Source organism: Theobroma cacao, chromosome 5 (genome assembly GCF_000208745.1).
Source record: "Theobroma cacao cultivar B97-61/B2 chromosome 5, Criollo_cocoa_genome_V2, whole genome shotgun sequence".
Taxonomy (NCBI): Eukaryota; Viridiplantae; Streptophyta; class Magnoliopsida; order Malvales; family Malvaceae; genus Theobroma; species Theobroma cacao.
In genome coordinates, this window is record NC_030854.1 from 2,491,236 (window position 1) to 2,616,019 (window position 124,784).

General features: G+C 35.0%; 20 protein-coding genes across 28 annotated transcripts in view; 10 read left to right on the forward strand and 10 right to left on the reverse strand.

Annotated features, from left to right (window-relative positions):
- Positions 1 to 3,416, forward strand: part of LOC18597892 (L-ascorbate peroxidase 2, cytosolic) — a 5,230-nt gene extending 1,814 nt beyond the window's left edge. The window contains exons 2-9 of one of the 2 annotated variants that reach the window (XM_007027169.2): positions 1,010 to 1,184; positions 1,304 to 1,369; positions 2,154 to 2,202; positions 2,313 to 2,395; positions 2,509 to 2,588; positions 2,732 to 2,834; positions 2,967 to 3,029; positions 3,144 to 3,416. In XM_007027169.2, the coding sequence (XP_007027231.1) occupies positions 1,010 to 1,184; positions 1,304 to 1,369; positions 2,154 to 2,202; positions 2,313 to 2,395; positions 2,509 to 2,588; positions 2,732 to 2,834; positions 2,967 to 3,029 (619 nt within the window). In that variant the 3' untranslated portion in view covers positions 3,144 to 3,416. The remainder of the gene's footprint in view (positions 1 to 1,009; positions 1,185 to 1,303; positions 1,370 to 2,153; positions 2,203 to 2,312; positions 2,396 to 2,508; positions 2,589 to 2,731; positions 2,835 to 2,966; positions 3,030 to 3,143) is intronic. The other variant, XM_007027168.2, reaches the window with a different exon arrangement.
- Positions 8,907 to 17,360, forward strand: LOC18597893 (probable LRR receptor-like serine/threonine-protein kinase At1g67720). Its single transcript, XM_007027172.2, has 15 exons — positions 8,907 to 9,355; positions 10,613 to 11,144; positions 11,456 to 11,961; positions 12,163 to 12,295; positions 12,412 to 12,483; positions 12,608 to 12,676; positions 12,753 to 12,824; positions 13,043 to 13,111; positions 13,876 to 14,027; positions 14,113 to 14,354; positions 15,236 to 15,362; positions 15,431 to 15,499; positions 15,580 to 15,766; positions 16,127 to 16,262; positions 16,627 to 17,360. The coding sequence occupies exons 1-15, from the start codon at positions 9,277 to 9,279 to the stop codon at positions 16,960 to 16,962; spliced, it is 2,781 nt and encodes a 926-aa protein (XP_007027234.2). The 5' UTR covers positions 8,907 to 9,276; the 3' UTR covers positions 16,963 to 17,360.
- Positions 18,444 to 22,442, forward strand: LOC18597894 (nuclear transcription factor Y subunit B-8). Of its 2 annotated transcripts, none has more exons than XM_007027174.2 (7): positions 18,444 to 18,700; positions 18,835 to 19,074; positions 19,225 to 19,354; positions 19,879 to 19,884; positions 20,027 to 20,101; positions 20,255 to 20,305; positions 22,019 to 22,442. In XM_007027174.2, exons 2-7 carry the CDS (start codon positions 18,845 to 18,847, stop codon positions 22,058 to 22,060), a joined length of 534 nt encoding a protein of 177 aa, XP_007027236.2. In that variant the 5' UTR covers positions 18,444 to 18,700; positions 18,835 to 18,844; the 3' UTR covers positions 22,061 to 22,442. The 2 variants fall into 2 exon arrangements, with proteins under 2 accessions (XP_007027236.2, XP_007027239.2); XM_007027177.2 differs by having other exon boundaries at positions 22,117 to 22,442.
- On the forward strand, positions 23,681 to 32,435 carry LOC18597895 (E3 ubiquitin-protein ligase UPL4). 3 transcript variants are annotated; one of them, XM_018121468.1, is made up of 19 exons: positions 23,695 to 23,957; positions 24,422 to 25,129; positions 25,226 to 25,336; positions 25,422 to 25,538; positions 25,646 to 25,804; positions 25,900 to 26,061; positions 26,367 to 26,519; positions 26,603 to 26,724; positions 26,821 to 27,347; positions 27,777 to 27,961; positions 28,098 to 28,193; positions 28,364 to 29,611; positions 29,723 to 29,953; positions 30,047 to 30,151; positions 31,188 to 31,268; positions 31,355 to 31,423; positions 31,543 to 31,671; positions 31,791 to 31,874; positions 31,966 to 32,435. In XM_018121468.1, exons 2-19 carry the CDS (start codon positions 24,488 to 24,490, stop codon positions 32,029 to 32,031), a joined length of 4,287 nt encoding a protein of 1,428 aa, XP_017976957.1. In that variant the 5' UTR covers positions 23,695 to 23,957; positions 24,422 to 24,487; the 3' UTR covers positions 32,032 to 32,435. The 3 variants fall into 3 exon arrangements, with proteins under 3 accessions (XP_007027243.2, XP_017976957.1, XP_007027241.2); XM_007027181.2 differs by having other exon boundaries at positions 23,681 to 23,894; positions 26,821 to 27,961; XM_007027179.2 differs by having other exon boundaries at positions 26,821 to 27,961.
- LOC18597896 (pentatricopeptide repeat-containing protein At3g09650, chloroplastic) lies at positions 32,717 to 35,388 on the forward strand. The gene has a single exon (XM_007027183.2). It carries the CDS (start codon positions 32,929 to 32,931, stop codon positions 35,209 to 35,211), a length of 2,283 nt encoding a protein of 760 aa, XP_007027245.2. The 5' UTR covers positions 32,717 to 32,928; the 3' UTR covers positions 35,212 to 35,388.
- On the reverse strand, positions 35,410 to 41,564 carry LOC18597897 (probable DNA helicase MCM8). 2 transcript variants are annotated; one of them, XM_007027184.2, is made up of 17 exons: positions 41,271 to 41,564; positions 40,816 to 40,956; positions 40,599 to 40,713; positions 40,283 to 40,505; positions 39,987 to 40,150; positions 39,386 to 39,649; positions 38,851 to 38,946; positions 38,515 to 38,667; positions 38,240 to 38,310; positions 38,046 to 38,164; positions 37,656 to 37,785; positions 37,405 to 37,456; positions 37,141 to 37,297; positions 36,872 to 37,046; positions 36,349 to 36,519; positions 36,149 to 36,262; positions 35,410 to 35,708 (listed from the first exon to the last, which is right to left on the reverse strand). In XM_007027184.2, the coding sequence occupies exons 1-17, from the start codon at positions 41,448 to 41,450 to the stop codon at positions 35,658 to 35,660; spliced, it is 2,376 nt and encodes a 791-aa protein (XP_007027246.2). In that variant the 5' UTR covers positions 41,451 to 41,564; the 3' UTR covers positions 35,410 to 35,657. The 2 variants fall into 2 exon arrangements, with proteins under 2 accessions (XP_007027246.2, XP_017977545.1); XM_018122056.1 differs by having other exon boundaries at positions 37,399 to 37,456.
- On the forward strand, positions 44,230 to 48,231 carry LOC18597898. Of its 3 annotated transcripts, none has more exons than XR_001928127.1 (3): positions 44,230 to 44,371; positions 44,528 to 47,456; positions 47,804 to 48,231. XR_001928127.1 is itself a non-coding variant. In XM_007027188.2 (3 exons), the coding sequence occupies exons 2-3, from the start codon at positions 44,537 to 44,539 to the stop codon at positions 46,753 to 46,755; spliced, it is 2,121 nt and encodes a 706-aa protein (XP_007027250.2). In that variant the 5' UTR covers positions 44,230 to 44,371; positions 44,528 to 44,536; the 3' UTR covers positions 46,756 to 47,217. The 3 variants fall into 3 exon arrangements, 2 of the variants coding, with proteins under 2 accessions (XP_007027250.2, XP_017977131.1); XM_007027188.2 differs by lacking the exon at positions 47,804 to 48,231 and having other exon boundaries at positions 44,528 to 46,644; positions 46,743 to 47,217; XM_018121642.1 differs by lacking the exon at positions 47,804 to 48,231 and having other exon boundaries at positions 44,528 to 47,666.
- On the forward strand, positions 48,657 to 54,568 carry LOC18597899. Its single transcript, XM_018121643.1, has 8 exons — positions 48,657 to 48,926; positions 49,468 to 49,662; positions 49,746 to 50,012; positions 51,775 to 51,809; positions 51,888 to 51,983; positions 52,261 to 52,411; positions 52,515 to 53,188; positions 53,428 to 54,568. Exons 1-8 carry the CDS (start codon positions 48,803 to 48,805, stop codon positions 54,361 to 54,363), a joined length of 2,478 nt encoding a protein of 825 aa, XP_017977132.1. The 5' UTR covers positions 48,657 to 48,802; the 3' UTR covers positions 54,364 to 54,568.
- On the reverse strand, positions 55,102 to 56,585 carry LOC18597900 (40S ribosomal protein S23). The gene is made up of 4 exons (XM_007027190.2): positions 56,463 to 56,585; positions 55,776 to 55,931; positions 55,564 to 55,690; positions 55,102 to 55,464 (listed from the first exon to the last, which is right to left on the reverse strand). The coding sequence occupies exons 1-4, from the start codon at positions 56,465 to 56,467 to the stop codon at positions 55,324 to 55,326; spliced, it is 429 nt and encodes a 142-aa protein (XP_007027252.1). The 5' UTR covers positions 56,468 to 56,585; the 3' UTR covers positions 55,102 to 55,323.
- Positions 57,162 to 62,203, reverse strand: LOC18597901 (interactor of constitutive active ROPs 2, chloroplastic). The gene is made up of 4 exons (XM_007027191.2): positions 61,897 to 62,203; positions 60,353 to 60,454; positions 59,290 to 59,470; positions 57,162 to 59,082 (listed from the first exon to the last, which is right to left on the reverse strand). Exons 2-4 carry the CDS (start codon positions 60,370 to 60,372, stop codon positions 57,424 to 57,426), a joined length of 1,860 nt encoding a protein of 619 aa, XP_007027253.2. The 5' UTR covers positions 60,373 to 60,454; positions 61,897 to 62,203; the 3' UTR covers positions 57,162 to 57,423.
- On the forward strand, positions 64,788 to 65,426 carry LOC108661903. Its single transcript, XM_018120885.1, has one exon. It carries the CDS (start codon positions 64,788 to 64,790, stop codon positions 65,424 to 65,426), a length of 639 nt encoding a protein of 212 aa, XP_017976374.1.
- Positions 69,821 to 71,125, forward strand: LOC18597902. Its single transcript, XM_007027194.2, has one exon. It carries the CDS (start codon positions 70,101 to 70,103, stop codon positions 71,043 to 71,045), a length of 945 nt encoding a protein of 314 aa, XP_007027256.2. The 5' UTR covers positions 69,821 to 70,100; the 3' UTR covers positions 71,046 to 71,125.
- LOC18597903 (ribonuclease P protein subunit p29) lies at positions 71,670 to 75,836 on the reverse strand. Its single transcript, XM_007027195.2, has 9 exons — positions 75,536 to 75,836; positions 75,032 to 75,243; positions 74,909 to 74,944; positions 74,740 to 74,816; positions 74,398 to 74,663; positions 73,774 to 73,842; positions 73,619 to 73,677; positions 72,880 to 72,981; positions 71,670 to 72,209 (listed from the first exon to the last, which is right to left on the reverse strand). The coding sequence occupies exons 2-9, from the start codon at positions 75,237 to 75,239 to the stop codon at positions 72,112 to 72,114; spliced, it is 915 nt and encodes a 304-aa protein (XP_007027257.2). The 5' UTR covers positions 75,240 to 75,243; positions 75,536 to 75,836; the 3' UTR covers positions 71,670 to 72,111.
- Positions 78,161 to 81,686, forward strand: LOC18597904. Its single transcript, XM_018122252.1, has 6 exons — positions 78,161 to 78,944; positions 79,144 to 79,335; positions 79,431 to 79,670; positions 79,887 to 80,104; positions 80,487 to 80,741; positions 81,184 to 81,686. Exons 1-6 carry the CDS (start codon positions 78,515 to 78,517, stop codon positions 81,451 to 81,453), a joined length of 1,605 nt encoding a protein of 534 aa, XP_017977741.1. The 5' UTR covers positions 78,161 to 78,514; the 3' UTR covers positions 81,454 to 81,686.
- On the reverse strand, positions 83,396 to 84,951 carry LOC18597905 (mitochondrial import inner membrane translocase subunit TIM14-1). Its single transcript, XM_007027200.2, has 3 exons — positions 84,771 to 84,951; positions 84,471 to 84,649; positions 83,396 to 83,885 (listed from the first exon to the last, which is right to left on the reverse strand). Exons 1-3 carry the CDS (start codon positions 84,807 to 84,809, stop codon positions 83,729 to 83,731), a joined length of 375 nt encoding a protein of 124 aa, XP_007027262.2. The 5' UTR covers positions 84,810 to 84,951; the 3' UTR covers positions 83,396 to 83,728.
- Positions 85,885 to 89,781, reverse strand: LOC18597906 (protein IQ-DOMAIN 1). Its single transcript, XM_007027201.2, has 6 exons — positions 89,617 to 89,781; positions 88,922 to 89,021; positions 88,513 to 88,833; positions 88,077 to 88,298; positions 87,636 to 87,755; positions 85,885 to 87,012 (listed from the first exon to the last, which is right to left on the reverse strand). The coding sequence occupies exons 2-6, from the start codon at positions 88,994 to 88,996 to the stop codon at positions 86,314 to 86,316; spliced, it is 1,437 nt and encodes a 478-aa protein (XP_007027263.2). The 5' UTR covers positions 88,997 to 89,021; positions 89,617 to 89,781; the 3' UTR covers positions 85,885 to 86,313.
- On the reverse strand, positions 92,968 to 95,603 carry LOC18597907 (probable beta-1,4-xylosyltransferase IRX9). The gene is made up of 3 exons (XM_007027202.2): positions 94,703 to 95,603; positions 94,127 to 94,373; positions 92,968 to 93,325 (listed from the first exon to the last, which is right to left on the reverse strand). The coding sequence occupies exons 1-3, from the start codon at positions 95,377 to 95,379 to the stop codon at positions 93,149 to 93,151; spliced, it is 1,101 nt and encodes a 366-aa protein (XP_007027264.2). The 5' UTR covers positions 95,380 to 95,603; the 3' UTR covers positions 92,968 to 93,148.
- On the reverse strand, positions 97,272 to 100,060 carry LOC18597908 (elongation factor 1-alpha). The gene is made up of 3 exons (XM_018121659.1): positions 99,882 to 100,060; positions 98,583 to 99,064; positions 97,272 to 98,460 (listed from the first exon to the last, which is right to left on the reverse strand). The coding sequence occupies exons 2-3, from the start codon at positions 99,042 to 99,044 to the stop codon at positions 97,573 to 97,575; spliced, it is 1,350 nt and encodes a 449-aa protein (XP_017977148.1). The 5' UTR covers positions 99,045 to 99,064; positions 99,882 to 100,060; the 3' UTR covers positions 97,272 to 97,572.
- Positions 114,530 to 119,054, reverse strand: LOC18597911 (DEAD-box ATP-dependent RNA helicase 57). Of its 2 annotated transcripts, none has more exons than XM_018122352.1 (12): positions 118,814 to 119,054; positions 118,607 to 118,724; positions 118,374 to 118,501; positions 118,200 to 118,291; positions 117,907 to 118,003; positions 117,649 to 117,729; positions 117,346 to 117,578; positions 116,175 to 116,369; positions 116,004 to 116,094; positions 115,537 to 115,659; positions 115,161 to 115,233; positions 114,530 to 114,965 (listed from the first exon to the last, which is right to left on the reverse strand). In XM_018122352.1, the coding sequence occupies exons 1-12, from the start codon at positions 118,892 to 118,894 to the stop codon at positions 114,757 to 114,759; spliced, it is 1,521 nt and encodes a 506-aa protein (XP_017977841.1). In that variant the 5' UTR covers positions 118,895 to 119,054; the 3' UTR covers positions 114,530 to 114,756. The 2 variants fall into 2 exon arrangements, with proteins under 2 accessions (XP_017977841.1, XP_007027268.2); XM_007027206.2 differs by having other exon boundaries at positions 115,083 to 115,233; positions 118,814 to 119,052.
- LOC18597912 (importin subunit alpha-9) lies at positions 119,379 to 123,104 on the reverse strand. The gene is made up of 11 exons (XM_018122406.1): positions 122,924 to 123,104; positions 122,620 to 122,842; positions 122,360 to 122,513; positions 122,023 to 122,125; positions 121,593 to 121,777; positions 121,385 to 121,464; positions 121,147 to 121,297; positions 120,699 to 120,780; positions 120,543 to 120,601; positions 120,161 to 120,466; positions 119,379 to 119,831 (listed from the first exon to the last, which is right to left on the reverse strand). The coding sequence occupies exons 1-11, from the start codon at positions 122,973 to 122,975 to the stop codon at positions 119,667 to 119,669; spliced, it is 1,560 nt and encodes a 519-aa protein (XP_017977895.1). The 5' UTR covers positions 122,976 to 123,104; the 3' UTR covers positions 119,379 to 119,666.

Here is a 124,784-nt window from a genome sequence, read left to right on the forward strand (position 1 = left end):
TCTAGAATGTGAGGCCTCGAAAGGATGGGAACAGTGCACAGGGGATGGTAGCTACCAAAGTGAGATTTCATTTGCCGATGAGGTGATGAAAGGTTCCCATGGTGTAGACGATGGTGAAAGGACGAAAAATCTTGCCAGTAGTGAATTGGAAGGGTCGTCGAGGTCCCTTTCCGAAGTCAATTAGTGCCATTGACTTGACGGCTACACAGGTGCATTGGCCGTTTTGTGGAATCAAAGTGTTGGACCATGCTTGATTCGGTATGTGTAGTCGTGGTAATTATAAAGGCCAATGATTTAGAATGTCTTGTGCTTGGAGAGTTGTTCAAGGTGTTATAAAGTAGGTGGAGTTAGGAAGTTGCAATTAGGTGCGACTAGTGGAAGAGGTTTAAGGAGTTTGAATTCAAGTCAAAGGTGGAGATTTGTTGAGTTTTAGGTTGACTAGAATTCTAAGATCTTATTTAATTAGGATTTTTGTTTGTATACAATATTAAGTAGTTGTATAGTTTTAAACTTCTTATTCCACATCGAATCCTAATCACATTTTACTTTGGACTTTTATACTATAAAAGTGGATTTCTAGACTTTAGAATTGCAAGTAGTGCTTTGAGAGCTCTAGAAAGGGAACATCTTGTAACTCTATCTTTTGCTCTAGGTGGAGCTAGAGTGGTTTGAGTGAATATTCTTGGGCGATTATTGAGGAAGAGTGTGCAAGGGATCTTGGGTTGTTTTGGAAAACCATAAAAGTCAATTTATTGTACTTTAAATTCTCAATAATAGAAGAACAGTTTCACTCCGTGGACGTGGGCAAGAGGCCGAACCACATAAATTCTTGTGTTTTTCTGTTTGCTTATTTTCTCTGAATTTTATCTTTGTTGATTCTTAGGCAATTTCCACAACATCATCTTTATTTTTCTTATATTTATGCTTGTACTCTATTACATATATATACGTACGTTTTTTATATACTTTTGTTTTTTTGTTTTGATGAGTTGTAGTGTTTGTGAAACAGATGGCACTCAGCTGGAACATTCGATGTGAACACTAAGACAGGAGGGCCATTCGGGACGATCAGGCATCCGGATGAGCTTGCCCATGATGCCAACAACGGTCTTGACATAGCTGTTAGGCTTTTGGAGCCCATTAAGGAGCAGTTTCCCATTTTGTCTTTTGCAGATTTCTACCAGGTGATCGGTTGAATCTTTGTTAAAAGATCAAACTCCAATAAGTGTTTTCTTTTGCTTTAGTTCTTACTTATTAATTTTACTGACGTTTTGATTGACTTCAATGTGGTTACTGGTTGAAGCTGGCTGGAGTTGTTGCTGTTGAAGTGACAGGAGGGCCTGAGATTCCTTTCCACCCTGGGAGACCGGTATCTAAATCTTCCATTTGTTAGTTTTCTTTATTGATCACCCCATAGATCTTTAAGTAATAGTCTTAATGTTAATATACTCGAGATATTCTCAATCTCAAAGCACCTTCAGTTTTAGTAGGATCAAGGGAACTAGTGTAAGAACAGAGGCTAGCTGGAAATTAGAGGGGGAGATTTCAGAATGCCATGACGATACTTCACTATATATTTTAGCTGCTGATATGGGCTTCGGATTTTCAATTAGTAAGTCCCGTAGACATTTTGGCTGCTCAAACTGAATAGAACTAAATGACTGTTGTTATCAGAAGTAGGAACAGATAAGATGCTGTGACAAGTGCACGGGCTGTACTCATGGCATTTGATTGGGAGAAAGGAAAAAATGAATTCAAGGGTAGCTGGGAAACAAAGCGAAGAAGTGACTCAACTCTGTCTGCCTAGACATACCAAGACCATAAACGGATGCGTGGAAGAGGAAAGTGGATTTCATAGTAAGCTATCCTGATGCAACTGTCATGTTGCTTAGAATTGATCTTAAGGGCTAAGGCAGAGCAGGGAGTGGTTCAAATTCTGAAGTTTAGAGCTAGCCATGGTCTCTGATGGTCCTGCATTCACATATGTGGTTGCCAGCTTGCCATGGTCTCACTGATCTATATGACTGACCTGTTTGCTCATAACTAATTCATCCTGTGCATAGATTTGAGAGGTTTTATTTATTTATTTTTCGTCTGGAACATCAATTATTTCTAGTTATAACCTAGTTATGTAACTTGATACCTATTTTCAGGACAAAACTGAACCACCTCCGGAGGGTCGTTTGCCAGAGGCCACCAAAGGTCAGTTTGTTCGAGTTCAAATCATAAAAAATTAAAATAACGACCAATTACAAGTATCTGATTGTAAAGTGATGAGGTATCCAATCTTTAATTTGTTTGGATATAAATAGGCTCGGATCATCTGAGAGATGTCTTTGGACACATGGGTCTTAGTGACAAAGACATAGTTGCCTTATCTGGTGGTCATACACTGGTGAGCTGATGATCATTTGAATTACAGAGTGAAAATTATGATTCAGCAGTTCAAAGTTTAGTATCTCATATGTCATAAAGTTTAATTTTCCCAGGTTGTGGATTTTTTTACAGGGCAGGTGCCATAAGGAGCGCTCCGGCTTTGAGGGACCCTGGACCAATAATCCTCTCATTTTTGATAACTCCTATTTCAAGTAAGACCTACTAATTAATTGTCCCAGGTTGGGTGGATTTTTTTACAGGGCAGGTGCCATGTTTAAACGTTGTTGGATGATGGAAGGAGACTGCTGGTGATTAACCAAATTGTTGATGTGAATACTTATTGTTTGAACAACAGGGAACTTCTGAGTGGAGAGAAGGAAGGTCTTATCCAGTTGCCAACCGACAAAGCACTCTTGGAGGATCCTGTCTTCCGCCCTCTTGTTGAGAAATATGCTGCAGTGAGTATCAATTTATGTCTTTCCAGTTTGTTGTTATGAATCCAGTAGTTCTCTAGTCAATCAATTTACTTCCATTATATGATTCAACGGTTTAAAATAATTGAGCTGTTGATCATGGTGTTCTGCCTTTAGGATGAGGATGCCTTCTTTGCTGACTATGCCGACTCTCATTTAAAGCTTTCTGAGCTTGGGTGAGTACGTGTCAGGGAGATAAACCATAACCCCCTTTCATCCCTACAATTTTTCTTGTGTTTCATATCTTCTCCTGCCTCCTGCGTGAGTTAACAATGGGCTTTGACCTTGTTTTAGATTCGCAGATGCTGAGTAGGAGACTGCCAAAAGGAACATCAAGCTGTCGTCTGGGGTCTGATTTTGTCATGTTTAGTTTTCAGGCAAAATAGTGCTACGACTATCGTTTATGAGTCTTAGTCGTTTGGATAAACATGTTGATGCAAAATTTGTGTTGTGGTTTTGCGGTTATGGCCCTGTCTCTGTAAGCATTTGGGACCAAGGATCGCCTCCGTTTGGTGTATGTTTAGTTTGAATGAATGTAGTAAGGTCCAGTAGCCTGTTAAGATTTCATGTTTGGGGAAAAATTATAAAATTTAAAATATAATAAAGATAGAATTATAAAATTTTTAAAAAATAAAATTATATAAAATTTTAAAACTTTTGAAAGACGATGGTATTTGGATTAAATATGTTAACTTGATGCATGAAAACATGCAGTGCTTAAAAAATACGTAAGAACGGATATCATAAAGATAATATAAATTAAAAAATTTTATGAAATTCGAATTTGAATTGATTTCAATTTGATTTATTTCAAATTCGAAATGATTCAATTGTGAAATAATCCAAAAAATCAAATCAATTCAAATATAAATAATCCAAAAATTTAATTTAAAATTATTTTATTTAAATCTAGGACTATAGTTTGATTTTTTATCTTTTAAATTTTAATTTAATTAAATTTATCAAATATAACACGAACTGTTATTTTATTGTTTGGTGTATGTTGTAAGGTCCGCATATCAATTGCACTATTGCAGGTTGTGATTGGATTGGCTAAGTCCCTCTTTATACCACCATAATACTTATTTGACGCATGAAATCATGTGGTACTTAACAAAGTACGTAATGGCAGAAGTCGTAAGGGTAAGTTGAATTAAAAATAAAAAATTTATGGAATCCACATTTAAATCGATTTGTATCTAAATAAATCAAATTTAAATTAATTTGAGCTTGAACCAATTTTGAATATAAAACGATATTGTAAATGATCGAAAAAATTAATTTATAATTATTTAAATTTAAATTTAGTAATATAATTTGAAATTTTAACTTTTTAAATCTTAATTTAATTAAAATTAATAAATATAACACAAACTATCATTTTATTAGTAACTTTTAAAAATAATGAAAATATAAAATTATTTTCATATTTATCTTTTAAATATTAACTTAATTAAAAATCATTAATACAACCTAGACTAATAGTCTACAGGTAACTTAAAAATATAATAAAATATATATAAAATCTTTTTGTGATCTAATATTTGTAACTTTTATTTAACTTTTGATTGTTTTGATATCTTTATTTTGACTGAGAAATGAGAGAAAGAAAACAAATTCCTTTTATTATTAATTATAAATAAATCTATTTAATTAACTACTATATCAATTATGTATTCGAACAATTATCTCATTAATTAATGTGTAATCTTCATTTAAAACAAATAGAATTCGAATCATTTTCACCCAAATATATATAAAATAGAAATTATTATATCAATTATTCCATCATAATTTATTAATTATAGATAAAATATATTATATTAACTATTAATTACTTATATAGAGCTGAAAATTATATTTATACAAAAAATGTTAGCCGGTTCCTTTAATTAAGAAAAGCCCACGACACATTTTCAAGTAGCGAAGGACAAAGCCCATGACCTTGGTTCGCTAGAGCATTTTTGTTCTTTTTAGTTTGAGTAAAATACTTCATATCTTTAAATTTTAATAAAAAATTTAGATGAATTTAATAGTTTTTAAAATAGATACTTTATTTTAAAGGTGTAAACAGATATTATGAAAAGATAAAAATATTTTTTTTATTAATTATAAAAATTATTATTATATTTTTTTGATAAAAATAAAAAAATAGAAAGCACCGATAAGCTCCCCAACAAAAGAGCATCAATCTCTTCTGAGTTTTTTTTTAATTAATAAAAAATATATAATAATAATTTTAAAATTAATAAAAAATAAAATTATAATTTTAATATTATCATGTCATCAAATTAATAAAAATATTAACGATTAACTAACGTTTGCACTTATTTATTTATCTTTTTATTTTAATAATAAACTTCGTGATTAAGAATGGATTTATCAAAAGACCCAGGCTGTAGCATTTGATTCCGGTCCGAAATCCAACGAGTGAAGAGAAAAAAGTGGAGGGCATGAAAAGACGAGGGCAGGTGAGGTATCTTTTTGTAAAGCTCGGACAAAGCTATCTTTGGTGAAAGGCAGGCGCCTTCAAAACAATTTCATAAAGAAATGACACACCTTGCTCAAAGTCTTTCAAAGTGGAGGAGCCAAAAGCCATCAAGCAGAATGCCCAGCTGGTGGAATTATGTATTATTGAATTCAATTTTCTTAAAGTCTAGTAAAAATTGTACACTTACCCATTTTTCAATGAAGTTTTATAGTCAAATATCAAGGTCGCTATCAGTGCCACTTGGCATCAACACTTCCTCGGGGTCAATGGCAAATCCTTTCCTTTTACGTTTCATTTTCTAACTGCTTCAGACAGGTCAATACAATTGCCGTAAAGAATTGGCTTGAATCTTCACTGGAGGACTAATCCGGTCTTAAGATATTTGTCTAGCTATAATACTTAAATGAATCTAGATTGTTTGACTTTTTAATCTCCATGGTCATGCACGTGTCATGTGTCGAAACGTGTATGACTTGAACTTATGTATCATGACATGTGCAGTTTTTAAAGTAAGATATTTTCAATATGTATTGATGATCTTTTCGGATTATTTCTTCACTTTTTTCTTTTTTCTTTTACTTAAAAATAAATAAAGGCAGCTTGATGGTTTTAGTTGGAATCAAATTCTTGATCCCCTTTATTTGCTTTTCTCCGATTTATGTTCTGGCAGATACCTTTGCTTCGTTTAATACTTTGTAAAGCCCATGCCATTTATGTGAGAGAGATATTAGGTACTACCAATTTTGTGTTGTTTCAACTTTTAATCATATTGGCAATGAATAAATCACATGGAATTTCGACGAATCATCTCGTGGCGATGATTTTCCTTATGAAAGAGCCTTTGGATAAGTATGGTCACCATTCATGACTACAATGATTGAAGGCTCTGAAGTTAATGAAAATTTTCAATGTAATATTTGCTTATATCGGACCCAGTAAATTCCACTTATCTCACCCGTGGTTTTGATTTGTTTCAAATGGTTTTATGTGATTTTTTTTATTTAACAATATATGAATAATTTATGTTTTGATTGAAAATTAGATTGTCAATTTTATTTAGTAAAATTATCAAAATACATTTAATTCAAAATTAAGTTATTTATTCATATTTTAAAATATTATTATAATTTTATTAAACAAAATTAAGTTATTAGTATTTTCACTTTAACTCTATATGAAATTAGGATATGACATTTAATTATTTAGTTGCGCACCTAATGGTCTAAAAGTTTTTTAAAAAAAATCAATAAGCTAGGGAGAATGAATGACGTTCAATTTCAACCGTAGGTCAAATGTTCAAACAAATGCACGTGCTCTCCACTCTCGTAATCATTGGTGGACGGTTGACGAGTTGACCTCTGATCAACGGTTGATAAGACTAACACCCCCCGTTCGATTTAGAACAGCGGTCAGAAATTCAATGGCGTCTGATCAATCCGGTTCAGACCATGGAAGTTCATGACCCTTATTCCAGCGTGGATTTCTGCAGCTGGAATAATAAGTTATAATTTAGGCCATGACTTTTTTTTTTGTCAGTCCAAGAATGTCTGCATTATTAAATAGCAACAACTTGTTTTTTATTTGCCGAAACCCCCCAAAGCTTTACATTATTACTTTACAGCCCCTTGGTTCTGAAATTTCAGGATTTACCCCTCATACTTGTTTTTTGACAAATTTACCCTCATACGATTAGCATCAGTCATTGTTCTTAACATTTTGTCTGAATTAAATGAGTTCATAAATGATTATAATTTATAATATTACTTTTAGTTTATGAGCTTGTTTTCTTTCATCTCTCGTTTTCTTTATCACTAATTATCCTTTCTTAATTGTATTGATCTGGACTAGACTCCACAACTTTTATACAAGAGGAGATTAATGGTAATGCCAAAGTATAATAAAGCTATAATGAACAAATTTATATCAGAATACTAGTATAGGAGATATCAAAGCAAAATGTTATAGAGTTTATAAATACTTGTGAACATGATATTTATAAAATAATTACAATTAATATATTAATTTATTATTGAATTTGATAAAAATAATATATTAAATGAAAACAAATTTTTAAAATAAAATTTTAACTAATCTTAAAGTATCTAGATAAATATTCTTTAATTAGATTTTAGGATATTTATTTTTTGAATTGATTAGACCAACTCTCAATAAATACGGAGGCTACATTTAAAACGAAAGTTCCCTGGCGCGGGCTGGCAACAAGTAACGCCAAATGCCATCTCTCAAGTGAGCGTGACAATACGCTCTCCTTGGAACTAGTGTTTTTCTTTTCCTTTGGTAGCGCTGGCCTTGGTTGTTGAATGCCAATATTATATGTAAACAGTGTGTGATAGAAAATTGTGTTTGGTTTAGAAAACAAGGCAAGTAGAAGAAGAAAAAGACAAGTGAAGATTCGTTGATGACAAGTTGACTTATCATTCTTCTCAATTCAGAGTTTGATTTCATATGATTTACTTATTTTATAATTAGGATATTAATTAATTAGTATGGTAAAATGACAAATATATAAATATATATCTTATATTTGTCTCTCAAAATATTGAATTTTACATTATTTATTATTATTTTTATTTTTCTCTCTCATCTTTTCTTTTCAATAATACTGAATATTTGAAGATTTTATGAAAAAAATAAAACAACATCGATTTCTGAAAATAACTTTAGTTAATTAAAGTATTGGATTGAATAAAACTTTGGTATAAAAAGAAAATATAACCTAGTTCTAATTTGTAGTGATATTTTGATAATAATCATGTTTATTAGATATATTCGAATATAAAAAAATTAGTCATTATCCAAAATGAATAATAATTCATTTTACTCACGTTTTATCAATATTAATTTGTGATAAAATTTTGAAAAAAAATATTTTTTATTATTTAAATAAATTAATTAGTTTTTATTGCAGTTGTAGTTTAGTTGGTTTGTATATTTTTCTATTCCCATGAAACACAAACAATAAAGCTTTTGATTCGAGGTTTCATCGAACTTGATCTATGAAACATAATAATAATAATAATAATAATAATAATAATTCTTCAAAATTTTACTGGTCAATGTGGAGTCAACACCTATAAAGTGTAGCGCACGTACTAAATGGCGGATGGGAGCAAACAGGATCTGGAAGAACCAGAAGGAAATGTCTGTATGAGATTATGTGCGTATGGTTACATGTTAAAAGAAAGGAACAAAACAAACGAGATTCAAGTGTAACAGTGTTTGATTATTGATGGTGATGTGACGTGGAGCAAACTGATGGTGGGACCCTTGAAGATGAACAAATCTCCTTCCTTCCTTCTCCATACTTTTTTTAACTTTGACCTTTGATATGATCAAAGTCTCTCGGACTCCCACTTTCATTAGGACCCACATTTCCTCACCAGTCACTCTCTGCCTTTCAAAAAGATGTCAAAAACAAGAAAATAAAATAAAATAAAATAAAGTTTCATGCTTGATTTAGTTCTTGATAAACATGCTTAACTAGTCGATTAGCATGGAAGCTGCAGCAGCCAGCAAACAAAACATACAAAAACACTTAAAAAAACCCCCCAAAAAAAAAAAGGAAAAGGACTCCTCTTTCCTCTTAAACTCCACTCAATCTCTCTCCAAATCATTTACACAATCACAGTTACTTGCTCTTCTCTCTTTAGCCGACTTTGAAGTCTAATGGGTACTTGTGAAAATTGAAATTTGCAATTTCTAAAGAGAATCACAGTCAGATTTTTATTTTTTCTTATCTGGGTAATTTTGGTATGTTTTTTTAAAAACTAGTAGTGACTTCTGCTTTATACCTGGTACACTGTCACAAAGAGCTGCCCTTTTTTTTTTTCGTCTAGCTGTAGTTTCTTTCTTTTGCCACCATTTCCTTTTTGTTCATGGTCTCTCATTTTATCACTTGTTGCCTTCACCCTTGAGATGGAGAAAAGGCTTCTCCTTTTACTTCTTTTATTCCCTCTGCTTCTTCTTTTGGATTCCTGCTCTGCCCAGGTGCAAGGTATTTCCATCTTCTCTATTTATTTTTGTGTAGCTATAAACAAATGACTTCTTTTTGTTTTTGTTTGTAACTTTCTTCATGATTTTGAAATTTATGCTTTGCTTGTGACACTGGGTTCAAGAGCATCAGTTTCAGGGGCATATCTCATAGACTCTTAAATTTTGAGTCATTTTTACCTTGGAAATATGTTCTATGAATCTGGAGATCACTCTGTTTCAGCTTTGGATTACATGTATGAGTGATATCTTTGTTTTCTGTTCTCATTTTTTGTTTCTAAGGTTACTGTAAAGATCTATAGTTTGGGGTTTTGGTTGTTTCCTGAACTTCTTTTACTGTAGCTAACAACATGTTATCGTTATTTAAGAAAGAGGAAAGTATTTATTTTGTTATCTTTTTGGATGTTATATGTCAAGAAAACATTGCCCACTTCTACAATTAACGATGGTAAATGACCAAAAGAGGCAACGGCTGTGACCAAACTAACACAGAAGATCGTTATTATTAATCGAACAGAAGATCCTTTTGGTCTTGGGTTTGTGATGAATCTTTTAATATGTGAAAAATTGATGAAGAGAAAAGGGGAATAGAACCAAGGTCTTGTCTGCTAAAGTTTTACTACTGGAGATGAGAATCCTATCCTATTAACTTGCTTCCCTTACTGATGAAAGGTCTTGCAATCATAACTCCTAGGTGAAACTCCAGGTAAAAGAAACTGAAAATCTCAAAACTTAGCAACTGGTAGATCGATTTAAATAGGTCCACCGATATGTATTTTGTTTCACAACCTTCATACTTTATTTTGAAATTATGGTTTAAATGTTCTCATGGAGCCCTGTTTGCTGTCTGAGTTGTATAAAGCATTACAATGTTGAAGTAATGGTATTAATTGGGGAGGCATGCATGCTACCAAGGATAGAGAAATAGTATGATGCAACTAGGAAAGATTAATAAAGTTTGAAAATTTCTCCTCTCGAGCTTATGATATATTATTGTCTTAAATCACATTAAGCAAGTGCATTAGGAGTGAAGTTTTTGTAATCCAGAAAAGCATCCTGCGACTATGTATGTATCGATGTGTCATATAGCAAAATTTTATTGCTCTTGTTTAGAAAAAACATGGGTTTCACTTGTAAAGTACATTTTTTCATCTTCATATACCCTTAGGTTTTCACCATGATGCATGATTTCAAGCAGCTGGCAGGCAAAGTCTGATGGAGTATTTATGTGATTGCTAACAAATCTGAACATGTGAAACAGGTTTTGTCAGTTTGAACTGTGGGGGTAATGGAAAAGTCATGGATGAACTTGGCCTCCAGTGGATTGCTGATGATTTTCTTACTTATGGAGAAATAGCTAGCATATCTGTTTTAAATGAGTCAAGGAAGCAGTATATGACACTTAGGCATTTTCCTGCCGATTCAAGGAAGTACTGTTACAAGCTCAATGTTATAAGTAGAACTAGGTATCTTGTGAGGGCAACTTTCTTGTATGGTAATTTTGACAACAATAATGTTTATCCAAAATTTGACATTTCCCTTGGGGCTACTCATTGGTCTACAATTGTCATATCGGATGCTAATACTATAGAGAAGGTGGAACTAATATTTCTCGCCACTAGCCCTACCATCAGCGTCTGTTTATCCAATGCTACAACTGGAAAGCCATTCATATCGACACTAGAGCTCCGACAATTCAATGGTTCAATTTATTACACACCATTTGAAGAAAGTTTTTATCTCAGTGTCTCCGCAAGAATCAACTTTGGTGCTGATAGTGAAGCTCCAGTTAGGTATGCTTGAGCACATTGTTAAGACTGCTGTAAGATAATGAGCCATCAACAATCAATACTTAAAGTAACAGAGAGAACGTTGATAACAGCAACAATAACAAAACCAAAAACAAGTATATTTAATGATCAAATTGATAACAAATTTGCTTATCTATATTATTTTGATAACTTGAAGTTGCTTTCCCATTCTGATTCAAATTGGGGCTTGGAAAACTATAGGAAGCGTGCATCTATGGGGATTATGTGAACTGTTGTCCTTCCACACAAATTTCTGCTACAGAAGGTGATATAAAAGTACATTTATGTTTCAGGTACCCTGATGATCCGTTTGATAGAATATGGGAGTCAGACTCTGTGAAGAAAGCAAATTACCTTGTTGATGTTGCTGCTGGCACTGAGAAAGTATCAACAGATAAGCCAATTGAAATTGGCGGTGATGAAAGAGCACCTCAAAAAGTGATGCAGACTGCTGTAGTTGGTACAAATGGATCTTTAACTTATCGCTTGAACTTGGATGGTTTTCCTGGTAATGGCTGGGCATTCACATACTTTGCGGAAATTGAAGATTTGGCTCCAGACGAATCCAGAAAATTCAGGCTAGTGCTACCAGGCCAGCCTGATTTGAGCAAAGCTATTGTTAATATCCAGGAAAATGCTCAAGGAAAATATCGTGTTTATGAACCAGGATATCCTAACATAACCCTCCCCTTTGTATTATCATTTAGATTTGGGAAGACATCTGATTCTTCCAGGGGGCCACTTTTGAATGCTATGGAGATTAGCAGGTATCTGGAGAAAAATGACGGTTCCCTGGATGGTAAGTAAGATCAAGTTTGCTTCAGTGAGTACAGACCATTAGAATACACTCCATAGTCTGATTCTGGGGATTCTGACTTTAGTTTTCATGTAATTATTGCTGCTGGACATATCACCAAGACTAGTATTTGCTTTCTCATTTTGATGAATTCTGAAAGATGTAATCACAGTGTATCTAAAATTAGGTTTTCATGAGTTGCAGGAGCAGTTATGGCTAACATGGTTGAACTCTACTCATCAGTAGGCTGGGCACAAGAAGGTGGTGACCCATGCTTGCCTGTTCCATGGTCATGGGTGGAGTGTAACTCAGATTTACAGCCACGAATAGTTTCTGTGTAAAGTTTTATGCCACCTGAGATTCTTGCCTGCATCTGTTAAATTGTAGTTTATAGTAATATCTGAAAAAACACTACTACATTATGACTTCTTTTATATGTGTGGTGCTTGGCAGCCATTTATCCAGCAAGAATTTGACAGGGAATATTCCTTCAGACTTGACAAAGTTGAGCAGTTTGGTTGAGTTGTAAGCTTCAAACTGCATTCTGCTCTTCTTCTTCTTTATTTTTTATATCTTTTTTTTACTTCTGGTAGTTGACGCACTGCTTTTACCCTCTTAAACAAATTATTTTCTCATCTTTTGGTTACAGATGGCTTGATGGCAATTCCCTAGCTGGTCCAATACCAGATTTTACTGGATGTGTGGACCTAAAGATCATGTAAACACTGATTGCTCTTATCTTAATTGTGATACTTTTTAAAGAAATGCTGACTAAGATTTTCTTTTTGACACAGTCATCTTGAAAATAATCGCTTAACGGGTGAGCTACCTTCGTCTTTAGTGAACCTACCAAACTTGAAGGAACTGTAAGTCATTTGACTTGGCTATCAGTTGTTTTTATTTGTTAGACAGTTTAGAGAACTTTGCATAGTTTAAAAGTGAAATTCCAAGATGTATTGTCTGAACTAGTTGCTGCTGTAGTTATATTGGATGTATCCATTTTCTATTGTTCTAGTTGTGTTGCTGTTTGCCATCTTACTTCCCTGGAAAAGATCTTATATACTTGATATTTTGATAAATGCAGGTCTGTGCAGAATAATATGCTATCGGGAAGAGTACCATCAGGCCTTCTGAATAAGGACTTGGTTTTGAAGTGAGTATCATTAAAATGTAGAATTCAAATACATTAGCACATGGCTTAATAATTGGTGTACAGTGTCTTCTTCACATCATAGATTTATACAATTTGCACGTATTAAGTCAATGCTATGGAGCATCTTTGTTAAATTTTGTGACAAGTACCTCTATTCTTTTAAACAAATAGAGACATCAACACAAACATACACAGACACACAGGAAGCAGCATTACTAATTTTGTTGAAAGAGATACTCTTTAGGAAATGGTATATCACTGGAAACAGGGTTTGAGAAATTGTGTGAGGCATGGGCACCTGCTGGTGCTTCATCATGTGAAAAGGCAAAGACACCATTGTTTAAACGGATTATCATGATAGTGTGTTAATCAATATGATTTTAAATTTCTCTCCAGATAGGTGCTATTATTCAAACTTTCTTTGCAAGCTGCTGTGGAAGTCATTATAGAGTCTCTTTTGAGTAAATATTAGTATTTTGAATTTGCTCTTTTCATATCTTTTTTTTGCTTTTCTTCCCATATAATGATTATAGAAAGCCTATCTAATCTTTAAATAAATAAGAAAAGTTACCTGATAATAGCCAGTGAAGGACACTTACACAAACTGCAAATATGTTCTATCTGCTAGTTGGTAGACTTTAAATAAATTTATATTTTTGCTTCCCTTTATAACATTTTCTATCTTTTCTATCCTTTCATACTAATATATGCTCCTTTGTTAGTTTAGTGCAATATAGTTAAAACTACCTCTTTTTTCCCCACAGTTATGCTGGAAACATTAATCTTCATGAGGGGGGTGGAAGAGGGAGACACCTTAGTATTATTATTGGTTCATCAGTTGGAGCTGCTGTTCTGCTCATAGCTACAATTTTGTCTTGTCTTATTTTGCGCAAGGGGAAGAAACAACGTGAACAAGGTATAGGATGATGTTTTTAAAGGTTGGCTAATCTATTGCATATGTTCAATGGCTTCACATGCTTAACTGCTTGAATTTATGTCAGAACAATTTCATCATTCCTTGCCTATTCAAAGTCAAAGAATGGCCTTGAGTAATGCTCCTGCAGAAGCTGCACATTGCTTTACATTAGCTGAGATTGAAGATGCTACAAACAATTTTGAGAAGAAAATTGGTTCTGGAGGCTTTGGAGTTGTATACTATGGAAAAATGAAAGATGGGAAGGAAATTGCGGTAAAAGTTCTCATTAGTAATTCCTTCCAAGGAAAGAGGGAATTTACAAATGAGGTAACTCTAACTAACCTGTTTCTGTAATCTGACAGCATTTTTTGTTTTCAAATTCTTGTTCATAGTTACGGAGTTTTGCATCTGTCTGATGGTCATGGGTCCTTTTATCAAGGCAACTTTCTCACAGTTGTTTTACCTTTGCCTTGTGATAAAGATCAAATTTAAAATGGTGGCATTGGAGTTGTTTGACCATTAAACTTGAAAGAATAAAAGCTAAGTTTATTCATTTTGAAAGGTTTCTCATATATAATACTCTAATTGGGGTGTATTAAGTGTTTGTTTCTCAGAAGTTTTAGAGGGAATTTCATTCAATTTAGGGGATACTGGGTAAAGACCATAGCATTCAGAATTTAGACTTCATCTCTGCTGCATTGGACTGTCAAAAATTAATTGTTTCAGTTCATCAGAAATTACTACAAACTGAAGAAAATCTCTGTACTTCCATGAAAATATGGCAGCCTGGAATTAAGTTAATAACTAGAAAGTTCTCAACTTAATGCAGCACCTGTAAAACAGCTAGCAGCCAAAACTTGTAAAATTTTCTGTTTATATGTTATATATGAAAAGTGCTGAACATTTTCCCATCTAATGTACTGGTTCTGAAATAAGCTGACAGTCTAAATTTGAAAGCAAAATTATGAATTTGTTCGAATTGTTTGCTCTAATCTTGCTGATAAACAAAGATTGAATTGGAAGCATGCATGTCTGACTTTTTAAGGCTGTGCAGTTTTCTTAAAACGAAAGGCTTTACATCACCATGACCTTTTCTTTCTAGAAAGAGGGTTGTCGGGCTTTTAAATAATTTAGGCTGCACTGATTTGGCATATTTCTAATCTGCCATTGGATACTGCAATCGTGTGAACTTTTGACTTGTGGTGCAGGTGACTCTTCTTTCAAGGATACATCATAGGAACCTGGTTCAGTTTCTTGGATATTGTCAAGAAGATGGGAGAAGTATGCTCGTTTATGAGTTCATGCACAATGGAACACTCAAGGAACGTCTGTATGGTAAGTTCAAGTGTTCTTAGGTTAAAAGCAGTATAATTTGAGTGCTCACTGTGTGTAAATTATGGTAGGGCCTTTAACACAGGAACATGGCATCAATTGGATAAAACGCCTTGAGATTGCTGAAGATGCTGCAAAAGGTACTTAAGCTAATTTCTCTGTGCAGAAGTTTCTTGTATTGTTGAAGTGACTGAAGGTTTAATTCTTGTATTGTATTCAGGTATCGAATACCTTCACACAGGCTGTGTCCCGGCCATTATCCATAGGGATTTAAAAACTAGCAATATTCTTCTTGACAAGCACATGAGGGCAAAGGTTTCAGATTTTGGGCTTTCAAAACTTGCAGTAGATGGAGTATCGCATGTGTCAAGCATAGTTCGGGGAACTGTTGGATATCTTGATCCTGAGTAAGGCCTTGCTTCTACTGAAACCTACCTTCTTTGCTTTAAATCATGTTAAATAAGTATTTGCTCTGATTTGCTGTTGCTGCTGCTGCTGCTGCTGTACTCAAATCATTAAATTGTTTTTAGAAGACAAAATTATGTGTTTACGGACAGACAAACAAGGAAGAAGAGTGATTTTTGTATTTGTGATGATTAACATGTTCAAAGATTGATCAAGTCAATCCTTGTAAATTCCTTTTGCCATAGTAATTTCTGTTTGAGGCCGCTATCACAACCAAATCTCTGCAGTGTGAAATTCTTCATGTGTTTGATGATGATTCCACTTGTCGCACTGGGTTTATAATGTTTTCTTTTGATGTACAGGTATTATATCTCCCAGCAGTTAACAGACAAAAGTGATGTCTATAGCTTTGGTGTCATTCTTCTAGAACTGATGTCTGGTCACGAAGCCATATCTAATGAAAGTTTTGGTGTCAATTGCCGTAATATTGTCCAATGGGTAAGTTCAGATATTTACATGAAAGGCAGAAGGAAACTATTTGTTTGAAGTTCTTATCAATATAAAATTTTACTTAACTTCTTCTGAGCAAATAATTCACATCTAAACAGTAATTAATATTAAACACAACGATGAAATTGCCCATATGTTACTTTTATTTCTTTCAGCTCATCACCTTCTAGACTTTTCAATGTACTTTCCTGCACTCATTGTTTGGAAAATAAATTGAGGTTATTGAGAAAGACCTTGGTTTCAAACTCTGAAATGGTTGCAAATGATTATGCTCTTGCCTGAAAGCTTTCATCATAATTACACGAGCATGCTTTCATTTGTTGATTTCTTCAAATCAATAACTGTGTTGCAGGCAAAGTTGCATATCGAGAGTGGAAACATTCAAGGAATTATTGATCCTTCCCTATACAATGAATATGACATACAATCAATGTGGAAAATAGCAGAGAAGGCTTTAAACTGTGTGCAACCTCATGGACATATGCGGCCATCAATATCGGAAGTTCTCAAGGAGATCCAAGATGCTATCTTAATTGAGAAGGAAGGCATCATTGTGAGAGAAGGTAACTCAGATGACATGTCTAGAAACTCCGCCAATTCTTCCCTGAACCCTGGTTCCTTGGATTTGGTTGCTACGGATAATTATCTGTCCTTGGATGCGTCCATTGCACGGCCAGTAGCACGATAGTCTTTTGTTTGTCCATGTACAAAGAGACAATCCCTTCCGTCCTGTTTTGTTTTCCGTTCCTCATATTGTTTGTTAAAGGTGCTGGAATTTTCAATCATGCTCTAGGTTTGAGAAACTACTTCTGCAACCCACCCCGAAAAAAAAAGGAGGAAAGGTAAAAACAGAAATGAAAATGGAAAGATGATCCCATAGACAGCATAGCTCCAATTCTTGAGCTTGTAAATTTTGAGGTTGTTGCATGTAACTTTATTTCCTTTTGAGTTTCTGTCCTTTCTTGCACAAAATCCTTGTTCTATACAGGCAAAAAAAATGAAACAAAACTATTATAAATGCTTCAATACTGGTGATGGAATACATTTTCCATTGGAATGAACATGGTTTTCTGTACTGTTGTGTTACTGTCATGCTTAGCTTGCTTTGGGAAATATGTTATTGTTTCCATCTTGCATGGTTAAACAAATGTAGATATTACCGATTTGGTAAACAAGTTGCATCTGATTTGATTGGAACATTGGGGATGATGGGGCCACATCAAGCGGTGGCAAATTTGTGGTCATAAGTTAAAGTGTGGACTAGCTGAGATGTAGCAATCTCTTATTGGAAAGATGGAAGACGTTTGGAACCTGGGTATGAAACTCCTGTTGAGAAGTTTAACATGTGTTGGACGGCCCACCACAATTGGTGGACCATCACATCACCCGCACGCCATGATTTGAAGAAACACGCCCATCATTTTGTAGAAAGTTTCCATGGCTTGTTCGTCTTTGTCCGCCCCTTGTTTCATTTTTACCGCGCAGTGGTACCCAGTGTTCTCTTTTATAAGTAATTGATAATAAAAAAGGATAATAATGTTTTAAAAAGTTGTTAAATTATTTTAAAAAATATAAATTAATTTTTTATTTTTATTTATACTCAGTTAAGTATTTATATTTTTATTTTAAATTAAATAAGTTTATAATCAATGATTGATTAATTTTAAGTTATTTATTATTCGTATGTTTACATGGCACATTGACATTATCATATATTAATATAACATTAATTTAAAATTTTTTGAATATTTCAAAAAAAATTTTAAATATTATGTCATAATAAAAAGATAATTAAAAAAAACTACTTGATAATGTTGATTCAATCAAATTATTTAGTTGTTATAAATCTTATCATATATTATTGATAATCATTATCTAAAACATAATATGAAAAATTTAAATAATAACAAAATATGAAATAGTTTCAAGATAATTGGGTTTTTTTTTGTTACGCGTAAATAATAAAATTCTGGAGGATTTTTAGTAGATTTCTCAAGTTATATGGTAATTACTATTACCTATTAAATGTTAAAAATGTGCCTAGTAAAATGGTCAAAAGCGACGTCGTAGAAATTGAGGGGATGAACACCGCCGACACGTGGTGAGATGGGAGAGGGCAACCTAATCCAGAAACAGAAACCGGAGAAAAACCGGAAATATAAAAATCAAAACCCGAAAAAACAAAAGAAAGAAAAAAGAAAAAAAAAGTTAAGAGAGTGCGTCCCAGAAAAGAACCTACTATTAAAATATTAAATAAATAATGAAAAGAGAGACGAACGAACGGTGTTGATAAACCTCATTCTCTCATCTCAGTCGTCTCCTCTTTCCTCTCTTCTCCAGCGTCCGATCCCCTCTCTTTCTTCCCCTCGTAATCCAATCTCCCTCTCTCCCGCCCTTTTCTTTGTTTTTTCATTTTTCCCACCAAGGTAAACTCCTCTTTTCCCACCCTCTCTCTCTCTGTCCTCCTCTTTCTCGCCTCTTTTCCTCTTCTTAGGGTTTCGATTTATGAAATAAAAGATTTAATTATTTATTATGATTTTCGGTGATTTGTGGGGCCTAGGGTTTTCGCTATGGCGGATGCACCGGCGGCACCTGCTCCGGTGAGTCCCGGTGGAGGAAGTCACGAGAGCGGCGAGCAGAGCCCGAGGTCGAACGTGCGAGAACAGGACAGGTATCTTCCTATCGCTAACATTAGCCGTATCATGAAGAAGGCTCTTCCTGCGAACGGGAAGATCGCTAAAGATGCAAAAGAGACCGTACAAGAGTGTGTCTCTGAGTTTATCAGCTTCATCACCAGCGAGTACGATTCTCTTTGTTTTTTTTTTCCCCAAAATTTTGGCTTAATTTAGTATTTTATTGAGGTTTTATTAAGCGTTGTAATTCAATTTAATAGGTCGATCGTAAGAAATTTATGTGTAATTGGAAAGTTGGTGTTGAATTTTATGTGCAGAGCTAGTGACAAGTGTCAGAAAGAGAAGAGGAAGACTATTAACGGGGATGATCTGCTTTGGGCTATGGCAACTTTAGGGTTTGAAGATTACATCGATCCTCTTAAGAATTACCTTACTAGATATAGAGAGGTAATTTATATTGTTAATTCGGTTTTTTTTCCTTATTGTTCCCTCTCACCCCTCCCCCTTTGGTTGCTAAGAAGGAACAAAAAGAATATCAGTTATTGTGGATCTTACATTTTGTAGACTTTCATCTGAGGTAAATGAAGAGGATCAGTATCTTAGCAGTTATCTGTGGAAATTAATAACTTTACAAAAATGGGTTTATGATTTTCCTTATTAATTAAATGGGCATGTGACAACCATATAAGATTATAAATCTACTTGTGGAGCTTTTGGACTCCAATCTGCTGTTTCAGATTATAGTTGAAAATTAATATTAGAATTTCAGCTTATGGATGGTGAAATATGTGAGAATTGAAAGTTTTGTTCTTTTTATCTGTTATTTCTATGCAACCAAAGGGGTTCTGATTTTAAATAATTTGGTATTCCAATCTGTATTGCCTGATTTAATTGCTAAGTTTTTGCAACAAGCTGTGCTGAATTGATTGATTTTTTTTCCGGTGGTTTTGTGGTCAATTGGGTCATTACAGATGGAGGTTAGTTAATACTTTCTTCTTCAAATAATGTTGCTACTTTATTAAATACTTTACCACCCCAAACTTGTCTTCTACAAGTTACTTATCTGATGTTGTCTAGTTTTTTAATTGTATTTGGCTTGCAAACTATGATGTTTGATAGGGTGATACCAAGGGGTCAGCTAAGGGTGGAGATGCATCTGCTAAGAAAGCTGTCCAACCAAGCCCAAACCCCCAGGTGAATATAAGTTTTTCATTACTCTTACATTCATTTTAGTTTTGGTCCTCATGCTTTGCACTTTTTGTTTGCTTTATTGTTCTTAAATTAAGTTCACGCCTAGCAAACTATGCCATCTTATTCTCTGATCTTTCTGGTATATAATTCTGGCAGCTCATTCATCAAGGTTCATTCTCACAAGGTGTTAATTATGGCAATTCTCAAGTAATCTCTCTCTCTCTCTCTCATGGAATATGTCAACAAATAAACACAATCATGAATCCTTGCTTATTTTTATGTCTTCATGAAGTGCTTTAATGATGGTTATCCTACCTCTTTTGGTTTAGGTTTAGTATCTCATATGGCATTTTATAATTGTGCGCAATCGTAATGTAGCCTTTAAAGGTACAACTGAAAAGTATTATCCTGATAATAAATAACACTATATTATGAGTTTATTCATTGATGCATCCAAACATTAATGTGAAGGATCTGTCTTGATGCAGTTAAGTTTATTTAAATGAGCTTCTGATTGTTAGTGATATCATGTATAAACCTATTGGTGTAAGTCCTGGCTTAAATTATGCTAAATCTTGTAAACAACAGCATAATCTGACAGTGGTTGCTTCCATGATTATCTCGTATGAGTACGTAATTACACATTTCACATGTTTGAAATTCTGACCTTTAGAGTTTGTGACTGAAAGCCACAAAAAGGATCTTCAGAGTTTAGCAGCTATTTGACTATCTGTACTACATCACTTAGAATCTTTTAATGGTTATATTTGCCTAACTCATGTTATAGAAGCAAGGGAACCATTGTAAAGGTCCTTTCCAACTGCTTGAGAATTTGTTCATTGATTTATTTTTTTGTCCTATGACTGATTATTTCTGAAGTCCTAGTGATCAAATTGTGTATGTGATGTGATGTACATGGGTTTTAGTCTAAAGGTCTTGATCGGTATACTGAATGACATCTTGGATGGAACATACATATTAACATCAAGCTTTGTAGCACCATATTAGCCTTCGAACAAGAGAAATATGGGTACCATCACAGTAATATTTCTAATTTATCAATGGAACATGACATGACTACATCATTGCTTTGTATTCCCCTCGATTCTGCATGATGTGCCATTGATATTATTTCAATTCTCTGTAATTTTTTGCCACTATCACCATTGCTTTTGATTCTACTGTTGCCATTGCCTATACCAAGTCATCTCCACCATTGCAATGTTTCAATGCCACTGCTGCTGCCAGCATCTTTGCTACAGTGCTGGTGTCATATCTGGCTAAGTTCACTTGCCAGCAGGAAGACCATACTATCTATTTTATTGTCAATCCTATTCTCAAGTTTCATGATCTATCCAAACAGGATAAAGAAGATAATATGTCCTGTGTCATTGTTTATAGCACATAAAAGTCGTAGTTATGATTAAATATTACTTTAAAAGTAACTCTGGTTTTGTAGTGATAGTCACCATGAAAGAAGGTTAGTAGCAAGTCTGGCTTACTACTTCGGCAAGCAAGTGTGAGCTGGGCATGATAACTTATGTGATGCATGCAACTTTTTTAATACTAATCAGTTACAACATGCCTCAAATTTTTTGAAATCCATTTGTCTTTTTTTACTTGAAAAAATATACAATTTGTTTCATCCTCTTACAAATAATTTGGTATGTGTATGCGTCATTCAAATGTATGCAGATTATGCATATAGTTGTAAGGCTTTCATTAATGGCTATTTTTTGTTTTTGTTTTTCTCCATTTTTTCCTTTCAAGTTTTTCTTTCCTTAACACTGGCTATGATTTTTTGTTGCTATGATGTCTTTTCCTCAATCTTTACATTTCTTAATGATTTTGCTCGGGCATCTTTAAAATTAGAAAAAAAATTTTGTTTTAGTTGGTTCTAATATCATGCAACTTTTGTAGTCACAGGCCCATCTGATGGTTCCTATGCAAGGCACTGAGTAAACATTCACCTTTCAGCCAATTCCATTATCTAAATCCCATTCAATATCTTATTTCAGTGCCGCAACAAATGCTATGGCTATGCCCATCCGATGTGAAAGCTGACAATTTGGATGGTTTTCGTCCTCTTAGGTTGTAAGCTGTTAATTTCTAGTAATATTTGTATATCAGGTGCTCTTTGCAATAGATTTCCCTTTCCCCTGGATTGTGTAAATCTTGGGAGGTTGTTATAGATTTGATCTCTTGGGGAGGACATAGTATTCTGGTATGACATTGTTTAGGAAACTTCTCATGCTTCTGTTCATTCTATCTTGATATGACTTTGAACAATGTAAAGGTTGAATGGACAACATTATTTATTTGATGATTTCGACTGTCTGTTAAATTCTACTTGTTTGTATTGATTTGGTTTATTTGATCATTGACCTGTTCTTTGATACATACCGTGTCATGGGTAATATTAGTTTTCCAATTTTTCATCATGCTCACCTTGACTTGAGATAGAAAAGGCTACACCCGAGGAGGATATAATAAATAATCCCCCCCCCAAAAAAAAGAAAAAGTAGAAAAGGAAAAGGGCACATTGTAATCATGTGGAATGCACATTTCATGCATGATAATTTTCATGGGTGGGTTCTATGCTTTCCATTTTAGGAACTTTTTTTCAATCTAATTATTACTATGAACAATTGGTGGTGTAGCCTGATACGGGCTATTCAGTAAGCGGGGTTCCACGACAGAGTAGATGTTTAGAACACGAGCCGATGTCGTCCACTTCTAATTGTTGCGTTCGCAGGAAGCTTTGCTTACGCACCAAAGTTGTCTGTCAACATAGGCTTGGCATTTGCTTGCGCCCCTAGCCAATGTGCTTTTGCTTTCTTCGCCTCCACGTACGCTACGGTGCTCTGATTAGGCAGAGCATAATTTTTATATCATTTTCATTTTTATTCTTCCGTAAGGGAACCGTAGTTTACATAAACGAAAAAGAAATGCATATTCCTTCTACTTTATATACCCACCTCTCCTCTTCTTTCTTTCCCCTTTATGCTATGTCAAGGTGTTACAAAATTTGCATTCTTTTCCTCCGTAGCTTTCCTTAGTATTATAAAAAAAATTGAAAGATAATGATAATATCAGAGCATTTCATACCGTGGAAAGCATAAACCTACTCCCTAGAGAAAGTACTTTGAAGAATTCGTTTCCTTGCTAATCCAATTCAAATCACTTTGTGATTAAAAGCCAGTAATTCAATAATCTTACTGATCACCACGATACCGAGGCGAGCCAAGTACTCGTAATAAATTTATTATCTAAATTCTTCTCAAATCCAAATATGAGATGCACGTATTTTATATAATCAAGTGGAATATTTATATGTACCCGTTTAAAGGGTACCATTATCATCCTTAACCCAAAACAATGAATCAAGACGCACCGCTCCACCGAAAGGAAATATAGTCTATTAATCGTACGGCCCAGACTTCCGCATCTTATAAAAATCTGATAAGAATAATAGTACTTTTGAGGGTGTACGATCTTCAATACGGCTCGCTCGCACAGGATACTGACCAGCCAGCAGTATGTTACAAGCTTATTTATAATCTCAATAAGAATTTCAATCCCGGTCTGTCTCTCTCTCTACAATGTTTCCAAAAAATTACAGAAAATGCCCTCCTTTACTGCCTCCATCATCATCATCATCATCATCATCATCATCATCATCACAATCGCATAAAATCTCTTCTTAAATTTAATCAAAGATTGAGAAGAGAAGAAAAGAAAAGAAGCAAGAAAAGACCGTCTCCCTTCTATAATTGAACCCCGTTGATTGAAAATTGTAGGTCTTCGATTCTCTCGAAAGGCCGATTAACACAAATTCTTCTCTTCTCTTACAAATTAGGTACATGAAAGGAAGGAAAAAAGAATCGAAAAATCTCGAATGTGATTGTTTTATTTTCATTCGAAATTCTTTTTAGCTCATTGTCTTTTTGTTTCTTTTTTTTTTTTGTCTTTAATTTTTCGGCTTTGTTTTCTTTTTCCTTGTTTTTTTTTTGTTTTCGATTTTTTGTTCCTTGTTCTAAGGAGTGATCATTTGTTGTTCTGTTTGTTTTGTAGTTTTGATGTTCAAACTAACCCTAATGTTTTTGGTTTTTTGTTTTGATCTTCTCTCGTGTTTTAAACGCCGTGTTTTGATTTAAAAGGATAAAAGAAAAACGATTTTCTTTTAAGCTGTCGACTGAAGTTTTTGATCATTTAATTTTCATGATTATTTAGGGTTTTTACTATACCACAATAAATTTTCTTATTAATTTTCATTTTACACTTTGTTTAATGCGATTAAAATTTTTTTTATTATTATTACAGGTTTGAGTGAAATATTTATTGAGAAATTCTTCAGTTAAAGGCCGAACAAAGAAAGAAAAAATTCAAATGGGAAATCGAGGACAGAAACGAACGGAAACAGCCGATGAATTACCAGCAGATAAGCGAGCTTGTAGTTCGTTAGAGTTTCGACCGAGTTCCTCCAACTCTTCCTCAATCCAAACTCACCTCAATTCGCCAAATTCCACTCCCGATGCTGACATGGACACTTCCTCCTCCGCCTCGGCCTCCAGCCGATCAGACGGTGAACACGAGAAGGAAGAGGATTCCGCTTACGGATCATGCGATTCCGAGGACGCGGAGCAACAACCGCGGCACCACATTTTAAGAGATTATCAGAGAAGAAGATCGTCGAGTGATCACGGAAAATTGAATAACATCTTGTCAAATTTAAATGAAGAAGGAAATGGAGATTCTGGTCAATTGGCTGCGTTGACAGAACTTTGTGAAGTATTGTCGTTTTGTACAGAGGATTCGATTTCAAGTTTGATGGCGGATACTTTATCACCAATACTTGTAAAGCTTGCAAAGAATGAGAGTAATGCTAATATAATGTTGTTGGCAATAAGGAGTATAACTTATTTGTCTGATGTCTTTCCTAGATCATCTGGTTTCCTTGTTAGGCATGATGCAGTTCCTGCTCTTTGTCAAAGATTATTGGCTATTGAATATGTGGATGTAGCCGAGCAGGTAAAGGTTATTAAGTTAAGTCAGTTCGTTAGATTATAGTATGATTGAAGTAACTGAACTACTTATGCTAAGAAATGTTGGTTTTCTGTAATGCAGTGTTTGCAAGCATTGGAGAAAATATCTCGTGATCAACCGCTTGCATGCTTACAGGCTGGTGCAATTATGGCTGTTCTAAATTTTATTGATTTTTTCTCCATAAGTGTGCAGGTAATTTGATGTGCATTCTGTTCTTACTTTTAGACTTAGAATATACGTTGTTTAATTGAATTTTGATTCTAAATTTGCCAATCAGAGAGTTGCACTTTCCACGGTGGTGAACATTTGTAAGAAACTTCCTTTGGAGGGTCCTGCACCTTTCGTGGAGGCTGTTCCAAAACTATGTGATTTACTTCAGCATGAGGATCAACAGGTTTTCAAACTGTTTGTAGTTTTATTTCTTTTGGATTACTACTTCAATAGATTTATTTCTCAAATATTTTATTGACCTTTGAACTCCTGCATTGTCAAAATTTCCAGCTTGTTGAAAGTGTGGCAACTTGTTTGATCAAAATAGCTGAGCGAATGTGCCAGTCTTCTGAGATGCTGGAGGAACTTTGTAAGCACGAGCTGATTAATCAAGTTACACACCTTATGAACTTGAATAGCCGAACTACTGTATCCCAGCCAATTTACAATGTATGCAACTTTCCTTGATCGTGGTTCAGAGATTAGCTATATTCATATTACACTGCTTATGAATGGTGATTCGACTGTTCCATGTTGGTTGGCAGGGCTTGATAGGATTACTTGTCAAACTTTCTTCTGGTTCATTTGTAGCTTTTAGGAGCCTGTATGAGCTAAACATAAGCAGCATATTGAAGGATTTGTTATCTACTTATGACCTCACACATGGAATGTCTTCTCCACACTCAGTTGATGGCAATTGCAATCAGGTTTGCATCTTAGACTGCACAACTTCTCTCAAGGCTGTTCCATGTTGGTTGGCAATAGCTTGAATGTTTGTTCTTAGGCCATCCTTCTAGTTTTTTTTTTTTTTTTTAAATCATCCTTGTAGTTGATAATGGTAATTATTGTGGTGATGGGCAGCAAGTTCATCTCCAACTATGATACTGTTATTTATTGGTTGTCTAGCTTTCAAGCACCATGGTGAAGTTTTAATGACAGCATTTAAGTCAACAGTAGGTGTTCTAATATCAGAAGAAATGGCACTGGTCACTATTGCTACTTTCTGTCACAGGTACATGAAGTTCTGAAGTTGCTCAATGAGCTGCTTCCCACCTCAACTGGAGATCTAGGTAATCAGCTACTGTTGGATAAAAAATCATTTTTAGCTGATCACCCTGATCTTCTGCAAAAATTTGGAATGGATATGCTTCCCATGTTGGTCCAGGTTAGCTTCCTGATATGTATAGTTGAATTGCTGTATTTTGTCCTTCCAATAGCTTTATAGTACATGCTTCACTGCTTGCACAGGTAGTTAATTCTGGTGCAAACATATATGTTTGCTATGGCTGTCTATCTGTTATCAGCAAGTTAGTTTTTCTGAGCAAATCTGACATGCTTGTTGAATTGCTTAAGACTGCCAACATTCCGAGGTGAATAGGGATCTTTTCCTTAATTCTTTTCTTTTAAACCCATAAAAGATAAGTTGACAGATCTTGAATATATTTCATGAAACCTATCTTTGGCAGTTTCCTGGCCGGAGTGTTTACTCGAAAAGATCACCATTTGCTGATGTTAGCCCTACAGATTGTTGAGATGATCCTTCAAAAGCTCTCTGATGTTTTTTTGAACTCATTCATAAAGGAGGGTGTCTTTTTTGCCATCGATACACTGCTAATGCCGGAAAAATGCTCCCAAGTGATGCTTCCAGTGTTTAGTGGCTTCCAATCATTATTTGATTCTAGCCAAAAATCTTCCGCAAGGGATATCCGGCGATGCTTGTGTTATGCATTTGATACAGTGCCATCTTCCTCAGCTCCACCTTGCAAGCTTGACAAGGATTCTGTTTGCAATCTTGCAAAACACATTAAAACCAATTACTTTGCTCCTGAATTATTGGACTCTGAGAAAGGAATGACTGATATTCTTCAAAACCTCAGAACCTTCTCAGCTGCCTTGAGTGATTTGATAAACATGCCTGTTGATGATGATACTCCTGCTCAACATGAAGAGAAGTTCCATAGTATATTGCATCAAATTATGCTGAAGCTTAATGGTAGAGAGCATGTTTCCACTTTTGAATTTATTGAAAGTGGAATCGTGAAAGCGCTTATGCATTACCTATCTAATGGTCTTTACCTAAGAAATAATGTGGAATTTAATGGTATATATAATCATTTGCTTGTTCTTGGAAAGAGATTTGAGGTGTTTGCAAAGTTGTTTTTGTCTTATTCAGATATCCCTGTTGAGGACTTGCCTCTGTCAGTATTAATACAAAAATTACAAAGTGCATTGTCATCTTTGGAAAATTTCCCTGTTATTCCAAGCCACGGATTCAAGCAGAAAACTTCATTTGCTACTGTCCCAAATGGACGTTGCATTATGTATCCATGTTTTAGGGTTCGTTTTGTGAGGGGAGAGGGGGAGACCTGCCTATCTGATTGCCCTGAAGATATTTTGACTGTAGATCCTTTTTCTTCATCAGATGCCATTGAAGGATATCTTTGGCCCAAAGTTTTCATTAAAAGAACAGAAAATGGGGAATCAGATGCCGAAGCATTGGAACAGATGGAAAGTCAACCTATTCATTTGCCATCAAATGCAAACTCTAGTCAAGGCGAGAGTTCTGGTTTTATAGACAGCATGTCCGCTGATTTGCCTGAGATGCAGGTGACTCTTGCAGTTTGACTTTAAATGAGTATAATTATTTAGTAGCATGACCTTTTTCTTGCATATCTTTATCTATTATGGTGTTTGTGATGATTTTTTAGCTTTACTCAATTCTTGCAGTTATGCTTTCCTGCAGGAAGATGAGGCTAACTTATCACAGTTTGCCTCTGAAGAAGTGCATTTCAGAGAATCAAATTCTGGTGAAACAATGTCTTTGGATGAAACTAATATGGTGTGTATTGGTAGTTTATTATTGGTTTACATCTTGTATGTATCATATGAGCCTGCTTAAATTACTAGTTTAATTGTCTATATTGTGGTTTTTTCTTATTGAAAGGAGTGCTTTGATTTAGAAAGAAACTCTACCCACTCTCACTGACTGCAAATTGCATTATGTTTCAGGGCTCTACTGCACAAGTACAACAGTTTCCTACAGAGTCAACTACAAAAATGAAACCTCAGTGTTCTGCATCTGGTAACAATGACAATGAAGATTCTTCACCTAGACTATTGCTTTATCTAGAAGGGCATCAACTAGATCGAACTTTGACACTATATCAAGCAATTCTTCAACAGCTACTAAATTCAGAGAATGAATTTATTACATGGGCTAAATTGTGGACTCGAGTGTATACACTAACATACAAGAAGGCTTTGGAATCTAAGCAAGATGATGCTCAAGAACATACATTGCTAGAACAGAAGTCCTCAATATCAGATAAAAATGTTGCCTCTATGCAGAATATGGAATTTTTTTCCAGCCTGTTTGCTTGCAAACTTGCTTCTAATTTGGATAAGTCAAGTCCTGCTTATGATATACTGTTTCTGCTGAAAAGCTTGGAAGGAATCAACAAATGTTCATTTCATCTAATGTCTTATGAGAGAATACGAGCTTTTGCTGAAGGTAGAATTGATAACTTGGATAATTTGAAGGTAATGGTTCATTCGGTGCCTCAAAATGAGTTTGTCAGCAGTAGGTTGACAGAAAAACTAGAACAGCAGATGCGTGATTCTTTTACTTTGTCCACTGGCGGTATGCCTTCATGGTGTAATCAGTTAATTGCTTCATGTCCCTTTTTGTTTAGCTTTGAGGCAAAATGTAAGTACTTCCGATTGGCTGCTTTTGGTCCACGAAGAGTTCAACTTCATACTACGTTACGCAGTAATTCAGGTGCTTCAAATGACAGGCAATCTACCGCAGCTGGTTTGCCTCGTAAGAAGTTTTTAGTTTGGCGGGATCGAATTCTGGATTCTGCAACGAGGATGATGGACTTACATGCTCGTCATAAGGGACTTCTTGAAGTGGAATATAATGAAGAAGTCGGCACTGGTCTTGGTCCAACTTTGGAATTCTATACTCTTGTTTGTCATGAATTTCAGAAATCTGGCCTTGGCATTTGGAGAGAGGACTATAGGTCGATTATCACTTCAGAAACCTTGCCTGTTGTGGATTCTGGAATTCTGATAAACCCTTACGGGCTTTTCCCTCATCCATGGTCACCTACAACAGATTCATGCAATGGGATACAGTTCTCTGAAGTATTAAAAAAGTTTGTTCTTTTGGGTCAAATTGTTGCAAAGGCTATTCAAGATGGAAGGGTCCTGGATGTTCCCTTCTCCAAAGCCTTCTACAAAATAATTCTGGGGCAGGTATTCTTCTGATCTTTAAATTCTAATCACGATTGAACTTTCCTATATGCTTGTAGTAAAAATTTAACTTTGCACTCTAGCTATTAAGATGTGGAAGCTTTTGGATTGTAGGACCTTTGTTTGTATGACATCCAATCGTTCAACCCTGAGCTTGGTAGGACACTACTGGAGTTTCAGGCTATTGTTGATCGGAAAATGCATTTGGAATCCATTTGTGTTGAAAACTCAACATTGAAACTAGATTTATGCTTTCGGAATACCAGGATTGAGGACCTTTGTCTTGACTTTACCCTTCCTGGTTATCCAGATTATGTTCTTTCTTCCGAGTGTAATCACAAAATGGTAAGTATTTCTTAAATATGACTACATTCACTTCCCCTGAGATCCACTGGTTGAATTCGAACTTGATTCACATTATTTACACATTGTTTCCAGGTAAATTTGGCTAACTTGGACAATTATATCAAGCTTGTTGTGGATGCTACCATACATACTGGAATTGCCAGACAAGTTGAAGCTTTCAAATCTGGATTTAATCAGGTATGCATCATCATACACTACATGTTTTTGTAAAAGAAGTAAGCAAAATGGTGATGTCTTCAATCCTAAAGTGTTCTAATTGACTAAAACTGACCATAGAGATGTTCAATTTATGCTACTTGATGTGGTGTAAACTTGAAGGAAATAATGGTCAAATGATTCATGTGGCCATTCCTTTCATTTTTTGTTCATGAAAGAATTGTATTACTTTTTGTGTGATTTTACTATGAGAGATTCTTTAACAAGTTGATCGAGTTAACATTGATGATTCAGTTTATCAGGAGGTAATTTGTTTTTGTGATATATGATCTATTGCTGTTCATCTATGTGTTCACAAGTCTGAAGTCTCTCTGCTTTATGAATAAATTGCACTTTAAATGTTACTCCTCTCTTCAACACAGTTATATAAGAGCCAGAGAAGGCAACTCCATTAAGACATACTGTTTTTAATTTATTAATAATAAATTAGTGTAATTGTCCAACTTTTAAGACCAAAGTTAGGTATAAATATCGTTTTAGTGGCTTTTATAGAAATGACTATTAATCTGATGCCCCTGGTTAAATAACTGATTTTTGTTTCCTTTGCACTGAAGGGTTTAATGAAGCAATTTGCTTTTCCAGTGACCCAGATGAGTCTCAGCCTAAGAAAATTTTAGAAACATGATTATAATTCACCATCCTGCTGCATTGTGGTTGCTTCTCTATGCTGTGTTCCAAATGATATCATAAAGTTTAAGTTCTTCGCTTTTGTGGATATAGTTGATAGTTGATGAAATAGGGGAAAAGATAGAAGAGGTTCTATAAGATTGAGGGCTTCCATATTGAGGATTTGGTTATCACTAAAAGAATTGTACTTCATCTATTTAATGTTTATTGTTCTAACTGTAGGTTTTAACAATCTTGTCACTTCAATTTTTCCCTCCAGGATCATATTAGGATTTTTTTTTCTTTTTTCCAATGAAAATAGAACAGAAAAAAGAATCCTTAAGATAGTGGTTTCCTCCTTTAATCTGTCTGTTTGTGGCTTTCATTCCAGGTTTTTGCAATTAAGCATCTCCATATTTTTACTGGGGAGGAACTAGAGCGTTTACTTTGTGGAGAACGTGATTTCTGGGCTGTACGTGTCTCTGTCACTTGATTAATCGACCTATTGTGGGGGATATTGATAACCTTTACTAAGTTTTAATGTTGTTTTCTTAGCAGTTCAACGAACTTCTGGAACATATAAAGTTCGATCATGGATATACAGCTAGCAGTCCACCCATCATTAATGTTTGTGTTACTTGCATTTTCATTTCCTTTGCTCTCCACCCCCGTTTTCTCTTCCGCCCTCTGCTTTTCTTATCTGGTAAACTTCAAATGGTCATTTTCTCACTCCTTTTGGATCTCAGCTACTGGAAATTATACAAGAGTTTGAATATGCACAACGGCGAGCATTTCTGCAGTTTGTGACCGGCGCACCTCGGCTACCTCCAGGAGGTTTGGCTTCTCTAAATCCAAAATTGACGATTGTTCGCAAGGTCTGTCTGATTGATACCGTACACCTTAGTTTTGCAGTCGAATCTCACTTCTTTTTCTTCTTTTTGTTTTTGTCTTATCATGTATTTATCTCTTGAAAAAATTTTAACGTTTCCTTCAGCATAGTAGCAATAGTGCTGATACAGAGCTGCCCAGTGTTATGACTTGTGCCAATTACCTGAAGTTGCCGCCTTATTCTTCAAAAGTAATCCTACGAAGCTCCTTATAATCATGCAATACTATAGTCGTATTAAATTCCTTAAAAAGATTAACTGAAAAGAAATATCGGATTGCAGGAGAGGATGAAAGAGAAGCTGTTGTACGCGATAACAGAAGGGCAAGGCTCGTTCCACCTTTCATAGCTTTTGCAGGTAATGATATGTGAATTGTAATTATTAGGTCGGTGGGTGTTGTACATGAAGTGTTAGCGGGAGAGGGAGTGGGAGTGGGGAGTTTGATGGGTGAAAGAGGAGCTGATTGTTGCGGGAACAAGAGGAAGCCCTATATGAGATTGCTGACAAATATTTGGTGGCAAATTTGTAAATAGAAGAACTGGAAATGATGCAGAATAGTTGTTTTAGTTCAAAGCCTGGGAGCTGTACAGGGAGAGATGGGAGGTTTTCAGATGGTTGGCTGTTCTTCCTTCACTTAATGCACAAAATTATGTACAGAGATTTCGTTTTTACTTTTCTTTTTTTTTTTTATTTAGAACTAGCTTTATTCAATCAATGAAACTGAAATTACTGAAATTAAAATATTTTTTTAATTGTGTTTGGGTTCAATTTAGAAAGCTTATGGAGTTATATGATTAAATTCTCATTTTTAGGCTTAATTATAAAACCTGAAAATAATTAGGAGTCACAGTTGGGTGGTAATTTTGAGAAGGAAATTTAATTCAAGCGTTGGCTCGATGCAAAAGAGTTGAAAAATAAAAGAGATTTTGGGTTTTAAAAGTCTAAAATTAATCTTAAAGAAGAAAGAGAAATATGAAATCAGAAGGGCGTGCTCCCTATGTATTAGAAAGTTATATTTAGGGGATTAAAGAAAAAACAGAAAGTGAGCGCCAAGGAAACCTGCTTTAAACTTTTCCATTCAAGAGGAGGAACTAACTGTGAACGAGAGTTTGAGTGTTACGGGTGTGGATAAACAAGAAGAGAACATAATCCAGTCGACGTAGTGCGTCCTTTCTCCATTCAATCAAGAGAGGCAAATCTAAATCTTAATTCAAAAACTTCTGTTCTCCCCCAAATGGACAAGCCATGAATATTCCTCGACCCTCCCCATGCTCTTCCGCTTCCACTCCAACCCCTTCTTCTTCTTCGTCTTCTTCATTTCCCTCCACTCTCCACTGGCTCTCTCCTCCTCCTCCTTCAGCCACCACTGCGACAACTACCTCTAAGCCCGCGAGTCTACGTCGCTTGGAAGCCACAGCCCACCAGCAAACTCAACCCACCGCTGATTTCTCTCTTTCCACTGATAGAAAGACTAACAACGATCAAACCCTTCTTTCACTCCTACGCCAAAGAAAAACCGAACAAGCCTGGGACCATTACTCCCAATCCCCTCACCTCCCAACCCCGACTTGCCTAAGCCGCTTAGTCGCTCAACTCTCCTACCAAACCACTCCACTGTCCCTCACACGCGCACGTTCCATCATCACGCGTCTCCGCAATGAACGCCAGCTGCACCGTCTCGACGCCAACTCCCTCGGCCTCCTGGCCTCAGCTTCTGCAAAATCGGGGCATACCCTTTACGCCTCTTCCCTCATCAAGTCCATGCTTCGCTCTGGTTACCTCCCCCACGTCAAAGCATGGAGCGCCGTCGTTTCACGGCTCTCTACCGAGTCACCTTCAGAGTCGATAAACCTTTTCGACTCAGTAACTCGCCGAGTCAGACGCTTTGCGGATCCCACGATCGTTGCTGATTCCAAACCCGACACGGCTGCCTATAACGCTGTGCTCAACGCTTGTGCTAATTTGGGGGACAAGAGTAAGTTTTTGAAACTGTTTGAGGAAATGTCTGAATGGGGTTGCGAACCTGATGTTTTGACTTATAATGTTATGATAAAGTTGTTGGCTAGAGCTGATAGGAAAGATTTACTTGTCTTTGTGTTGGAGAGGATTGTTGAGAAACGAATACGTTTGTGTATGACTACTCTGCATTCCCTTGTTGCGGCTTATGTCGGATTTGATGATCTTGAAACGGCTGAGAGAATTGTTCAAGCTATGAGGGAACAAAGGAATGATCTTTGTAAGATTCTCCGGGACGCGAATTTGGAAGATTTAAATCAAGCTGAGGAAGATGAGGAGGAAGAGGAGGAGGAGGAGGAGAATAGGAAAGATTTGAGTCAAAATGAGAAAGATGATATAGTATTTGAAAAGTTGCTTCCTAATTCGATCAAGCCAAGTAGTGAAGCACCATTATTGCCAAAAGTGTATGCACCTAATTCTAGGATTTATACAACTTTAATGAAAGGTTATATGAAGGCAGGTAGGGTTAGTGACACGGTGAGGATGCTAGAGGCAATGAGGCATCAGGGCGATAAGGCTAGTCATCCTGACCATGTTACATACACAACAGTCGTTTCTGCTTTTGTGAAGGCGGGGTTGATGGATAGAGCACGAGAAGTGCTAGCTGAAATGACTAGAATTGGTGTGCCTGCTAATTGGATTACTTATAATATTCTCCTGAAGGGTTATTGCCAGCAGTTGCAAATAGATAAGGCGAAGGAGTTACTAAGGGAGATGGCTGATGATGCAGAGATTAAGCCAGATGTAGTTTCATATAATATATTGATTGATGGGTGCATATTGATTGATGACAGTGCAGGGGCTCTTGCATTCTTTAATGAGATGCGGGAGAGAGGAATTGCTCCAACAAAGATCAGTTATACTACTTTGATGAAAGCTTTTGCTTTGTCTGGTCAACCAAAGTTAGCCAACAAGGTTTTTGATGAGATGCTTCGAGATCCACGGGTGAAAGTCGACTTGGTTGCTTGGAATATGTTGGTGGAAGGATATTCTAGACTGGGACTTGTTGAAGAAGCAAAGAAAATAATCCAAAGAATGAAAGAAAAAGGATTTTACCCTAATGTTGCTACTTATGGTAGTCTGGCCAATGGGATTTCATTGGCTAGAAAACCAGGGGAAGCACTTCTGCTTTGGAAAGAGATAAAGGAAAGGTGCAAGATGAAAAAGGAAGGCGACAATCCATGTTCTGATTCTTCTTCTCCTCCACCATTGAAACCAGATGAAGGGCTGTTAGATACTTTGGCTGATATATGCGTGAGGGCTGCTTTCTTCAAGAAGGCCTTGGAAATTGTGGCTTGCATGGAAGAGAACGGCATACCACCAAATAAGACCAAGTACAAGAAAATCTATGTGGAGATGCATTCCAGGATGTTCACTAGCAAGCATGCTTCACAGGCAAGGCAGGATAGGAGGATAGAAAGGAAGAGAGCAGCTGAGGCATTCAAGTTTTGGTTGGGTTTGCCTAATTCTTATTATGGGAGTGAGTGGCATTTTGAACCTATAGATAGATGACTATGCCTCTGGGTTAGTAAGGCCAAATGAACATTACTGTATACTTACTAATTGTAATTTAGTGAATGTAATGCATTACAAATTTCAGATGAAAATTAATCAGTTAAATAGTGTTTCATGTAATGAAGTGAATGGTTTCTTTGCCATATATAATCTATAAATACTTTTGAGAATAAATGCAGAAGAGATACTCACTTCTGATTCCTACTAATGCTGAAGCTAAACTTCTGTTAGCACACAATTCCAGTTACTTACAGACTTACAGTAAGTAGTTCTAGTATACATAACAGCAATGAAACTGTCCATAGGTCATATTGTTACACCCAGTGCATTTTAGTAAAATGGTCAGAAGCCTTCCCCCACTTTCTCATGTTCAAGCATCTTGAAGCATAATAGAATTTCACAGAAAGTGTAACTGGAGCCTACCTGTTCCATTATGATGGCATTTAGCATCTTGATCTTGATGGTTGACTCCGTGAATAGGAAGATGATAATACCTGCATGAGAAAAGCATGGTCAGTCAAGGGTCATACATGAATCTATCCTTAATCATTTCAATTATCTTTGATGAACTTAATTATTTTAATTAAATGTTTTTATTTAGAAACCTACCTAAATGGTGTTACATCAACACAAGACATGAACAATAAGTTACCTGTTATATTGCCTAAATACTTGTATCTGGTGTCTGAAAATGTTACAGATCATAATAATAGATTCTATCTTGATCTTGAGTTGGCTATAATTTATGTACTTTCATAAAATTGAGATCAGAAAAATGAAAGCCTAAGAGATGAGATTCGGTTCTTTTAATGTAATGAATTACATAGATTTTTTATAATCAAAAATTCATTCTCTCATATGTATATCAATTCCCTAATTAAGTAACAATTATGGGATGTCTTGTTTCTGGTGTTCAGAGCTTCAGAGTTTATACCTGGTATGTCTTCGGCCCCTTCTTCAGAAGATAACCTACACTGTTTAAGTTATCCACTAATGTGTCAATATCAGCAACCCTTAAGCCAATTCTATCTGCCAAACTGTATATTTCCTGAAATAAAATAAGCAGATATTGATGCCTTCCTTTAATGAGAATAAAATATATGTAAGACCAGCCAAGGAAACCTAGGTTCATACAGAAATGGAGAAGCAATCTTTCTGCTGCAACTCCGACTGCTTGTTCAGAGCACTTAAAAAGCGCTTTGCTTCTTTTTGTTGACTCATCCCCCCACTTCGACCAAAATCCACAAAACCATGCTCATTAACATACTTATCATACAGGGATTCTTTCATTATTTCAACTGCATCCTGCAAAATATATAATCCAAAGCTTTTAAAAAATAATTAAGAAATGGTTTTAATCCAAAGCTTAGTTGTTCTGAACTAATGGAAGCAATTTAATTAATCTTCACTGGACCACGCCAGTGTATAGAATTATTTTTAGAAAAAATTCATGAAAACTATATTTGACTTTCAACTATTTTAGAGTTTGTAAAAAAGAAAATTATTTTCAAATGATTGCAAGGATATCAAACAAATTTAAATAAATTAATATGAGTAATCATTCAGCTTCAATTAGACAATAGGAACTGGATGACCATTATCAAGATATCCTCTACTTGCTTAACCTGGAAACCAAGGAAAAAAGTAATCCTCTTACCCTGGCATCTTGGGTTGTTATTTCTTCTCTCAACTCCACTCGTGCTCGGGCTTCTGCCAGTCTCACCAGACTCTCTAGCTGTCTTGCTGTTATAGGTGTACCATCACCAGATGTACTACGGTCCCTAAGTTGTAAGTAGAATTTTTGCAGGATTTCTGCAGCTGGTTTTGACATCCTACTTCACATAAAAGTAAAGAGATAATAATAAAAGAAAAAGAATTGCTAATGTAAGCAAATGCCAGTTCAAGGCAGAGATCACATCAAATCACCTGGGGGAGACATAGGTTCTTGCATAAGCAATATATTTACGAAGGAGTGGACCAGGCAATGGAACAAAATCAGCATCCTTCTTGGGGTCAAGTCTCAGCCTTGAAACTAAAGAACTTCCTTTCGCACTCATACCTATCCCTTCAACATTTTGTGATGCTGCATTTACAAATAAATAAAAGTTTCTTGTCAGATTCTCTTTATAAACTGGATTCACTTAAATGTATAAAAACTTTCATAAGAAAGAAAGAAATGCAAACCTTTACCTATACGTGGCTTTTTCACTGCCGGTGAATTTTCTCCATATCCAGCATGAAGCTGCAAGATAGACTCTGGGGTAAATGACATTTGGCTTTATAAAACCTTGGCTCAGGCTTATAAACCTATATACAATGTGGTCAATAAGCTATGTTGTTTTTGTTATAAGGTACAAAAGCTGAAGGAAGGCTCCAAGATATTTTTGTGTAGTTACTCACAGGAATTCCACCAATATAAGGGGCCAGGCAAGATTACTTACTGACATTATGTGCTCCGAGAGTCGCTTGTCCTGCAACTCATCAGGTTTATCAAGCAATATGAAAACCAAATCAAATCGTGAGAGCAAAGCTGCACTCATTTTCAAATTTTCATTGACTGTTTTTGCACGGCTGCAATTGAATAATGAATTTTTATTAATTATCAATAAATAATACAAGTATCATCCCCTGAGAAATAATAATAGAACAACAATGAAACACCAAAAGAAAATCTACGAGTCTTCCAAGTAAGCAATGTAGAGAAAACTGACTTTTGATGAAGTATTTAGCTGACAAGTAAAATCACTTGTATATATAATTATATATGCATTAGTTTATCAGCATGTGAAAATGAATGGAAAAACACAATAATAGATTTCACTAAGTATTACTTATAATGACCACCAACAGGATTTGCCGCTGCTAAGACAGATGTTCGAGCAGATAAACTTGCTACTAGTCCAGCTTTTGCAACAGAAACACACTGTTGTTCCATTGCTTCCAGTAGAGCCTGCGGCGACCTTGATGTAAGCAAAAGATAGCCTAGATACTTTGAGGTCAAATGATAGAAGTAGTCAGGAGAAACCTGATGTTCAGCAGTCATCTTATCAAACTCATCAATACAGCACAATCCACGGTCTGCAAGTACCATGGCACCTGCAGCCAAAGTAGTTGTTAAAAGAAAAAATATAATCATATCTTTCACTATAAAATGAAAAGTAAACATCATGTAGACTAGTCCAACATGTTTCCGGTTCATGGGTGGCAAAATGGATTTGTAATGAGCTCGTTACATGCTCATCAAAGAGACCAAAATAGTATATATCAACTTTCAAATAAGGGAGAGAAAGAATCAACTACCAGCCTCAAAAGCATAATCACTTGTCATGGTGTCCTTCACTACAGCTACAGTGAGACCAGCATTGGTAGTAGCATTACCGCAGACATATATGCCACGTGGGGAAACAGCAGCTGCTGCTTGCAGTAATTGGCTCTTTCCCAGACCAGGGTCACCTGGTAAAAAAGTAGTAACTGTTAAGATTCAATCTATCAAGTTTGACCTCAGAATTTTTAAAAGGATGACCTGGCTATTTGGTTGACTGGATGGCAATGTGATATAAGTATAACCTTATTTGAAAAGGTAAAACAGCTAAGAAGACTTCTTATAATAAAAGGAGCAGATGAAAATAAGCATACCGACAACAATGACATGGATGTCTCCTCTGACTGGGACCTTATTCCGATCCATTGAATGTTTCCGTACACCACCAAACAATGCCAAAGTTATTCCAGCTGTTTAGAAAGCCAAATATTCTCATAAATACAAGATCACATAATCAAATTTGGCAACCCATAAATACTTGACCATTTCCATGTGTCACACTAATCGTGCTACTTGGCATAAGATTTATATCAAGGGGTGGAGTGTGTATGTGTGAATGTGTGTGCGTGTGTGTGTGTGTGCGCGTGGGGGGGGGCGCTATGTACTTAAGAAAAGCAATGTAAGAATTGTTGGAATCTTAGGATTCTTGGATGAACTACTTTTTTCAACTGCAAGTTACTATGACAGGACTTTTTAGGGAATTCAAAAAACATGTCTCACTTCCAATGCAATCTGGATGGATTCAGGTGCCACTAAATTACAACATTACATAGCCAAAATCGATAACATTTTAGATAACAGCATGACAGTATTGAAGAAGTTTCACTCTAGTGCAAATTCAGGGTTTACCTTTAACAAGCTCATGCCCATAAATTGATGGACATATGGATTGAAGTATTTGCCGAAAGACATATGAACCATGTTCTTCTGAAAACTTCACAATGAATTCCAAATCCCTTGGAGAGAATGAGAACAAATCAACCAGCTCTGTTGCTCTAGCATTACTATTGGAGTCTTGCAAGTCCTCAGGCACAGACTGTGACTTAGAATTTTTTATAGAAACTGCTTCTATGTACAAATAGTAGAATCCTTGATTTCTGCTTTTTGATTTTCCTGACAACAATCAAAGATTTCTCCAAACTGTATTACTTATAGAAAACAGGTAGATGTATGCAAGTGTTTGGTTCCAGCTGAAGTTTATTTTCAGACAATGTGTTGATGACCCTTAAATTCTGAATTCATAATTTCTACATCCATGAAGATGCATATTTGTCTGAATGTAATGGCAATAACTCACAGGTAGCATGTTAGCCTTGTCTCTGCCTTTACTAAAAACGAGATATTGTTGGTAAACTTTTTTCCAAACGGCATGGAAAGGAGGGGAAAGGAAGAACACTACGACATGAAAATTCTATGATAAATTAGTTCCAAAGGAATCCCTTTATGGTACCTCCTCCAATATCCATGTAATTATTGATAACTCTTATGATTCCAGTGACTGTTACTACATCTCCAGGAATGCACAAATCAACAAGATCTTCGGTCAATTCACATTCTACCGTTCGAGGAACACGACCTTCTTCATGTTCTTCAAACTTGAGCAGCTCCTGTAGCCTGGAGTTTGTGAAAACAGAAGAAGGGAGAAACCAATTATAAAAATGTAATAGAATGTTGTAAAGATGCGTGACTGACGACTGTCTGGGTTTACTAAGAAAGACTGTAAAAGCTGGCATAAGGTTGTTTTACCTTATTTTCTGAAAATCTATTGCTTGAGCTGAAGATCGAATTGGTTTGAATGTTCTGCTCTTGCAGCCATGTAAAGTGCAAGTCGATGGAGGTGAAAATTTTCCATCAGGAAACATACGAGGGATCTCGGTTGTGCACTTTTCACAGGCAAAATTCATTTTTATCACTAGAGGCTTGACAGTGCTAGCTTTTACAACTGTACCGTGCACAGATACAAGCTTGTCTGTATATGACATCAATTAGCTATCATAAATCATTTTGAAATGCAAGCTACAGAAAGAAACAACAATAACTAAACATTGAAATCGAAGTGTACCAATATAAGCAGCCTTTAAGTTCTTCAAAACAATCACGGACTCAGGGTAGTTGTGGAGACGAATATTTATCTTCATTCCTTCCTCCAAGCTGAAATCCGAACTGCTTAAGAGAACCTGCAGCTTGCAACATACCTCCGTGGTTAAATTAAATTTTTAATAAAAAAATAATGACTAATAAATAAACTTAAAATCACTTCTTTCATCATTTCTTCATACCTGGTGAACTGCGGCACTCATGCAGGAGAGAGCTATTTTAGGTTTATCTGCCAATTTCGCATAGAATTCTTCTATATCACATAACTTTCGAAATTTTTGGAAATCAAGAGGCAAACAGAAGGAACTAGAATCATCCTTCACCTGTTCGTGATTGGAATCAGAGCTGCTAATTAATTTATTTAAATTTTAAAATATTTAACAGAACTTGGCTGCTACATAAGATTGTAAGGTAATAAAACCAAATTATATTAGTCATAATTAAATTAAATCTCTACATTAATTCGTCCATTAATATGCCTTGTTCACCTGATTGGGCACATTGAAAACAGATTACGGATCACTCTCAATCATCTGATTACCAAAATGAAGTCAAACCAAAAATTCAAAAAAAAAAAAAAAGAACATATATAATATGTCTGGAAATTCCAGAGGAAAACAAAGAGAGGAAGAAAGACCTGGTGAGCAAGATCTTGCCCTGGAGGAGCGGAGAAGAACCGAATGAGCTCAAAAATCAGCTTCTCTTCGTCCTTGGAGTACTCGTTTTCGGTGATATAAACGGGCACGATCGAGCCAATGTTGCTTGTATTGATCGAACCGTATTTATCGTTCGCGCTCTCTCCCTGAGCCCCGTACATCTCGACGGTGGTGAAGGTGATTTCAAACTTGGCCACCGAGTGTTCGTCAAATTTCCGACGAGATTTGATTTGTTTATCCGCAACCTTTTTGGCGGGAGAGTTGCGGGAGGGAAAAAATATTTTTCCTGGTTTTATAATTGGACATTTCGACTGCCGTGGGAGCTTGTGGACCGACTTATTTAGGCCTAACATGGGCCGTCTTATGAATATCACTTTGAAATTTTAGAGATTTTTTTCCCTTTTTTGGTATTTAGAATTAGTACATTATTTTTATTTGGTGTTGTGGAATATATTTTACTTTGTGCCCTTTGTAATTGGTGGCCGATATAAAATAGAAAATAAAATATTCAAAACTCTCAACGATATACTCTTATTGATTGAATTGATCGGGAATTGATAATTATTTATTTACTGATTTATATTTAATTATAATATTTATTTTTAAATAACAATTCAAATTTATTGAATAATTTTTTAAAAAATATTGAAGTTTAAAGTTTAAATTATTTTTCTTTATTCTTAGACTAACTCATGGTAACAACAATGATTTACTCTTTTAATGTTTGCCAAACAAACATTTCATTCGATGATACAAGAGTAATATTATTGATTCAGCCAAAAAGCGACGGTAAATTTATATTGAGACCTATGCTTAATTTGTTTAGTTAATTGTTGAGTAATCAACTACTTGAAATAAAAATACATACATATATATATACAAAGAGAAAAAGGAACAAATCTAACGTTGTTTAACGATAAGGTTAATAAAAATGTTAACATCAATTCTAAACTTAAAGGTTATGGTTTGGAAAGATGTTTGATGATTGTATTTATATTTGATATATGGTTAGTATAAAACTTTTATACGTAATTAATTAGTCAAATATTATTGCTTGATTAATTAAATAAAATTAAAAATTATACATCTTAAAAATAAATAGTTAAAATTTATACTTTTGCATATTTATGAGATATCATTACATGATTAAGTGATAATGTCTAGATAATATATATTGACAATGCATTGAATATAAACTCTTAAAAATTAAGATAAATTAAGTTTTCTTATTAAGTCATATATACATATACAAATATATATGTATGTATGTGTATTAAGTCATATGTATATATGTATTAAGTCATATTGAACAAACTAATTTTCACATTTTGATATGTTTTTCATTGGTTAAAAAAAATACGATGCTCAAAAAATTCTTAAACTATTTACAAAATTTTAAATAAGTTTTTATTATTATATTGCATATGAGGAATTGACTCATTAATTGTTGTATAATCTATTGTCTAAATAGCAGGGTTCAAATTTCATTTTCTCCAATAAATAAAATGTTTTTACTTTTTTTTGTTTAATCAAGTACATATATTTTTATTTTAAGTTAAATAACACTTTATGCCTAAAAGTTAAGTGATTGTTATTAATCAAAATATTACTTGTTATTTTATACTCGCATGACACTAACGTGGTATTGATGTGAAAAATGAAAAATATTACATAATCGTGTTATCATATCATGTCAACGTCACGTAACATAAAATAATAAGTTAAATAACACTTTATGCCTAAAAGTTAACTGATTGCCATTAGTTACAATAACACCTGTTATATTATATTTACATGGTTTTGATGTGGTGTTGATGTGAAAGATAAAAAATATCATATAATCATATTATCATATTACATTCGCATATTATGTCAATGTCACGTAACATAAAATGACAAGTGACATTTTTAATAAGTGAACAATTATTCATGAGAGTTTATTTGGTATAAAATAAAATTACAAAGTTTTTTTTAGCTCAAAAAGAAAAATATAAAAATTTCATTGAACGTAATAAAATAATAAAAAATTATTTAAATTTTTAAAAATAATTTATAAACTTTTTTTAAATATTATGCAAAAAAAAAAAGAGTTGATAATATCACTTTGGCAAAATAAGTTGCTTTGCATGATTAGTTTGACAAATAAGGTAAGTTGCTAAAATAAAATAATATATCTATGAAAAAAGGTACTTAAAAAGAAAATCTATGAAAAAGGGTTATTTGGATTCTAAGTTGAATCTTTGTGCCAGTTTTGTTATCAAGTTATATTTTATTTATTGTTTAAAATTTAAAGCACAAAAGACATAATATTTTAAAAGGTGTTGAATTATTTAAAAAAATTAAATAAGCTTTTATTTTTATTATCTTTAATCGAATGATTGTATTTTATTTGAATTAAATAAGATTTTATAATTAACAATTAATTAATTATGATTATTATAATGACATAATTATTTGATATTTTTTTTATCTTAGTGTCATATAATATAAAAAATGATAAGTAATATTTTAATTAATGAAAATTAATTAACTATTGTAAGAATTTATTTGAATCAAAATTTGAATAATTTAAAGATTTTTAAAACAAGTTGAGCCATCATTTAATTTTTGTTTTATAGATGATAAAATCTATATTTTCAAATTAATTTTTTGAATTTAGAGAAGAAGGTTTCAAACTTTGTTCTTTTAAAATAAAGATTATATACCAATTAATTAATTAAATGCTAGTGTGCATATTCCCAAATTAGTTAACTTGATGTTAATCCAAGTTAATCACATGATAGTTAACTTTTCCAACTTCATAATAAGCTGACACGTGGAAAATCACAAATCAACACTAGTCCATCACCTGCTCTTTTGAACTAAACCCTTCCGATCTCCGCCACGTGCCCACAAGATCGTCACACATTTTAAAGGGACCCGAAACCAAAAACCAGTTCCGGGAAACTCCAGACACGACCTCCCCTTCCCTTCCCTCTCTTTCTCTCTCTCTCCCCAAAACCCTACCAGGATTTTTCAATTTTTTACTCTTGAACTAGGGCAACTCCATTTATATTCGAGCATCAAAATCAAGTAAACGACGGTACACAGCTCTTCTGTTTATTAATTTTATTCGCTAGTGTATCTCTTTACTAATTGGGTTTATATCAGTTTTTTTTTTGAGCTGTTAATGGTTTGTTAGGTTTTGTTTTTTTAGTGAATTAGGGTTTTTAATGTTTTCAGTTTATTTTATTTTTAGGGTTCTTCAATGTCGAAAAAAATTCCTGAAGAAATCGACTTGAACTGTGATGCTCTTCCGGTTGACCGAGAAAACGAGGATAATGATGTAAATGATGAGGAGCCGGCCTCTGGGGCGGGTACTTCTTCAACCAAAACCCTAACAGAACGAACAGTTGATGGGGTTGGGGTCTTTGGAAAGGATAATGAGTCCGCTGGTGGGATTGATGAGCTAGGGGAAGAAAGCAAAATGGAAAGTGTGAAACATAAAGGGATTGATTTGGAAGCTGATATTGGATCCTTAGGTGAAGAGGTTGATGGTAAAGTTAGTGCCCGGTTTAGCTCGGGTGGGGATTCTTTGATGGAGGTTGATGGAGGATCAAGAGGACGTGGAGACGGAGAGAGTGTTTCTATTGAAGACAAGAAACCAGTGGTGGCTGAACAAATTGCTATGAGATCTTCTGGTGGGGTAGCTGAGGATCTTAATTTTAGTGTGTGTCCTAGTGAGGACACGTTGATAGAGGGGAATTCTGTTAGGATTCAGTTGAGCTTGTTTGCTGATAATACCATTCAATCTGGTATTGCTCATGATTTAGGTTCTGATGATGCGAAGCCTCTTTCTTCAGGATTAGGTCCTGGAAACTCTTTACCTTATGGGGAGCAGAATGTGAGTTCAAAGGAAGGATCTTCTGGCAGATTAGAAGGTCGGGATATGGAGATTGATACACCTGACGATACCAACGAAAGAAATTTAATTACTGCCATCCAAGACAAAGGGGACAGGGTTATTCAGAATGCAGAAAAAGGGTCTAATCTGTTAAATGATGCGGTAGACTTGAATTCATGCACAAGCACAGACGAGGATGTATCTGATGATGCTGATGCAAAACCAGAAAAACCAGAAGAACCTGAATTTTGTGTCTCTGATTTAGTCTGGGGTAAAGTAAGGAGTCATCCCTGGTGGCCGGGACAGATATTTGATCGTTCAGCTGCCACAGCGAAGGCGAAGAAGTATTTTAAAAAGGACTGTTATTTGATTGCATATTTTGGTGACCAGACATTTGCTTGGAACGAAGCATCACGGATCAAGCCCTTTAGGCCCCATTTCTCACATATGGAAAAGCAGAACAATATGGAAGAGTTTCACTATGCTATTGATTGTGCTTTGGATGAGGTTTCTAGACGTGTGGAGTTCGGTCTGGCCTGTTCTTGCATTTCCAAGGAAGCATATGCCGAGGTTCAAGCTCAGATAATTGTTAATGCTGGGATCCGAGAAGAATCTAGTAGAAAAGATGGTGGGGACAGATTTTCAGGTGTTGCTTCTTTTGACCCTTTTGAACTTGTTGAGAGGATAAAAGCACTGGCCCAATCACCTTCTTATAGCGAGGTTGACAGACTGCAATTCATAACATCACAGGCACAATTGTTGGCATTCCATCGCTGGAAGGGTTACTCTCAGCTACCTGAATTTCAAAACCTTTGTGGATTGTTGGAGACTGATGTGGAGATACCTCTCTCCGAAGAAGTAAAGAAACATTGTGAACTGATTGGAGATGATGTTCCTAGTGTTGAAGTTGACAAACAGGTGCTTTCTGAAAGAGAGAAGTCAGAGAGTCAAGATGGCTCTTCTCAGAAACAAAAGAAAATCCCAGGGGACGCTAAAGTTTCCAACAAAAAGGAGAAAAGCTTGTCAGAGTTGATAGCTGAAAGGCGCTTGAATATGCAAAATGGAAAAGGGAAATTGACTAAGAAAGCTGGTGACAAGTTAATTTCTTCATCCCCTGCTAAAAAACTAAAGGTGGTTGAGTCTGTGCGTGATGACTCAGCATTGAAACAGAATAGAAGTAATGCGTCAACAGGGTCTGTTGATAAGTCTCTGCAGTCTAAACAAACTTTCAGAGTTGGAGCTAGCATACTTAGGGTTGCAAGCCAACTGAATGGTTCAAGTTCAACAGTTTCAACTCCAGTACTTAAGCATGGTGATGGGACAACTAAAAAAAAGTCTGCAGTTAATAATGAAAGTAAAGGAAAAAATTCGTCTGGTAAATCTCCAGGGAAGACGGCTTTTCAAACAAATATGTCTTCCGCTGATGAGATGCTCTCACAGCTTTGCTTGGCCGCAACAGATCCCCTGAAAGGGTATAGTTTTTTGTCCTCTATGGTTTTTTTCTTTATGGAGTTGAGGAATTCATTTGCTATGGATCTTAACAGCTCTGAAATGTCTGAACAATCTTCAGAACAAGGAACTGATGGCGAAATAGGGGAGAAGTCAACCAGGTTTGAAGTTACTGGAAAGTCTGAGTTGACTTCAATCAAAGACACCTGTTGTTCTGATAGAATAATCCAGTGCCTTCCTGAAGAGCAATTAGCAGTTGACAACCACAACCAAACCACAGAGGTTTCTCTGGACACTCCTAGTGAAAAGGGTTTTTCTGTCATTGAATCGCAACCGGCTGCTCAGGCAAGTCCCAATTTGGATTCTGAACAGAAATGTACAGTCACAGATGAAAATCTTGGAATGGAAGCAGAGAAACGGATAGAATACTCAGATGAAAGTTATACAGAAGATCTATATCCAACTGCTTTGATTTTGAATTTTTCAGACTTAGAATCGGTTCCTTCAGTAGAAGACCTGAATAAGATATTTAGCCGTTATGGGCCTTTGGTTGCGCCAGGGGCTGAAGTGTTAAAAAAGAGCGTCCGTGCCAGAGTGGTTTTTAAAAGACATGCAGATGCTGAAACAGCTTTCAGCAGTTCTGGAAAATACAGCATTTTCGGACCCTCACTTGTTAGTTACCGCCTCAAGCGTCTGGCTTCTGCACTGCCTAGATCATCTCCAGTTGCAACTAAGCGAAGCAGAACAGATGAAACATGTGGAGATGGAAGTACTACTTGATGCCATGGATTCTAGTCAAGTTGATGTAAAGAGAGGTTAAGCATTCACACTCAAGGTTTGAACTTCTAAATGCTTTCCTTTATGAGGTTATATAAAAGTGACAGGTTGTATTGGTTTAAAATGGTAGGATCAGACAGTTGACGTAGCTATTTCTTTTGCAAATTCTTCACAAGCAGGTTAATTTATATGACTGACCATCTTGCACATTTTGATTTGCTGTAGTGAAAACCTTTTTTACATTCAGTTAATTTAAGTTTATGCACTACCACCTTTTGCAATGCTCTCTCTCGGGGTTTCTAAGTATAACATGGTAATTAAGGGGGGTTGTATAGAAATTTTTATACTAAAAGCATCAAAGCCTTTGAGTATGGTTTGTAATTGCCATTTTTCACTTCCAAGTAGGGTTTCTTGCTGAAGCTTTGGGCTTGTTGAGGTGGTTCGGACATTCTTGAAACTGCAACAGCTTCAGATGGAACATGATCTTGGCTCTTTGAACAGTCTCATTCGTGATGCTCATCATGGGTTGCATGCTTCTTCCCGACATCTCATTGGCTTGTAATCATGAGATTTTAAGGTTGGCACTTGGCAGCGCCTTCCCATCATCACGTTACTGCTCATCTAACAGGAAATATATTATGGTTTAATATTAGGCCGTAAATCATCAGTCATACTCAATGCTTCCTTCTCATTCCCTCTGGCCCGAGATAATTGGGTGGGTGAAATAGTCACTTAAATCAGGAGCATTGAATAAGTAAAAAAAAAAAAAACAGGCTGTAAATTGTACTCTTTTGAAGACAATTAAAATATGCGCAAGTTTTTCATTAGGTTAATTTGTGAAAAGGTTAATTATTTGCGGAAAAGATACCCTGTTACTTGTCGTATAACGTTTCACCTCAAAATATGGCATTTCCAATCCACTTCTAGATAAAATGAAAATTGCTCTTTACTCACAAAGCAACGATCTGGACCCTCCATTCAATTCTTTTACAGCAATATCAAAATCTTGGAAACCGTTGGATGAGGACCTAAATGATAAATCCGTGTAACGGATTGAAAATAAAGTCTCCCAATTAAAGATAAAATCAAAATGGAAAATCCAACGTCCATCCTGCTGATCACCGCACACATGTAACCGGTCCCACAACGTCTCAAAAATTCGTACCTACACCTCGGTGAAAGTGCCATATACATCAAACGCTCCCTATTTTTTCTTTTTCTTCGCATTATTTAATAAATTTAATTTTGAACTGCCTCTTCTCCCAAATTCAAAATATTCACTTCTCCTTCGTCTCTTCTCTCTTTCACGCATCTCTCCTTCAATTCTTGATCTATTACATAAAATAATTACACCTTTAATCGCCTTATTTCCTATTCGATCTGATATTAATCTCCGTCGGGAAAATGGGTGATTCTGAGAAGCAAAGCGACTTCGATATCAAAGGGCTGAGCCTCATCGACGTTTCGTCCGAAGACGATTGCCTCATCAATTCGCCTCTCTGCGATCCCATAAACCCTCAATCCTCAGGTTTCCCCTTTAATTTTATATTATTTTCTCTTGACTTTGCATGGGATATCAGAGAAATGCTAATAATTCTGGTTTTTTTTTTGAAAATTTGATTTATTTGTTTGATATCTTTTAATTTGAACTTGTTTGAGATTTATTGGTTATTGCAGGATTTATGTTTCATCGGAAAAGTACTTGATTTGTCTAATACTTTTAATCGTGTTTTAAATTGATTGTGAAATGCGTTTTGGCCGTTTTATTAACGGTAATTAGCTCCAAAAAAATCATAGATATGAACCTAATTTTTCATGATTCGTTTGTTTCTCCGGGTATTCGTTATACAAATTGTTTCCAATAAACCTTTAAATTAATTGATAAATGGATTCTTGTTGGTTTGTTGAATGCAATTTCTCATTACCATTTGATAATTTGGGGATTTGCTTTTTCACAGATAAAAGATGATGATCCTCATTTTGTTTTACGTGTTTTTTATTTGAAATTTAATCTCATTCTCTCTCTCTTTTTTCTTTTTCTGACAAATTGGATTTTATGTGTTGTAAAGGGAAGAGGAGTGGAACCAAAAGTGTTAGATTCGCCATGGATCCCGACAGTGCAGAAATCTCGTTAGGCTCCCTTGAAGAAAATGGAAAGTTAGAGGAACCACCGGATTCTTTGGAACAAGACAAGACGAGTAAGAATGGAAAATATAATTTACGCAAAAGTTTAGCATGGGATAGTGCTTTCTTCACAAGTGCAGGTACAAATTGGATTTCATTTACACTTAAACGAGTCATGATTCTAAATTTCCTGTTTTGATATGATTTATATCCTGTCTTTTAGGTGTTCTCGATCCAGAGGAGTTGTCTAGCATGATTGGAGGCAATGAGAAAGGTGAAATACACACATTACCTGGGATTCGAGAGGATGTAAACAAATCTTGTGATTCGTTAACAACATTGGATAGTGAAACTTTGACATTGGAAAGTCTTGAGGCTGATTTATTTGAAGATATAAGAGCATCAATCCAGAAATCTAACAAAGCATCCAACATTGCAAATTCAAGTGGCAAAAAGGAATCGAAAACAGCAGATACGCCAACTGTGTCACGTAAGTATAGTTTGTTTCTCTTTGTCTCTGCATTGTTATATGCTGGCAAACCCAAAGATTTTGCTCCGAGGCCAAAATTACATCTCCAAATGATTTTTTTTTGGATAACTAGCATTATATTTAACCAATAATGCTGGGGAAAACCTGCTATCAAAACAACATAACAACCAGAAAAAGAAAGTTTAGTGACTACCCCTTACAACAATGTTCCAATTATAACATAAAAGCTGGTTAATGGGGGAGTCAGGCACTTGAATAACACCTCTTAAACAAATCTTCTCATTAAAAATAATAGAATGCAAAATAGCATCAGCAGTAAGAGCAGAAAAGCCAAACTTCTTCAAGTTTCAAATCCCCCCAGATATGATAACAAGTTTGCTGACCAGGCCACCCTTAACAAGATAGCTGCAAAAGACTTGCCTCTAGAGTGAGCAACTTAAACTCTTCTTGCCAACAACCAACCCTCCTTTAGATAATCAGCTTTTCAAGATTTTGGCAACAAATATCCTTAGAGGAATTGTGGGTGAAAAAAGTTGTGATCTCTAGTCTCTTCAGCATCATAGAAATTACATGTTGTTTTATGAAGACTAATACCCCGACTTCTGATACGAGAAAGGTGTACTCTAAAGTAATAAGCCAAGCAATAAATCTATGCTTAGGAAGAGAGAATTGATTCCACACAAGTTTGTGCCAAACTACTTTAGGTTTCATAGCTCTAAGCAACTGCCAAGTATCAGAAGCCTTGAACATACCACTCTTTGAGGCCTGTGACACCACAATATCATCAGCTGAGCTCAAAGTAAAGAAGAGCACATCTGCTGAACTTGCCTAAACTCCTGAGACTCACGAGAAGGCCACATCCAGCTACCATTGCTAATAAGAGAAGCAACCTTTGCATCTTCAGATATATCATTCTGTTATAAAGAACCTCTGCCATAAATAAGAAGGAAAGGGCCTGATGGGAGCCAATCATCGTACCATAAAGAGACGCTGAGCCCATTCCCAATTTTGTGCTTATAAGGGTCCTTGCAGTTGGCCTAAGATTTAAAAGCTTCCTCCAAGTCCAGCAACAGCTTTGAGTACAGCTAATCTTCCAAAAACTCCTGCCTTTTAGGAGATAAGCTTTAGTCCAGGCAACCCAAAGAGAACCATCTTGAGTAAATAAAGCCCAGATGTGCTTAAGGCCACAAGCAAGATTCCAAACTTTGAGATCCTTAAAACCAAGACCGCCTTCATTCTTGGAATAGTTTCCCAGCTAAGTTTGGCACCCCTAGTATCACCATCTTTACCTTTCCATAATAAAGAGGAGAAAATCTGTACAGTTCTTTTGACAAACTTTTAAGGGAGAAGAAAGATGCTGCACCAGTAGTATTGAAAACTAAAAAAATTGATTGCATCAGCTGCAATCTTCCAGCATAAGAGAGCCTTTGAGGATTTCCCTTGAGGAAAATGTGATCATGAGGTTAAGAACACTTATATTCTACTTATCCCTAGATGGGGAAGATGGAAACTACTTTTTCAAATGTCCATAGGTGCAAATGAACATGCCTTCTAGGTCCAGACCATATTTCTTTGTGAATCACATAATTGCATAAAATGCCTTATCTAGAGTCTTTCATTCACATGCTGAGCTTTTTTTTTTTTTTTGTCTTCTTTCTAAATAAGATGAGATGTAGGGTGTAAATGAACATGCTAGGCATACGTGATCATTTCAAAAAATATTTTCAAACTGACAGTGCCCTGTTTTCTTTTTCATTTCCAGATTCAAAGAAGGTAGAATTGGCTACTCAAGATAAGGTGAATTAAAGAATTGTCTGCAGTAAACTTTCATTAATTGTTACTTGTATTTTTCCAATAACATTTTTGTGATTTCAGATGAAGCAGAAAGCTGCTCCAAAAAAGCCAAACATTGGTGTGAAAGACTCTGGGAAAACAATGAAGCAGGTTTCTGTCCGTCCACAAATTTCTCAGGTACGTATTGTGCTATGTCATGCGAATAAGTAGCTGCAAGTTGTATAATCTTTTCTAGTTGAGATAGAGATGAATATTATTTAACAATCTAGGTTGTTTTAAGTGAGTTTTAAACTTCCAAATCTAAATTGTTAGGTTAAATTGACTTACACAGCAACATTCTCAGAAAACTATACTATAAGCCTGTAAAAGTTCTATGCAACTGCTGAATATGCAACCATATAACTGCTATTTAGCACAACTGCAACTCTGACTTTGTTTTTGGTTTTACCAATAGTCTTTTGCTAGAAGTGGAGAACCAACTTCATCTCTTCATAAGCCACCAAAGGTACTAAGCAGGGTTGTTCCCCTCTCAACAACACCAATCAAAAGGGTTTCCTTGGGTTCTAAGAACGTCAAAATGGAAAAGGATGCAAAAAGTGTGACTGGTAATTCAGACTACAATATGTTTAACTTAGTTTCATGAAAACAGAAGAAGTTATCGTTCTCATGTTTCTGTTTAAATTACTAAATTCAATTTGATGGTTGTAGGTAGAGGGAATACAGTTTCAAAGACTCCTGCTTTGGGTGGTTTAAGAAATATTGTGCCTAGGCCTACATTATCTTCCAAGTCTTCTTCGTGCTCTCCAGTCTCAATTAAAACAGAGCTGACAACTTCTTGTTCCTCACTTGAGAGCTGTGCCAGTGCTTCATCTGGCAGAATTACTAAATCTTCCTTGAATTCGATTAAACGAAAGAACGACTCCGGAAGAGTTAGTCCATCTTCCTCTGGTTGCACTATCAGCACCCCATCGAAAATTGCATCAAAAGGTAAAAATCAAGCAGGAAGTTCAAGGCTCTCAACTTTTTCGAAGTCTTCTACCAAGCTATCTTCCAGTATATCTCCTGCTAGCTCTATCAGTGAATGGTCCTCAGACTCATCATCATCAACCTCTACTGTTAATCAAAGGTCTAATATTGTAAGACCTAGCCTTGGCATTGGCTCTCGCAAAGGACTTGGTACAAATAGGGACGCCCACCAAGTTTTGGATTCTCAAGACCATCCTACTGGTCAGTGCTCAATGGGACATGGTGCTGAGGTTACTGGCTCACTTGATGAAAGTGTAAACAAAGTTTCAGCTGGAACTAGTGGGCTTCTTCATCCAGCTTCCATGAAACCCTCCGGCCTTCGAATGCCATCACCAAAACTTGGCTTTTTTGATGGGGTTAGTTCTTAATTTTTAAAATTTCTCTGTTTAATAGATAGGAAGTGGTTTTCGCCAAACTATTTTCAAGAATAAGCAGATGGAAAATCTCATTTCAGAATCTTCTGCTGAATAAAGAGGATACAACTTTTTTATTCTATTATGAAATCTAAATGAACAAACCACCTTTTGTAATGTTTTGAGTCTTACTTTGCTTTGTTCGGAAAGTACTATAATCTGTGAAATTGTGATGGATGTAGGTAAGATCATCAGGACGCACTCCAAATGGGAGTATGCTGTCTCATCCTGGTGTACCTAATGGCTTGCCTAAAATTGGAGCAAAAAGCACTAGTCCTAGTGGGAGCTTAAACAAGGCAAAGATTGGAAAGCTTCAACCTGTTAGAACTCTGACTGCAATCCAGAGCCCCAAGGTTGATGTTAAGCAAACTTCCTCTGCTGTGAAATCTAGATCTTCCTTGACTATTCAAAAATCTCCAAATGCTGCAGCAAAGGTATCAAGTGCTTTAAGAAACCCCAAAAGCAGCCCCGGCATATCTCCAAAATTTCAGAATAAATCATCTTTGAAAACTGGTAGAGAAAGTTACTCAAAGGCTCAGGGCATTGGTACGGCAGAAAAAATTGTGAGCCCGGGTTTTCCAAAGCAAGTTGTAGGCCTGGGAGGCAAGGATGGTGCTCGCATAAAGGACACCAAGATTGTTCCTCTTGATGGAGTACCTGAAACCACTGATAATTTAACTTCCAAATCTGATGATCAGAACACAATCCCATTGAAAGTAGCTGCCGAAAATGAAACATACAGCCATTTATATCTGAAGACTGATACACTTATCCTTTACAACACCAAAAAAAAGGAAGAAGCTCATATTGAAGATCAAATTGCTGGCACCGCGGAAGGGTATTTATCTTCAGACACTCAGAAAGAACCCAATGCTGATTCTCATCTTGCTCATGGTGACAAGAAGGTTGAGAACTGTTGGTCAAAGCCCATTCGCACTTCTCCTTCCCCTATGACTTCTGAAATTATGGCCGGCTCAAGGAGACCTTTCTCAGTCAAGGATTCTTTTTACAATATGGATACACATACACCACTGGCAGTTACACCAGGATCAGCAGTGGGGGTGGACAAGATAACCACATTACAGTCTCCAGAGAGCATTTTACCGGAGTACAGCTAAGACAAGTGCAACACTCTAGTAGCAGATTTTTTAAGGTACCTTGATATGGTATCATCTCTCAATTATTCTTATTGGGAGTTTTTAGATACAACATCGCCTTGTAGATTCTGTACTACTCTGTTAGCTCAGTGGAATTTTTACTTATATCGAGTAATGAGAAATCCAGATTCGATTTTCACCATGTTCGAATCTGATGTTCTGGTTTCATGGAGTGCTTCTGATAGAATTTCAGGGCTGAACTTGTAGTCTTTCGATTTGCTTAGTTCATGATGCATCTTGTGTCCACACATGTTTATCATGCAATGAGAACAAGCATTAAAGGAAAAAGTTTTGGTCGCGTGAATATAAGATTTTGTGCCCACATCATGAAAATGTTTGTCACATGGATGCATATTTATTACTACTATATTTGAAGTCCAAAATCTGGTAACTTACCAAAACAGCACTTGACATTGTAGTCCAAAGTGGCGCACTTAGAATGTTCTTCCTTTGGTCATGTTGTAGTAGATATTGTTTGTTTTATCTTTTACTTCGTGTTTTAAATAATAGACATGTTTGCAACAGAACAGAACCCCAAAAAAGAAAATTTCAACCACTTCCCCAAGAAATGTTTGCAAATCTTAGCCGAAAATGTAATAGATATTTTTCTTGGGATGATTGCGAAATTCACTTCTTCTTAGTTCCATCGTCCTATGACTTGTTAGCAACAAGAAAATACTCAGAGAAGCATAGCAGTGCTAGATAGTAAAGGCTTGAATTCATAGCATGAGGAAGAGAATGGTTTGGAATAGCAATAAAGCACCAAAATCTTTTGGATCGAGTTGACATGGCAAATTCAATACAATAACCAGTCGATAAATAAACAAAACATTGTCCAGAAAAGCTACCACGCAATAAAAAGCTCTCAGTTTTTAGTAGAACTATAAAAAGGTAGTAAGAGTCATCCTCCCCCTTGCAGACTTATGATCTAGGCTTCTCCTTCTTCTCTTTGAAGAGTGCTAAGAGTGAAACACCAGAGACCTTCACAACCTTGAACCTTACACCAGGAATATCACCGACGGCGTGACCCTTTCGTCCAAATCCAGCAATCAACACCTCATCCTATTGCCAACATATTCTCATTAGAAGAGAAGGTAACAAAAAGATACTAAATATGCTTAAACAACTAGAGTTACACAATTTCACTTTTGTAATACTCACATTCTCTTCAATGTAGTTTAAGCAACCATCATTTGGAACGAATGCAGCAATCTTCTTTCCATTTTTGATCAGTTGAACTCTAGCACACTTACGGATAGCAGAGTTTGGCTGCTTAGCCTCAATACCTCTGAATGTTACAAAAGCCATCAGTACATTTCTTCAATAATAGTTCAAAGAAAACAAGAACACCAATAAAAAGGATCTAGTCTTACATCTTCTCAAGAACAATGCCTTTAGCATGGGATGAGCCAGCAAATGGCTTCTTCCATTCATTTCCAAGGTTGGACTTCTTGTATGCCTTATCAGCCCACCTCTGCCTCCTGCGGTGGGTCCTCAGCTTGCGTCCAGCTCCCATACCACGTGTCTTCCTGAAAAAAAAAAAAAAACCATTAATGTAATTATTAACTTCTCAAAGATAAAATTCTACACCTAAAACTATAAAACTTGTATTGTCTAACAAATATTTGAGGAGGGGGGCAATATCACTTGAAATGAAAGCCAAGTATATAATTCACACAAGCATCACTTCCATATAAATCATAAACTCAAACCCATATTTCAATTCAGTATTTAAAACTTAAGAGTTAAATAGAAAGCAATCAAAGATTCAAATAAGGCTATACGTTCGCAAAATCTAAAATCAAAGCAATATCAATACACTTATCAAGGTATAAAAATTTCTGTTTTTTCCCCATCTAACATCCGAAACAAAGAACAGAACTAACGAAAGACTTCAAAATCCAAAACCCACATTAAAAAACAAACACTTCTCGCGAAGAACCATTAATTCCGTTCAATAAGCAAGAGCGGCTTCAGCATTCAAAACAAGAAGGATACACGAGCTAAGAGAAGAGGACAAGCGATCGACTTTATCTAGTATTAAGAAGAAGAGAACATACCCCATGTTGGCTGAGAGAGGTTGTTTCGACTGAAAGGAGGGTTCGGAGAGATTTGAAGGCGAGGACAAGAAGTAGCCGCAGCCGCTGAGTTTAAACCCTGAAGGCTCTAACCCTAGAAATGATGGCGAATATATATAGATAACATTTTTTATTGGGCCCAATAAGATAGATGCCTGGGCCTTCATTTGGGCCTAATGGAAGCCCCTTTTCTGGTCCATAATCCCGTGTTGGGGCCCAATATTCAGTTATGAATGAGCTCTTCGAGATTGTTTATTTTTTGTATTATAGAGAAAATAAATACGTAAAAAGATTTATAGTTGTTATATTGTAACAAGTGTATAAATTTATTCAAGTTTTTAATAAATAAATTTAAAAATTAAAAACTTTTAAAAATAAATATTTTATAAAATAATATTTTGTGATTAAATGATAATTTATAAAATTTATATGCTGTATTACAAGAAACGCAATTAACTTAGCATATGTATGAAATTTTGAAGTGACGTCATTACCAATCATAAATTTTGAGTACAATAAATGATTAATTAATAAAATTAAAATCAATTATGGAAAGAATATATATTTTCATTTTATTATGAGTAATAAAATTTATGATTCTATATAAAGTGAATCTATTTTTGGATGAGCTGTCCACATTCAGACACTTGGTTATGGCTCTGAATGCAGATTCTTGTTCCATTGATCCAAATCCACAAGAAAGATATATTAAGGTGAAGCAGAACTCGACAAAACGCGCAAGTCTTCGCATATACAGATAGTCTTCTTAATGGGGTTTTAGTCTTTTAACAGTTTCCATAACATTGAAACTTCAAGAGGAATCACCCCTAACCAGACATGTTAAGAGCAAAATTAAGGGAAAATTTTCCGTAAAACCTGAGAAAATATCGAAACCGTCAAACATTTAGGGCAGAAATATGTGCAACCTGCACCGCATCTGATCTTACTTTTGTCCTTTCTTCCATAACCCACCAATCTTTTTCAACATGTTGCCATTTTTTTTCTTGGGTGAATCATCATCCATGTCTTCCGAATTGGGTGAACCCATTATGGGGTTATAGTTGCTGTCAAGAGATATGGTTCTGTCCGCATGTTTCCCATTGTTCCCTGTAGAGAGCATGGCCGCAGCTGCCTCTGCTGCCTTTCTCCACTGATCTGACTGCACCTTTAGTCTCCTCAACTCAGCCTCCATTTCTGTATTTGTTGCTTGTGCTGCATCGAGCTGTTCAGTGACGCGTGCTGCTCTTCGGCTACTCTTATCGGCTTCCTCAGTTACGTAGCTGAGTTTCATCAGAGCCTCGCGCTCTGCAGCCCTTGCTGCTGCTAACAATACAACAGATTCATCACGAACTTTAGAACCCTCCATTTCACTCTTCTTAATTTCCATTTTGAGCATTTCATTTTGCTCGGTTACACTATGCAACTCTGTTTCCTTCGCTGTCAAATTTGCTTTCAGTTCTGTCGACTCTGCCTCTATCTTCTTCAACTCCGTTGCAAGTTCAGATTCTCTTTCATCGGACTGGTTTTTCTCAATCTTCAAATTCAGGCCCTCATTTTCCTCTGAAATACTCTGAAGTTCAGTCTCCTTATCCATTAAGTTTGCTCTCAGTTCTTCAACATCAGTTTTGGTTCTCTTTAATTCTGCCCCCAGTTCTGCCTCTCTCTGGCATGACTGCGTTCTTATGTTTTCCACTTGTTCATAAGCACTTCTAATTTGCAATGTGCTCCGAATATATTCTTCTTGGTACCTGACTTCAGCTGCATCCAGTGCCGATCTCAATTGACCCACTTCAAGTTTTGCAAAATTAAGCTCTGTTTTGAGATGCTGTATTTCCTCATTTTCTCCATTCTGCCGTGGTAGTCCATCATCTTTGGGATCCTTGGATATTTTGCTGCTACTACCAACCAGTTCTGCCTGGAGCTTGCTCACAAGTCCCTCCAGCGACTTAACTCTAGCTTTTGACTGCTCCAACTCCAATGATAATGTGTTGTAAGCTTCTGTTGCTTTTGTTGCATCAGAACGCAGCTTTTCTATGGTTTCATTTGCTGTTTCCGGTTGCATTTGGGTTTTGCTAACTACTTCAAGAGCCTGGGCTTCAGATTCTCTGCAATCAGTGAGCTCAGACTTAAGTTTGTCAACCAACGAGAGAGTTTCAGTCAGCTCAATTCTCAAGTTCTGAATCTCAGCATGTGCAGATTCAGCATGCTTAGTCTGAATGGCTTCCGATTCATATGCCTTTTCCAGCTGAACTTTGAGCTTTTGAATTTCATTCATGGCAGAAGCCAAGGCAGCAGAATCCATTGAGTGCTGATTCTGGACAGCCTCAAGTTCAGACTGCCATGCTCTATCTCGATCTTGTGAAATTTTACGGAGTTCTTCCACCCTGTCATCCTCAGAGGCAGAAATTTCCATCAACTGCTGTTCAGATTCTTCAAGCTTGGCTGACATTGCTGATAGCTGCTTCTTGGCCTCCTCAGCCTCTTGTATAGCTCGCCTCTTCCATGACTCAGATGCAGTCAGCTGGTCCTTTGTCTTTTTCAGATCATCTTGGAGTTGAGTAAGCTGTGATTCCAGTTCAGACACTTTGTTTGGACGCTGCTTCTAGAGCTCACACAACAAGAGTAAACATTATGTAAGTGGGAGTAACTAAGTAGATAAGCAAAGAGAAAACTACTGGAATTGAAGAGTGTGCAGAAATGTTTTCATTGTAGTTTGCTCCATCCTAGACTGAACCTTTTATTTTTGGATATACCGTTTGCCAATTGCCATAAAAATAAACTGATTTAGGCGCAAGTGACTGGAGAATACCTCAGATACTGGGCTTCTCAATGCTTTGCGTGCAGTAACCTTAGGACTTCTATCTTTGGGAGTCTTACTTGCAGGATTTGGAGAGGAAACTGTGTCAGAATCAGGTCCTGGTGTCTTCAGTTGACGAGCAGTTCGAGGTGTTGCAGGAGATTTTCTCTGAGGCACTTCCAAGGAGCTTGTTCTACGGTCAAAGACAATAAAATGGAAAATAATAAAAGAAAATAGCAGCAAAATGAATGAAGCTTTTAGATAATTTCTGTAATAGCTATGGCTAAACAAAATGGTGCATCATATAAACGGTTCTTTCAAGAGGATGTAACTACTTTTACAACTTGTCCATAGGTTAAAATCGTGGCGCAATTGGTGGGTCAAGACTAGCAACAACTCCAAGATTAAGTAGCCAACCACCACAAAGAAGTTGATGTCGCACCATTTTTTTCAAGCACAAGTAAAACAACTGTGAACTACCTTCTTTAGGATCATTCCAATCTCCCTCTCAGCGTGTCAGATTATTTGCTTCTTGAAAGGGGATATAAGGGGTTAACAAGATACTGATACTGTGACAATGATATTTCAACTTCTTGAGAGTGATGTGCATAAAAACACAACATCAATATAAAAAAAATTCTCATCCAGATCCCTATTGGCATGCATTTCGATAATGCAGTTCACATGAAAATTTTCAAACATTGGGAGAAACATAGCCTTTATACAAGACAATAAATAAAATGTTTAACATCTAACAGAAGTAGGAGACGATAATTGATTAAGTAACCCTGAACTTTACCAGGTCCAACCCACTAATTAGGCCAATACTAAACAAGTAAATTGCAAAATGATTCAACTTTTTTTAAAAAGAGAAAATGAAGAAGAAGAAGAGGAGAAGGGAGGGGGAGGCTGCCTCAAACAAGACTGATGAAGGCTTCATGACATCAGGTACTATTGTAAATACTCCACTTTGGAGATTAGCAAAGCATTGGCACTTAAAAACCTTAAACTAGCAGATTAAGGTGAAAAGAATGATTAAAATGCTCTAAAAGTCATGGACTAATGGCGATCATACCTTGCTTTTGGCGTCTGCATGATTTTTATATCCCCTTGAGTCGAAGTGGTAAAAGGGCAAGATATATGTTCTCTGCTTCAAACCCCACCTGACCCACACCACCTGCAAATAGTTCAGAGAAATCGTGGGCTGAGAAGGAACATGAGAGAGAATCTGATATATAATTGTAGAGAAAGAGGAAGCATAGTTCATCAAAGGAGCGTCATCTCTTAGCAGTACGCACAAGACCCAACCAACAAACAAACCATACAATCCCTTCAAAGAAACTCCACAGAAACTACTTCCACTACCACCAACCAGAACCAAATGAAAAAATTTAAAAAGAAAGAAAATAGTGGAAAAAAAGGTTGCCATCAAATGAATTCATTAAATATCATTACAAAAACCATGTTTCCACCTTTTCTTTTCATTTCTCTCTCTCTCTTTGGCCCCTTCCTTTTTTCACTCCTGTTCTGAAAAATATGCTACAAAAAACATTACAGAAACCACAAGGGACCAGCAAGAAATGAATGAAGTTAATAACCCATGTAGGCCTGGCTGCTTGTGCTTGGTTTGAAATTATAATTCAAAACTGTTGATTTGCAATAATCTTGGACCAAAAATTGATCATTCCGTTCTTAGTGAAATTATGTGCCACTGCGAGTGCAATAGTGTAGTTAATCCAATCAAAGAAAACTACATTTCTTACATTTCCATTTTCTGCTGCAAATTTAAGACTAAAGCTCTTGAACTCATTAAAAATCTCGTATTTTTTCTTCAAATTTTGCCTCGTTAACATAGAAAGTAAAAAACAAGGAAGATAGACTTAACTGAACGATGCACAATGTTAGGAGTATAGAGAGTCAAACAAATGAACTTGAAGAAAACATGGTTTCAAGGTATGATTACACTTGGTAAGAAAACATATATATAAAAAGCAAGCAGATAAGATTCATCTTTTTTACAGAAAGCTGAAAACTGGGTAAGGCTTTGTTCAATCTTTAGTGACCAAAGCTGAGATGGATAAAAGCTGTACGGATCAGGAGCAAGTTAACAATGGAAAGTAAGCTTAAACACAGAGTTGAAAACAGAGTTCCAAGTTCCAAGTTAAATTTGAAGTAATTGTGCGGCTATAGTTCTGAAAAGAAAAAAGGATCAAATTTGACTCCGCTTCCTTTTAGGTTAAAAGGAAAGAAAAGGAAATGAGAGCTAGCTGTAAACAAGCTCTGCAGTGCAAAGGTGAAGCAACATTTTCTTTTCCGAGAAGAAAATCAGCAGAGAAACTGAGATTTCCTTGAGAAAAGAAACACAAAAGGAGACATCATTACTAACTAAAGTTAGCAAAACCCAGAAAGAAATTGACAACTCCTGACTCACTGTTAAACACATTTAACAAAAAAAAAATCTCAAACTTTCATTTCAATTAAAAAAAAAAAAGAAACGAAAAGAGCATCAAACAAACTAAGAGAGTGAGCACAAGAAGAAAACTGCATTGGTGAAAACTGTAACCTGAAACACAAATGTGAAAGAAAACATAAAAGAAAAAAAACAGAGTTGGGTTTTACCTGGAGGAGGAGGCTAGCTAGTTAGCTAGCTTTGGTTAATGCTTAAGAGGCAAAAAGAAAGAGAAAAAAAATAAAGCTTGGAAACAAGAAAACCCTAGAAAACCCAAGCTTGGAAATACCAAACAGGGTTAAGTAAGAGCTTCTGAATCTCTTTGAGCTGAGGTTCTGCTGCAGTCTCAATGTTCAGTTCCCCAAGGCCAAGTATTCCTCTTTCTTTCTTTCTTTCACTGTTTTTGTTAAATGTCAGTGGAGAGAGTAAGCAAAGGCGGTGGCTCATTGGGACGTTTTCCTATGCAGGAGATTGTGATTGATTAAGTTGCCACGCTCCTTTTTCACGCGCTCTTTCACGCTCCCTCACTCACGTGCTATGATTGGTTGCTAAATGCTGAGGCTCCCTGCTACTCCCTCCTCTGAAACTGCAATTAATCTCCCTTATGATCAAAGCATGGAGTGAGAGAGGAAACTGTTGATTCATCCATAAGAAACGACATCTTTCTCCTGTCTTTTCCCTTCATATTTCAAACTAAAAGGTGAAGCAACAAATGAAATATCTACAATGAATCCTGCAAAGGGAATCAAGTTATGGCTTGACTTTGATGCTTCATTGCAAAATAATAATGATAATAAATACACTGTGTAGTATTAAATTGGAACAAAATGTCACTGTTGCATTCCATCCAAAGAGAACAACCCAGCTGCTTTCTTATTTACAAGTTTTTGCATGGAAAAAGCTCAATGGATTTACATTTCTTTCCTTTTCCTCAAAGGGTGCTGGATGAAACGCCAGGTTAATCTATTTGAAGTTGCTTAGTTGCATTCCCAACCGCCCCTTCTCTATCTCTGTCTTCGTAAGTAGAATGTGTGGTTATCATCTGAGCAATGTCTTACAATCACTTGATTATTACCTATGCATCGCTTTTCTTGTCTTGGTTTTTGTTTTTCCTGTCATTCTTTCATCTTTCTGGTGAGGCATTTGCCTATATAATAACACTCTTTGCCATAAATTTCGCAAGGAAGTGAGTCATTTCACGCAAAGGGAACAGTCAAGATTTGTTTAAAACCAGACTTTCCTTCAAATCACACCATTGCATAAGCTCTTACAGGTACAAGTGGGAATTTTCTTTTCCTTTAAACTTTTCTGTTCTTTATAAGATTCTGGATGATATTAATTTACTTGTTCTCCTGGAAAATCCCAAAATTTTCCTTTGGACCTTTCCTTTGCATTGACAGTGGTGAGACACCCTAATGAGCCAATGCAATTGCTATGTATAGTAATCCATGGAATTAAAGTGTGCGTCTTGCTCCTCTTTTCAACCATTCATTCACATGTCATAGCCTTGTTATTTAGGGCATTTTGTTTGATGGGGGTCCCTAGAAATAACACCACTTGGGGACCATTTTCCCTAGACATTGCCTACTTTGGCTATTTCCTGCTCAAATTGAAATAAAACCGCCCACCAACATTTATGTTAGTTGTCATATGAGCAATAAATCAAGTTTGTTTTGGCTAAGGATTTGAAAGCCAAAGCCCATGTGTTTCACTTTTGATTATAGGTCTCCTAATGATGTCTCCAAGCTTTGAGGACAATTTTAAAGATCACAAGTACTCCATCAATGGCTTGGATGTGTGCCTAATTCCTTCTGGGCGCCTTATAAAGAGGAGGAAAATATTCTTGTGGGGTTCCAATTATTAGAAAGCACTCACATTTGTATGTCTTGCATTGTAGTAAAGCCTTCCTTTTGAGAACAAATACAAGGATAAGGTTTTAAATCAAAGGGAGAAAGATGTATCTTTCATTGTGTTTAGGCCTTTGCTTTGTTTGCAATGAAAGCAACAACTAATAATCTATTGCTTGTGATGTTGATCATTCCCATTGGACAACAAAAGGAACTAACAAAAACTACTTGACAACTCAATTTTAGTGGGTTTTTTTCCACAAAAAAAGGGGGAAAAATGACAAGAGGAAGGATGTAGTCATGCTTATTGCCAACCTTCTTTGAAGAGTGAGTTTGAACAGCGCTTTCCATTGTAGAATCAATGCAACAACCTAACAATGGGTCTAAATATTCTTGCAAATAATTAATGAATCTTCCTCTAAGAGCTCCTAGGACCTAGGGCAAGGGTATATCTTTCTAGTTCAATGGATGATGAAATATGCATTAGCTTTTCAGCCAGAGTTAACTTTATTCAAAAGGACCAAAGTCCCTTCACTGTAACTTTTAAGTGATCATTAACACATTGAAGAGATATAAGTTTACTGATTTGCCTTCAAATGCTATATTATTGAGTTGATTGTATTTGAAACCTTTTAACTGTGTTGATCACAATCACAAATCCCCATTTTATTGCTTGGATTTGAATCTTTTTACATTCAGGTTTACCAAGTGGTGGCAGAATATCAACAATTATGGTAAACCTTTGTTGAAGTTGGAATGCATCTTTTTAGTTGTTAACAGTGTTTATCTGAGCAGCCAGCAAACACTACATGCTGAGGCATAAGACTCAGTTAAGTTTAGTCTTATTTTCTTATGTTGCAGTCAGTTATTGTTGGTTATCCTACTTGACACTTATTAGTCTACTATTTAGAATTATGGATCAGTTATCTATTGAGTTCACTTAGTGGGTAGTTATCAGTTTTTATTATGTTTTCTGTACTTGCTTAAGTAGCAAACTGATATGAATGAAAAATAGTTTTGTTTTTTATCTTCATCTTACTACTCTTAATCATTCTCTCTACTCTCCTTCATTTTTCTTCACTTATTTTTTTGAAAGTTTAACATGGTATCAGAGCTTCTAGGATCTTGAGAGACCTAGGGTGCTAAAAACAGTAGAGTGTTTTTCATCAAAAGATCTCAGTCTTTTATTCTTCTTTCACAAAAAATTATCTGTCATGGCTTCATCCGGGTTTAGTGTCACAGCACCTCCTGTTTTTTCAGGAGAAAATTATGCTATATGGGCTGTGAAGATGAAAGCCTATCTTAGGGCTTTTGATTTATGGGAGATTGTGGAGATGGGAGGTGACTCTCCTGTGATGAGACATGCTAATCCCACTGTTGCTCAAATTAAACAGCATAGTGAGGATGTAGCAAGGAGATATAAGGCACTTTCTTGCATCCAATCTGTTGTGTCAGATGCCATTTTCACAAGAATTATGACTTGTGATAGCCTAAAGGAAGCATGGGATCGACTCAAGGATGAGTTCCATGGAAGTGAGAGGACAAGACAGATGCAAGCTCTCAATCTACACAGAGAGTTCGAGATTCTGAGGATGAAGGATGATGAAACAATCAAGGAATATTCAGACAAGATTATGAAGCTTGTTAATCAATTAAGACTACTTGGAGAGGACTTAACCGAACGGAGAATTGTTAACAAGGTTCTTGTAAGTCTTCCAGAGAAATTTGAAGCTAAAATATCGTCTTTGGAAGACTCAAAGGACCTCTCTCAACTCACTGTTACAGAGTTGGTGAATGCCTTACAAGCCCAAGAGCAAAGAAGGGCTATAAGGCATGAGAATAATGTGGAATGAGCTCTGTTGGTTAAGAATAAAAGCAAGAATCCAAGTAGTAGCAGTAGAAGAAATGAAGGTGAAAAGAAAGATAAAGAGAAGAGAATGAATGATGGTAAACAAAAAAAAAATAGAAGTAAGTTTCCTCCTTGTAGCTATTGTAAAAAGATGGGCCATGCTGATCGTTTTTGTTGGTATAGACCAGATGTGAGATGCAGGTTTTGTAATCAGTTGGGTCACATAGAAAAAGTTTGCAAAGCCAAAGGAACCCGAGGAGAAGAAAAGGCAGTTGTAGTTGAAGATAAGGAGGCTGCAGAGGAAGCACTGTTTATGATCAAAAACACTGATTTGAGAGAGAGAAAAACAGAGTGGTTGATAGACAGTGGTTGCTCTAACCACATAACAAGCAATGAAGAAAATTTCTTGAAACTAAATAGAAACTTTAAGACTCAAATGGAAATTGGTGATGGCAAGTATTTGAAGATACAAGGGAAAGGAACTGTGGGAGTTCAAACACCAACAGGTATCAAAACCATTTCTCATGTATTTTATTCTTCACAAGTTAGCCATAACCTTTTGAGTGTTGGTCAGCTCTTGGAAGACAATTATTCCTTGTGGTTTAAAGATAAGTCTTGCATGATTTTTGATCCCTTGGGTAAGGAGGTGATTATTGTTGGAATGAGGAATAAATGTTTTCCTCTTGACTTCATGAAGAATAGACATCAAGCTTATCAATGTATCTCTAGTGATGCTGAACTATGGCACAGACGTTTGGGACATGTTCATTATAATTCCTTGAAGCTGATGGCCTCATCACAGATTGTAGAAGGGCTTCCAAGCATTGAGCACACTGAACGTGTCTGTGGAATATGTCAAATGGGAAAGCAAAGCAGGACTCCATTCCCAAAGCAGAGCTTGTCAAGAGCTAATGAGAAATTGGAGCTTGTTCACTCAGATGTTGGGGGACCAATGAAACCTGAATCACTGAATGGAAGCTTGTACTATCTGATCTTCATTGATGACTTTACCAGGTATAGTTGGGTATTTTTTCTAAAACATAAGTCAGAAGTTTATGCCAAGTTTCTATTTTTTAAAGCTCTTGTGGAAAAAGAATCTGGTCAAGCTATGAAGATGTTGAGAACTGATAATGGTACTGAATATCTATCCAATGAGTTTAAGAATTTCTTAGCTCAGTTGATAGTACCCTATTGTCCCCAACAAAATAGGGTTAGTGAGAGAAAGAATCGAACCATAATTGAGATGGCTCGATGTCTTCTTTTTGAGAAAGGATTACCAAAAAGCTTTTGGGCAGAAGCTATCAATGCTGCTGTGAATTTGCTAAATATTCTGTCAACTCGAAGCCTGAATTCAAAGACTCCTCATGAAGCTTGGTTTGGATGCAAGCCTTCGATCTCTCACATAAGAGTGTTCGGCTGCATAGGCTATGCCCAAATTCCTGATGAAAAGAGATCAAAGCTGGATGTTAAGTCACAGGTTGTTATTAATCTTGGCTTCAGTGAAATTTCCAAAGGATATCGACTATATGATGTTGAGACTAAGAAGGTTCGAGTTAATAGGGATGTTGCATTTGATGAATTCAGTAGGTGGAATTGGGGGACAAACTCGGTTGAAAGCTCAGAAGACTTGAGTATTATCAGTGATGGTCCAGTTCAATTGGAGAATCAACTTGAAGATGAAAATATTGATGATTATTCAGTGAGAGGCACAAGATCTCTGCAAGATGTGTATGAGCGTTGCAATATTATTATTTTGGAGCCAACAAGTTATACAGACGCAGCCAAAGATCAACATTGGATTAAAGCTATGTGTGATGAGATTGAGATGATTAACAAGAACCAAACTTGGCATCTTGTAGACAGACCAGCAAACCAGAAAGTGATTGGGGTTAAGTGGGTCTTCAAAACTAAACTTAATGCAGATGGATCAGTTAACAAATACAAGGCACGTCTGGTAGCTAAAGGGTATGCTCAAGAATATGGGGTAGACTTCTCTGAGACGTTTGCACCAGTGGCTAGACACGATACCATTCGACTTCTAACAGCCTTGGCAGCCAAAGAAAGTTGGAAGATCTGGCACTTAGATGTGAAATCTGCATTTTTGAATGGCTTCATAACAGAAGATGTCTACATTGAGCAACCGGAAGGTTTTGTTGAGAAAGAAAATGAGAACAAAGTTTGCAGGCTTCTTAAAGCACTATATGGTCTTAAACAGGCACCAAGGGCCTGGTATGAACGAATTGACAGTTACTTGAGAAGTAAAGGATTCAATCGAAGCATGAATGAGCCAACTTTGTATGTGTTGAATTTAAATGGCTTTGTAAATTTGTTGGTCTCATTGTATGTTGATGACTTACTTGTCACAGGTCCAGATAGTTATGTTGTGGATGATTTTAAAATGAAGATGAAGCAGGAGTTTGAAATGACAGATCTTGGTGGGATGACTTTCTTTCTGGGCATGGAAATTGTTCAAAAACCAGATTATATATGTATTCATCAAACCAGGTATGCAAGGGAGTTGCTGCAACGATTCAAGATGGAAGCTAGTAAGTCAGTAGACACTCCATTAGCCTCAAACAATAAGTTTTGCAAGAATGATGGTAGTGGAGATGCTAATGGTGCAGTTTACAGAAGTCTAGTTGGATGTTTATTGTATTTGACAGCTTCTCGACCTGATATAATGTATGCTGCTAGTGTTCTTTCAAGGTATATGCAAAAGCCATCAGAATTTCACTTTATTGCAGCCAAAAGGGTGTTACGGTATGTGAAAGGGACAATGAATTTTGGTCTCAAATTCAGTAAAAAATCCAGCAATAATCTATTGGGGTATTGCGACAGTGACTGGGCTGGAAGTCTTGAGGATTCTCGAAGCACCACAGGTTTTTGTTTTTCTTTCGGTAGTGTTGTGTTTACTTGGAATTGCAAGAAACAAGATGTAGTTGCACAGTCCACCGCAGAGGCCGAGTAAATAGCTGCTGCTACTGCTACTAATCACGCCTTGTGGTTGAGAAAAATGCTTAAAGATATTGGATTTAAGCAAAGAGAAGAAACAACTCTCTGGATTGACAATCAATCTGCAATTGATATTGCCAACAATCCAGTGCATCATGGGAGAACAAAACACATAATGGTGAAATATCATGCCATTCGAGATGCCATCAAAGAAAAAGAAATTGCTGTGTATCACTGCAATTCTTCTGAACAGCTAGCAGATATTCTGACAANCTCTTGATCATTCTCTCTACTCTCCTTCATTTTTCTTCACTTATTTTTTTGAAAGTTTAACAACCTTCCAATGAGTTATTGACAACACATGCTTTCTCTTTGTCCACAACACCGAAAGACATTAAAAAGTTAGCCTTATCTTTCCATAGAAGTTAAGTTGTGGCCTTGGGGCCCCGTCAAGTTCATTACACATAGCTTTCACCCTCCTCCTTTTCCTTTCCCATTTTGTTAGTGCCACTATAATGATATAGTGCTTTCTTTCTTTGTTAAAATCAACAATTCATTTTATGATCTCCAATTATATTTCATCATACACTGTTGATATTTCTGGAGGAAAGCTGCTAGAGAAGCAATTGCTCATCATCAATCCTGTTTATAATCAAATAGTGTATACCAAGGCATGCGTAGGGTCCAAGGGCAATACTCAAGGAGTAGCCCAATTTCTACCTCCTAAAATCTTCAGGCAAATAATTGCTCAGCATGGGTGTAAAGACTCTGATAAAAGGTGAGAAACCTGGCAACTTGATTCTTTTACTAGTATTGGACAAAATGGGCAAGAAAATGTAAAAGCATCCTGCTAGTTTCAAATGTAAGGATGCCAGTACATAGTATAGGCCTGACTGTTGTTTTTGATCCCAGGACCATGTTTTCCATTGGCTAGAAGCTTAAAAAAGGGTGGAAATGGAAGATTATTAGGCTAACCTCAATGAGAAAACATTAATCAAACATGCCCTACCAAAATAATTAGAACAGCTAAATTATTTTAGGACTGATTCTTCAGAAGACACATCGCTATCACATAAAGAAGATTGGATCCAAAGGAGAGCCTGAACCTGAAAGCAACCTGATCTGACTCAAAAAGGGATTCACCATTTTCCAAACACAAATAGCCTAATGCAATTTCTGGCAGATAAACTTGGAGCGTGTCAATCAAAAGCTCCATCGGCAAATATTCAACACATTTAAACATTCAAACGTGCACATATTATTCGTTCAATTATTCATTCAATATTATGAAAACAACATTGTTTCTCTCTTGTGTACTAGTACGACAGGCATTCAATGTTATTAATTATTCCGAAATTATCTTCATCAATGTCATTTGTGAGATTCACCATTAAATTTTACATACATATGATCTATATTTATACATAATTGTGTGTCCAAGCTTGCTCTTCGCGTTGAACACTTCGTGAGAGTCCTGAAACTTGGGGACAACTGTATTTTGATAGAGTTAAAAGGCTCAATCAGGGTTGATGTTGACTTTGGAGATAAGATATGGTAAAACTATAAAACTGCCAAGCGAAATTTAAGCCATTTTATCTCGTTAAAGGAATTTGGCATAAGTTTGCATTGAAGTTTAGGCAAAATTTTTGGAGGCAATAAGAAAAATTCTCTGGTGCTGGTGCTGGTGCTGGTGCTTGCCTTTGAGTAGACTTCGCAGTGGCAAAAGATGGCGTTCTTAGAAGGGAAAAAGGAAATGGTTGAAAGATGCCTAATGGCAGCTTCTATGGCTGCGCTGGTATGCCATCCCAATGCTACCATTAAGTGTTTCAGACCTAAATCAAAGACTACATCCTCACAAAGAAAAAAATCTCGCCGTGAAAATAAACAGCCATCAAAATCCACCAACCAAAATGATTTGGGAGCCAATTCTTCTCTTTCCAGAACTTCAGTTGCTTTCAACATGAACATGGGATCCTCTCCTTCCACTCTTCCCACGTCAAGGAGTGGCGGAGCTTCTTATGTGGTCTCAAACCTTGTCGAAAAAGAGTCTTCATATGGTGTTGTGGAAACCATCTTCAGGTCAGGGTGGGACAATAAAATAGGCCTCAAAATTGAGAAAGTATTGAAAATCAATCATAGTGTAGATGCTCTTAACAAGTTTGAAGAATATAGGGAGATAGTGAAATCAAAGTCTACAAACGTTTCTGCCAGTGAGACTAGGATGATGGAGAGATTGGCAGTTGATGGCAATGAACTCCTAAGGTTCCATGGTGCCATCGTGACTTGTTCATTAGGAAATAATGACTTCTCAAGCATTTGCCATAGGGAATGCTGTGGAGTTTGCAAAATGGTTGGTTCTAGCTTATCAGAAGGTGAAGAATCAGTCGTGTTGAGTAACAACAGCCGACAAGCACATAGAAAAGTTGTGACTGACTGTGTTGTTGATAAAATTTGTGCTAGGAAAGCCATTGTTGTGTGCAGAGTAATTGCAGGAAGAGTTGCTCGATATCGTGGACATGGACTCGTGGATGGACAAGAGGGTGGCTTTGATTCTGTGGTAAGTTTGTCTAGGGATCAATTGGAAGGCTCGGAAGAAGTCATTGTTTTGAATGCAAGAGCTGTGCTTCCATGCTTTGTCGTTATATATAAGGCCAAAGGTCACAAAATGTAGCCAGTGCGTAACGCTAAATCTCTCTGCTTTTCTTTTAAAACAATCCAATTTGCGGAGTGGGAATACATAATTAAGATAACTCTTAAATTCTCATCAATCTCGTTTTGGCCATTAAGCTCATCACTCTTGAGTTGCCTGTGCTTATAAGTTTTATACTCCTTCATGTACGCTACCATGGTTGCAAACTTGCAAATGTTATGGTACCAGGGTGAATACAACCTATTTACTAAACATATGCAGAATCATCTCACCGTAATAGGAAGGTTGAAGCTCCGATCATGGATCAGATTCACCCATCACATGGCTGTTTTGTTGAAGATGGGCTAGGTAAAATCCTGAAATTATTAACCCAGAGAACAAAGACCAAAATGAACGGAAAAAGGAACCACTACCCCTTTTCCTTACGCCCTTTTATTTAGCATGTCAGCTTTTCAACTCAAAACCCTTCCCTTCATGCATGCTGACACACTAAAACACAAACAAAAGAGAAAAGGAAAGCGGCCCCCTTCCGTAAGCTTGTTTCAGTCCCAAAAACTAAGGGAGGAGAGAGAGAGAGAGAGAGAGAAAGCTGCACCATAGAAAAAGAGACATGAACAACCTTAGTACTAAAATACCAGCTAGTGGTGAAACTGAAAGGCTCACCTAAAAGAAGGCTATGCCAAATAACGATTTTATTGAAATATCTTCTATATTTGATTATCCTACGGAAAAGTGGAGAAAGGTGCAGTACAACTTTAAGTTGCCCGGAAATTACTTATAGCATCTAGTTTTCGGTTTCCTTAGTACCAAAAGCACTAAATCCAGAAACAATATGTACTAATAATAAGAAGAATTCCCCCCTTTCTCTGTACAGCTTCAAACTTTTTTCATGACCATAATGCTGGATGTTTCATTAGGTTTGAAAATGATGAAATATGGGCTTTCAACCATATTCATAGGATGACCTATCTGGAAGAAACACATATTCTCTTCTTTTGACAAAAAATGCTACAAAATTTCCATGACCTTCTCCTATGTCCGATGCGAATGAAAAGGAACACCTCGAATGGGATGTTTAACATCAACATCACAAGCCCAAGTTTCTTGAAGTGAGTTTGTCCCCTTGTAAGATAATTCTCCAGCAATCAACTTGGAATATGAAGACAGATACCTTTTTGGGCACAACTGCAAAGCACAGAACTGAATGGTTAAATCATTGTTATTTGCACATACAGTATACGGGCAATAGATGGGATATCATAAATTAACTAAACAAAAATAACTATAAGCAATTTTATAAGATGGCTTCAACCTCAGAAAGTTGCTATAAGCATTCAAGTCTTGACCAAGAAGCATAAATACCATCTATTAAGCATAAAAGTGTTAATGCAATTCTCAAGGACCACTCAGTTTAAACCCTGGCATGGATGTGATCTCGGTAAATTATCAAAAAACACATACTAATAGTGATATTTCCAACTGTTCCTTCTGTCTCCTTTCCTCTGTTAAGATTGAATGGATGTAACTTCTACACATATTTTAACCCTGCCAAAAAGCATAGATGCTCTGAACGCTTACTACAAGTGAACAAGGAAAGATATCCTCCCTCCCCCTATCTCTCTCTCTGTATATAAAGAACAGGGAACAAATGGGAAAGAGACACGTATGTAATTGTTCCAAGGATGTTTGTTTTCTAAGCTGTAGAGCTTTCTACTTTGTGTTTCTTTACAGAAAGATATACTACCATAGAATACATGCAACTCCGAGTACAAAAATAGAATCAATACTCGACAAAAATAATATATACTTAGCAACATTAGAAATAGTACAGCTTTTAAAATGGTGCCTGAATTACCTCGGAATTGATCATCTTGGGTAATTAGACCAAATGTTTCTGCAGTCTCACGAATCATAATACCACTCACTCCAGTGAAACTAGTTATCTTGCACTCGGCAACTGTCAGAAAATAGAGAGAAATATTACAATAAATACTGAATAAATTATATTACGCAAAATCAAAGACTATTGGCACACTGTTTGCAGATAAAATCAATTTGTTCTAATTAGTAATTACTGTATCATTTAAGCCCATGTATGCTCATGGTCTAGACCCAAAAATCATGTAAATAGCTTTCTTTCATCACTCATTTAGAGCAAAGCGTTCAACAAAACAGAAGGGAAGGAAGATATAAAAACGTCAATGTTGAAGGAAAAGAAAAGACAAGGACTTGACGACTATAAATTGCCCTTTGCATTGATTTCAGGCAAGTTGAGAGCAAGGAATTGATAAAAGGATACTTATAGAGGAACTTGCAATGGCTACCTACGGGTTTTCTCAACTAAAGTCAGCTTTTGTACTCCCCAGAATCATTCTACTTAAAAAAGAAAAGTTCAATAAGTTCTTCATAACAATACGAAATATGTAGATCCCCTGAAAGAAACTTGATTATTCATTCAAATACTTTACTATTCCCATTAAATTGCCATATATGTTGCTTCAAGTGGGTAAAGCATGAATGAATTTTGTATTCTCACAGAAAGATAAAGGTGCACTACTAATGTGAAGTATTGCTCTGGTAATAAGTAGCCTAACCTAGAATAAAAGCACCATGCAGATCTGCACCAAGAAGACATTGAGCCAACTGGTTTTTCCTGCAATTAAGAGAGCAATGGTTATAGAAAAAAGCATTACCCACAACCTCCACATGACTGAAAAACCAGCATCATTAAGTGAAGATTACATCTCACCCGGTAGTTTTAAGAAGTTGATCCATGTAGCCTTTCCACATTTCATGCATTGGTTTAAATGTATCAAACCTGTAGATCAAAGACAGACCAATAGATTTCAAAATAGATATTTTTCAAGCAGAGAAATAGAAGTGTTGAACAACATCACTACAGCACACTCCACCTTCAAAAAGAATAAGAAAATAAATAGAGGAGACAGAACATATAGCATTCACAAAGAACTACTATCTATAATCCATTTGTTGCAATCTCAGTTTCTTTCCATTTCAACATTCAACAGGAGATCTGCTGTTGTATCACTACTCTTCTCTCAGTTTTGGAGCAAACTGAAAAGTATTCATTGCTATACAATATGAAAAATAATCTACTTCTAGTTTCCACACACACAGCGCACATATATAAACAGTTCCTAATATCCTCACTCTTTGTAGAAAATAACTAGTCCAAGTCTAAAAATATTAATTTAACAAAAAGGATGTGAAAATGGAAAGATCACAGCCAGAGTTCCACACTTACACCTCATACCGAATACCAACGGACATGCAACACAAAGAAATACAATACTCCAACAACATAAGAAAAAGGGGAAAAAAGCATCAATCAGATACCTGATAGAATACTCACTTTTGAATGGCTTGAGGCAACTCAAATGCTCCAGATTTCTTAAGCTGCTTCATAGACATGTGTTTTCTAGACCGCTTAGAGTGTTTCTTCAAAGCCCTGATGTGAGAGCCGGTAGACATAACTCGGCCTTGTACGTAATTATCAAGAAGGATCCAATTGTCAATTTTGATGCTTCTAGATCCTTGCATATATTTCCGTGCTGAATCCCCACTTTGAAGAAGCTCATGCAAAATCTTATCAGCCACACTTCCCTTATTGTTGGAAAACTATAACAAAAAGATGTTAAGATTACATCAGTCCTCTCAAGTCTTTAGTGCAATATTTCAAAGAGTGAAAAATTACCTTAGAATTAGCTGGTAGCAAACTTTGATGTATAGGTTCCAAGAGCCGGGAATACGCCTGACCATTTTCTTTGACGTCTATATATAAAATTAAAATCCATCTCATATCAAAGCCAAGATGTACAATATAACATAATGAAGTGTTCACAATCAACAATATAAATAACTACCTTGTGAAGTGGACGGACCCGAGAAGGAGAAATTTCCTAAATATAAGACATAATGGAACATAAATCAGCCAAAAAAAAAAAACCAAAAAAAGAACCTAGAAAGATCAGAGAAAATTGGAGAACCTTTCTTTGATGATGAATTGGAGGAAGAAGCAATGGATGCATTGGCAATAGACGAATCAATGCTAAGAGTTTCTTTTCCATCTTCCTCAACAGATGTCTTTTTGTTCTTCTGTTGTTGATGAAGCTCCGCTTTCGCAACGGCGAACCTTCGCTCTAATGCTTCTAGAGTGCGTTTTCTTTGATCTTGAGGACCTGTGCTTGTAGCCATTGGTCTAAGCCAATTTAGAAGTTGGAAATGAATTAGCGAGAAATCAAGTTATAATCCAAATACTACTTCCAAGAATAGGGAAGTGGACTTTTAGTTGACCATGCTTACTTTTGATATCCAAATACCAGAAAAGAAGCACTAATAAAAGCCGTTTTCCTACCAAAGGGAGGCCTAAAAGTATAGTAATCGGTTCTGGGGCAATTAAGCGAACACCCAATCCACAATTTTATAGAGGAGTATTCACCTAGCTAATGCAGCAATTGTGAGATCCTGAAAAAGAGTTTAATAAAACAAACCTGATAGCAATTTTCTACTGAAGGCAAAACAAAGGCTCAGGCAATAGTCTGAAAGAAACCCTTTTTCTTTTTCTAAGAACCCTCAGGGCAAACTATTTCTTGCCGTCACTGGCAGTAAGATCCAGCCAGCCATGAAAGAATTTTAGAGGAGACTCGAGTAGGGGATTGGCACCCCGCCTCCGCCCCGATCATAACTTATCTGCACCCGACCCTGATTTTCAAAAATCCAAAGCGCTCGTATCAGGTCGGATTGGGCCAGAACCCCGCCGGGTTTGGGCTGTTCTTCCATCTCCTAGACTTGGACTAGGTCAGATGGATAACGAAAAGAATTATACAAATCCAATTCATTAAAACCATTTTTAAGTTCCAAGTTGTATGGTAATAGTAAAATAATTTGTTAAAAAATAATTTTTATGTAAAATATTTTATTAAAAATTTTAATATTTTTTATTGTTTAGTTAAATTATCAAAAATATTTTTTGTTATTTGAATCAATTTATAAAAAATTTTTTCCATCATGACCTATTTTTAAACTTTTCTTTAATAACATAAAAAAATATTAAAATTCATCAATTGTGTCATATATCTTACATTTATTTATTTCTTATTATATTGTTATATTGATTAATTTGTTAAGTCAATAAATAATAAATTAAAATTAAAAAATTATTTGATAATCTAAAATTAACTTGTTTGAAGAATTTTTTCTATAAATAACATTTAACTAAAAATATAATATTTTTTTTATTTTTATAAATTAACAAATATTTTTTATTATCTTGATCGCTTATAAAAAATATTTTCTACCATAATCCATTTTCAAAAAAAATTTTACCAAGATACATAAAAATATCAACATTCATCTATTTCCAACCATTGAAACTCATGAAAAAACTAGAAAATCACTCCAAAAAAATCCATAACCCAAAAATCTAAATGAAAATATTAATTGGGTGCTAAATAGCTTAGCCTACTCAACTAATAATTCAAATATTAATTGGCACTTATAATTGACACTGTATAGAATGTTTTAATTTGTTTTAAATTAAAACATAGCAATATTTAAGAACTTAAAATTTTTAATCTGTAAGATTTTGATTTTAAACTTTAAAAACATATATATTTGCAAGAGAGATACGATCACTATTCTTCTTCATTGTTGTCGTGATCATCATCATTATATAGTTTACAATCATATACACTCAATAAGAGAATATAATATTTAAGAAATTGAATTATTTAAGAAAAAATTAAAAAATTATTCATTTATTGCGTTTAATCAAGATTTTATATTTTAATTTTACATCAAATAAATTATTATAAATAATAATTGACTAACTATAATTAATCAAAATACTATTTATTATTTTATATTATATGATGCAAACGTAGCATTTTAACATGCTATAGTGGAAGATAACATTACATGCTTATATGGCACTATGACATGGTCATAAAGCATTTTCACTCTTTAAAATCATATCAATGTCATATAAAATCATATGAGTATAAAATAATAAGTAACATTTTGACTAATAATAATCAATAAACTATGTATTATAAAAATATATTTGATTTAAAATAAAAATATAATGATTTAATTGAACTCAATAAAAAATTATTTAAAATTTTTTTAAAACATTACAAGAAAAAAAACTTAGAATTTAGATTGAAAAAGAGTAAACATGACACACATATACATTGAACATAATTTTACAAATAAATCACTTATTCTTTAACTAAAAATCATAACATCACCCTCAAATTTTTATCTTGTTGAAATTTTGTCACATGTTGATGCTTCAAGGTCAGACTATATTGATTTAAAAATTTAATTCACTCAATTATATAAGGATTGGGATTTAACTATCTAAAAAACCACCATTTGATAAAAAAATTTATGTTAAAATAATCCCAAATATTTTTTAAATTATCAATATAAAGAGATGGAGGGACCAGAAAGAGAAAGTTAAAAAAAGGTAAAAGAACAAATTGTTCGTTATCGAAGAATTTAGAAATTTATGTCCTTATCGTTCAATTACCAAAAGTTTCATCAACGACCCATCTTTATCTCCGTCGTCATTACTTTTACCTTTTACTTTTTACTGTTCAATTACGACCATAACCCCCAAACCAAATCAGTCATCATCGTCGTCACACGACCACATTTCCACCTTTTCCATCACCGTCGATTTAGATTGAAGAAAGTTCGACATCATATGTAATCAAAATCAACGGAGTAGACTCGTCGAAGACCAGCTCTTTATCACAAACCTTATCAAAAGCTCGTTTTAAAAAATAAAAAGAAAAAATCCGCAGAAAAGAAATAGGTTGACACGAACATTCCCAGGTCACATGCACCGAATTCCACGTCACTCCTTAATCCTGCTCTCACCCTGACACCGGCAATAGCAGGTGCGAATAGCACATATAGCAGCCGACACTCACGGGTCCCACCTGGTAACAAGCCGTTAAGCTCACGGCACAGCGCTGTCTAACGTGGATAATCGTCACCGTCAATCCTCTAATCAACGGTCGGTATTCAATATCAGAACATCCCTTGTGGATTTTATTAACGACTCACATTCATTTAAAAAGAATTGAAGAAATTAGGTCAGATTATAATCAGAGCCAACCGTTTCTGATGTGTCGGAAAGTGAAAGATGGATACTCTTCAGAGAGGGAGTAGAAACTTTTTGAACTTTATTTATTTTTAAGGAGATTTTGATTCGGTTTTAGTGGTGCTCGGTTCGGTTAGGGTTTTTGTTTAATTAAAGAAATGAAAGCTTCATCGTCACGCTTGTAAAGGCTTCGGTTGCAGTTCTGTTTTTTTCTTTGATTTGACATTGTTTATTTGATATTAAAAACTATTATAAAAAGGCTTCATGATTACTGGAGAGGCTTCTGGTTAAAGCGAAGCGGCTCTCTCTCTATAGATTGATGATTGATTGAAAGAGAGAGAATTATCTTTTTCACAAAATGGCGGAAGTTAGAGGAGTGAACACGTGGCAGGAGGAGCTGGCGAGTTTAGTGGAAGACACGGGGATGATATACACCGGGGATATGATCGGGGTCTCGTCGTTACCGCCGTTCAATGAGGCGAAATCGGCCGCGGCGGCGGAGGTCGTGGAGAGTGATCATGAAACGGAACCGCAGGAGAGTTTGAAGGAACAGGTGACGGGATTTATGAAATCGTGGTGCGAGATGCTTCTAGAACTTGGGAGAGGATGCATAGGCATTGTGCAGCAAACAGTAGTAACTGAAGATTCGTTTCTAGTTCAGAAGCTTGGTGGACCGGTGGCTAAGGTCTCCGGTCGGTTGAGATTCTTGAACGAGTTCTTGCCTGAGGATCGTGATCCAATTCATGCTTGGCCTGTTATCTTCTTCGTTTTCATCCTTGCACTTTCAGGTACGAAATCGTTTCCTAGTATTTATTACATTATCATTTGAGTTGGATTTATTGTGGTTGGTTAGTGAAAATCTGGAACGTTAGATTCACACAATTTCAGGATGGTATTGATGAAATTCAAATATTTGATTGTAAATTCGTATAATTTTGGAAGATATTTTTGTTTGTTGATACTATTATTTTGTTTAAAAATTTGCAGCTCTGAAGTTAAATAGTGGACATGATGAATTGGTACCGCCAGTGAAGAAAGTGCGTGCTCATCCTCCAAATGCGAGTCGAATCCAGCTTCCAGATGGCAGACACTTGGCTTATCGTGAAATCGGTGTTCCAGCTGATAAAGCTAGATTTTCTCTAATTGCTCCACATCCATTTCTTTCATCCCGACTTGCCGGTAAGATACAAACACTAAAAGTTGTATATGCATGGGGTTCTTATGCATATTCTTAATCAGAATTGGTGGACTTGTTAATGTTTTTTTTTGGACAGTTATACCGGGAGTCAAGACATCACTACTTGAAGAGTTTGGTGTTCGATTGGTGACATATGATCTTCCTGGCTTTGGGGAGAGTGATCCTCATCCTAGTAGGAATCTGAACTCATCAGCATTTGATATGCTTCATCTAGCTGATGCTGTTGGTGTCAATGATAAGTTCTGGGTGTTGGGCCTCTCAAGTGGAAGTATGCATGCTTGGGCTGCACTCAGATATGTTCCTCACAGAATTTCAGGTGTGAAGTGGTTGTAAATTTACTATTTTGATACTTGACATGATAAGCATAATGTTACTTAGAAGCCCTTGAAATTATTTGGTTTCATAACGGATTCTTGAACTTATCAAGATAATACCATATCCTAACAATTTGATAGTGGTGTAAATTTTCTTAGCAAAGGCAATTACAAACAATGCAAGACCTTATTGTGATGTATCTGGGCTAAATCTGCAGGTGCTGCAATGGTTGCTCCAATGATCAATCCATACGAACCTAGCCTGACTAAGGAAGAAATGAGAAGTATTTGGGGAGAGTGGTTACCAAGAAGGAAGTTAATGTATTATTTAGCTCGACGATTGCCAAAACTGCTGTCCTTCTTTTACCGCCGGAGTTTCCTATCTGGCAAGCATGGCCGAATTGAGAAGTGGATGTCTTTGTCCCTTGGAAGGAGGGTGAGTCTACTCTTATCTTCAATAATTTCTCAAATCTCATATGTGTCCATACCTTACCTTTCATTTTAGACGATTTTGAGCTAGGGTGGATAGGTGCTAGTTTAAAGGGCTTTTTATGTTTAAAAGAGCACACTTCCACTTTATTGGGGTTTCATAACATACTTTGATAATCTCTTTCGGTTACAAATACATTGAAGTGCTTGTGGTCATGGGACTAAGAAATAGAACAAGGATTAATGCATGAAATGATGCCCCCTGTTGGGTGAACTATTTTACCCTATGGAGTTTGTTCCAGGTCTGGAAGTGCAGAAATTTTTTGTTATGTTAATTCGTAGTGTTGAAAACCAGAAGGCTTTGCAGTACATAATCTTTTTGTGTGCAGGACACGGTTCTGACTGAAGGACAAACATTTGAAGTCTTCTGGCATAGAGATGTGGAGGAGTCAATTCGTCAGGGAAATGCAAAACCATTCATTGAGGAAGCTGTCCTACAGGTTTCAAACTGGGGTTTTAGTTTGGCAGATCTTCAGGTGCAGAGGAGGTGTTACAGAAGTGGAATTTTCCCTTGGCTCAGGTCCCTGTACAGTCAAGCAGAATGTGAATTGGCAGGATTTCTGGGACCAATACATATATGGCAGGTTTGCATACTTTTTCCTCTTGGTTTCCCTGCATAGCATATCTGAGAGTTCATTCCCATATAACTTGGAAGATCTTTGGCAATCTATCACCTCAATTTGGCGTGCTTTTTAATCTCTTAAAAATTAAGTGTGAGGAACATGATATTTTTCTCTATTGTTGTGGACTGAAGAGATTATAGTGCAATATGACATATATCAGGATCCATAGATCTTTTTCTGGTCAGCCTTTGATATGTGATATAATAATCATTTAAGAGTATCTCCAAGTGTTTTGAATTCAGTTGGTCACTATTTTTTGTTTAGATTGACTCTGCCAGTGACTTATGCATGCATTTCTAGTTTGAAGTGTCACTGATATTTAGACTCTTGAGCCAACAAAAGACAACTTAATATAAGTTCTCTTATTGGTTTAACATCTGTTTATTGATCAATTTCTGTACAGGGGATGGATGACAAAGCTGTTCCACCAGCAATGATGAATTATATAAGCCGGGTTCTACCCGGGGCCATCATGCATAAGCTCCCAAATGAAGGCCATTTTTCCTTTTTCTATTTCTGTGATGAATGCCATCGGCAGATACTCTCTACTCTCTTGGGAAGTCCTCAAGGACCTCTTGACCCAGTAACAGACAAAGGTGAAATTCTCTCTGAAGGAGATATGGAAGAGCAATCATCAGCTACTGATTCTACCAAAAATGATACATCACCATAGATTTACAATTTTTCCCCTGAATTTTCCAAATTTTTGTGTAAATACCACAGATTGCTCCTCATAGCTCGTAGGAGCACTTTAGATGTCTCAAAATTTTCTGTTACAAGTACTTGAGAGGTCAGGCTAGAAGTCAACGTACTTTAGAGGTGAGATGTTAAAAGGCAAGGAGGCATGATCTTAGTAATTTACCTTACACACTAGAATCAATAAGTATAAACAATTCTTTTGGCATTTCCCCATTGTCTTTGCTTGAGGAGTAGGTAATCAATATTCAATATTCAATATCGAATTCATGACTTAAATCAGGGTACCTCGGATCTTTTTTAAGAGGTATTTTAAAAAATAATCTTTAAAGATAAGATATTTTTTAAAATAATTTTTTTTATAATTTTAATTATTTTTAATTAAATTAGATAAAATTATTCTTAATAAAGTTACACGTTATAATGTAACACATAATGTATAAAAATTTGTAACAAGTTATGGTTAGCATGTTACACGTCATGTACAAAAATCTGTGACACATTATATACAAAAACTTGTGACAAATTATAGTTAGCGTGTGACATGTCATGTACAAAAACATGTGATACGTTATGTATAAAAATCTGTGACAAGTCATGGTTAGCGTGTTACACATCGTGTACAAAAATTTATGACACGTCATGTACAAAAATCTGTGACAAGTCATGGTTAGCGTGTGACACATCATGTACAAAAACCTGTGACAAGCTATAGTTAGCGTGTTACATGTCATGTACAAAAACTTGTGACAAGCCATGGTTAGCGTGTGACACGTCATGTACAAAAACCTGTGATAAGTCATGGTTAGCGTGTTACACGTCATGTACAAAAACCTGTGAAACTTCAAATCCTCTCAACTTTTTTTTTGATAATTTAGCACAGATTAAAGTGTTTCTAATATGTTTTCATAAATCAAAATACAAATATTTTCTTATCTAAAACACTTACTTTGACTAAAAAAAAAAAAAAATTCTTTAAAAACCTAGATTTATAAATTTTAAAATTTTAAGTTTATTAATATTTAGGTTTCGAATTGTTTCAATTAAAAACTATTTCATATTATTTCTACTGTTTTAGTTTTATCTAAAATACCTAAAAATCAAAATTTTCAAACAGTCATCCACCCAAGCACGTCAAAACTATTATTTGGTGTCTTGAAAGCGTAAGAAAGAGAAATCGGAAGCATGGTAGACGAATACCGAACAGAGAAATCGATAAAATTTGAGAGATTGGAATGGTGAGGGAGAAATCTGAAGCACAAATGGAGAAAAATAGGAAAAAATTATGATGAATGGTTTAATTTATTTGAAATAGTTTAAAGGATATTTTCATCAAGTCAAAATTAAATATGACTAAAAACAGTTAAATTTATTTTAATAGTTACTTTTAAAATATTTTTATTAAAAAAAATCATTTCTCATAATTTTTTCTTTTTTTTATCACTAGCACTCTTTTATCTCTAGTAGTAGTAAGGTAGGACCAAAAGACAGTATTGTGGGATATAGCAAGTAGCTGACAAAGGTTTTCTTCTTATACCGACATGTTCAGAATAATTCCTGGAGGGACAAGCTTCCTGTGCACACCTGTGCTTCCAGTTCCAAAGGCATGTTCACCTCATCTTCTGGGCGTGAGTGAATGCGCATCGTAGCGTCAAGCTGCATGTGCTCTCAACATTAGATCTATCAATTCCTCGAAAGGGGGCCATACCAGTTGAAATTGATGAAAATCTAACGAAAGACCAGCCTTGGCAGTTAAAAAAGAACCCAGAAGACAAGAGTGATTGATTCCGTGCTCAAAATGTTTGTATATATTTTTCAGTCAATCCTATATTTACTGAGAGCTTTCTCCTCTGAGTAGTTTTAACGGAATGCTTAGAATTATCTTTTTCTTCTTGGATGTAAGACTCAAAATTTGGAGCTTGAAACTAAGTGTTACCACTACAATCAACAAATCATATTGTCCACTCCATTATACATATAGAAAGAACTGGCGTTTGGAACAGAGTAAAACCATTACAACCATCGTATCTTGTTATTCTTCCAAGCATCCATGTCAAACTAGAATAAGTATGAACTCCAATTTCAACAAATTCATACAAAAATCAATAGTTTTCCCAAATAGTCTAACAACTATTGGGTCCCAAAGAATGATTTGAACAGACACCCTTCTCTCTTATTTCGCTCTAGTGTATTGGGATGATAAATTTTTTGCACAAAGTGGACAATCTGGACATGTGATGACAATGTCTCCTTCAAAAAGCAGAGCTACCACCCTTGGCTTTCCCAAGCATCATATCTTTCGCTTCATTGATCTTTGATGCAAGGTAATGGCTTCCACCAGCATCTGGATGGTTCGCTACCATCACCCTCCTATGTGCTTCCCTAATCTTTTCTGCTGGAGTACTTTCTCTGTTTGGAAACAATATATTTATATAAAATTTTAGGCAGGAGCTTATGGAAGAACATGGTGCAAATGAAATTGTTTCCAAGAAGAGTGCAATGACCAGAGAAGGACTAAAGTAAATACATTTAAAGAACAAGAGTACAATGACCCATGGCTAGACACTATTCAGAAGCAAAATCTGCAGTTTGAGACATAGGGCCCAGGGGAAAAGACAAGCCAAATCATTAACTGCCTTTGCTCATCAAATAATTCAAAGTCTCAAACAACAAGCTTGAACCTGAAATTAGAGATTAATTTCTAAACAATCCCCTATCCCCAATCTTAAAGTAACCTCAGCTCAACTGCAAAGACCATGAGTGATTAAGCATCATCCCTTGAAACTACCTCAATCAAATAGTACTGAAATTCTCCATCCTCAACTTTAATTCCGGACATAGAATTCATTCCATTGAGCGAATCACCACAATATTATACAAACCCAATTCATTAAAAACCATTTCAAACTTCATTGAAACGATTTCATGACATAAAGCAGATATTTGGACAATGAAAAAGAAGGGTTATCTTTTAGCGAAAGATGTAAAATTTACCTTACACCAAGAATCAGAGCGGCTTCTCTCTTAGTCATAATAGGCTGAAACCCACCTTCATAAAATCTTCTTATTCTAGCCGTCGGTGGCCTTGCCTTAAACGCCTGCCAAGCTTGAACACTGTATCTACCCGCATAAGCAGCCGCTGCCACCGCGAGTCCGGCTATCAACGGAGCAACCTAAAATCAAAATCCCAATTTAATAACCAAAATGAAAATACCATTTGAATATGTAAATATCAATAGTTTTCAACATGGTGGAAAAAGTTTGATAAAGAAAAGAATCATTTAAGGGACTCACCATCTCTGATGCGTCTGAGAGGTCTCTGGATTTTTGCATTCTGTTTCTAAATCTTTGAGGTTTAGGGTTTTGCTGCGGTGGGGTTTTAGGTAATTTTCTTTTTCCCGATTAATATGGAAAAGACCCGATTTTAATACAACTTGCCCGACCGACTTTCTCGCCCGCCCCGCCTTCTAAGTGTTTCTCAAGAAAATATTTCTTATTTAGGATTTTTATTTTTGTTATATTCGGCGACAATATATAAACTTTTTTCAACAATGTCCTGGAAACCTCAAGAAAATGAAGTCTACAGCGAAATGCCGAATATTTTTATTTCTCTTAATATTTTTAAAAATTAAAATTAAACAAAAAAAGAATAATACTTAACAAATTTTAAATTATTCAAAAAAATTGAATAAATTTTTAATCTTTTATTATTTTCAATGATATTTTTATATTTTATTTTAAGTTAAAGAATCTTTTATAATTATGAATTGATTATTTATTATTAACAAAAAATAATTTTATGTCATGTAATGCTAATATGCGAAATGATGATAGGTGACAATAAATGATAATATGATATAGTGACATAATAGGATCATATGATCATGTGACATAATATGATATGGTGATTATTTATTAGTGTAATATTAACATCATGTGATCATAAAATGACAAGTAATTTTAATTGACAGTAATTAGTCATAAAAGTCATTGAGTCTAAATAAAAGTACAAAAATTAATTAAAATAGAAAAATAAAATCTTATTTAAAATTTTTAAATAATTTATGAATTTTTGAAATATTATAAAAAAAACCTACCATTTTCTATGCCATTTAGGAACTAATTTCTTTGATTTTTTTTTAGAAAATTTTTATATGTAAATGATGTTCATAAATCAAAGAAATTTTCCATTTTTCTTTCCTTTCAATTGGCTTTCTTTCACTGCTACTAATTAAATTTCAATGCCACAAAATCTGGGATATAGCTTTAAAATTGACCCAAATCTCTGCGATGATCAAAGTTTTGACAGTTGTCCAATTAAATTTGATCCAATGAATGAACACCCATCATCACCAGATAAATCTCATAAAAAATGAAAAGAAAATGAAGTTAAAAAGGGCAATCAGTGTAATCCCAAGGGCCAAATAAACAAGAACAAAGAAGTACGTATAATTTATTTATACAAATCGATACAAGCAACACGAGAAATTTTAATGAACTGAATTTGGGCATAATTTGCTCTCAATCACAAATATCATTCCGCCACCTGAACGATGATAAGGGGGAGAAAAAGGCATAAACATAAAATAAATAAATAAGCAAAGGATGTATGAGAAGAATAATTCAGATAACAGAGCTGATCCGAGTAACCAATTCTACCCCAATGACTACACTCTCCGGACAATGAATTGAAAAGCTTAACTGTAGAAGATTCAGAAATCAAATGAATGTAGTTTCTCTGTCCTTTTCATTTCTTTTTTGTTGTTTGGTTGTTGCTCATTTGGAGTTGTCCACAGCAATATGATGCTTTGCTCCATCTCTTTTTGATTAGGAATAGCTAACTGCCCCCTCCATTCACCACAGCAACTTCTGTCTTGGTAATGCTGCTGTCCACTTTTGGAGGGCCGGAGTGCCGCCTAGGCCTGGCTGGTGAAGGCGGATAAGACAGCCGTTTCTTGGCAGATGCGATTGGTTCCTTTTCTGGTGTGCCATTTGCTTCTAGTCCCAAGGGGCTTTGCAACCTGGTCTTAGCTCTTGCGGACTCAGTTGGTACCATGTAACTTGGAAGTGATGGGGAGCTCGCCAGGCTCTCATCATCACGCACTGAGGAGCCTGCAATGCTGTGTCTCCGGTTTCGCTCTGACTGCACACTGATCATGCTTCTTGTGTCATCATCTGGACCAACCACACTGCTCCTAGGGCTTGCTGACTTCAGCTTTCGGGCAGGAATGGACGCTTGCTTAGGAGTTGAAGGAGATTGGAGGCTTGAAGTTTGGCTTGGCTTTTGGCTGGCCTTCGGGGATTGCTTATCCAAATTGAGTTGGTAGCGAGCATAAGATTTGCTGATTTCTCCGCCAAAGTTGCTGCGTGCACTCTTTACAGATGACTGGTCATTGCTCTGTTCTTTTTCTGTCATGCCACGACCTTCCCATGGCCGGGCTGCCATCCATCGTTCCAGCCAGCTCCAACCCCATGAGGGATTGTTTGGATCCATGAATAATGGACTCATAGATCTTGAAGAATTCTTCCAGGTTTGCTGCAAAAGGGATTATGTGCAGGTGTCAGACACAGAACTGAGTTTGCTTCAGGTATTTGAATGCCAAAGAACTTCTTGCCTGATCGTACTCCTACCTTTAATAAGACTCATGTTTATTAAGCATTTGGATGAGCTAGGTAAAAAGATGGAATACGGTTAAACATTTGTCAAGTGATCCAGCATATATAGCTTAGAAGGACGAAACTCTTTCTCAGACTTGAAAACATTTCCCTTCGATGAGATCAAATAGTGAATGATGGAAATCATTGTTTTTCAATCTAATCATTATCAACTGGTTAGTATTTTGGATTTACTCTCAGCTAATATCTACATAAGTTGACCTGACAGGTGAGGAACTAATTTATGCTAAACTATTTGGCAGTATGATAATTTAAAGTAATGCTAAACTCAATCTAATCGTTATCTACTGCTACTTCCTGCCTCGTCAAAGCTATGGAGGATAACTTTTTTTTAAGTAATTTAGTTATGCTTCATTCATTCATGTCACTTGACCATGTTATTAAATCTCTCACTTGTACATATAAACACACAGAGGGAAGATTAAATATCTGATGCTCTTCATGAATTCCAACAGCATATATAAAATTTGAGAATCGGGTTACCTGATGAGTAAATGAATACGCCATGGCCCTTTCTCTTCTCATAGCTGCCTCATGCTTGCTCAGTAAGCTTGCCTCAAGTTGTTCCTTAGACTGCAGGCTGTCATCCCACTCTTCCCCCATCTGTTTAAACATTCAGAACCTATAGTCAGCAGGAGGGATCCATTATGGAAAACCAACATGATAGAATGGTTTTCCACTGATGGAGGGCACTTTTCTAATCGAGATGAAGATATATACGTAGTCATTTAGGGAACTGAGCTTGACTGCAGTGACAGAAATTACTCTAAAATCCCCTTGTATGCTGTATATAATACATAAATCAATTATCCTATTTGTTTGTAATATAAAGATGATTCTAGTTATAGGTAGGAAAAACCAGAGCTTGTAGAAAGAATTGAACCCACTCCGCAGCAGTCCAACTCGGAGAGAAAGGGAATTTACCTGCAAGTTCACAAGATCTTTTGCATGTTTCTGCAAGAGTTGCCTCTGAAGAGCCTGATTTTCTTCTGTCATCCTGATTCTCCTAGTACGAATCTGACACTGCACACGCGAAAGAGTTTGCATGCAGCGAAGGGTACTGGCTGCTTGCCGTTTGACCACAGGACCTTCCATCAATGATTTCAGCCTGACCAGTCCTCTTAAAGCACGCAATGCCCTTTTTGCCTGAAAAGAAGAAATCATGAGCAGCAAATTCACTACATAAATTTCAGTTGTGGCTGAGAATCTGAGAATGTTTGCTGCGGGATGAGTGGGATTAAGTAAAAATTAGCTGGAATTGATTGATAATGTTAATTATATCCGATAGAATTTCTAATAATAAATGATCAAGCAAACAGCCTCAGAAGGAAAAAGTAACTATTAAAATTGCAGCACATACCAGGTAACCTCGGAAAGCTGTTTGTATTTTGATTGCCGCGGCTTCCTCCTCAGATTTTCCAGCAAACCTGGCACCTGTATTAAGTTGTCGCCGAACAACCTCGACAGCAGCCTGTGCTGGAACAGCAGGAGCAACAGCATCATCAGCAGCAGTGGCAACTGCCACAGGGTAAGTCTGCCTGCTCTGTTCAGCCTCAGCTTCAGTTAATTTCACCTCCTCCGGCTGAGGAGGAGGGGACAACTTGACAGCTTCTAAAGTGGCTGCATCAGAACCACTGGGTCCCAAATGCACCTGCTTCTCCGAAAACTGTGCTTTTGATTTCTGAAATACGTAGCAAACAAGAATATTAGAAACTCATTGATAACAATAAACTACAAGCAATTTTTAGCTGAATGGGACCTCTCCAAACCTGGTTTCTCTTTGCCTTGGACTCTGGGCTGAAGGCTTTCTTTAGAGAAGATAACCATTTTCCTTTCCTCCCCATCTTCTTATCATTCCTCAGTATAATCCTTTAAGAGCCAAAACAAAAAAAAAAAAAAATAGCCCTTTTTAAAATGCATTTGGAATAGACTAGAAATGAGATATGATTTCGCAGTGTAAAATATAAGGATTTTAAAAATGACAATCTCAAACAAATATTCAAGGAAGCAGATAGCTAATAAATGGTAATAACAGAAATACCAAAAGACAGACAGGGAAAACCATGAGGGCATTAAATATTAATAGTGCAAATTAGGAAGAAAAATGGGAGTTTTAAGCAAAAAATCCCATGATCTATCATGTATATCTGTTACCACAATCTAAACAAGTTTTTACCTTCTTCATTTTCAATTCAAAGATGACTAAGCAAGTTAAAGTAAATGGCTTTTTACCCCAGGGAAGGGAACTGTACAATAACAACTTTAGCTATAAAAATTTCAAATTTTCTTCCTTTCCTAGATTTTCTCCTCAACCAGGCAAAACCCAAAAGTCTTCAAATGTATTTAAACTACCCAGATTTTGAAGGACAATTAGCAATACCAAGCTACAAAAATTTCAAACAAAAAGAAGCTGAAGAATGCATCTTTAAATGGGGGTCCATGGAACAAAAAGTAGCAAAAGTACCTGAGATTGTAATGCCCAGATCTCAAAGAGCTTCAAGGGTCCTCTTCCTTTCTTTTCTGTTCTCAAGACAAACAAAAAAGATCAGAAAACTTTGAAAGGGTCACACCTCCTTTAGGCTGCCTCCTTGTGATATAGAGGGGAAGAACAGATCTTGACAAGAAGATTTTAGAGAGAATATGAAGGAAGAAAAACAGCTGTTTTTTTGCTAAGTGTGACCCCACTTCTTGGGTTGGGCAAACTTGGGTCCCACTTAATTTAACAGATCGCCTCCTCCTTGTCTGATCGGTTGAAAAAACCTATCCCACCAATGTTTTTCTTTCCCAAATGTTGGTAACTAATACAGTTAAAAAAGCACCCTCTTGTTCTGTCATCTTCAAATTTCAATGGCACTTCAGTTCAGTAGCAGAGCAGTTAAAACTGAAACTCAACTGTAAAACTTCCAACATGTCTGATGGTAACTAAAACCTTCTTTTTTTTTTTTTGGGGTTACTTTACTTAGTACTACTTCCCAAAACAAAAATGTAGCATGGGTATGAACAAACAAGTTATACCAAGGCTAACCGCAACTTCTTTTTTGAGGGTATATTACTGCAAAATGTCATTAAGAATATATCAAAGATGTGTCTTCCTTGTCTTACACTTAACCGATTTATTCCATGCTCCCTTTTATTTCGATACTCTTTGCCATGTAGGGTCCATTTAATTTCTTTATAAAATACTAAACATAAGTGCAAGTTTTTAAAGAAATTTTATCCTAAATGCAGAGATTAAATAACCGCATGCAAAATTTTTTTTACTTTGTATGTTAAAGTAGTGATGTAATTTGCAACATGTTAAATGAAAAGAAGAGTAGCATAATGGAGACGGCAGAGCAAAGGCTGTGTGGCATGTTGTCGGTAGACACCGCCACAAGTTTTAACTTTTTCTAGGCAAATAAAAGAAAGGTTTTGACACTCCTTACGAGCAGAAACATGATTGATGAACTACTGCTACAATTTACGTGCCACATTATGATATTAAAATTATTTCAACACCTTTAATTAATTTTGTTTAAAGCTATATACTATTCTATAATTCTTGGACTCATGTGCTACAGTACTAAATAACATCTGACCAGTTTTTCATGCGAGTGGATAATGAATAATATATATAGATATATCTTTTGGCTCACATGTATGGTTTGATAGTACAATTTGATGGACTAATTGTCATATTTTAATTTCCATAAGTAATTTTGGCAAAAGAGGAAGTGGGAAAATGGTGAATAGATTAGATTTATCTCGTGTATTATTATGTTAAATATTATTTGATGAAGTTTTTAAACTATTACAACAAATAATGAATAGAGTAATCGTTTATAATTTATCTTGTGAATAACTATCTTAAATATTATCGATAATATTTTTAAATTTGATAGAAAAATTAAATAAAAAACAATGTTGTAATCGCATATGGTAACATAATCACAACATAATACAACATCGATAATAGTCCTTTATCTCGATCCAAGGGGTAGGTTATTAACTTAAGCATTGTCTAATACAAGCAAATTATAAAACTAATCGATAAATAATTTGTTCTTCCTTTTCACTTCTAAGGCATAATCCAACTCTAAAAGGCATTGATTATGTCCTAATTTATGGGCTCAAACCGTTTATAATTGAGTATTTCGGTTAAGATAAGAAGTAGTATTAAATTGTAGGACCAAGTTTGTTACTAACAACCCTACAACTTGTCACGTCAAGGAGCCTACTAATATAAGACGTGGATGCACATTGCAACATTTCTTCCTTTGATGTTGATTTTTTAGTAATTAGGAATTTAGTCCAAAAAATAAATAAAAAAGCTAAGTTCTTTGACAAGGTGAATAATGGAACCGACAACAAAGTTGCAAGCAGGTGATGGTATTAATAGTTTTTTTTTTTTTGGGTTTATTAGAAATTTTGATAAATTAAAATAAATAATATTATATTCTAAAAAATTATTCGGTTAAAATTAATGTAAAAAAAATAATACTAGTTCACTTGAGTATTAGTAAAATGATAAGAAGTCGTACCCTTTGACTTAATAATTAATATATCTTTTCTTATTTAAAAAGTTGAATTTGAATCTTTATTTTTTTTAATAAAAAATAAATAATTTGTAAATTAACTCTTAATTTAATTCAATTTCTTAAAATGAAAAGGGAAAAATCTATCTATAAGTCGAAATTAGATATCACATGCACTCGTATTAAGCTTAGTACCCTCCTATAGATTTTTTTTTTGTAGAAGTAATACCCTCATATAGAGTTGATCCAGTAACTTATTCATTTTTTTCTCAAAAATATTTATGCATCATCACATATATGGACGTTCATGCTTTACAAAGGATATTATAAATTTATAACCTATGTTTTTTTTTTCTTTTTTAACATTGGAAAATAAAAAACCTCTTTTTTTTCATGCACGGAATAGGTAAAATTTTGTATAATTCATATTTTTTAGTACCAGAAGAAGTTCATTATTCTTAGAATTATATAACACTAGATAAAACTTTTTTATCTTATAGCCATGCTTGATGATTTTATTTGTTGAGATGCTTTGATAGGAATCATATGCATGCTAGCTTCTTCTAATTTTATACATGCAAATGATGTTTTCCCATATATATGTTAATGGGAAGAGAGTGATTTATATAGCCATGGGTTCCAATTTGCTAGAAATTGACTGATAAGTTTGTTTCCCAAAGCAGTCTGTATCTCCAAGTTGTCCAATTCATTCAAACGTATATGTTAAAGAAAGAGGGTGGTAAATAAGTGACTGGTGATGGTCCAGAAATCAGCCCAGACAGAGATAGGCCGCCTGTTGAAAGATGTGGGAAACTGCATCAGGCTGCAGCTAATGAAAGACTGTTGACATTTCTTTGCCCCCTATGGCCCATAATTGATCATCCCATGGCGGTCCAGGCAGGTTTTTTTATTCAACCAAAAACTTTTGCAAAGATAAATGCATGCAGGCATTGGAAGAAAGGACAAACAAAAAAAGAACAGAAATTGTGAACAGTTTTGAGAACTATTTCTCCTAACCAAGAGAGATGAAGCAATATGATATTAATTTCTCCAAAATGTTCTTTGATTACTTTCTAATCAAATGGTTTGGTATAACCACTTGCCAAGGTTGGTGGGTTTTTCTTTACTTTAAATCAATAGAATTTTCATTTCAAGATCTTCCATCCTATAATCATCAGGTGGGACTGGGAGTTTTCAACTTTTGGTAGTATTTGTTCCTTGGCAAGGATTATTTGCTGTTTTTTATAGAAGTGAGGCAAACATTTGGGGGATGGTTTTTTGGATTTGATGTTGCAACTGGCAAGAAAAAGATGGTGTGCCCTATCATGTTGAGACTGTAAAGAGGAACAAAAAAATTTGTAAAATGTGTAACAATTAAAAAAATTACATGATAAATGGGAAAAAAAATTGAGACTATGCTCTTCATTATCATATATTTTTGTCCACCAAATGAAATCTCTCTGCATCATATGTTTTCCTCCTTTATCTTTGAGTAACAGTAACATCCAGCAATGAGGCTGTTTTGACAAGGTCTATTGGCACTACTCCAATGGGAAAACGAAGACGCCAAAGCATGATTTTGGAGCACTCTTCTGGTGGGATACCCTTTAACTTGGTCTCATCTTCTAGAACAACTTGTTTCACAAATTTGAGTGAATTCTGGAAAGCAAACACGAGATAAAACAAAAGCCTTCTCAATAAAAGTTCTGGCAGATGCAGACACGAAGTGTTAAGTCATCCGTGCTGTTGGTATTGCTTGCAAAGCTAATTATAAACTAATATTTTTTAAATCATACGTGCAGCACTTGAAGATGTCAGAACCCACAAGAGAAAGGCTGATCTTTGCCCTTTCTAGCTCAACTTTTGAATAATATAAAAACTTCAAAGTGCCCATTATTTTGTTATGCTTTCACTTCAGTTTTTAGAGTGGGGGGGACTGATCAAAGCAACAGCAACATGTTATAAATTAACCCTTTACCTAATATGTATCAAGGCATGCAGTATGCTGCTGTTTTTTTTTATAAAGAAATGGAAGTTGGTCGAACCCCTACTGAACCATTTATTTTCCTGGTGAAAATTCTCGGAACCTAATTTAAATGGGACCCAGCTTCATTCATGGAATCATGATTATTAGCTTCATATGCAAACCATATCCTTTTTTTTATTGTAAGATGGTATAAATTTTGGTTAGTTGCATCAATCAGTATGTTTAAAGACCATTTATTACCAAACTGATGGACAGTGGGTGAAAAATCCTAAATATTTGAGTTTAGGCCTAGTCTCATGTCAACGAGTTTTTACTGGGCTAAATCCATTATGCATTCTTTCATTGTACATGTGATTCTTGATAGTACAGACTTCTAAAATGGGAGCTTCATTGTTGTGATGAAATGCAGCATGAACAGAAAAAGAAAACCATTTTTAACTATCTAATGCTTGGCTTAGAGAATATTTGCTTACCTGTGAAGTGCCTTGAACAGATGTGGGGCGACCCCATCTCTCAGGGTCCCAAAGGATTGAACTGTTAAATGCAAAACTTGATATATGAATAGGAGGTTTGGACTCTGCATCTGTTTCTGCATCTGTTTGGTTGTTCATCTTCCTTAGATGCCATCCTATCACTTGAGAGGAATCGCATACTGGTCCTTCTATTACAACTTTCCTCTTGTTTGCTGACAGCAAGGCCATTGGCCAAGTTCCAAACACCCTGTACATTGGCCAAAATGTATATAGGTTAAATACATAGTTACTCACTCTTTTCTACAGCTTACCAAAGGGTTTGGTTGACACTATCTTTTCCCAGTATCTTTATACTGACATATACTCTTCTTTCATTTGTTAAATTAATCTTCATTGCCCTAAAAGAATGAAGCTTTGAAACTTCCACCCACCAGCCAGCGCATTATATTCTCATGTCCTAGTTTCTCTTTTAAATTTTTTATTTTATATACCCTACAAGGGCATAATTATGCAGGTAGTTTGAAACTTATATCATAAGAAATATAATAGGAGAAAGAATATGATGAGGGTACATACTCAATTTGTCTAAGCTCTTTGAAGAAATCAAGATCATAAACATTGGAAAGTCCGGCGAAATGAACAATTCCGCTCAGCTTGTGGTGCTCAATGTGCTTCAGTGCCACATTTCGCTGGTGATTCAGCTCTGCTTCAGGGTCTGTAAAGTTCTCCTTGAACACTAAATGCCTATACATAATACCTGTTTTCCTAAGTATTTCGGATACCTCATTCGAATTAGATTTCCCTTCCACGACAATCCACAACAATGGTTGAGGAACCAGCTTTATAGTGTTCGCTAGCCTCCTCAAAAACACCCCTTGAAACTGATCTTTCGTGCTTGTTGGTGTAACAACAATTATGAGTCTTCTAGCTGGCAGCTTGATGACTTCATGAGTATCCACTTGTTTTGGACTTTCTAGTTCCTTGGACTTTGCTGGAACTGGCACCGGAGTTTCTGCTCTCAAACTTCTGCTAACATTACTGCTATGTACTGCTGTTGCTGATTGGTTCAACGTTTGGACAGGCTGCGGCGAAATCTGTGATTTATTCTCTGTAGCAACACGGCTAGAAAAAATTGAATCCTTCCCTGTTGGAGCAAAGCCTGTGAAAAACCCCATGACAAAACATAAAGAGAAGTGCACAATAGCTTTCTTCCATAACTGTACTTTCTTCTTTGATCTCTCCACAGACCCCATCTTCTAACTTGCCAAAAAATCAGTGGAAATGGAATTTTAAGGTGGAAAATTTGGTCACCTCCACTGAATCAGTTGAAAGTATTGTTGTTATCATAGAGTAGAGGGGGATTTAGAAGACTATGATTAATCAGGTATCTTTTTATATTTGAATGTTGTGGAGGTTATAGCTAGGAGTGGTATTTTCTTTTTTTTTTCTTGTTTTTTTTTTTTTAATGTAAGGTAGGAGCTGATGGTTTGTGATTGGCACTGGCAAACTCAATGTATATTGTGTTCGTTTGGGGTTTGTTCAATTGATGAGGCATTGCTTCACTTAGTTGTCCCTTGAAGTAAAAGAAACACGGAAAAAGAAACATGTACGAGGGCTTGAGTTGCTATCTGCACCAAATAGTTGTTGAGATGGAACCCATCAACTAAAGATTTTGAAAAAACAATTTATACCCTCTTCTCCCTGCTGTCAGGATTCGTTTTTCTAATACCTGGAGTTGACCAAACGCGCCTTGTTTTCACATTTTCGTACTGAGAAGACCTCTAAGTCCCCATAAACAGGTTGATGCAGAACGTCTGCAGCATCCACTATTGCGGCATGGTTACTCAAAAACTCCACTTTCTAGGATCATTGTGATCATGTTATTGAAATACGTATACGTAAGAATGGCAAGAACTTGAGAGAATTCCAGATCCTTTGATATATATTCCAAGTAAAAATACATCAGAATTTAGCAATACAGAATTGCGCCCCACTGGAGATTGTGCCATGTCACAATCCTGATTGAGGCGAGGTTGAGATTGCGGTCATGAATTGCATGTAAGTTTGAAAATTTCAGATTCGAATTGGACCAATATGTCCTCAACTGAAATAGGAAAAAGAAAAGAAAATGGAGGAAGAGAATTAGCCTGTCAGGCTACGGATGCCTTTTCTTAATGGTAATTATTAATTGTTGCCAATAAGATTTTAAGAGTCGTCCATCCATCAGAGTCACTTTGATTGATTAGTGATTTTTTTCTTTTCTAGTCAGAAAAAGTGCATCTTATTATTTCTTGTTCTCCAATTATAATTTTTGCCACAGTTTTCTAACTTTAGAAGGAACTTGAGATATTGACAAAATGATGGTGATGAATTCATGATGTTAATCATCAATTTATAGTAGTCTACAGGACTATGAGCCCGTAGTCTCAGCAGCTCTTTTCTGCTGTATGATTTAAAGACTATTCATACTTCAAAGAGTTTGCCTTTTGCCCCAGACTTTGCCACTTCGAGTTGTTTATGGTTTTTCACTCCAACAAGCATTTTAGCAGTAAGAATCATCCGTATTGAGTATTGAGGCATCAATCCATGGAGCAGCGCCAAGGGAATGATTCATCTTCACCCCACAAGATTAAGATAGGTTTACTCTCACACTTGTTTCCACCTTTTTTACGCATGATTTGCGTAACTCTTGATAAATACAAGATTCGGTGGGGGAAAACGGGTTTCTAAAGCAAGGGAAGAGCCCAAACAGAATTTAGCATCACAGCACAAGTGTCTGTGACCTTGGCATTAATTCGATGTAAACGACAATTCGAAATGGCAATGTCTTGTTTGGGGGAGGATAATTCCTGATCAAAATTGAGGACAAAGGGCAATTGGTAGTTGGTCAAAGACGGTTCGAAACCTTTACACAGCTTGTTCTACAAGAACAAGCGTCGGTTTAACAAATACCCAAGTTTCAAATAGCCACAATAAATATCAATGTCTAGATTGCCATTCAGCACAATGGGAGACCCCTGGGCTACCTGTTCGAGGATGCCGGCACCAATGATCTTACAAGCCGCATTCCGATTGCTGGGATCCCTTGTAACTTTTGAAATTTGCTCGCAATCAAACTAGAGGAAACTCTGAGCTGTAGGAATCATACGGAATACCACATTCATAGTGACATTAAGATTTTACTCGAATACTCGCAGCAGAAAATCATAATATCAAACAAGAATTGTTTTAAAAGCATTTAACTACACTTGACAAAAGAAAATGTAAATAAGACAAATAATAAAAGCAAACCTCAGACAACTTTGCAAGTCGCAACCCAAACCAGACACAGACGACAGCATATAAAAATTGATCCACAAAACTGACATAAATTACCGGTAAATAAAAAGTATGACCAAAATTAAGACAATTATCCTAGCTGTGATAATTATCTCACAAAAGCAATCTCACTTTCCACTCTTCTTGGCAGCAGACTTGGTGACCTTGGCACCGGATGCATCCTTCTTATCAACACTCTTGATGACACCAACGGCCACAGTCTGGCGCATGTCCCTGACAGCAAAACGTCCAAGAGGAGGATATGCAGAGAAAGTCTCCACAACCATTGGCTTGGTGGGAATCATCTTCACAAACCCTGCATCACCATTCTTCAAAAACTTAGGCTCCTTCTCAAGCTCCTTGCCTGATCGTCTGTCAATCTTGGTCAGCAGTTCAGCAAATTTGACAGCAATGTGAGAGGTGTGGCAATCAAGGACCGGGGCATATCCATTTCCAATCTGGCCAGGGTGGTTCATGATGATGACCTGAGAGGTGAAGCTGGCAGCTTCCTTGGCAGGATCATCCTTAGAGTTAGATGCAACAAAACCACGCTTGAGATCCTTAACAGCAACATTCTTAACATTGAACCCAACATTATCACCAGGGAGAGCCTCCTGGAGGGCTTCATGGTGCATCTCAACAGACTTTACTTCAGTGGTCAGACCAGTGGGGCCAAAGGTCACGACCATACCAGGCTTAAGGGTACCAGTCTCAACACGACCAACAGGGACAGTTCCAATACCACCAATCTTGTAGACATCCTGAAGTGGGAGACGAAGTGGCTTGTCTGAGGGCCTCTTGGGCTCATTGATCTGGTCAAGAGCATCGAGAAGAGTGGGACCCTTGTACCAGTCAAGGTTTGTAGACCTCTCAATCATGTTATCACCCTCAAAACCAGAGATTGGGACAAATGGGATCTTCTCAGGGTTGTAACCAACTTTCTTAAGATAAGAAGAGACTTCCTTAACAATTTCATCATACCTTGCCTTGGAGTACTTTGGGGTTGTGGCATCCATCTATACCAAAAAATATGAACACTAGCTCAGTCACAAAATCAAGTTTTACTTAAAACAATTATTAAAGAAAAAGACGCATAGATAGAATACAATGTTAAACGTGAACAAGTTCTAAACCTCACCTTGTTGCAGCAGCAAATCATCTGCTTGACACCAAGGGTAAAGGCAAGCAAAGCATGCTCACGGGTCTGACCATCCTTAGAGATACCAGCTTCAAAACCACCAGTGGTTGAGTCAATAATGAGAACAGCACAGTCTGCCTGTGAGGTACCAGTAATCATGTTCTTGATAAAGTCACGATGTCCAGGGGCATCGATGACAGTGCAGTAGTATTTTGTGGTCTCAAACTTCCACAGTGCAATATCAATGGTAATACCACGTTCGCGCTCAGCCTTAAGCTTGTCAAGCACCCAGGCATACTTGAATGACCTTTTGTTCATCTCAGCAGCCTCCTTCTCGAACCTCTCAATCACACGCTTGTCAATACCACCAAGCTTGTAGATCAAATGACCAGTGGTGGTCGACTTCCCAGAGTCGACATGGCCGATGACCACAATGTTGATGTGAACCTTCTCCTTACCCATTATAAAACTCGGGAGAGAAGCTGAAAATCAACAACAAATAAATTCATAATACAAATCACAAACAAAATTCAAAATTAAAACTTGAAGCATAAAATTCCCTTGCCTACCAACAACAAAAATTCCACATGAAGATCACACAATTAAATCCATATTTTATGGAATAAGAACTAACAAGCATAACCTCCAGTTTAAACTAACAGTTTTATAAAGAATAATTCAACTTATTTTAAAACAAAAAATCAATCCAAAGTTAAAAGTCAACAGATTTAATAAAATAAACGTGGCCGCTGGGATTCGAGCCCAGGTCCTCCACAGATGGAGTTCTTTCCACTGAACTACAGCCACTAGATCTTAACATATCCTTTCCCATGTAACCAGTCAAAGCTTTCCATTCAAATCAAATAAGCCCCAGGGAAAAAATTAATCGCTGGCCATCTTTATTATTATCGATAACCAATTTCCCTGAGGCTAAATTCGCTTCGATAGATCGGTTATCACAGGAATTATCTTCTCAGGAAACAAATTTTATAATTTTAAATCATAAAATTTTAAACGAACATAATCATAGATGCATAAAATCTAAGAACACATCGATCATAACACAAAAAAAAAAAAGGACGAAGAAAGAATCAGATCCGAAATTACCCAAAAAAGGAATATAAACAAAACGAATCAGATCAGAATCATTAAAAAGGAAACAAATCAAACGGTGGAAAAATCAAATTTATATTAACTAACCAAATCAAATGAAAGATAAAACTAATATTTCAGGTACCAATCAATCAGATCAGATTCTTCCTCGAATCGAAGCAACAAAATTAAGAAAAGGATTTTTACCTGTAAGCTAAAAATAGGACTCTTGGAGATTCGCTTGATCAGAAGCTCTCCTCGTCGCAGCGGAAGAGAGCGTAGAGAGCAAGCGAGAGAGGAAGAAATCAGCTGTCTGCTTTAGCTTAAGTAGCTACTCTCTCAGCTTTGGTTTAACTAGGGTTTCTCTCTCAGTCGTTGGATTAAAAGGCTCACGTGAGAGATCTCACATCAACCGTTTAAAGGTTCTCCGATATTTTCTCTCAGACTAGATGACTTTATTTGGCCTTGAAACCTCAAAAATACCCTTAACCTTTTTGCAAAATAACACGGCACTCCTTAAACTATGCAAACTACCAATTTTACCCTCCACTATTTCCTAATTTTCCGTTTTTAACCAGGTCTAAGTACCTATAGGTGCTTGTACTTTGAGTTTTTTGTCAATTTAGTCTCTTTCCTAAACTGATCAATTTAATCCTTATATTTTAAGAGTTTGTGCAATCAAATCTCTTCCTTTAATATTGTCTGAATTAATTATTAATGGTGCAGACTTGACATTAACATATTAGACTATGTTGACGTGACGACGATGTGGCATTAGCATGTTGCTATCCATGTTTAGAAAAAAGTTAAAAAGTTTTTTTTTGAATTTTTTTCATATCAATTTTTTGATGTCACATCATATTCATATGAACTAAATAGAATAACAAATATAAAATACAAGAATTAAATTGAACAAAATTGTAGACTATAAAGATTGAATTGAACAAAAATCTATCATATATGACTAAATTGGATACTTTAACCAATTTTTGTTTAGCATTTCCTTTGTATAAATTAGTGAGGTTATTTTTAGTAATTAAAAAGCATTAGTTTTTCATTTGAACAAACTAATTAGACTGCATTTAAAAAAAAAACTAATAAATACTTTCATTCTATTGGAGTAATGCAAGTATATCTAATCAAAAAACCTAAATTACCAAAAGATCTTGTAGTTCAACAACATCCACCAAGATACTAAAAACCAAAATGTACATCATCCTATTCTTTCAAGAGGCTTGTAACCTCTACAAGAACACAAATCAAGTACATCATGCAATACTTTCAAGATGCTTGTAATCTCTATTAGAACAAAAATCATATAAAAGTATAACCCTGTACCAAGGTTGGCCCTTGGGTGAAGCCACCCAAGCAAGGGCTTTAGGCCCCCAATTTGAGGAGGCCTCAATTTTAGAAAAAATTTATAATTTTATAATAATTATAATATAATTAATTATATTAAAAATAAAAAAATAAAAAATAATTAATAAAATTATTTGTTCTTTTACTTGTTTAATTATGTGCCTAATAAATCTCAATTTTCTATTACTTTCTTTTTTCTAGAATGCTATTAATTCTCAACTATATTCTCTTATTTCCAATAAACTAACAGTCATATGTATTTAATTATCTCCAACAATTATTTTTTTCTCACTTATTTCTCTTATTTCCAATCAACGCATTTAATGATTTCCAACAGCTATTTTTTTTCTATATATAAAACTAATTATTTATTTTCAATGTATAATATATATTTTTGAAATCTTTCTTTCTCATTTGCTCTTTCTTCCTTTAACTTTAACTTTTCTCTAAAAAATACACAAGAAGTCTGTTCTTTTATTATTTTCATAAAGCTATGAGCCTCATTTGCGGTTTGCAATAAGCATTCAACAATTAGATACTATTGTTCTAATATTTACAGATTTTATTACTTTAATTTAGAGTTTATATTATATTGTTATATTATTTTTATTTTATGTGATCGTTGATTTATTTGAATTATAAATTTGGATTGTTGATTTTATATTAGCCATTTAAAAAATATAAGATAATTATAATAGTTAAATATTTTTAGAATAATGTTAACAATTCCAGTAAGTGTTGCTTCAGGAGAAAGAAGTTTTTCAAAACTAAAATTAATAAAATCTTATTTAAGATCAACAATGTCTCAAGAAAAATTAAATGAATTGGCTGTATTATCAATTGAAAAAGAAATATTAGAAGAACTTGATTATAAAAGTTTAATTAAAAATTTTGCATCTTAAAAAGCTAGAAAAATAAAATTTTAATAATTTTTTTAATTTCAATAAAAAAAAGCCTCATTTGAATATTTCGCTTTAGGCCTTTGAACTTATTGGGCCGCCCCTGCCTTGTACAATATCCATTATTTTAAAAAAAAGTCACATTAATATTCACAATATAGACAAAATCATAGCAAAAGGCCTCTGCTCCAACAAACTCAACGATGATAGCAAACTAAGATTTCCATATCGTATATAAAAGTTGAGCAATGGCTAACTAATTGATATATTGATCTAAGACTCACAAACCTCGAACTTTATTTTGTAAAGGGTTTTTATCTATTGTCTTTGAAAAAAAATTAATTTTTATTTATGCATATTCTTTTAATTATTTTATTACTTTATATAATATTCTTAATATTGAAAAAAACATTTCAAATGTCTTGCATAAATGATTAATATTAATATTTTTATTGTGTTATGGTTGAAATTTTTTTAGATGAAAATTTTTGAAAATATTTTTAAACTTGTGGTCCAAATAAAAGAAAATAATTTTCTCAATTTATCCAATCAAAAGACAACATTAAATTTTTCAATAAAATATTTTTTATATAAAAAAATTCTTTTAACAAGTTAATTTTAGACTACCAAACAAACCTTAACTAAATTACATCTTAACTATTGTCATGGATCCCACATTAAGAAGATATGGATGGGCCTTATGTATATAAATATGAGTCTTTCACCACTTATTAAGCATGTTTTTTAAGTTAGGAACTTGGACTTGTGATTTTTAAAGTTTAAGGTCGTATGAGATTGAGTTTAAGTTTCGACTCATGACAAATGGTATCAAAGTAAACCTGAATCTTCACTGATGTAGAGCCCTATAAGAGATACAAGGGTCGTGGTAGACTTAGACTAGTGTAAGAGTTTCTCTTCTCTATGGGTAAAAGAGCCATTGCAACAGGAGCGTTGCATAATTGAGTGGGATAGAATGTCAGAGTCAATGCAGCGGGAGCATTGTACAATTTGGTGGGATAGAATGTTATGGATCCTACATCAGTAAGAGATAGGTGGGTCTTTGATATATAAACATGGGTCTTCCACCACATATCAGATATGTCTTTTGAGCTGAGAATGTAAACCTGTAATTTATAAGTTTACTTAAGTTCCATTTTATAAGTTTAAGGCCACATGAGATTGGGCTTAAGTTACAACTAGTAACAACCATATTACATATAATGGTCACATTTAATTTCACTGTCTTTCTCTAGCAATTTTTTTTTTAACAAAAAGTCCCATTGGAACCACTCTATAAAAAGTTAAACAAGGTATATTTTATTCTTTCTTCTATAAAAAAATATATTGCTTAATGATATGTTTATTTATGCCGTGTTATTTTAATTTTAAATTGCCAAAATAATAAAAAAACTTCACCTAAAAAATATTGAAAAATTGTGTAATTACTTCTACCATTAATTTGAAAGTCATGTTGGAATTAACTGTAATCTAGTTATAGTAATATTTTTGTTTTATAATTTATAAATCATTACATAATGTGAATTCGAGTATATATTGTTTTTATTTAATTTCCTTAATTATTTTAAATTGTGCCTTTGCAATAAAACAATCATATATTATGCAAATTTTGTAATAAACTAATCATATATATTATGCAAATTTTGTAATAAAATAGTAGCGGTAATTTTAGTCACTATTCCAACTACCAACTATTAAGAAACCTGAATAAAAAAGGCAACCAAAATAAGTAAAATAAACGAAAAAAGGGGTTTCGAAAACTCCAAAAATCGTTGGATTATAATTTTTTTTTATCAAAATGTGTCACCAACTAGGGCTTTAACTAAACAAGAAAGCTACAACATTGTTCAACAACAAACAAATGGTAATGTTATCCAAATTTTACAATAAACATGGTGAACAATAATTCATACATAAATACAAGAAACCATAAGGGTGTTTAGGCTCCCCATGTTACACATCTCAATTGTTCTTTTTTAAATCCTCGTTTTCCTTGCTAAGGGAATCTATTTTTGACTAGAGAATATTAATCATAGCTTGGGCACTCATCATTTCAAGCTTTAATGTCTCCTTCAGATATCGTGTGGATCTCATTCTGCAATTCACTGATAAGTTCATGCAACCAGAGGCACCACAAAATTTAGATTAACAATATCATATGTTGGAGGAGGAACATGAGAATTCTCTTTCGATTCTATTGATTCCATTAAAGAAAATTCCAAGAGCGCATAATGTCTTGATAAATTGTCTTAATTGAAACCTAGATATATGAGTCCACAAAATTTCTTGATTACTGAAAACAAAAGTTTAAGTCAAACGTGGCCATAAACAAAAACTTGTTCACAATCAAGAATGTCTTCTGATCAAGTAATGGAATTTCCATTGGGTTATCGTTTCGTCCCAACTGAAGAATAACTCATTCTCGTTCGTTATCATGTATTAGTTTTTCAAGAAAGAAGATTACAATAATGAAAACCTAGGAAAATAACAATAAAGTTGGCTGTATGGAATAAATATAGATATATGAGTTACATGCTTTGTAATTCTTTTCTTGATGCTTTGTGCACTTTTTTTCTTACATCTCTTGTGTTTTGTTCGTTGGTTTAGGATATATCAATTTGTTGTTTCAATTTTTGAAGATGTTTTTGCTACTGCATATTGAGTTTTGTTGAAAACGTGATTAATAATTATCAAAGGTCAACATATCAATAATATGATTTATAATTGGGTTTTAAGGTTTTGCTTATTCTTTATCAATAAATCTTATGTTGATTTCTTGTTTGTCTACCTTTTGTCAACATTCAGATTTCTAGAAGTTGCGAGTATTTTACATGTTTAATATCTATAATTATATATAGAGAGTGTCTTTCAAGTTTCAATTCATGTAATTGTTAGACACTTGGGTAGGCCAATTAAATGCCATGTGTATTGGCAATTGGTTGACACGTGGTAGGTTTAGTTTGTGGTTTATATGAGATTTTTTTAATTTTGTAGGAGTTAATTGTGAAATGTAATAATTGTTAATAACACAGCTGAGCCTTTTTTGTGGATTTCTATTAAATAAAATGGGTATATATGTTTTTTTTAATTTTTTTTCTTTGATGTATAGCAAATCTAAAAGGCATAAGTGTCTTTTTACTTAACTACATTTTTTTTTCTCTTCATCAATTTTCATGCCATTGCTCTATTTCTCTCTTCTTCTCCCTTCAGTGGCTTTCACATTCCTTTTTTCTCTTCGTCTCTCAAAAATTCGTTTGAGTTTTTTGGTCTTTTTGCTCCCATGTTTTAAGATTTATCTTCTTTTTCTCTTGGTTTTTTTGCCTCTCTTTACTCCCCGTGTTTTGAGATGTAAACGGGTAAAGCACTTACTATTTTTGAGGTACCCGACACTGAAATTGTTTAAAAACTAAAGTATCCGAATCCTATAAAAACCTAGATAAAATTAAAAAAATACTATTCAAAGTTGAACCCTATTAGTATAGCATTATCCGTTAATTATCCCATTATTCAAAGCAAATTGTTAGTATTTGGATACTCATTTAATAACTCGAACCCAAAACTCAAATAAAAAAATGTTTTACATTAATTCATATATAATTAACTAACAATTAAAAACTATTTCACAATTAAAATCAACAACAATACAACATAAAAATAATATAAGTGTAGAATCAAACATCATATTCAAATATAACATACAACAAAATGAATACATCATAAATTTCATTTGAATTCTCTTTTTCTTCAACATCAATTGTGCAAAGTTCACCTCCAACTGAAGATCCTACACAAATTTAAATGATGAAAAATTATATAAATTGAAATATAATAAACATTTTTATAAAACAAATGAAAAAAATAACTAGTATATTATTTACCTTCCATTTCATTCCTCAACCAATTTTGAGTGCACATTAATACCTCCAAAGTTTTTGGATGAAGCATACTTCAATGTTTACTCACCATTCTCCCACTAGTACTAAAAGGTGACTCGAATGCAATCGTAGAAATAGGAATAGCAAGAAAATCTTTGGCCATCATTTGCAATGTCAGATACTTTAACCCATTTATTCTCCACCAATTCAAAATATCAAAAGATTCAGTCCATGATGCAAGTGCCTCATCTTAATAGTAGCCCAATTTTGATTTCACATTCCTATCACTAAAAAAAGAAATCATAAATGCAATTAATTTTGAAAGTAATTTCGTTTGACTTAATGCTGGAATAGATGCTGATGCCTCAGCTCAAGAATTAAAAGAATGTGACTTTGGTTTACATGATCTAGATTGGTATTCAAGAAGTAAATCATAAAAAGTTCTTTTAACTTGTTCAATTTCATAAGTTGCATCATGACCATAAACCTCAGGAAAATAAAACTCCATTGCCTTCATTTTACACCTAGGATCTAATATAACCATAACAGCTAACACAGTATGAATAACTTTACAGTACTTATCAAACTTGTCAAACATTTTTTTCTCATTGCACTAATTACAACATCATCAGAGCAGATCTAATTTACTTTTGAACTTTGAAGTTCACATTCTTGAACATAATAACAATTCACAATAGGATAATTTGTCTCAAAAAACAATTAAGTGGTCTTATAAAACAATTCCAACTTTTCAACAATATTTTTTTGCTTTCTTTCATTCTTTTTCCTTAAGCATAGAAACATAATATTTATCCTTAAATTTCAACTTAGGGAAAAGATCTTTGTATTGCAAAGCAGTGTGAAGCATTAAATAAGTCGAATTCTACCTAGGTTTACAATCAAAGCTTAACTTTTAGAATATGACATTTTTTACTGACGAGCTACATCTTCAAACTTTGCCACTTTAGAGAGACTAGCTATCCAAAAAATTAAATTGCTATTTTCTATGACCTTGTCTATTACTGATAATCCATCTTCCATAATCAAATTCAAAATATGTGTACAACATCTCATATGAAGGATTTTTCAATCAAGTAAAAGCTCAGAACACAACTTATCAACTATGATAGAAATCATATTGTCATTAAAACTGCAATTATCCACAGTTATAGTAAAATTTTTACTTTTTATAATCCACTAAGTCAAGGCATCTAACAGCTCTTGTGTAAAAACATCCTTGGTGTGAGGTGTAGGCTCATAAATAAATCTATATATTTAAAAAATAAATATTTGTTAAAAGTATGCTCATAAAAACACTAATGAATTTTGTACCACATATTATATAATTAAAAATAAATATTATTTACCTCAAGATACGGCTTTGCAACACCCAAGAATCATTAATAAAATAAGTAGTGACAGACATGTAACATTTCTTTTGATTTGAAGATCACATATCTGTCCTAATTGCTATTCTACTTTTTAACTTCCTAAATACTTTTTAACTTCCTAAATACACCTTGTAACTTGGCCTTCTATGTGTTACAAACCTTGACAATATCCCCTCTAATCATAATGCGAGAAACCAATTTAACAAGGGGTTGAAGACTAGTACTATACCTTTTGAAACCAACATGTTCAACAATACTAAAAGGATACTCATCTAAGGCTATAGCACAAGCCAACTCATATCTTGAAATGTTTAGATCAAAGGTAAAATTTTGAATTTAAACCTTTCCATCATTTTGCATCCCCACACTAAGCTGCTTTTGCCTTTCAAAGCATTCTTAAATGCTCAAAAAAAAAATTTCTTGGACAAGTATCCATATGATTTTTCAAAAATGATGTTTCATTCTTACTACTGGCCTTAAGAAAAGTGTTGTAATAATTACAAATTTCCATATCTAGTCCATTTATGTTTTTCTTTTCAAAATGAGCTTAAATTTTCAAAGTTAACTTACAACGTTTTACACTTAGAGCACCTAACAAAGGTTTAGTTAAACTAGGCATAGAAGATCGTGCATTAGGAGTTTTCATCATCATAGGTGAGTTTCCCAAACAAAACAAGTTTGCATCAATCGAAGATAGATTGTCTACTTTTTTATAATTCTCACCATCATAATTCTTATCTTTTTTTTTATTGTCGACATTCTTCAAAAAATCTATACATTGTCAAAAAAAAAAGATATTAATGAAAACTGACAAGATATTAACAAGATATTATTCCTACCAAAGTAACAAGATATTACTGTACCTCAAAAAATCAAAACATCCTAAAAGAAAAAAAAGAAATTTGCCCAAAACAATAAAGGCAGCAAGAACAAAGTCTAGAAAACAGAACATTCAAAAATAAAGCAAAAAGAAAGAATCATGGACACCAAGAAAACTGAGTGCCAAAGTATCAAATGTTCTAGAATTGGTCGACCTTAGAAGTGGCAATATGACTCAATTAAGGGGGAGAAATTATGGACTATGCACTATACTTTTTTTTCCTTTTGATCGATTTTTGTCCCACTAGGTTTTTATAGCTTAAGGTTTTTAATGAGGCAATCCAGAAGTGGCAATATGGCTCAATTGAGGGGGAGCAATTATGGACTATGCACTGTACTCTTTTGTCCTTTTGACCAATTTTTGTCCCATTAGATTTTTCTGACTTAAGGTTTTTAATGAGACAATACAATGGACATTTAAGGGAGAGTATTACGAATATATGTGAATATCCATTGTATTTCATACACCAATATATTTCTCTATATCCAATGTACATATTTATGTTGGTAAATCCTTATCTCCCGATTTCATTTAGTGTATGTACATTCCTATTTACTAAGTTCATCCTTTCAATTTATGTAAATTCATTTTTCCTTCATCTATGTGTTCTTATAAATAAAGACATTGTAGTTAATGGTAGATATACTGGAACAAGAAACAAAATAGAAGATCTTGTTACATTTCTACTACTTCTCTCTAATATTCTCTTTCAAAATTATATTTCAGAATATTAATGAATTTTTAATTTGTAGTTAGAACAATGACTATTTATGGCAGCAATTACATATTTTAAGTTTGTGTTACGAGCTGTGCATATTTATTTTTGTCTGCTTGTTGTGATTATGATTTATTATTATGACTATTTGATATTTTATTATTGTTTATGCAGCTGTTTACTTTGCTATTTGAAGCATAGTGAATAAGTTTTTATTAGGCTTTTATATGATTGTTTCCCTAATTAACAAGCTTTTATCAAACTTTTAAGCGATTGTTTACTCTGCTATTAAAAATATAGTGTATCATGATGGATGAATTTTGATCAAACCTTTTGATTCGTATATGGTTACTTATATTTAATTTCTATTTACGTGATTTGATTATTTTAATTTTGACACACATTATTTGATGATATTTGTTTTTTATTATTTGTCCTATAATTTAGCATTGTCTTGATTTGATATACAATTGTATGAATATAATACATTTCTCGGTCCAGGTTTGCATGGTAAGTGTAGAAGAGGTACACAAGACTTGATCTTTTGGATATTTAATATAGGCATAATACTTAAATAAGTTTCTAAGCCATTCAAAAAAATTCAAATAAGTTTTTATTCTTTTTTTATGTTTAATCAAGCTCTTATATTTTTATTTTTGATTAAATAAATCATTATAATTAATAATTTATTAATTACCACTAGTCAAAATGTCATTTGTCATTTTTATTCACATAACGCAATATAGTGTTGATGTGAAAGGCGAAAATGTCATATGATCATGTTATCATATCAAATTAGTATGTCGCATCATCATTAATTATGATATATTAGTATGTCAAGTCAGCACCACACTATTTAAAATGACAAATGTCATTTTAACTAAGTCAGTCACTAATCATAAAGGCTTATTCAATAATGACTTATTTAGCTCAAAATAAAAATATAAAAACTTAATTAAATGCAATAAAAATATAAAGATTTATTTGAATTTTTTAAATAATTTAAGAATTCTTTTAAATATTATGCCTTTAATATATGTTGACATTTTACTTGTTGATTATTAATTTCTATTTGTTTCCACTTTATTATTTGCTACAACAGTGGATGGATGGCTTTAACTTTTTTGTCAAAGTAAACATGGTAATTGCAAAACTTTGTACAGAATGTTGACACTAGAGTGGTCAATGTTTGCTGATATTTTATACAGACACAATATTCAAAAAAGCTCATAAATTATTCAAGAAAATTCAAATAAGTCTTTATACTTTTATATTCAATATTTGTTGACCCGAGTATTTGTTTAATTGGTTTGTGCATAATCCCCCTGCCTAAAGAGCAGGGTTCGAATCCCCTCTCCTTCAATTATAAAAAGAAAAAATCAAGCTCTTGTACTTTTAGTTTGAACTAAATAAGTTTTTATATTTTTTATTTTGAGTTAAATAAAATCTTATTATTAATGATTAACTTAATCATAATACTATTTGTCATTTTATATTACGTGAAGATGATGTGAACTAAATAAGTTTTTATTTTTTTTTATTTTGAGTTAAATAAACTTTTATTATTAATGATTAACTTAATCATAATACTATTCGTCATTTTATATTAAGTGAAGATGACGTGGCATGTTAACATGTTATAATTGATAATAATATCGTATGTTGACATATTATAATTGATAATAACGTGGCATGATAACATAATCATGTGACATTTTTTACTCTTCACATAAGTATCATGTGAATATTAAATGAAAAGTGATATTTTAACTAATGACAATTAATCAATCATCAATTATAAAGGATTATTTAACTCAAAATAAAAATACATAGACTTAATTGAAAATAATAAAAGAATAAGAATTTATTTAAATTTTTTAAAATAATTTAACTTTTTTTTAAGCATTATGCTTTTTATTTATCACTCTATTTTATGTGCATGCTTTTAATTTTATATGATTGGAATAATTATATAAATATATATATATATGTTAGTTTACTATTTAGTTTTTTTACTATAAAGATTTGCTGAATTTATTAGTAAAGTATATTTCCTTTTTTTTTTTTTAGGCAAGTAAAGTTCTCTAGATATGATGCATCAATTTCTACCTGCTTTGCAACCACTCCAACGAAGTGATTCAATTAAAGTCAGAGCTATAGTTGTCCGCCTATGGGAATTAGTAGATCCTTCTCGACTGGGGCATATTACTTAGTCTCGATGCAAATGTAACATATACATTAACAACATTTAATGTTTATAAATAATTACTTTTCAAAAAAAATGTTTATAAACAATTATCATATATTAAATGATTAAATATTTTTCTCTTTTACAGAAAAATGCAATGCATGTAGTTACTGTTACAAGTCAATCAGTTTAATATAATTGCTTTCTTTTTATATTTTACAAATTTGAAATTAATTCCTTGCATTTATCAAATAACTAAATTACTTTGCAAAGTTCCAAGTAATATCGAAAAAATAACAGTAATTTTCCGACCCACACGAGAATATTATGCAAGTACAAGTACTAATTAATCACATGTATTTCATATCTCTTGCGGACTGATTGCGTGCTTTGTGAAATTAGAAACAAGAATGCAACTGGTGTAGTCCAATTGAAGAAAGAAGATTGTGAAATAGGATCAACGGTTGAAGACCTTGAATCTTTTGAAGATGGAATATTGACTGTTGAAGAATCTGTGAAGCTGTATTGACAGTTGAAGAACTTGAAGACATGATGATGGGGCTGAAGAAAGTTTCCAAACGGAGAAAGAAGATTGTGAAAAAGTATAAACTGTTGAAAAACTTGGATCTTGTGAAGATGGATTGACATTTGAAGAACTTGAATACATGATGATGGGAGTTGAAGTAAGTTTTGGACCATTCCAAAATCTGAGTGCTCAGCGGCTTCAAGAGTTGAGAAAAAGAAAATTTAGAAACTGAAGAACATGACCAACAACCAAAAAGGGTGAGGTTAAGTGGTTCAATTGAAGACACTCAGAATCTGTCAAAGTAGCAACAACACCTATATCTACTTTAGCAGCAGAGGAAGCATTGGGCTTTGCTGCAGNTTCAAATAAATTTTCATTCTTTTTATCAAATTTAATTAAGTTTTTTTATTTTACTTTTGAATCAAGTAAATTCTTATAATTAATGATTAATTAATTATTATTAATCAAAATAATATTTATCATTTTATATCATGTAATGTTGACATGACATGTTGATACATCATAATGATGATAATAAGACATATTAATATAATCATGTGACATTTTTTACTCTTCACATCAGTGTCATATGAATATTAAATGAGAAGTAACAATTTAACTAATGATAATTAATCAACCATTAATCATAAGGATTATTTAACTGAAAATAAAAATACATGGACTTAATTGAAAATAATAAAAGAATAAAAATTTATTTAAAATTTTTAAAATAATTCAGCGTTTTTTTAAGCATTATGCTTTTTATTTATCACTCTATTTTATGTGCATGCTTTTAATTTTATATGATTGGAATAATTATATAAATATATATATATATGTTAGTTTACTATTTAGTTTTTTTACTACAAAGATTTGCTTAATTTATTAGTAAAGTATATTTCCTTTTTTTTTTTTTAGGCAAGTAAAGTTCTCTAGATATGATGCATCAATTTCTACCTGCTTTGCAACCACTCCAACGAAGTGATTCAATTAAAGTCAGAGCTATAGTTGTCCGCCTATGGGAATTAGTAGATCCTTCTCGACTGGGGCATATTACTTAGTCTCGATGCAAATGTAACATATACATTAACAACATTTAATGTTTATAAATAATTACTTTTCAAAAAAAATGTTTATAAACAATTATCATATATTAAATGATTAAATATTTTTCTCTTTTACAGAAAAATGCAATGCATGTAGTTACTGTTACAAGTCAATCAGTTTAATATAATTGCTTTCTTTTTATATTTTACAAATTTGAAATTAATTCCTTGCATTTATCAAATAACTAAATTACTTTGCAAAGTTCCAAGTAATATCGAAAAAATAACAGTAATTTTCCGACCCACACGAGAATATTATGCAAGTACAAGTACTAATTAATCACATGTATTTCATATCTCTTGCGGACTGATTGCGTGCTTTGTGAAATTAGAAACAAGAATGCAACTGGTGTAGTCCAATTGAAGAAAGAAGATTGTGAAATAGGATCAACGGTTGAAGACCTTGAATCTTTTGAAGATGGAATATTGACTGTTGAAGAATCTGTGAAGCTGTATTGACAGTTGAAGAACTTGAAGACATGATGATGGGGCTGAAGAAAGTTTCCAAACGGAGAAAGAAGATTGTGAAAAAGTATAAACTGTTGAAAAACTTGGATCTTGTGAAGATGGATTGACATTTGAAGAACTTGAATACATGATGATGGGAGTTGAAGTAAGTTTTGGACCATTCCAAAATCTGAGTGCTCAGCGGCTTCAAGAGTTGAGAAAAAGAAAATTTAGAAACTGAAGAACATGACCAACAACCAAAAAGGGTGAGGTTAAGTGGTTCAATTGAAGACACTCAGAATCTGTCAAAGTAGCAACAACACCTATATCTACTTTAGCAGCAGAGGAAGCATTGGGCTTTGCTGCAGCCTCACATTGTCAGAAAGGATTGCCGACTGAAGAAACTAAATATTCTGAAGAAGGATTGATGGTAGAAGATTTTGCGGAAATAACAAGTGCTGAATATGCTAGACAATTCCAAATCTTTGATGAGCAAGTTGAGAGTAGGAAGTTTAGCTACCAGAAAAGATGAGGAGCAGCAGAAAATGGCGTCATTGAGCAACAACTAAGCAGTGGAAGACACACACAACTCTTTGCCAGCAGCAGGGAATCCAGTATCTACTTCAGCAGCAGCCTCAGATATGGACTTTGATGGAGATTTTTCTGAATTAGTTAACCTTCTGGTTTTTGGTGTATTCTGAGATGTATAGCCCTGAGACTTTGGACAAGTCAAAAGTAAATCCAAAGTCTGGAATTAAGCTCATCAGTTTTCTATTAAATAATAATGTTATTTTTATCTAAATTCCTGTCTTACATGTTATTTTGATCGTATGTCTAGCAGGGTTAGAACACATTGAGGCAAAGAGAATATTCTGTGAGGTACAGGGATGCATAGCTGCCTAGTGAAAATACTGATGGTGCCCAGAAACAGTACTGCCCGCACCAAGGATATATCAGGGCAATGTTTGCAGTAGTTTGTGACAAGATGTTTCTGGTTTGGCTATGTTCTTCTTGTCATCCGTTCATGGTTTGTTGGTGTTCATTATGCTTATCTGCTTCTGGGGGTATAATCTGTTATGCTGTACCTTCCATGTATCCAGAATTTCTCTGGTTTTACGCTTATCTGTCCTGGTGGTCTCCATTTATGCGACTTGTACCCGCTGATTCTCATCTGCTGTGTATTTGTGCTCCATGGTGTTGCTTCTGCTGGTGTTGTCTGTTCTGCTAGCACCCTACGTGTTCAGAAATTTTATGCTGTTGGTTCACTCTCAGTTCATCGCAACTTTTCTGTCTCATTGCTTCAGACCTGATGGAATATACTGTGTTGCTCTATCATTGTCTGGTTTTGGTTTCTTCATCACTTCCCAAGGCCAAGGTTAAGGGCATTCAAGTTTTGGCGTTATGTATTTATCAGCATCAGTTAGCAGATAACAGCACTACCCCAGCTCAACTCGCCTGGAATCTCAAAGATAGTTTTATTTGGGCACGGAACTGGATAATACATAATCTAAACAGACCAATCTTTAAACAGGAACAGCTATTTCAAGGAACCACGTATTGTCCCTAGATCTCAATTAACAAGAACTACAATAATCAATAACCCATTTCATCAAAATTTGAAGAGTTTAAGGATAAATATCCAATTAGAGGAGCCAATATTTCGTCACATGCAAGTTTTTTAGTCTTCTGCTTCATTTGGTTTGGTTGAAATAGACTCCCTTTTTGGTCTATGCTTCTTCCATCTCAGCTTACGCAAAGCCATGATCCAAGACGGAACCTCACAGCCTGATCCTGCCATTACATTAGCTATGTTACGCAAAAATGGAACATCATCTTCTGTGTAGAAAGTAATAGCTTCTCCACTCCTCCCTGCTCTGCCGGACCGGCCTATTTGGGAGATCCACAAACTTTGTTTCAGTAACCACACAAAAAAATAAGGACAAGGTAATCTATTCGAGAAATCTAGATCTCTGACAAGGTGCAGAAGCAAGTTGTGCAACATACCAATTCGGTGAATGTATGCAGCAGCAGAATCTGGAAAATCATAATTAATTACACAGTTGACACCCTTGAAGTCCATACCACGGGCAATGACATCAGTAGCAATCAAAACCCATGTTTTGCCAGCTCGGAAGTCATTGACAATATTTTCACGCTGCATTCAATTATAAGATATCAGGATAAAGTAAATAACAGTTGTTAGAAAGACCAACTAAACATAACATAACGTCATAATTCTCAATTAAGCACTACAAGAGCACCTTGCCCAAGATAGCTGCCACATACCAAAAACACTCTTGGGACTTATGTCTCTTCTAGACACTTGCTTAGGGGCTCTAAGATGAAGGTGAATGTGTAAAGGTGAAACATTGTTCATTGCACTTAGAATTCTAGTGTTGGTGGAGGTGGAAAGCAAAAAAGGATCAGCATAATACATAAGCATGGAAATAACCTTTACCTGTGTTTCAGATAAATCAGAATGGATGACACTAGCTCTAATATTATCAAATTTCAGCTCCTCATACAGTTCCTTTGCTCGTTCTTTGCTTTGTACAAATATTAAAACTGGCGGATTCAATTTCTACTGCCAAGCATGTGAGAAGACAAACAGATGGTTAAGGACATGCTCCAGCTGAAAAACACTAAAAGAAGATAACGTTAAAAGAGTATGGTTTTTTGTGGTATATAGTGTCATATCCTCAACAGCTTCAAGCAAAGTATTACAAATGCAATAAATTAAATAGGGGTATTGATAACTCTATGAAAAAGAAAACCAAACACAATTTCTAAGGGTAAATAAATAAGGTGGATTATCCATGTGCTATATATACTAACTTCAGACTGATACAATGTTCTTTCTTTCTCAAACAACTGTTATGGTTGCAAGAGATATGAGCTTTCTTAACATCCATATTAGCAGAATACCTCTGCAAAGCTTTGACGAAGTGCAAGGAGTTTCCCTTCTTCACTTCCAGCAAAAACTAACTTTTGATTTATAGATTTGGAAGCAGTATTCCTGCAGAAAATATCAAAAAGTGTGATGCATGTCAAAGAGAAATCCTCTTTTTTTTTGAAAGGTAATAATCTCATACTTACTTTCTTCCAATAATAACTCGAACAGCATCAGGCATAATGGTGCGTGCAAGCTCCTCAACAGAATCAGGTAAAGTAGCACTAAATAATGAGCGTATAATTGAAGGATTAGAACATGCTTTGACCACAGAATCGATCTGCTTTAACAAGCCCAGTTCAAACAGTTTGTCAGACTCGTCCAGGACAAGATATTCAACCCTGTAGAAGGAAAATTTTGTATCAATGAAGCAGTTTAAATTTGAAATTAATGTTCAAATATGAGCTGGTTTTCTCCATTCCAACAAGACCAATTATTAGACCTCAAACCTTCTCAGATTCTTCTATCCATTCTGATTAAAACAAAATGTTCAAGACATAGTTTTCCTAAAATCATATGCACCACAATCAGAGAGCTGTTTGTGACATGGATCAATGATGATATGGGGGCAGAGGACCACCCATCTATGGACAAATTTTACAGGTAGACCACTTTTCGGCACTGTGTTTTTGTTAAGCATGCCTGGGGTGAGAAATCATAAGGAATATGATCAGGGTGAGATTCATGAGGGTGGTGGATTGATGTGCTTAAGACAGGCTACCGCAAACTTTCAGGAAAGGATGTAACCTGTAAATGGACCTCTCTTGTGTGTGGTGTTCAGGATAGAGAAGGTGTAAATATAATGGGGTCGTTTTTTGAAACTTTGTGGTACTGGCCAGAAAAGTTCAAAGGATGTGTATAGGGGCTGTAGGGTTGAGCTGTAATATGTAAACATTTGGTTGCATTAGCCTCTGATGCTATTAACTTGAGAGGCTGATGCAACCGATGTTTTATTCTTTAATCGATCAATATAATGAACTTGGCTTATCAAATATATATATATATATTTATGCACTTCAACATCCAATAATTAGTTATATCAAACCTGAACCATGTTTTCACCCTTTTAAGTCAAATTTGAAAAGTACTTTATAAACTTGAGTCATAACTGCCAATCTAATCTTTTAACACAATAAGAGGTTTAGCCTAACCTTTTGATCTCTCCTATCATCACACTCCTCATCATTCTTGGATTTATGATGTTGAAAGAGCTTTCGGCATCTACTCATCTACATATTCATCCTATTGGTCTCTCTAGCATCCAAAATGAACATGTATTTGCATCCATAACAGAAAAGACTATTTATAAGCACCAACCTGCTCAAATTAAGTTTTCTTTTCTTGATAGCTGAACTCAAGCGAAGTGGTGTTGATATAAGTATATCACAAGGCAGCTTTGATAAATCAGCACTTCTTATGAGCTTTTTAGTCAACAACTTGATATAAAATTTATTTCCTTTTGCTAGTTTTTTGCACTCTCTGGTTGTCTGAGCAGCTAATTCACGTGTAGGACACAATATAACAGCTCTAACACCTTCAGATGATGCATGCTGACAGATGAAGGAAGCTAATCAGAAAACTTGGGAATAATTTTAGCGAAAATGATTATTGAAAAGATACCTTGAGTTTCATAAGCATTGGTGATACAAAAGCCAAGGTTTTTCCGGATCCAGTTGGAGCACAAGCAAAGCACTCCCGACCCTAACACAAACGATGGCAAAAAAGCATTTCAACACATGAGAGAATTTAGCAAAACCATAAGTATAAACTTCCAGCAGAAGCAGGCATATACTGATCTTTTCACTGAATGACTAATTGCCAATAGGGGAAAAAATGAAGTAGAAAAGAAACCAGCAGTGGTTAAATAAAAGACCATACAGATAGAAGAACCGGAATAGCCTGCCGTTGAATTGGTGTTGGCTCTTTAAATCCAAGTTCAGCAAAATTGCGTAATAAATAGGACTCACATCCATATCTGTAGAGAAACCAAATAATTTCTCATTTTCAAATTCGAACTAGAACAAAAATGTTTGACAAAATCATAGCATTGCTAACATCATCCAACTAATGAATAACAATAAAGCGAAAATTAAGGAAAGCTTAACTCATGGCAATCAAAAGCAGAGTCAATGTTAACTAAACTACAAAAAATAAATAGGCAGAGCACATACACTGAGCTTAACTCTGCGAAACTCTTAAGTGGAGATGCAACATTATTCCCAGAGACATGAATATTAAACTTTTTCCGCAGAATCGCATCCGCCTAATGTCATCAACAATTAGGAAGATTACAACAAAGATAGTACTCAAAAATAGCGATCTATGCATGCATTAAAGAAGCAAACCTCCAGTTTCTGGTTCAATTTCTTCTTCTCTTTGGAAAGCTTATCTTCTTCCTCATCTTTTTGGTTCTCTACGCTCTCTACCAATGCTTTTTTCGAACTCTTAAAGACATTAAATCCCTCCACCGCTTCTACTTTCCAACAAATTAAGCAAAAGAAAAATAGTTTCTTCTGAATATTCATTATAGTAGCCAACGTAACTTAAAAAGAAAAACTGAAATGAAAAAAAGAAATACCTGAAACTGCTTGTTTACGCTTTCTTTTCTTGGTAGAAACGGTAAATTCCTCCCTTTCGGGATTTCCACTCTCGAACAAGCTCAAATAATCCACCTTATCTTCAGTTTCCGTTTTCTCCTAAACGAAAATTCACAAAAAAAAAATTTAATATATGAATAAATACCGAACTCCGACGTAACATTGTGAGAATGGAAGAAAAACCGCACCTTAAACCGAGCGATATCGCTGGCGAACTTCTTTTTATTGAAGTTGGTGCCGCCGAACAAAAAAGAAGCGCCTTTTTCCATTGTCGAAGCTGGAAAACTCTTTCCAATTGGAACCGGGAAAATAACACCACTTACGGCGGCGATTGAGAAGCGAGGGTTTTTTGGTTGATCGTTGTTCTCACTTTCGCTGCAGTATTTTTGAGGCCGAATATTTTCAAGAAAACAAAGTTTCAAAAACTATCAGTTATCTCCCTTGTATTTGTAAGGAATTGCGTTATTACCCCCTCACCTTGAGCACTTTTTAGGTTAAGGACACACAGCATTTAGTTAACTTATAAATTAAAAATTCAGAAAATATACAGATTTTTTTTTAATGGAATAAACACATTAATTTCATTAACATGTATAGAAAATAATCTCCAAGTTTAATTAAATCAGGTGAGATGGTAACTTATCAAAACTTGTTTTCTTAAATATAAAAGAATTGCTTATACTAAGGAAAATAGAGAAAAAAAGGTAGAAATAATTTTCTCGATTAATTTCACAATTCAATTGAAAACCATATCAGAAATGTTTTTTATTTTAAAAAAAAAGGACAAATTAATCCAAATTTACATGTTCATTAAAGAAAAGATTGCACAACAAACGGTTGAGTGAATTCCTAAGAGACACATGGTATCAGACATCCTACGACGTGGGTAGCCTTACAGCCCGAGTTTTCTTAACAAAGGGCGATGCGGACGAATCCTTCGATGCGCCAACTAATTGAATTTACATCCCAGAAAAGATGGGGGAAGGAGATTACAAAAAGATTACAAGAGAAGAAAGGAGCAGGGGTGATCATCCTAAAACCTTACTCGTCGACCCCATAGTCCTCCCCGAAGTATTTATCAACTAAACCATTGGCCATGTTCCTCAGGTCTTCATTTTCATGGAACTGGTATCTTTCCATAGCATCAATCCCATCCTCTCGCTCAACTAGTTTTGGGCCCTCTCCACTTGGCATTCCTCTCAAGACCTACATTGCACAGGAAATGAAATAGTTTTGCATCATTCCCCAACACTAACAAAAGATGGTTAGAAACAAAGATGTGGCTCGATCAAATTAGCAGCAAGGAAAACAAGTGGGCTGCATAAGTAAACTCGCCCATGTCCACCTGTAAGGAAAAGAAGGAACATGGATTCCAAAGTATTCAAGATAAATTGGTAAAGAATCTTCCTAGGCATTCATAACAACTACCAAACAACCAGTAAACATGGTCAAAGTCAATCTAGTGCACATAACATAAATAACTTCTCTAGTGCATAACTGATGTGAATACAAATAAAATCACTAGATTTGCTCACCAGCTCCATGAATTGAAGTCCTAGTCTGGCAGCCTCTACATCAGCAGATCTAACCAAATCAATAAAACCAGAAAGGCATCCTCTCTGAACAAGGGAAACCAAGTGCTCCTGGATCAGATTTGGCTTCCCATCACCTCCTGTAGGGGCAACACAGAGGTTGCCCAACACATATGCTACTTCCTTTCTTATATCAAAGGGAGCTGTTGAAAGAAGGTGCAGTAGTAAAGGTACTGCCTCACTAGAATATATCAACTGCTTGTGTTCAACAGAACCAGCTGCTATATTAGATAAAACCCATGATGCTTCCTGCATGAACAGTAAAGGTTAGAGTGAGAATTACTGATGAAGATTAATACCAGCAAAATAAAGCAAGCTCACTCACCTTCTTCAAGACCCTGTGCTCACTCTTCAGACACTTTACTAGGACTTTTATGACACCATCTGAAAAGGCAATTAAGATCATCAATATTTCACAGATAATAGGAATACGATAAGGGTTGCAATAAATCATATCTAGCAAGCAGAGATATTAACTAACCTGTGATTTCAAGCCCAGGGACAAGAATGGTAGAAGTTGTATGTGAATCACCAGCCACAAGATTGCCTAAGCTTCTCAGCACCTAGATGAAAAATTATTTGTTATTAGAATTAGACAGCAAGCAAGAAATGTTCTTGAAACCATCTCAAGTCCATGAACAATGCAGTGTAACAACCAAATGAATACTGCTTGAGAGAACACTACACCAGAAGATTAGCACTAACAAACTCAAACTTAGAAGCTCCTTACTACAGCATGGTCTTTGGAGATTTGGATGAAGAATTGCAATATTATTTATTTTACTTTATTTTCATGAGCTTGCTTTCATTCTGAAACATCAGCCATTTAGAAACAACAGTAACATCATCGCAAAAGTATGCCAAGTGGAGAAGCATGTATATATAAACTAGCAACAGAGAGCAAAAGCATAACTCATTTTGTATGTTACCGGAATGAGCAGTTGCAGACTATTTGATGTTGCCAATCTTTCCACAAGAAGGTGAAGGACATCAGTCTTCACCAGAACACCAGTAGCAAAATTTGAAAGGGCTGAAAGATACACCACCACCCATGCTACTTCAGTGGCCAGCTCCTCATCCCTGGATTTGAGAAGCAACTTTTCAGTGCATCTACGTCATGTACATTTCAACAGAACTCAGTATGTTTAATTTGACATCTGCTCTTACGATTTTCTTAAGTGTCGAAGAATTGCATCAAGTACTCCATCAACTCTGATGAGCTCAGTTGCAGCTTTAGGATCAGGTCCCTAAGTCCAAGCACACATTTTGTTGTAAAAGAAAGTTTAAACACACACATGCATAAACAGAGCGCACTACAATCCCTACCACATAAGTATATACAAACAAAAGTGGTTTACAAGTAAAGGTTCAAAACCTTGATAAGGTTTGACAATGCCCAAGCTGCTGTTCTCACAGTTGAACCCTTGTTTGGCAACATCATTCTTGCAAGAGGTGGCAAAGCCCCTTGAGACAGCAAAACATTTCTTAACTCCTCCCCTTCCCCAGCAACATTTCCCAATGCCCATGCACACTGCTCAGCAACAGGCAAGGAACTCTTTTCTGCAAAATGAGGGAAAAGTGCACAAACTTTCAGCTGCTCAACTTAAGAAAAAGTACTAGCATCAATAACAGGTAAGTATGATTTCTAGAAACATGAATGGTTCTCTTCAATGGGGAGAGAGAGAGAAGGAAAAAAAAAAAACACACCACCTACATTCAAAACTTTTTGTAAATCATCAGTTCCAAGGCCAAAAAAATTTACTTCAGGGTTTTAACTATCAGAAAGTTGACTAAACATCACAAACCTCCAAGGTGAGCAATAAGCAACGGTAATGCAGGCAACAGAGCTTTTGTTTCTTCCGGTTTTCCTGCAGCAATGTTCGTAAGGCACCAAGCTGCCTCTAGCAACTGCAATATAACAGACAAGACATGAAAATAGATCAAAAAACTTATCTGATTTACTTGCAAAGAATGATCACTCAATTCAAAAACTCTAAACATTGGTAAAACACAAATCCATCCAAGTAAGACATAAAAAACCAAAACATTCACAGCAGAACCGTATAAACAAGCATTGTACAATAATAGGCAACTATTCGCAGCTTTAAACACTAGACCAAAAAATTTTCAAAATCTTTGAACCTGTTCATCCTGAGAGCCAAAAGAAAGACACTGCACAAGCAAGGGGATTGCTCCAGCTTTTAGAGCAGCTTCAATAGGAGGGAACTCCGATTTCGACAATAACCGCCTTAGCTCACGAAGTGCATTTACCCTCTTCTGCATTGCACCTTTTCCCCTAAATGATTGATTAACAAATTATTATATCCCAAATATAGTAAAAGTAACCTAATTAAACACAATTTAGAAAAGTAATCGTACGATTAAACTATTAATAGACATACTGATAAGCAACAGTGGATTTTAAGTCTTCCACAGCTGAAGAAGTTTGGGCTTCCAAAAGAAACTCTTCTTCATCAGTTATCATATCATTTCCTTCGACCGGAACATCTCCGTCAGCGCTGGGTCCCACTCTACATAACCGTTTCGCTCGAACCAACGACTCTCTCCTCTCTTTCCCCACCGTTACCGCATTTTGCCGCCTCCGTTGAGCCGCCACGTTCCCAACTAAAACAAAAACAAAGCCCAGGTCAAAATGGAAGCCGTATAACATTAGGGAAAACCTAGAATGGAAGAGAGACGGCGAACCTGAAGATTTGATGGGGTCCCTTCGATGGGAAGCGGGGGAGTCATCGGCCATTTTGTTAAGGAAACTTTTGAAAGTGAGGTTGAAGAGTACAGAAGAAAACTGCGAGTGTTAAAGGGTGAATCGAGTTTTCTCCCCCACTTTTTTTCCTTGTTTCTTTTTTGGGTTTTCGACCGAGCGCGAAAATTCGTCCACCTTTTGATTGATTGATCGCCGTTTTATTCCGCGAATTGAAAATTTAGGCCTGATTGTTTCTTTTATTTAGAACGGCTTCACCCTCAATTTCTCATAATGTCATTTTTTACCCATAACTTTTTGCATTTAATCAATACTCTCCTCTTCAGGTTGATTAATGATGAAGTATTTTTCCTTTTTAATTTACTAATGCTTATGGGTAAAATAAATGCCTTTGAAGAAAAATATATTTTATAATTTATCCTACCATAAAATTTGCTTAGTATTCTTTTGTTTATCCTACTTAGATTGATGAAACTGTAATTAGTTTGAAAAATAACATCTTAAGTTTTTATAATTAATAGTTGATTTTTTATTATTAATCAAATTAATAATAATTAGATAATTATTAGTTATAAAAACTTGACTTTAGTGACAAAATTATTAATCAATTAAATGAAGCTTATATTTTTTATGAAATTAAATGCAGTTTTGGCACTTTGAGAGATAGACTAACCAATCATTTTTCTCGTGCCGTAATAATAAAGTATCTTCTAATTAATAGAGTTTAGGATATTAAGAGTTGAGTGTGATTGTTTGAGATCTACCATCCATATAAATTCATTGGAGATAGTATGTCTGACAAATGTGCAAGATCTATAACTATTGTTAATTACCTAATTAATTACTCCAAATTAAGCTTAAGCAATGTCAATTCAAATTATCTCATTTGCTTGACAAAAATAGTTTCTTATATTATTTCAAAAATAAAAAGAAAACACCCTGATGTGGCACATATTTTTCTTTGTCCATAAAAAATATGATAATTACTTTTCTTATTTTAAATGAAGATAAATTTATAAATGAAGTAAATGTTTTTGTTAAATACTCGATATAAATATAGAATAGATATTAATATATAATTACCAAATCAATCTCAACCAGAATTCTCAAGTTTTTGGTGAAATTATTTTAATAATTATATATTTTTTCTTGATAGAAAATACTTTGTTTTTATTTTTTTTTGAATGAAGAGAAATTAGAAATAAAGTAGATTTAATTTTAAATTGTTTAATTGAATACTTTATATAAATATAAGAAAATGTTAATACATTAACTTGTTTCAATTAATATTTGATAGACTCGGTTTGATCTTTGTATAAAGTAAATTCAATTTTTTTAATTTTTAAAATGTTAATATTGAATCGACTATTTAGACACTTTTAAAAGTTAGGATCTTGAATTAAAGTAAAAAAGAAAAAGAAAAAGAAAGGAAGATACAAACTTTATAACATGTTTGGTTGAGGAAATGACCCTTTATTTCTAAGAAACTTTTATTCATTTATTTAGTTATGAGATAGCTACAGGAATAATTATTTTTCAAAATCTTCTAAAATTAAGAAATAGCTAATATTACCTTCCTTGTAGTATTAACTATTATACGGTTGAAGAATAAATTCAAAAAATAATAAAAATCAAAATATCCCTTGCAAGTTTAAATAATTGTAACTCTATTTATATAAAATATTGTTTTTTCTCTCTCTTCGTTCTCTCCCTTGATTACAATTTTTAATAAATATTAATATTTAATTATAAATTATAAATATTTTGAATGAAATATAAATTATTAACATTATAAAAATAAAATAAATTAAAAAATAAATAATCATAATAACATCTAAATTATAA

Coding starts and splice junctions, on each gene's coding strand:
- LOC18597893 (XM_007027172.2), top strand. CDS start 9,277: ATGGAGAAAAGGCTTCTCCTTTTACTTCTTTTATTCCCTCTGCTTCTT. Junction 12,296..12,411: donor CAGCCACGAATAGTTTCTGT/GTAAAGTTTTAT, acceptor GGTGCTTGGCAG/CCATTTATCCAGCAAGAATT. Junction 15,363..15,430: donor ACTCAAGGAACGTCTGTATG/GTAAGTTCAAGT, acceptor AAATTATGGTAG/GGCCTTTAACACAGGAACAT.
- LOC18597894 (XM_007027174.2), top strand. CDS start 18,845: ATGGCGGATGCACCGGCGGCACCTGCTCCGGTGAGTCCCGGTGGAGGA. Junction 19,075..19,224: donor ATCAGCTTCATCACCAGCGA/GTACGATTCTCT, acceptor TTTTATGTGCAG/AGCTAGTGACAAGTGTCAGA. Junction 20,102..20,254: donor AACCAAGCCCAAACCCCCAG/GTGAATATAAGT, acceptor TAATTCTGGCAG/CTCATTCATCAAGGTTCATT.
- LOC18597895 (XM_007027181.2), top strand. CDS start 24,488: ATGGGAAATCGAGGACAGAAACGAACGGAAACAGCCGATGAATTACCA. Junction 25,539..25,645: donor TTCAGCATGAGGATCAACAG/GTTTTCAAACTG, acceptor CAAAATTTCCAG/CTTGTTGAAAGTGTGGCAAC. Junction 25,805..25,899: donor TATCCCAGCCAATTTACAAT/GTATGCAACTTT, acceptor GTTGGTTGGCAG/GGCTTGATAGGATTACTTGT.
- LOC18597896 (XM_007027183.2), top strand. CDS start 32,929: ATGAATATTCCTCGACCCTCCCCATGCTCTTCCGCTTCCACTCCAACC.
- LOC18597897 (XM_018122056.1), bottom strand. CDS start 41,450: ATGTACGGGGCTCAGGGAGAGAGCGCGAACGATAAATACGGTTCGATC. Junction 37,047..37,140: donor AGAACCTATGTCTCCCCCAG/GTGATTTGATGT, acceptor TATGTGAAGTAG/GATGTCAAAACCAGCTGCAG. Junction 36,520..36,871: donor TAACAACCCAAGATGCCAGG/GTAAGAGGATTA, acceptor TATATTTTGCAG/GATGCAGTTGAAATAATGAA.
- LOC18597898 (XM_018121642.1), top strand. CDS start 44,537: ATGTCGAAAAAAATTCCTGAAGAAATCGACTTGAACTGTGATGCTCTT.
- LOC18597899 (XM_018121643.1), top strand. CDS start 48,803: ATGGGTGATTCTGAGAAGCAAAGCGACTTCGATATCAAAGGGCTGAGC. Junction 49,663..49,745: donor TGCTTTCTTCACAAGTGCAG/GTACAAATTGGA, acceptor CCTGTCTTTTAG/GTGTTCTCGATCCAGAGGAG. Junction 53,189..53,427: donor AACTTGGCTTTTTTGATGGG/GTTAGTTCTTAA, acceptor TGATGGATGTAG/GTAAGATCATCAGGACGCAC.
- LOC18597900 (XM_007027190.2), bottom strand. Junction 55,691..55,775: donor GGCATTGTTCTTGAGAAGAT/GTAAGACTAGAT, acceptor TGTAACATTCAG/AGGTATTGAGGCTAAGCAGC. Junction 55,465..55,563: donor TAAACTACATTGAAGAGAAT/GTGAGTATTACA, acceptor TGTTGGCAATAG/GATGAGGTGTTGATTGCTGG.
- LOC18597901 (XM_007027191.2), bottom strand. CDS start 60,372: ATGCAGACGCCAAAAGCAAG. Junction 59,471..60,352: donor ATGCAGACGCCAAAAGCAAG/GTATGATCGCCA, acceptor CTTTGACCGTAG/AACAAGCTCCTTGGAAGTGC. Junction 59,083..59,289: donor TGAGAAGCCCAGTATCTGAG/GTATTCTCCAGT, acceptor TGTGAGCTCTAG/AAGCAGCGTCCAAACAAAGT.
- LOC108661903 (XM_018120885.1), top strand. CDS start 64,788: ATGGCTTCATCCGGGTTTAGTGTCACAGCACCTCCTGTTTTTTCAGGA.
- LOC18597902 (XM_007027194.2), top strand. CDS start 70,101: ATGGCGTTCTTAGAAGGGAAAAAGGAAATGGTTGAAAGATGCCTAATG.
- LOC18597903 (XM_007027195.2), bottom strand. CDS start 75,239: ATGGCTACAAGCACAGGTCCTCAAGATCAAAGAAAACGCACTCTAGAA. Junction 74,945..75,031: donor CAATTCATCATCAAAGAAAG/GTTCTCCAATTT, acceptor TCTTATATTTAG/GAAATTTCTCCTTCTCGGGT. Junction 72,982..73,618: donor GCATGGTGCTTTTATTCTAG/GTTAGGCTACTT, acceptor ATTTTCTGACAG/TTGCCGAGTGCAAGATAACT.
- LOC18597904 (XM_018122252.1), top strand. CDS start 78,515: ATGGCGGAAGTTAGAGGAGTGAACACGTGGCAGGAGGAGCTGGCGAGT. Junction 79,336..79,430: donor TCTTTCATCCCGACTTGCCG/GTAAGATACAAA, acceptor TTTTTTGGACAG/TTATACCGGGAGTCAAGACA. Junction 79,671..79,886: donor TGTTCCTCACAGAATTTCAG/GTGTGAAGTGGT, acceptor CTAAATCTGCAG/GTGCTGCAATGGTTGCTCCA.
- LOC18597905 (XM_007027200.2), bottom strand. CDS start 84,809: ATGCAAAAATCCAGAGACCTCTCAGACGCATCAGAGATG. Junction 84,650..84,770: donor TCTCAGACGCATCAGAGATG/GTGAGTCCCTTA, acceptor TTTTGATTTTAG/GTTGCTCCGTTGATAGCCGG. Junction 83,886..84,470: donor GCTCTGATTCTTGGTGTAAG/GTAAATTTTACA, acceptor GTTTCCAAACAG/AGAAAGTACTCCAGCAGAAA.
- LOC18597906 (XM_007027201.2), bottom strand. CDS start 88,996: ATGGGGAGGAAAGGAAAATGGTTATCTTCTCTAAAGAAAGCCTTCAGC. Junction 88,299..88,512: donor CAGCTTTCCGAGGTTACCTG/GTATGTGCTGCA, acceptor TCTTCTTTTCAG/GCAAAAAGGGCATTGCGTGC. Junction 87,756..88,076: donor AAGATCTTGTGAACTTGCAG/GTAAATTCCCTT, acceptor ATGTTTAAACAG/ATGGGGGAAGAGTGGGATGA.
- LOC18597907 (XM_007027202.2), bottom strand. CDS start 95,379: ATGGGGTCTGTGGAGAGATCAAAGAAGAAAGTACAGTTATGGAAGAAA. Junction 94,374..94,702: donor AAAGAGCTTAGACAAATTGA/GTATGTACCCTC, acceptor GCCAATGTACAG/GGTGTTTGGAACTTGGCCAA. Junction 93,326..94,126: donor CTGTTCAAGGCACTTCACAG/GTAAGCAAATAT, acceptor TTTGCTTTCCAG/AATTCACTCAAATTTGTGAA.
- LOC18597908 (XM_018121659.1), bottom strand. CDS start 99,044: ATGGGTAAGGAGAAGGTTCACATCAACATTGTGGTCATCGGCCATGTC. Junction 98,461..98,582: donor TGATTTGCTGCTGCAACAAG/GTGAGGTTTAGA, acceptor TTTTTGGTATAG/ATGGATGCCACAACCCCAAA.
- LOC18597911 (XM_007027206.2), bottom strand. CDS start 118,894: ATGGAAAAAGGCGCTTCTTTTTTGTTCGGCGGCACCAACTTCAATAAA. Junction 118,292..118,373: donor AATTGAACCAGAAACTGGAG/GTTTGCTTCTTT, acceptor TGATGACATTAG/GCGGATGCGATTCTGCGGAA. Junction 117,579..117,648: donor CAATGCTTATGAAACTCAAG/GTATCTTTTCAA, acceptor TTCATCTGTCAG/CATGCATCATCTGAAGGTGT.
- LOC18597912 (XM_018122406.1), bottom strand. CDS start 122,975: ATGGCCGATGACTCCCCCGCTTCCCATCGAAGGGACCCCATCAAATCT. Junction 122,514..122,619: donor AAATCCACTGTTGCTTATCA/GTATGTCTATTA, acceptor TCAATCATTTAG/GGGAAAAGGTGCAATGCAGA. Junction 119,832..120,160: donor GACTTCAATTCATGGAGCTG/GTGAGCAAATCT, acceptor TGTGCAATGTAG/GTCTTGAGAGGAATGCCAAG.